The 144179-nt window shown below is 34.2% G+C and overlaps 2 protein-coding genes and 1 non-coding gene across 3 annotated transcripts; all 3 read left to right on the top strand.

Moving 5' to 3' along the window:
• The first annotated feature begins 24003 nt into the window (after positions 1–24003).
• On the top strand, positions 24004–33661 carry LOC110670420 (COP9 signalosome complex subunit 6a). The gene is made up of 9 exons (XM_021832465.2): positions 24004–24601; positions 24711–24799; positions 26081–26174; positions 28159–28220; positions 28296–28374; positions 29314–29406; positions 31803–31903; positions 32702–32757; positions 33364–33661. Exons 1-9 carry the CDS (start codon positions 24277–24279, stop codon positions 33443–33445), a joined length of 981 nt encoding a protein of 326 aa, XP_021688157.1. The 5' UTR covers positions 24004–24276; the 3' UTR covers positions 33446–33661.
• A 44634-nt stretch (positions 33662–78295) lies between these two features.
• Positions 78296–82480, top strand: LOC110670427 (uncharacterized). The gene is made up of 3 exons (XM_021832471.2): positions 78296–78906; positions 78998–79204; positions 82115–82480. The coding sequence occupies exons 1-3, from the start codon at positions 78451–78453 to the stop codon at positions 82256–82258; spliced, it is 807 nt and encodes a 268-aa protein (XP_021688163.2). The 5' UTR covers positions 78296–78450; the 3' UTR covers positions 82259–82480.
• Positions 82481–110543: 28063 nt separating this feature from the next.
• On the top strand, positions 110544–110650 carry LOC131183606 (small nucleolar RNA R71). The gene has a single exon (XR_009151648.1). It is a non-coding gene; the product is annotated as a small nucleolar RNA R71 (small nucleolar RNA).
• Positions 110651–144179: the final 33529 nt, after the last annotated feature.

The raw sequence follows: 144179 nt of genomic DNA on the forward strand, positions 1-144179 counted from the left end.
AGTCAATACAAGCTTTGATTTGTCTATGATGAAAAGAGAAAATAGTAAGTACAGACACTAAAACACCTCAATAGGCTCTCCTAATAAACAAGTCAGTATGAAAGAATGTTATTTCAAGTTCTCAACACTCCTACCCTATCCTCCATGCTTGCACAGCTAATTGATGAGTGCTGATATAACATCTCTTACCCGTTTACAGTGTAGCCGAGCAAGATATGCCACACAGTGTACTAGAACATCATATTTTATTTCAATTACTTTTTTATCCTCCCTTATTTATTTTTTTCATAGTTATGAAGTACAATTGGAAAAGTATAATTTATTTAAGTCATTTATGGAAAACATCAATTTATTTGAGGTTCCGCAAATTTTATAAAAAATCCGACAGAGTATCGACTAAAAATGGAGAAAACAGTTCTTTGGAATCTGTGAAAACACTTCCAAAATTTTCAATCAATCAATCCCAAACTCCATTTTATCAAAAAAATCTCAATATTTTTCAACAACATTTATATTTCTCAATCATTCATTTCATATGATATTTATGTAAAAGTCATCAATAAATATTCACTTTTTCATTCAGAAGCACAATTTCCACTATTTACATCAATACCAAAATACATTACGTAAGTCTTAATTACACATGAGAAAATAAAAGTTAATTACAAAATACCCAAAATGAAAACTAGTGTCCAACCAATGCATTGATGTCAGTGAGGTGACACGGATACTATGCAGAGCTGCAGAAGGTCTTACCTAGTTTGTGGTCTACTGGGCTCTCGGTCAGTCTCTCCAGAACCTACGGGTGGTAAAAGCAACACGCTAAGTAATAATGCTTAGTGGTGCCAATAATAAAATAAAAAGAAATAACAGAAAATAAATATGCAGTGCATGTTCTGATGTCTTATGCAAACAATTTTTCGATCATTATTGGTAATCTTATTTATTTTGTACTTGTTATATTCATAATTTCATTAAATTTATCCACTTCCATTTTTAGTTGCCCAAGTAACTTATACTGGATGATTGGACTGGATAAATGGGTAAACTGGCACTGGGTATCAAGTACCTCGGGCCGTCACACCATCGGTCATATATGTATCTCTCGGTGTGCAACAGAACAGCTAATGAGCTGTAATAAACATTAGGCACAAGGCCAAGTATCATCACAATGTCAGAATGGCTAAAAGCCATAAAATCACAGAATGGCATAATGCCATGTGCAGCACTGCTAACTGAACCCTATTGGCATGCCAACCTATCCAAACCAATCTTGCTAGGTGTACTAGGGCATGTTACACTTTTAAATTGTACAATTCTTGAAATTTAAGTTTAGGTGTTACTATTCATTTCATTAGTCAACTAAAATGTTGACTTTTGCATAGGCAATAGGTAAATTGATTCTAATACTCCCAACATACCACATTTTGCATTTTAAAGTTGCTAGTATTGGTTGCCAATACCATTTCTAAGCTTAGTGCTAGTTGTTTAAAATTTTCAGATTTCAAGCCTTGTGTTTACTGCTCCATTGGTCATTTTTATAGTAGGAATTTGGCAAAGTTGTCAACATGAAAGTTGTTCCTTATTGTGTCTAGTTACATTTAGTTTTTTGAATCACTCCATTTGGAGTTTTGTAGCTCAAGTTATGGCCTAAACACCATAACTGGCCGGATTGCAAACTTTCCAGATTTTCTGGACTGACCAAATCTATAGTGTTTTATGCAGTGATTGCAGGTCACTTTTTGAACATGTTACAGTCAAAATTTGGGTTAGGTTTCTTCGTAAAAGTTGTAGGCCTATATCTCATATTTCTGCTGGTAAAATTTCAGGTCAATTGGACCTTTCTACACTGAGTTATGACCAAATGAATAGACACTGTTCATTTGGTCATTTTGCCCAGGCAGAATGTAAGTCACCCGGATTAGGGCAATTTTCAGGTCAACTTGGTTTGATTTTCTAGGCAGGGTTTCCATACCAAAGTTTTGCCATTATGTGTCTAGTTTCATTTCCAATTGGCCTTGCACTAATTGAACCTCTACAACTCCATTTATAACTGACCAAACCTACTGGACTCATGCTCAGTCCTATAAGTCAGCCAAGGCAGCTCACCCACACTCAAATGCCAAGCCTCAAATCACTTCATTTCCTCATCATACACATTCAAATGGTCACTAGTTGACCATTATAAGGTTAATGAACTATCACATGAGCAAACCCTAATGTTGTTCAAGTGTCCACATTTTCAAGGTTCATTCATGCATTACACTTACATTTCACTTACTCTTACATGTTCAATCACTCATCTCATGCTATGAGCAGCTCATAAGCACTTTACTTCAAGTAAATTCATGAAACCCTAACCATCCCTAGGCTACCCAAATTGTAGGGATGACTATACATAAGTTTTATTTTGTTTTTCTTACACTTTTCCACTTATCTCATGCCAATAAACATGAATTAAGTAAAAGAGATAGGAGATTGGACACTAACCTCTTTGAGCAGAATTTCTAGGTAACAAAACTTCAATCATTTCTCTTCTTTTTGCTACAACTAGCTTCTCCAAGATGTGGGAATGATTTTTAGTGAAGTGATTTTAGGGTTTTGTGGAGAGGAAGCTTAGGAAAATCAAGCTTTAAAAGAGAAAATGGAGAGAGAGCTTCTTGGCTATGGTGGACGGGAAATGAGGAAGAAGAGTGCAGTTTTTTTCATTTCAATTTTCTGCCCATTTAACTCATTTTAAGTGGTTTATGGACATGTGTCACAATGTGATTGGGTGAGAGTGCTTAGTGACATAAGCATGAGGTCAAAATTACAATTTTAATTCATTTTCTTTTCTTTTCTTTGCTACTCATTTTCAATTCAATTTTTAACAATATTTATTTATATTTTAGATCATAATAATTATTTACTTAACCGGACAAGTCGGTCAAAAATCATCTTTGAAGACGAAATGACCAAAATGCCCTCCGTTTGGCTTACTGAGCCAAAATCGTCTATACCGATTGAAAAATTTTTCTAAGTCATTTCTTGGCATTCTAATGCCATAGAAACCTCAATGACTCTTCTCTGGAGTCCCAAAAATTATTTTATGAATTTTCTCCCGGCTTTAGGGCTTCTAGTTGCGAGAACCACAACTTCCCACTAGGTTACCCATCGCTGGGACACTGGCTCATTTCACTTGGTCATATTTTATTTCTAAAATTTTTTCTAAATTTTTCTTATTAATATTTGAGTTAATTATGGTTCCTCACTTTAGTTTAAATATATTTCCGGATGTTCTAACTGTTCGGACTGACACTGGTCACCGGAACAATAGAATGTACGGAGTTGCTACAGGGAGGGTGTTACAATTCTTCCCCTCTAATTTAAATTTCGTCCTCGAAATTTACCTGATGCAAACAGTTGAGGGAACTATTGCCTCATCGTCTCTTCACTTTCCCATGCCTCCAAAGCACTTTCACCAGTGGAATCTGCTTATTCCTCAACTTTTTCACTTCCCAAGCCAGGATCCATATGGGTTCTTCTTCATATGTCAAATCCGATTGTACTTCGACTTCTTCCATAGAGATGAAATGTGAAGGATCTGAGCTGTATCTTCTTAACATAGATACGTGGAACACATTGTGGATCTTGTCCGGCCTGGTGGTAAAGCTAGCCTGTAGGCCATTGGACCCACACGTTCAATAACTTCATATGGGCCAATGAACCTAGGGCTTAACTTACCTTTTCTTCCAAATCTCAGTACCTTCTTCCACGGTGACACCTTGAGGAACAGTTTATCGCCAACCGCATATTCTATTTCTTTCCTCTTCAGGTAGGCTTAGGATTTCTGTCTATCTGAGGCAACCTTCAGATTGGCTTTGATTAGTTTTACCTTTTCCTCAGTCTGTTTCACCAAGTCTGGGCCTACCAGTTTGTCTTCGCCCAATTCAGTCCAGCACACTGGAGTTCTACATTTCCTCCCATATAGTGCTTCATACGGGGCCATTTGGATACTAGCTTGGTAGCTATTGTTGTATGCAAATTCTGCCAATGGGAGGTATCTATCTCAACTTCCCTCAAACTCAATGACACAACTCCTCAATATATCCTCAAGGACCTAACATATATTTCATGTTATTATTATCATTTCAGTTCAATATTTGTATTAGTTCAATTGGTTTCAATTGTTTACCTAGATTACTCTTTCTGATTGCCCATCCGTCTGAGGATGGAAAGCTGTGCTGAAGTGGAGTTGTGCACCCAAGGATTCATGCAACTTCTTTCAAAATCTCGATGTAAACCTTGGGTCTCGATCAGATATAATGGAAAGTGGAATTCCATGCAGTCAAACTATCTCACTGATATACAATTCTGCTAACTTCTCCAGTGAGTAGTCAATCCTAACTAGCAGAAGGTGTGCTGACTTTGTCAATCTATCTACTATCACCCATACTGCATCATGCTTATTCTGGGTGAGAGGTAGACCACTTACAAAATCCATGGTGACCCGATCCCATTTCCATTCAGGTATGCGTATAGGCTGTAGCAAACCCGATAAAACTTAATGTTCTGCCTTGACTTGCTGACATGTCAAACATTTAGTCACATAGTCAGCTATGTCCTTCTTCATACCAGGCCACCAATAATGAAGCTTCAAGTCATGATACATTTTTGTACTTCCTGGGTGCATAGCATAAACACTGGTGTGTGCCTCTTTCAGGATACTAACTTTCAATTCCCTATCATCTGGTACACATACTCTTCCTTTGTAGTATAGACACCCATCTGCTTTCACCTCATAGTCAGTTGCTTTTGCCTCTGAGATTTTACTCACAGTAGTCATTAATTTCTCATCTACCTTTTGCCCATCTAAAATCTGCTGTAGCAGGTTTGCCCTCACTTGCAACTTAGCCAAAATAGCTCCATCTCGAGCCAAGGATAGATCAGCATTCAATGATCTCAAAGCTGTGACGGATTTTCTGCTCAAAGCATCTGCAACTACATTTGCCTTCCCAGGATGGTAGTCAATCACACAATCATAGTTCTTCAAGAACTCAATCCATCGCCTTCACCTAAGGTTGAGCTCCTTCTGGGTTGGCAAGTATTTCAGACTTTTGTGGTCTGTGTAAATGTAGCACTTTTCACAATACAACTAATGCCTCTATATCTTTAGTGCGAAGATAATTGCTATAAGCTCTAGATCATGGGTAGGGTAATTCTGTTCATGTGGCCTTAGCTGCCTGGAAGCATAAGCAACCACCTTCCCCTCTTGCATCAATACACACCCTAACCCATTATGAGAGGCATCACTGTAGCCACAAAGTCCTTTCCCGACACTGGCTATGTTAACACTGGTGCCTCTGTCAACATAGCCTTTAATTTCTCAAAATTAGTCTGACACTTATCATTCCAGTCAAATCTAATATTCTTGTGTAACAACTTGGTCATTGGAGCAGCTATTAAAGAAAATCCCTTCACAAATCTTCTGTAATACCCAGCTAGCCCCAAGAAACTTCTGACCTCAGTTGTATTTCTGGGAGGCTTCCATCCCATCATTGCTTTTATTTTCTTAGAATCCACCCTAATCCCATCAACTGACACTATGTGTCTAAGGAATGCAATCTCATTCAACCAAAAGTCACACTTGGACAACTTAGCATACAGCTTCTTTTCTCTCAGGGTTTGCAGAACAATCCTCAAATGCTCATTATGTTCTTCCCTGGTCTTGGAATACACCAAAATATCATCAATAAATACCACTATGAATCGATCTAGGTATGGATGGAAGATACAGTTCATAAGGTCCATGAATGCCGCTAGTGCATTTGTTAGGCCAAAGGGCATCACCAAAAACTCATAATGCCCATACCGGGTTCTGAATGCAGTCTTTGGCATATCTGCATCCTTCACCCTCAACTGATGATACCCTGATCTGAGATCAATTTTTGAAAATACTCCTGCTCCCTTCAACTAATCAAACAGATCATCAATTCTAGGCAATAGATATTTGTTCTTCACTGTCACTTTATTCAACTGCCGGTAATCGAAGCATAACCTCAAAGTCCCATCCTTCTTCTTTACAAACAGCACCGGAGCTCCCCATGGTGACACACTGGGGCATATGAACCCCTTATCCAGTATTTTCAATTCCTTCAATTCTGTGGGTGCCATCCTATAAGGAGCAATAGAGATTGGTGTTGTACCCGGTAGTATCTTAATAGCAAATTCAACTTCCCTTTCTGGTGGCAAACCAGGCAATTCTTCAGGGAACACATCTGGGAAGTCTCTTACTATGGGTATGTCACACAGACTTGGCTTAGCCTGCCTAGTGTCCACCATATGTGCTAGGTAGGCTTCACAGCGTTTTCTCATCAGTTTTCTTGCAACTGTGACTGAGATAACATTGGACAAGAAATTTATCCTTTCCCCCATAACTGTAATTTCATTACCCTCATAAGTTTTCAAGGAAACCTCCTCAGTTTACAATCAACTATTGCTTGATGACGTGACAACCAGTCCATTCCCAAAATCACGTCAAACTCATGGAAAGGCAACTCAATCAGGTCTGCCAAGAATTCATACCCTTGAATGCTTAACGGGCAACCTTTGTACACCTTGTTCACCACTACACTGTGGCCCAATGGATTAGTGACCAGGATGTCTTGGTCACTCTCCCCTACTAATATCCCCCTTTCTACGGTTAGGTTGATGCAGATGTATGAATGAGCGGATCCTGGATCCACCAATGCATGCACATATGTATTGTAGAGGGAGAATATACCCCTGATGACGTCCAGGGCATCTTGCTCCTCCTGAGCTCTTATGGCATAGGCTCTAGCAGGTGCTCTGCCCTCAGGCCTCTCTGCTAGCTCAGATGCAGGCCTCTCTGCTAGCTCAGATGCAGGCCTCTGTGATGGTCCCACTGCCTCAGATTTTCTAGATTTCCTACCCCTTTGTGGTGCAGGAGCATGTCTATCAGCTTGTGTTGGAGTAACTGGAGCAATTCTACATGGACAGTTCCTCAACTGATGCTCTGTCGACCCACACCTTAAACAAGCACCCGTCACTCTCCAACACTCCCCCTTATGCCACTTCAGGCAATGTGGACATGCAGAAGATGCTGGAGCTGGTCCCCTGAACCCCGTCCCTGGAGAGCTGCCCACTGATGGTGTGGACTGACCTCTCTTAGGGGTGAACTGTGGCCTGGGCCCCTGGGACTGACCCTGACCTTGTGGTTAACCTGAAATCTGTGCAGGTGGACCTTTGAACTTCTTCCCAGGTGCACAAGATGAATTAGACTAACCCGGGCCCCTCTTCTGCTGTCTCCCTCTTCTGGTTTGCTCACTTATTCTAACCTTTTTAACTTTTATTGCAGCTTCCACTAACTTGGTGAAGTCTGTGATTCCCAAGGCAGTAATCATGATCTTTATGTTTTCATTTAATCCCTCTTCAAATCTCTTACACCTTTCGGCCTCATTAGGGACTATCTCCCTTTCGTAGCAGCTCAGTCTAACAAATTCCTTTTCATACTTTGCCACTGTCAGCTGTCTCTGCCTCAGGTTAATGAACTCTCTTTTTCTCTCTTCCAGGTATACACTATCCACATATTTCTTCTTGAATTCTGAGAGGAAGAAGTCCCAAGTTATTAATTCTAGCTGCACTTCACTAGACATTGTATCCCACCATTGGTAGGCATCATCTTGCAACAGAGATATAGCAGCTTCTAGATTTTGCTCTGGAGTGCAGTGGAGTTGTTTTAAAACTCTGCTTGTTCTATTCAAATAGTTTTCGGCTGTAACAGAATCATCTTCTCTCTTGCCAAAGAAATCCACTGCTCCAAATTTTCTTAATCTTTCCAAATGTGATTTCTGCTGTGGAGCTGGTGGTGGTAGTGGCGGCATTACCCCAGCTATTTTTCTGAAGAACTCGGCCATTTGCTGAAACCTGGCCTGTGGAGGTTGAGCAGGCTCTGCTGGAGCTGGAGTAGGTTCTCCCCTATCCCCTGTCTCAGCTGCTGCAGGTGGAGCATGACTCTCCACTTCTTCCTCAACTGCCCTCTGAGATGTGGGGTCCATATCCTATTCAAAATAACAAAGACAAACAGATCTGCATTAGTGTCACCTCAACTCTTACAAATGCAATGCATGGTGAGGACTCAATCTAGGCCTAAAAATGCCTAAACCGTGCTCTGATACCACTAAATGTGACACCTCTTACCCGTTTATATTATAGCCGAGCAAGATATGCCACACAGTGTACCGGAACACCATATTTTATTTCAATTATTTTTTTATCCTCCCTTATTTATTTTTTTCATAGTTATGAAGTACAATTGGTGAAGTATAATTTATTTAAGTCATTTATGGAAAACATCAAATTATTTGAGGTTCCACGAATTTTGTAGAAAATCCGACAGAGTATCGACTAAAAATGGAGAAAACAATTCTTCGGAACTTGTGAAAACACTTCCAAAATTTTCAATCAATCAATCCCAAACTCCATTTCATCAATAAAATCTTAATATTTTTCAATAACATTTCCATTTCTCAATCATTCATTTCATATGATATTTATGTAAAAGTCATCAATAAATATTCACTTTTTCATTCAGAAGAACAATTTCCACTATTTACATCAATACCAAAATACATTACGTAAACCTTAATTATACATGAGAAAATAAAAGTTAATTACAAAATACCCAAATGAAACCTAGTATCCTACTAATGCACTAATGTCGGTGAGGTGACACGGACACTATGTAGAGCTGCAGAAGGTCTCACCTAGTCTGTAGTCTACTGGGCTCTCGGTCGATCTCTCCAGAACCTACGCGTGGCAAAAGCAACACGCTAAGCAATAATGCTTAGTGGTGCTAATAATAAAATAAAAAGAAATAACAGAAAATAAATATGCAGTGCATGTTCTGATGTCTTATGCAAACAATTTTTCGATCATTATTGTTAATCTTATTTATTTTGTACTTGTTATATTCATAATTTCATTAAATTTATCCACTTCTATTTTTAGTTGCCCAAGTAACCTATCTTTGGATGATGGATCGATAAATGGGTAACCGCACCGTATCAAGTACCTCGGGCCGTCACACTATCGGTCACATATGTATCTCCGGTGTGCAAAGTAATGTAGCCTAATGAGCTGTAATAAATATTAGGCACAAGGCCAAGTATCATCACAATGTCAGAATGGCTAAAAGCCATAAAATCATTGAATGGCATAATGCCATGTGCAGTACTGCTAACTGAGCCCTATTGACATACCAACCTATCCAAACCAACCTTGCTAGGTGTACTGGAGCATGTTACACTTTTAAATTGTATAATTCTTGAAATTTAAGTTTAGGTATTACTTTTCATTTTATTAGTCAACTAAAATGTTGACTTTTGCATAGGCAATTGGTACATTAGTTCTAATACTCCCAACATACCACATTTTGCATTCTAAAATTGTTGGTATTGGTTGCCAATACCATTTCTAAGCTTAGTGCTAGTTGTTCAAAAGTTATCTTCATAAAAGTTGTTCCTTATTGTGTCTAGTTATATTTCTTTTTTTGAATCACTCCATTTGGCGTTTTGTAGCTCAAGTTATAGCCTAAACACCATAATTGACCGGATTGCAAACTTTCCAGATGTTCTGGACTGACCAAATCTACTGTGTTTTGTACAGTGACTGCAGGTCACTTTTTAAACATGTTATGGTCAAAATTTGAGTTAGGTTTCTGCATGAAAGTTGTAAGTCTATATCTCAGCTTTCTACTGGTAAAATTTTAGGTCAATTGGACCTTTCTATACTGAGTTATGACCAAATGAATAGACACTATTCATTTGATCATTTTGCCCTGGCAGAATGCAAGTCACTCGGATTAGGGCAATTTTTAGGTCAACTTGTTTGGTTTTCTGGGCAGGGTTTCTATACCAAAGTTGTGCCATTATGTGTTTAGTTTCATGTCCAATTGGCCTTGCACCAATTGAACCTCTACAACACTATTTATAGCTGCCCAAACCTGCTAGACTCATGCTCAGTCCTGCAAGTCAGCCAAGGCAGCTCACCCACACTCAAATGCCAAGCCTCAACTCACTTAATTTCCTCATCATACACATTCAAATGGTCACTAGTTGACCATTACAAGGTTAATGAACCATCATATGAGCAAACCCTAATGTTGTTTAAGTGTCCACATTTTCAAGGTTCATTCATGCATCACACTTGCATTTCATTTACTCTTACATGTTCAATCACTCATCTCATGCTATGGGCAGCTCACAAACACTTTACTTCAAGTAAATTCATGAAACCCTAACCATCCCTAGGCTGCACAAATTGTAGGGATGAATATACTTAAGTTTTATTTTATTTTTCTTACACTTTTCCACTTATCTCATGCCAATAAACATGAATTAAGTAAAAGAGATAGGAGATTGGACACTAACCTCTTTGAGTAGAATTTCTAGGTAACAAAACTTCAATCCTTTCTCTTCTTTTTGCTACAACTAGCTTCTCCAAGATGTGGAAATGATTTTTAGTGAAGTGAGTTTAGGGTTTTGTGGAGAGGAAGCTTAGGAAAATCAAACTTTAAAAGAGAAAATAGAGAGAGAGTTTCTTGGCTATGGTGGACAGGAAATGAGGAAGAAGAGTGCGGTTTTTTTTCATTTCAATTTTCTGCCCATTTAACTCATTTTAAGTGGTTTATGGACATGTATCATAATGTGATTGGGTGAGAGTGCTTAGTGACATAAGCATGAGGTCAAAATTGCAATTTTAATTTATTTTCTTTTCTTTTATTTGCTACTCATTTTCAGTTCAATTTTTAACAATATTTATTCATATTTTAGATCATAATAATTATTTACTTAACTGAACAAGTCGGTCAAAAATCATCTCTGAAGACGAAATGACCAAAATGCCCTCCGTTTGGCTTATTGAGCCAAAATCGTCTGTATCGATTGAAAAATTTTTCTAAGCCTTTTCTTAGCATTCTAATGCCATAGAAACCTCAATGACTCTTCTCTGGTGTCCCAAAAATTATTTTATGAATTTTCTCCCTGGTTTAGGGCTTCTAGTTGTGAGAACTGCAACTTCCCATTGGGTTACCCATCACTAGGGCACCGGCTCATTTAACTTGGTTGTATTTTATTTCTAAAATTTTTCCTAAATTTTTCTTATTAAATATTTTAGTTAATTATGGTTCCTCACTTTAGTTTAAATATTTTTTTTGGACATTCTAGCTGTTCGGACCGACATTGGTCACCTGAATAGTAGAATGTACGGAGTTGCTACAGGGAGGGTGTTACAGCTGAAGTCACCAATTAAATTACTATTTATCCTAATCCAATTAACTTATAGTTAGGGCAAATAGGATATTGTTCCCACATAGAATGTGTAATTAAGCTAATTCAATCTCAGAAGTAACTAAACTAATAACTAAAATAATTTAATACTAACTAAATGGGGGGGGAGGGGGGGGGATGATTCAGTTATGCAAAGAAAATAGAGATAACAATCTAAAACCTAATCTACCAAATACCTAATATATGCAAGACATTAGAGTTTGATGCTAAAACAATGATAGGACAAACCTTAGCATAGATAACCAATTCCACTACTTTGATAACATTAATCATGGACCAAAATTAAGTTAATTTAGTTCATACAATTTGACTGTGGAGTATTACATGTGTGACCACTCTCTATCTCTTCTTAAGCTTAGATTAATTAGCCATCTCTAATCATATGATCCTTTCCATCATGTGTGTGAATTAAATTCAATGATTTCATTAATGTAACAAAAGAGACATCATGAAAACAAGGTAGTGTAGATGACATGCGCATAAACACTTATCCTAGCTCATATATTTTCAATTAATAATGATGAATACTCAACATATTAATTGCTGCCACTTTGAATAATCAACTTAACAATTACATATTAAGTTAATTAAACTAGCTTTAGAATCACATGAAAATTAGAATGCACCCTAATAACATGTATTCATTGATTCAATCACAAAAGTATATGAATGTATGAAAAAAATTAAGCTTTCTCATTAAAACAAAATCAAGGTTTCATAATGTTAACTTAGTAGCTTCATGGCATCTATGCTAAGAATCTAATCTATTCACACATAACTAAAAACAAAACACAAAATAAAAGAGATAGAGTTATGAAAAACATATTTCCCAATTGAATACACTTGAAATTCTTTAAAGATACACCAAGATGAATATGTGGACACACTAAGGTTGTGCGAAACAAATCTCCAACTTGATTAATTCCTTGCTGCCGTGGGGTATGATGGTCCAAACAACTCAATTCTTCAACTTAAAAATAATCACAAGTATACTATGATGTATGCACAATGGTAGCCTCCTTATATTTGCAAAAACCTAAGGAATCTTTAATGCAAAAATCCCTAGATTTTCTTAGGTAATATTCGGCCACCATGAGAGAGAGCAGAGAAGTATGAAATTTTTGATGTAAGTGAATGCCCTCTCATCATTCCTAAAACCTCTTTATATAGTGTTGCTAGGTGAAATTCCACTAGGAATAGGACTTCATGCCATCGCCGAATTCTTCATGGGAGGATTTGGCTTGATTTTCTTGCTTAAATCTGATTGGTTGATTCATATTTATCTTGCATATGATTGGCTGAAGAGAATTCATGAAGATGTGGAAATCAGAATCCAACTCCAAGCATGATTTCTGAAGTTAGTCAAATTTCCATAGTGGTGAGAACATGGCTTGAGCTCTTGTTGGCATGGCAAATTCTGGTTGGTTGGAGTGTCATATGTCTTTTCCTCATTGGTCCATACATGTCATCACCTTATCCTACATGAAAAAAAAAATCCAATCTTAAGTAAACTAGGATAGGAATTAGGAACCATGAAGCAACGAGAAAAAGAAAGTAAACTTATCTTTAAATCTATCCATCCACATGCCATACATGTGCACACACTCACACATGTACATTTTTCATATGCTTGGCCAATCACACGATGCCAACATATTAATGAACTAATTAACACATGTTCAATTAACTTATTACACATGTCATGCAATTAAAAGCCCTAGCCTATTAATAAGCCCATTAACATTAGTTACTACTGCTTAAGCCCAAAATGAAATATGCATTTTAGAAGCCCACAATAGAAATTAAATAAGACACTTCACACATGGGCCCATATTAAGACATGCTTAATTAACTTAAGGCCTTTATTAGACATTTGTCCAAATTAAGACCAAAAACCCAAAATTAATTTAAGACATCGTAAAAACACTTTTAAAAGCTCAATAAACATGTCTTACATGTTTTACTATGCATCTGAAGCCCACAATAGAAATTAAATAAGACACTTCACACATGGGCCCATATTAAGACATGCTTAATTAACTTAAGGCCTTTATTAGACATTTGTCCAAATTAAGACCAAAAACCCAAAATTAATTTAAGACATCGTAAAAACACATTTAAAAGCTCAATAAACATGTCTTACATGTTTTACTATGCATCTTACTATGACAAGAATACAATATATGCCCAAAATGCCCTTAAAAGTCCAAAACATGCAAAGTAAGCCCAAACTTAACCAAGATTGAATTTTTTTTCAACCCAAAATTTTCCTTAACTTTAGAGAAACATAGAAGAACATCAATCAAGGTCAAAAACATAAAATACAATTCTAGACCAAATTACCCTTAAGTGCAAAAGTAGTATAAATTGTTACAATTGAGGACATATTTATCACAAGTATCCTAAGTGACCTATAATGATAAAAAGTAACCTAATAGATTATATAAATCATGAAAATATAACAAAAAACTAAGGATTATAGCATAAAAGTGTACATAAAATGCACTTAATAAATTCCCCCACACTTAGCCTTTGTTTGTCCTCAAACAAATCTAAATCTAAACTTAACTAAAACATCTTACTATGAATATCAAAAATCATGGATGCCATGCACAAGTTTGATTAAACCATTAAAGAAATCATTCATATTAAGGTCTGGTCTTCTTGCAAAGTGTAATCTCAGCTTAATATGACAATCTCCTCAAAAAGCAAAGCTTACCCACCAGGAGAATCCTCACTAGGGTTCAAAAATTAAAAGGTATTTTCATTTAGTTGTAATGGGGCTAAGGTAAATGGTATGGAACAAAAGTAAGGAGTTCAATATCAACGAAAGTAATAGAGCATTAAGAACACAAAGGATATATCATTCATAACATGTTCTTTAGAGTGTAAATATACTCCACAAGCTCTTTCCTCTACTCCTTTATACATTGAGCTCATTATAAACTTCCACCATATGATATATATGTGTCATATCAAGATAATTAAAGTGTGCATTCATTAGTGCTTCTTTTGTATTTGAGGGCTTTTTTTTTTTTTGCCTTCTTTTTGATTTGATGTACTTGCACTTTTATTTTAATAAGAATGATGGAACACATAATCACCACCTTTCTTTTTATTTCATAGCCATACTATAATCCCATATGCACTAATGCTCTACCAATTTCCTTGATAGGGTGATAATTTTTTTTTTCATGTAAATCTTGCATGATGCATGTAACCCTAGGTGAAAATTTTTGAATTTAGTGGTATAAACTTGTGTTTTTCACGCTTCTGTTCCTTCAGACGGATGAGGGTGGTCACACTCCTTATACTTTCAAAAACCTAAGGAATCTTTAATGCAAAAATCCCTAGATTTTCTTGCGTAATATTCAGCCACTATGAGAGAGAGAAGAGAAGTATGAAATTTTTGATGCAAGTGAATGCCCTCTCATCATTGATAAAACCCCTTTATATGGTGTTACTAGGTGAAATTCCACTAGGAATAGGACTTCATGCCTTGGCCGAATTCTTCATTAGAGGATTTGGCTTGATTTTCTTGCTTAAATCTGATTGGTTTATGCATATTTATCTTGCATATAATTGGCTAAAAAGAATTTAAGAAGATGGGGAAATCAGAATCCAACTCTAAGCATGTTTCTGAAGTCAGCCGAAATTTCCATAGTAGTGTGAACATGGTTTGAGCTCTTGTTGGCATGGCAAATTCTTATTGGTTGGAGTGCCATATGTCTTTTCCTCATTGGTCCATGCATGTTATTAACTTATCCTACATGAAAAAAAAAGAAGTAAATCCAATCTTAAGTAAACTAGGATAGGAATTAGGAATCATGAAGCAACAAGGAAAAGAAAGCAAAATTATCTTTAAATCTATCCATCCACATGCCACACATGTGCACACACTCACACATGTACATTTTTCACATGCTTGGCCAATCACGCGATGCCAACATATTAATGAACTAATTAACACATTTTAATTAACTTATAACACATGTCATGCAATTAAAAGCCCTAGCCTATTAATAAGCCAATTAAACATTAGTTACTACTGCTTAAGCCCAAAATGAAATATGTATTTTAGAAGCCCACAACATAAATTAAATAAGACGCTTCACACATGGGCTCATATTAAGACATGCTTAATTAACTTAAGGCCTTTATTAGACATATGTCTAAATTAAGACCAAAAGCCCAAAATTGATTTAAGACATCATAAAAACACATTTAAAAGCTCAATAATATGTCTTATACGTTTTACTATGCATCTTACCATGACAAGAATACAATATATGCCCAAAATGCCCTTAAAGGTCCAAAACATGTAAAGTAAGCCCAAACTTAACCAAGATTGAATCTTTTTAAACTCAAAATTTTTCTTAACCTTACAGAAACATAGAAGAACATCAATCAAGGTCAAAAACATAAAATACAATTCTAGACCAAATTACCCTTAAGTGCAAAAATAGCATAAATTGTTACAATAGAGCACATATTCATCATAAGTATCCTAAGTGGCCTATAATCATAAAAACTAACCTAATAGATTATATAAATCATGAAAACATAACAAAAGACTAAGGATTATAGCATAAAAGTGTGCATAAAATGCACTCAATACTAACACATGGCCAGTTAAAATACTATAGCGGATATAAATGCCTTTGGTATAGGTAGAGACAAGTAAGAGATGGGGCTAAAAGCACTGGATAGTGAAGTTACCCCTATCATAAAAACCAACAAGATAGAGGGAGGAATGATTCTTGTAGAAAGAGTGTCATTAAGACTTCAACGGTCCCACACACCAATCATGATCCTTGGTAAAATGCCCATAATAGTTGTTACTCTAGAAGGGTACCTTATAAGACTCTATATGACATAGAAGCAAGACACATCTCTATCAAGTTGGGATGAAAGGGGCGAAAAGATAAGGTTTAAGTTACGAGGAACTTGCACCAAAGTAGTGAAAGTGTAGTGGTTCAAATTCGATAGGCCCATGAATCGAATATAATTGAGGAATGGTGGGAAGCTATAATCATAATAAGGATTAGTGAACCCATAGGCGCAAATTGCTTGCCAAAAGGGAATAGAGAGAGATAGAACCCAACCACAAGGTTAGGCAATAATCGAACCCATTCCACTCACTTTCTCCTTTTCCTCCCCATACTATTGGAGATGAATGTTCTAAAGGGGAGGGGGGGGGGGGGAGGGGAAGAATGTAATACCGTAAAATTTTAATTTTGAAATTATAATTTCTTTACATTGCTTTATTAATAAATTAATTCAATAATTAGGTGTTTTAATAAAATCAGTACCTTCTTTATTTAAGATAGAATTAAACTTACTATATTTTATTATTATTATAGTTAATATTAGTAATATTATTCTAATTAAGTTGTTTGAGTTATGAAGAAGGAAACTTTAAAAATGGGATAGTACAAAAATAAGTAGAGATATTTCAAAGTTTATATTAAAATTGTGTGTGTGTGAGAGAGAGAGAGAGAGTGAGAGAAGAAGAAGAAGAAGGAAAAGGACCCATTAGGAAAAGAAAAGGATAGCCAATCACAGCTCTTCTTTCTCCTTCCCTTCTCATGCTGCATTGTGGATGACACCCTACCCACACTGCTCGTTTATTCTCTGGCCATAACCAAGCTTAACCGACAATAGATCCGGCTCCCAAGCATGCCAACAACTCCTCTAAACTTAGTAAAGGTGGCTTGGGGTGATGGGGCTAACAAGGACTGAAGGGAAGAAAAGCTGAGAATGCCACTAGCTTTCCAATGCCATCATCGGTGTTTCTGATCTCTAGCCATATTTGGGACTGAAATTAATTTATTTCAGGCCTTCTTTTCCAACTAAGACCCACCAATTTAATGGAGTTTCTAACAAGAATAAGAGGAAAGAGAAAATGGGTGGGCAACGAGCCTTCCAGTCAATTTCCTAATGACTCGGCTGCGAATCAGTGATCTGAGACCACCGATGAACTCAGAGTATCGAATCCTTCTAGATGGAACCAATCTCGCTTCAATCAGACACCATTTAGAAAAGGTATTCATCAAACAGTCCAGATCACTTTAATCATACTGTTTAGAAAAGGAAATCATATATTTATATTTGTGTTGCTTCACAGGGAGGATAAGTCTAATTATAAGGGAGACTATGCTGAATTTCTAACAAGAAATTAAGAGAATTAATTAATTAAAGCTAATTTATGTTTAAGAATTTAATGAGTGATAGTACATCTATATAGGTTCATTTAACCAATAGAGTTAGCAGCTCTAGTGGATCCAATAAAAGTAAATGGACACTTAGTTAATGGGTAAAACCTACTTAAACTATTTTAAATGTATTTCTTTAATCAAATGTTTATGGCGTATCTAGCACATTCATGCATCATGATATTATGTGATGTTATTCAATAGTTACATAATTGATTTTATATGTTAGTAATACACTTCATGGAGGTGTTGCAGTTTTAATTGTGTTGTGTTAGTAGTTTATGGAGGACCCATTGTTTCCCAATGGGAAAGATAAAGGAAAGTAAAGGAAAGAGCATGCATACCTTATGAGCTCATATATGAAAGTAAAGGACATGGATGTTGGGTATCAAAATTTTATGTCTTTGACATATGAATACCAGGGTTTCAAAATTCACTTCAGTAAGTCATGAATTCTATGCCTCATGTATCCATTATGTGTATATTAAGAGGAAGTCCAAAGAAGCTCCTTTAATGGGTCGGGCACATTGAATTTATGCTATGTTAATGAATTGGCTAGGGGACCATTAGTGACATGGACTACTTTGTTATGAATTATTTGTAATGTGTAAACCTCATGTGATTGATACATGTCATGTGGTTGATTATAATAGTTTTATTATAATGATTTATTCCTAAGTATGCTTCTGCTCATCGAGCTCCTAGCTCACTCTCTTTCTATCTCTTTCCCTTTAGGAACAAGCATAAAAGATACATGTTGTGAAAATCACACACACAAAAACTGAAAAATACACAATTTAACATGATTTAGCGTAATCCTACTCCACCAACAAATCCACTATCAAAGGAAAAATAATTATACAACTAATAATTATTTTTCTCACCATTAAAATCACTCAAAGAAAACCCACGGAATTTGGTACACTACTCCACTTCGTGAGCTCTTTACACATCTCTCAACAAAATTATAAAAGTATGGCCACTCAAACCATACTTTTATAGGCCACGAGACTCTCTTATTCTAAATTGGACAAAGAGTCCAACTTGGACTCATAAACCTTCTCTAACAAATTCAGTATTTGACCAAATTAAGCATTGCAACCTTTTTTTTTTAATTTCTTTCTAAATAAAATTCTAACTTCCTGTTTAACTACTAATTCTAATTGGCTTGGATTTTTAACAATCACCACCTCGAAGTGAAATGGAACTAGTCCTCAACACTTCTGTAAAAGTCAATTTTCGCTTGGGTACTTCCTTACACTCTTGATTATTGATCTTGCCTCTTAGCTTAAATTGCATTCTTTCAATCAATGTGCTTCCTTCTAACTTGTAGAGATTTTTTGTGCCAATCTTCTCGCCTTTCATGATCAAGAGAGCATCTCGGCTAACTCTCATGACTCCACCATGAATGGAACACCCATAACCCAAAGAATCCAACTTACCCAAGGAAATTAAGTTCCTTTCAAATTTAGAAATATATCTTTGTGACACCCCTCACCCGTCTACAGTGTAGCCGAGCATGTAACAGTCGGGCTCTAACCACTAGAGGAATTGTCCGCTTTGGCCATGAGCCTCACAGTTTTGTCCCATTGGTGGAATGGAAAACTTCCCAGGAGGTCACCCATTCTAGAATTTCTCTCAAGCGAGCACGCTTAACCCTGGAGTTCTTCCAACTCTTCAGGCCATTCCACTAAAATGCGCCTCTAGTGATTAGTTCCTCCATTTTATATATCATTACTTTTTGTACCCAAGACCATCTCCGTGCTTTGCCGATATGGGATTTGCCTAAGGGACCTTTCTCCCCCCCTTTCGGGACTCAGCGTCCTCGCTGAGGTTTGTCCCACCAATGGCCTGGAGAGTTGGAAGGACTTCACGATTAAGCGTGCTCGCTTGAGAGAAATCCTAGGATGGGTGACCTCCTGGGAAGTTCTCCATTCCACCTATGGGACAAAACCGTGAGGCTCATGGGCAAAGCGGACAATTCTCTAGTGGTTAGAGCTCGATCGTTACAATTGGTATCAGAGCTGCTTGTGTGTCCTCTTGGGCGATGGTGGGGCAAACCTCAGTGAGGACGCTGAGTCTCGAAAGGGGGGGGGGGGGGAGAAAGGTCCCTTAGGCAAATCCCACATCGACAAAGTACGAAGATGGTCTTGGGTTCAAAAAGTAACTATATATAAAATGAGGGAACTAATAACTAGAGGCGCCTTTTGGTGAAATGGCCTGGAGAGTTGGAAGAACTCCAGGGTTAATAGAGCAAGGCATGTCACACAGTGTGTCGGAGCACCTTATCTTATCTTATTTCAATTTAGTTCTTGATTTATTTATTCAAAAGCCTCTAAGTGAGGTTTATGCCATTTATTGAAATTTTAATTTAATTTGGAATACCAAAAATTTTACAGAAAATCTGGCAAAGTGTCGGCTAAAAATTGAGAAAACAGTTCTTCAAAACCTGTTGGAAACACTCCCAATAAAATCATCATACCCACAACTCCCATCAAACATCAACATAAATTCCAATAATCTCAATATCTCAAACTCAGTTCCATTCATTCTGTTCATATCATACTCATGCTCAATTCATAAAGGAATACTCAAATTTTATTTATTAGCAAAATTTACACATATTATTCCTACTCTTGGTTATTAGCTCATTAATTGTTGCTATGAACTGAAAAACCATGTTTATGACTCAACCTTAGGATTAGTAGAGCATTTAAATATTAAATTTATGCATGAAGAAGGGTTGTGGTATTGCTATGCTTGTGAAAAGAAAAGAAGTGGTATGAATGGTGTTATATGTATTCAATGAAAAGCTTTGTGTTTCCTATGTGCAAAAGAAAAATCAAAAGAAAGAATCATAAAAAAAAGAGCAAGAGAAGAAACAAAAGTGATATGACTTTAATAAAAGAAAGGAGCATAAGCTAAATCATTTTGACATCATTCATGTTCAAGGTGTAAAGTAAGCAAAGTAAGCAAAGTTAAAAGGAGCAAAGTATATAAACAAGATGCTAGTGAGCTTGATCATAATTATTGAAAAGCTTAGCATGTATTTCTACATCTTTTATAAGTTATATGTTTAAATACTCTACTAGTTTCTTTGGTTTTAGCCTTCTTACCTTTGTTCCATAGCTTTCACTCTAGCTCCATTACAACCAAATGAAAAGACCTTTTGATTAATGCATGTATGCAATACACTAGTAGTGGGGATAAGATGGACAAGCAAGTGTATGGTAGGATAAGGTTATGTATTGAATTTGAGAGCTTAAACACCTAACGTAAACATATGAGAGAGAGTGCTCATTGTACCTTAGTGAGGATTCTCTTAGTGGGTATGCTTAGCTTTTTTAAGGAGATTGTTATGTTGGGTTGAGGTTGGATTTTGTGAGGAAAGGAGGCCTTAATATGAATGATCTCTTTGATGGTTTAATTGAACTTGCGCATGGCATGCATGATTTTTAATATTCATAGTAAGATGTCTTAGTTGAGTCTAGTTTGTCTAGTTTAGGTTTGTTCAAGGACGAACAAAACTAAGTGTAGGGAAATTGATAAGTAATTAAAAGTATATGTTTTTATCTCTTATATTTAGTCTTTTGTTCACATCTTCATGTTATATAGGTTATTTTATGTTTCTTTTATGTTTTTAGAGTTATTTGTATGCTTAGGATGAATTTGTGCTTAATTGTTATAGTTTATGCCATTTTTGTACTTAGGGGTATTTTGGTACAGAATAATATTTTATGTTTTTGACCTTGATTGATATTCTTTTATGATTCCCAAAGGTTGAGAACAAATTTAGGCTGAAAAAGATTCAATCTTGGTTGAGTTTGGGCTTAATTTGCATGTTTTGGATACTTAGGGGCATTTTGGGTATTTATTATATTTGTATCATAGTGACTACATAGGAAAAAGTGTAAGGCATGTTTATTGGGCTTTTAAATGTGTTTTTATGATGTCCTTAATTAATTTTGGGCTTTTGGTTTTAATTTAGGCATAAGTGTTATAAAGGCCCAAAGTTAGTTAAGTATGTCCTAAGATGGGCTCATATGTAAGGTGTCTTGTTTCAATTCTATTTTGGGCTTTTAGATAACATGTCTTAATTCTAATTTAGTCTTAATTCTAATTTATGCTTAAATGTGCACATGTGTGTGCGTGTGAATGTGTGTGCAACGTGTAGATGGAAAGATTCATAGTCAAGTTTAATTTCCTTAATGCTTAAGAATTTCTAATTCCTATCCTACTTCTATTTATGTTAGACTTCTTTCTTATATAGGATATATTGTGGATAGGATGATGACATCAAGAGACAAATGAGGGAAGGACATGTGGCATTCCAACCAACCAGAATTTACCATGTCATCTAAGCTCAAACCATGTTTACATTAGCATATGAAATTCGGCCAACATTAGAGCTCCCACTTGGGGTTGGATTTTGACTTTCACATCTATATGGCATCACTTCAACCAATCACATGCAAGATAAATATGCATTCACCAATTAGATTTAAGCGTCCTATGCAAGACATGTACAATCCAGCCAAGAAGAGAATTCCAAGTTCTAAGTGATTTTTGATTCTTCTCATGCAATCTACACTATTTAAAGGGACTTTTGGGTAGCATACAGGATGAGGGGGATACTTCAGAAATTTGCATTCTCATCTTATCATACTCTTGGTCAAAAATCATATCAAGAACTACCTAGGAGATTCACTTTAATTCCTAAGCGATTTAAGATCACTTGGAGGCTTTCATTCATCATTCATCCTTACATGTGTTTTGTGTTATCAAATTGAAGAATTGCTTTTACTTGGAGGACAACATCCATTCGGATTTGGTGGAGATTCAAGGAAAAATTGGAGCTTTTCATTCTAGCCTTGGCTGAACCTTACTTGGTGGACTCTCATTGGATTTTTAAGTTTGTTATTAATAAAGGGAGCTTATTTTCCTTGTTTATGAATTCTTTAATTTGTGTTTTGTGTTTGTTTGCTAACATGAGTGAGTAGTTTGTTAATCTAGTAAGAGAATTGCTAAACTATGAACATGAACTTATGAGATTTAGTTTTTTAGTCAATAAAGTTTTATTTTTATCCATATGAATATTCTTTATCTTAAATATTAAAGTATTGATTTTATGCATAGTTGTTTAGCTTGATCACCTAAATGGTTATGTATGGAATTCAATTGCTGTCAGTTGATTTGTGATCCATAATTGTCACATATTAATTTAACATTAAGAGCACAAAAGATAAAGAACAAGATTGAGAATTAATGGCTTCATGATTCTTAGTTTTGATTTGGTTAATCTTTGGAATTTAATGTTGTTTTGAATTGGTTTTATCATGCGCTTGAATTTAAAATCAATTTAAAATAAGATATTGATTGCAAAAGCATTTTCAAATCAATTGATAAAAGAAAAATACAAGGAATTCATCCTTGGTCGAAATTGTTCATGTAATGAAAATTATCAATCAATGGTTAGTTCATGATTCATAATTAATACATTATTTGCGTTAAATTTAGGTTAGATTTAGTTTGGTATCTACTTCGTTTTTTATTTCAAAATTCTCTTATAAATCCCCCTTATTTTACTTGCTTTATTAGCTTAGTTGCATTCTTTAATTTTTAATTGATTTAAATCAACATTCTCTATGGGATCGACACCTTGCTTTCCATCTACTACAAGTTTTGTGTATTTAGATAGTAGGATTATATTTAATTGGTGCACTCGGCACGTATTATTAATTCTACTTAGTTCCATACTTGTTTTAGTTTAGTTTATTTATTTTCTTTTTCTTAGTTTGAATTCCCTTTTTATTTAATTCGATTGAGTCATTTCTTCGCTCACCAAGGCACATCAAATAATAATAATAATAATAATAATATATTTATTAATCTTAAGATGGCAAAATAAAAGAAAATTAAATTATTAATATAAAAAATAATATATATTAAATCTTTATATTTTATTTTTATAATTTTTATATAGATTATACTTTTTGTCTTTTAAATTTTTTAATAAAAATAATAGAAGAGATAGCAACACAATAAAAATATTTATTAAAGATATGAAATAATTAAAATTGATTAAATTATAAATTATTTTCATATTTTAAAATATCAAATTTGTTATGTTCTCTTAATATATTAAAAAATATAATATACGTAAATATTATCTTTATTTAATAATACTAATATTATTCTAAAAAATAATACTAATAATAAAAAAGCATTAAAATAGTGTTGAAAAATAAATATATATATATATATATATATATATATATATATATATATGTGTGTGTGCAGGCTATAAAATTAAATTAATTATATTTAATAAAAAAATTACTAATAATATTACATGACAAGATTTCTTTTCAAAATATCTTATGGTAAAGTTCCTCCTTAGAGTGCTTTGCCTGCTTTATATATAGATAAATACATAAATATATTGAAAATTTGGGTCTTTGTTATTGTTTTTTCAAATCTCAAGGTTTTAAAACGGATTACATGAATTAATTTGGGTTTAAGTGATTATTGATCTCTTTAAGAGGGTGCTTAAAATGGACCGTTTGCTTAAAAAAAATGAGAAAAAGAAAAAGCCCAGACCCCCAAAAATCCCTCGATCTCACTTCGCGAATAGAGCAGTTCAATTTCAAAGTACTGTCACTCACCGGGCGTAGTAGGGATTGGGGGGAAAATTGAAGCCCAGCAATACGACAATGGCGTCCTCGTCGAGCAGCGGTTTAACATTCAAGCTACACCCTCTTGTTATAGTTAACATATCCGACCACTGTACTCGGGTCAAGTCTCAGATGAACCCTCCCGTTACCTCCGCCGCTAATACTACTTCTAACAACACCAACGGCGCGGGGGATGGTGTCGTCACTGCTGTTTCAGCTGCAATACCGCCACCGAGAGTCTACGGATGCGTTATAGGTGTGCAGAGGGGACGCACCGTTGAGATCTTCAACAGTTTTGAGCTTCTCTATGATCCCATCGCCCACTCTCTAGACCGAGCTTTCCTTGAGAAGAAGCAAGAGCTCTGTAATTTTTATCTATAACTTTTTTTTTGGGGGATTCTTAATTTGTTTTATTGTGGTTTAGTAGTTCCTAGGGTTCCAAAATTTAATTGAAAATTGTGTATTGATTACAGATAAGAAGGTTTTCCCCCATTTTTACATACTGGGGTGGTATTCGACTGGTAGTGATGCTGAGGAATCCGATATGCATATACACAAGGGTGTATGTTTCCACTGCTCTTTTTCTCTCAATCATGCCTTTTGTTTTTGAATTGTTTTCGCTGCTTTTACGTTTTCAATTGAAAATTCATGGTAGTGAGGTTAGATAATTTGTAAACATGATGGTCTTAGAGATACCCTCTTGTAGAGAAGAGGCTTGCATTGCTTCGTGATGTAATATTGCGTTGCATATTTGTAGCCAATTGAGAAGAAACAAAATTTAACTTTTTTCTTTTTTGTTTGGAAAGTTTAAAATGTCTTTCCAATTGGGATTAGGAGCACTTGATGTTGTTCAGGACTGGAGCAATCAACGAAATCGTTCTATCTACTATGAAGCTTAATTAGTAATATGTTATAAACATACCATTATGCTTTCTTGGTATGTGCATTATTGTTTTATCCCTTTAGACCAAAAAAAAAAGGGTCTGATGTTTGCTGGATTTTATTATGTTTTGAACAATTTGTTTTCATCTCATAATCTAATAGTAGAGAATCAAAAACCACCCATTGCAACTTAGATTTTAATGAAAATAAGAACTCTCCTTTTGAGAAAACAATACTGAATATTGAGAAGACATTCAAAATATTGTAGATAGTATTAATTTTGGACAGATGATAATTGAATATATTTGAGAAAAGTCTCTGGAGTCTGGACTTGGTATTCAACGGTCAGCAACTCAGATGTTGTAATGAAATAGCAATTCATTAGATTCGGCTCAAATTCCCCCTGAGGGTCGCCAGTCCTGAAATGATCTTTTGATGAGTGTTTGTTTTGTCTCGAACCTCAACAACAGAAACTATCATAATTGTGTATTGGTTTGTGACTTCTGACTGTAACTTTTCTGGTGGCATCATTTTAACTACTGCTCTCTCTCTCTCTCTCTCTCTCTCTCTCTCTCTCTCTCCCTTTTTTCTTGTTCTTCTTCTTTTTTATTTATTTATTTAGTTTTATTTTATGACAACTACAAATGGGTCTTTGGCTTCTGAATGCTTGTCTTAAATTTAAGTATCTCTTAGTGCTGATAGGTGGTGCATTGTACTTGACTTTTACAAAATGAGTTAGCTTATCTTGACTGTGTCCTATCTTACTGTGGGCATTTACTTTGCTATTTAGGAGGATAAATACATAAACATATTTGATTTTGTCTGTGTGTTATAATTTTCTTTCTGTACTTTGTTCTGGTATACTCTTGGCATCTTGATGGATTCATATGCTGTTGGTAATGCTCAACAGATGCATTTTTATTTGTCAATAAATTGTAGCAACTATTTTTTTCTGTAACAGTTGATGGATATTAATGAAAGCCCTGTTTATGTTCTACTCAATCCTTCAATCAATCCAGCTCAGAAGGATCCGCCTGTGAATATATATGAAAGTGGTGTGTGATTTTCATTGCTGTTGCTTCTTTTAATGTATCTAGTTTTTATGAGCACATGCTCTTGAAATCCATTATTAACTCATTGAGTATTTTTAATTAAAAATATAAATATTTAATTTTATAATATAAAATATATTAGACATCACTAATATTGGTATATTAAATTCTAATTAATTGGTATTTAGATTGAGCAAGTAAAAGAATAAATTAAAATTAGAAATGTTTATTTTTTTTTCTTTTATTTTTTTTTCACATACATTACACAAGATTTTATATAATTTATTGAAACATATATATATATGAAGTTATTTTGTCCAATAATAAGTTAAAATTTAATTATTTTTGAAATATTTAAACAATAATTTGTTAATATTTTTTTCCAAAGAATATTTTGCACCAATGTAACTATTCTTAAGCATCATGTAAGCTATTGAATCACAGTTGCTCGTGTTCAAATTAAATAATCGAAAATCTTGTTTCAGTTAGTAACATGTCTTTTATTTCTATGCACTTTGTTTGGATGAATGGATGGATAGGAAAGGAAAGGGAAAAGGAAAAGGCACAGGGATAATAGATATTCATTGTTTTGGGATTTTAATGAGGTTAGAAAAGAATGGATAGGAAGGTATTAGTTATCCCTTGAAATACCACTTTGCTTTCCTCTCAAAATTAAGGGAATAAGAATTATCCATTTTTTGAATAAGACTTTTACCTTTAATATTCAAAATCCTTTCTTATCCTTTGAAACATCCGAACATGGATAATTGTTTAATCCCTCATTTTTTTTCTTGTCCTATTCCATGTGTAGACTATCATTTCTTTTCCAATTCAACTAAAATTTTCAAACATTGTGATGGACTATTATTCAATCTGAAAGTTAAAGTGTATAAATGGGGACCTAAGAATAGGTTTAAAATTGTTACATGGGTGCTCACATGAAAGCCCATATGGTTAGAACGTGTGGATGAATGTAATTACAAGCTTACGGTACCAAAAGTTTGAACATGGACAAGTAGGTCACAGAGAGTCTAATACCATATTAAAAAAACAACTCAACCTTAATGTTTTGTTAGGAACTGGTGAGGGCCTAAGAATAGTTTTAATTCTCTAGCAACGTCTTTTGAAGAAAGTATATATACCCATTTATATTTAGCTGGTAATGGTATAGTTAGGCATTGTGCTTAAATAATTCATTATGAACAAACTAGGACATTTTCAAAACTATAGGTGTAAAAATCATGTATTACTGGGAGGCATTGTTCATATATAATACAATATATGCCTAATTACTGAAAAAAAAAAAAAAAACCCTTTATGCAGTTTTTAAAATTTTACCAAACATTTTAATGTTGGCAATTTTAGCTTGATATGTAAGCTTAGCTCCACTGGTCAAAATGCAACCAGCCAATTCATTCTTTCTGTACTTGCAAACTTCAATAGGAATTGCGGAGGTTTAAGTATATCAATGAAGAATTTGAAGATTAAATTGAGGAAAGATGGAGTTCATGCTGGTGGTGAAAAGAGAAACCCTATAACAGGTAAAGCAAAACCTAATAAGTAAGGAAACGTGTGTATGTGTTTTTACTAATAGGTTAGTGTTGGGGAGAGAGAGTTGGGAATTTCAAAAGTAATATAATATTATTTCTTTATTTCAATTTTGACCAGTTGGGCACTACTGCAACGAAGTTTTCAAATCAGTCTAATATTTTCAAAATTAAAAGGTTTGGTCAAAATTGAAAAAAAACGCAGAAAGGTTTGGTTTTTGTGGTTGTTAGGCCTACAATAGATAAATGCAATGTATGATTATAATATATAATATTTTATTCCCACTTCAATGGGGCTGGAGGTCGTTGATCATAATATATTATGGGAAGCATTATTAGTAGATCTTTAATTCTATTATTAGTTCTTGTGGTCTTTTTATCTGTGAATTCTACTGTGGTGATAACGTTTCTATAATTTGGGTGTTGGTTGTTACAACTAGAGCTGCACGTCATAGATGGCATTCCACAGCTTATCTTCGTCAGTTCGAGTTACACAATTGAGGTTTGTCATCTTCATTCTTTTTTACCTTATTATACTTTCTGTTAGCAACTAGGTTTATTTCCCCTGAATGTAAAGACAGTGGAAGCTGAAAGAATATCAGTTGATCACGTGGCACATCTGAAGCCATCTGATGGAGGCTCCGCAGCAACTCAATGCAAGTCCCTCTCTCCTCTTTATCTTTATCTACCCATCTTTCTATTGTTATTAAACCTGGACTGGTGAACCAGACCTCAAACTGGTCTGGAGCGAACAAAGAAGAAGATACCCAATGTGACTAGCTTGAACCTGTGAATTGGTGTAACCCGTTTGAAATGGCTGGTCCAACAAATAAATAGGGGCACAATATTTTTTGGAGTGTGTGAATGGGGATTTGAACCCAAGATCTTATGAGAGGTCTTTAAAGTCATAACCAATTAAGCTAACTTGGTAATTGTATATGTTTTGTTCAAAAAAAAAAAAATCCCTTGTTCCATAATACTATTTTATTACATAATTTACTTACAAAATTATTGTCAATTAAATAATCATATATAAAATGTACTAAAATTATTTTTTATTTTTTATTTTTTATAATAAATTAGCTATCTTTTGTAATTTCATAAATATTAAAAAGGTAGTTACACATTTATTGAAATTTTTTATGGATTACTCATAAATATAGGAAAAAATATTTAATAGTAAATTAGTAATATCTGAAATTGAATACTTTTATATAATATTTTAAAACTCCATTAAAATATATCTAATTATAACCTAATCAATGTTGAAAGTTTGATTTTAAATAATTAAAACTAAATTAATTAGATTTATTTATATTAATAGGTGTTATATTTAATTAATTTTTTTTAATGACTTATTGGTTTACATTGATCCACTGGTTGGACTAGTGACCAATGGATGTGGTCCCTCCGAAGGGTCAATCTCCAAACTGGGTTTAATAACATTGCACCTATGTGTCTGTTTATTTTATAAACCTCACTATGCTTCCCCCCTTTTTTTTTTAATGTTTTGAAAGGAAGAAAGTAAGAATTAGTACAGTTTAAATAGTATTCATCTATGATACATACTAATGTAGCTAGGCTTTTATCTGCAGTGGCTGCTCACCTCACCGGTATGCATAGTGCCATCAAAATGCTGAATAACAGAGTTAGGGTGCTTCATCATTACCTTGTCGCAATGCAGAAAGGTATATGCATTTCTTTCTGTTGGAAAGTGCAATTGATTCAATGTACAGATTGATTAAGGGGATTTCTATGTGAAGTTGATAAAGTAAAATAGGAACATGAATAAAATACTGAAATGCAATATATTATACTAATATACTCAGCCAACAATTTTATGGAACAGTAACAACATCCTTTTGCCACTTTTAAGCTGATTTATGTACGCATGGCACCGGCCATGTTGCCTCTGTTTCTTGGAAAACACTATTGTATACAAATGTGTACGTGAATTAATGTACAACCTGATAATTTTTTTTGTCTACATCGTAATAATAAATTAGGATAACATTTATGAATAAATAAATAAATTTATTATTAAAAATTAATAACAAGTAATGTGGTCCCAGTTAAGAAAATTATTAATAAATTATTAATAAAAATAAATTTTTTTATGCTGAATAGCATTAACTTTCATAAATATTATTAATTTATCATTAATTTTCTTAACCTGGATATTATTTATTTATTTATTTATTCATAAATTCTGTACTGTTTTTTTTCTAATTTATAAATTGACTTTTTAAGCCTAATGATGGTAACTATGAAAAATAAAAATGAAATGACATTGTAATAGCTTTTCAATAATCGAATATATATTTGTAATTATACAAAATTGAGAATTTAAATTTTAACAATTTTAAACTTTAAAAAGAATTTTAAAATAAAATAGAAAAATGATATGGATAGAAGTAATATCTCAGTTTATACATGTTAGTAATTTCATATGTGATTATGTAATTTACATTAAATTTTAATGCCATTACTTGATTTTTATTATGGCATAAAATTATCTAATTTTTATTTGATGAAATCAATATTATCAAATTTTGATAGATATTTTTTAAGTGTAAAAAGGGATTTAAAAAATATTTAGCTAGCATGTCAAAAATTCAATTAAATTATTATTATACTAATATACTAAATGAGAAGCACTTTCACTGTTCCTAAGAACAGCGAAAGTACCACTTTGATCCTGTCCTTAATTATATTTTTACATCTATTGACTACTTCATTCTCATTCTTCACTGCCTTTTAGAATTTTTTAATATGAAATATTTTTTTATGTAACTAATATAATTAAATAAATTTTCTAATTATGTCATTAACGAGTGAATTCCTTCAATTAGTAAATTGGTTTTTGGGTCAAATATCTTTGAGATTTCTATTATGAATGAAATTGAAATATTTTCTTAAATATCTTATTTTTTTTCTTTTTGATTTAAAGAAAATGTCTCAAATATTTGAATTAAATTAGTTGAAAAAAAATTATTAGAAAAAGAAAAACATACTGGAGCACAACAGTAGTATGTTAATGAAAAAATGTCAAATCATAAACATTCAAAATTGACTTATTATAAGGGGTCTTTAATATACGTGCTTGTTAGATACTGAAAATTAGGAAATACAAGAGCAGACTTTCTCACAGCCCTTTCACTTCTCAAATCACTGTTTAATTGAACTAAGAATATACAAACATGCAGATAAATTCTAAATATCCAGAGAGTCAAGCTCCCTAGCCCAAGCAATACTGCTGAAGAAAATTTATAAAACTTATCATTTCCATCCCTTTCTCCCTCTATTTATAGATTCTTCAGCTCCTTTTATCTGTTAGAAGAATCTACGTGACTCTGTTTCTGCATTCTGCTCGAACAGAATTGGCTCTTCTAACCATATTCCAGCGCAGCATTTCCAGAAGCTGTTACCGCTCCCTTCTTCTTCAAAAATATACTCTCAGTTCTCTTGGGCCCAACTTCTTGCCCTGATTCATAACAGAAGAAAACTACTTAAATTGAATGATATGAAAAGCTACGATGTTTTATCATATCCAATCTGAATTTGGAGAATCCTAAAAGTTCAAAGTTAAAATTCTCTTCTTTAAAGGGTGCATGGATATTTTCTGGATAGTAGTCTGAAACTCAAAAGAAGAATTTAGTCATCTGGAGTTGTCCCCTATAAATATTTTAGATCCTTATATTTTTAGATTACTACTTCTCATATTTGATGAAACTAGATCTGTTATTTGCCCCAATCTAATGGTAATGGACTTTCAACTGCCATTGGCCAAATTGCACTGAACCCTGTTGAAGGAGTATCCCAGTTATGCTTCTCAGAAAAATGGGAGGGGTTGAATGAAGGGCCATTATAATTAAAAGAAAAGGGGTAAAGTAAAAGTAGTAATAGTAATAGTAACAGCAATAATAATAATAATAATAATAATAATAATAATAATAATAATTTATTATTATTATTATTATTATTATTATTATTATTATTATTATTTTGGAAGCAGATGCATTTCTGTTGAAAATTAGGTAGTGATATGTATAGAGTTAATATTAATTGCGTTTGTGTTATTTAGGTGAATTTGCTTGTGAGAACTCATTATTAAGACAAGTATCAAGCCTTCTGAGAAGATTGCCAGCCATTGAATCAGAAAAATTTCAAGATGATTTCTTGATGGTGAGTTGTGCTATTTATTACTTATTTGGTCAATGTGTTAAAAATTTTATTCATAATCATAGTGGGTATTTGCATCATTTTTCTATCCATAATTTAACTTCTAATCTGCAGAACCCCTTTCTTAAAGAAGTGATACCACTTGGCAAATATGTGTCTTGTTGTGATGGTGGAAAAATCTTGCGAGAGACTGAATTTAAAAGAATAGTCAGTCTATATAAGTGAAAGAAATGAGAATTTTGTCCATGTAGAAGGAATTAGTTTGTTGATTACAGGAAGAGAGAGATGATAAATAAGAGTAGAATGTATGATATGCTGAAAACCAAGCCCATTCCTAAACTTTCTATTTCTCCCTCACTGTATCAACTGTCAGCCAACCTTGTACTAGAGTACTCTCAACTTCATGGCCAAACCAGCTTCTTTTGGTCTTTTAACTTCATGTTGACAGTTAAACCAGGAAGCAGTGTCGATTGGTTTCAGACTTTCAACATTATGCATGCATGAGGATGAGTAGTAGTGATCAATTGTAGTGTTGAAGCTTGATGATGAAAAGATGGATAATGAATTAAAGATGTCTTTGCTTGGCGTCAAACTGATTGCAGTTTCTGAATAAAATGCTTTTGATGATAAATTGTTATTGTTCACAAGATAACCAATGTCTGGCATTGTTTGGTTTATCTAGGGTAAACATTTTAATGTTTCTGCCTTTGGTATATTTAGTTTGGAGATGCTAATGATATAATATTTCATCTTTGTATTATTGTTGGGCATCATACTTGTATTTTTTTCACTTTTGTGCAGGAATACAATGATACATTATTGATCACTTACCTGGCCATGTTTACTAATTGCTCAAGGTATCTTACATGCTCTTTTTTTTTTTTTTTTTTTTTTTTTGAGTAAAATAGATATGGTATGATTGCTTATTGAAATGAATAACTGAACCAATTTGTGTGATTAAGGAAAAAGAAAAATATAGCCCAAGGAAGTGACAAAAGGTTGATTAATTGCTATACACCATACAGTGAAGCACTTCAGACCTTTAACTTTCTAATGCGATAGTACACCTTTAACATTATAACGATGCTGAAGAAAGAAATCACAATTCACAAGTACCATGATTTCTATTTTGATGAAAATATTGTAATATGATTGTCCTCCAGTAAGATGTGACACTGTTTGTGGTTAAATGTGAATGGGCCAGTCTACTTGATCACTGGCACAATAACATTGCTTTATGGTAAGAGTGGTATATGGGTTACATCTGCATGCATACTGGGGCATGTCTTTGGAATAATGACAGACACAGGTACGTCCCATCACATGTCAATATATAGATGTGAATGATTGCAGATTCTAAAGGAACATTGCAATTTCATGGACATAATAAAATATCCTCACTTGATGTGGTCTTGGTCTTTTATCCATGATATAAGCTTAACTGTGGCTCCTTTTCCTTCCAGCACAATGAATGAGCTAGTTGACAAATTCAACACTGCCTATGACAGGCATAGTCGAAGGGGGGGACGGACTGCTTTCATGTGAAAGTTAAATGCGGATTTCATAACCTTTGAAGGATGAGTGATTCGTCCCCCCATTACTTCTTTTTTGGCTTGTACAATTGGCTTCCTTTGGGACCCGTACTCAAGACCTTACAGCTTTCATTGTATTTGCCTTTCTTTTTTAATGTTGCATAGCACATAGAATATTCTGGGAATTTAAATGTTAATAAAAATAATAACTAACAACATTTATAGATCACCTTGACGCATTCAAATTAATATATTTCTGCATTATTCACTAACATGTTGGAAAAGTGCTGGTAGAGAATAAATAAAAATGGAATGTACTCATTTTCATACTCGCTGTGAATTTGTTCTCACACGCGCACGCTATTTTATTCATCAAATAAACTCCTTTTATATTAGTGCATAAACAATCCATTCCACAATAAAAGGAATCACAATTTCATAATTAATCAAAGCTTCTAATAACAATAATAAAATTACATACTATCTCATGATATTAACTCTAAATGGACGATGAAAGAGCAAATCCATTTTGAGATTAAATCCAGTACGCCTTACTATAAAGGCTCTCCTAGTAGCCGTTTGTAGCCGTTTGTATGTATACATTTGAATCTACACACCAACAAAGACCTCATTCCAAAGGCCACCCGGAGTCCATAATGATCTTCCTCCAAGCATACGAAATAATCATCCACCTGCAACATCTAAAAATTCACCATTAGACTAGTGTTTCGACTTTAAAATTCTGGCAAAAAAGTAATCAGATTTATGTTGAAGATGCCTAGCCTTGTTTGGCTAAGAAAGCTTAAAATCTAGAAATCCTTAAAACACCATAACTTTTTGCTAGACATAGCTGGTCTTCTAACCTAATGAACCCATTAGCAAAATTTGAAGTTTCTTACCAAGAATGATTTTCCAGCATAAAAAAAGATCGGGAGCAAAAATCAACTTGTATCATAATTAGGAATTGCTTACAAAATTGCCTTAACAAGAGTCTCCTTACAGAAATTTCTCCTTCCAAAATGGGGTGAGCATTGATTCGGTTTGATTCAATCTGAAAAGCTAAAAAATTGAATAAATCAAATTTTTTTTAGATTAAATTCAACTGAATAAACTAAAATTTTTAACAAATCAAATAGAACCAAATTGCTTTGGTTTGATTTATTGATTTGGGTTTTATATTGGGCTTTTTTTTAACTTATTTTAGACTAATTTCAATTATATTTCTTATTTTTAATTTTAATCTAAGACTTAATAATAATAATAATAATAATTAAGAAAATAAACTATTTGATTTAGTTTACTTTTATTGACTTTTTAGAAAATTGTATTGAATACATCCAATTTTTTTAAAAATAAAAAACTGAATTGAACTGAATTACTAAATAAAATCGGATCAAATTTTTTAATTAAACTAATTTAGTCTATTTTTTTTATTTAAACCGAATTTTTCTCTCCTCTACATAAAAATACATGCTTAAAAACTCTCTCACAATCTATTAATCCAATTATTAAAAAAAAAAATACACACACTATACTATTCATAACAAATCTATTAATTTGTTCTTTTATTCTCCTCCAAATATAATTAATATATTGACTACTTACAACATCACAATATACAACAATTGATTTCTTCATAACCTTCTCAATAATAAATAGGAGTACATTCTTCTTAAACTTTATGTCATGTCCATTTATGAGTTAAAATCAAATAATCTCATTACAATGCTCATAGTGTTTAACTTACATAGACTTAAAACGGAAGAACTAAATAACCACTTGACTGAGCAATAAGAAAGTGAATGATTAAAGTATTCATTGCCAAGGTAAGCTTGTGCAAAGGAAAAAGGCTAATACATAATTTACCTCTGAATTTTATCAAAAAAGCCATGTGGCACCCTGATCTTTCAAACTATCACATCTCACACCTCATCTTTAAAAAACTGGAATAGGAGAACCTTACAACTAAATAACTTGGGATGTGTTGTACAAGCACTCTAACATGTCAAAAATAGTGTTGACATGGATCAATTGTCTAATACTTATCTTACATGTGTATTGTGCATAATATTTTTTTATTTTTATTTTCTCATGCTCTCTCTCCTCCTTCTAGGCGTAAATTATGTAGTTTTTTTTTTTTTATTCATTCCATCCCACATTTTTTTTATCTTCTCATTCTTCATCTAATTTTCAAGATAGACAAATAGAAGATTTCAGTCCCATTTCTTCCCCTTTTTCTACACAAGGAAACACAAAGTCTCCTACTTTCTATGTTGCCAAATGCAATTCCCAACTCTAGCTAGTGCATGATTTTGAAAAGTCATAGAACCATATTATTGTACCTCAGCATTGCATCTTTCCATAAATAACCTCAATTACCAATTTTTTTTTTTTGTGCTTTTTCATAGTATCAAGCGATCTCTCATTCTCTCTACTTCTCAAATTTCTACATAGTAGGTAGTTAATCTTTCCTCTTTTTTTTTTTCCCCTTTACTTCTCTAGTTATTTATATGTTTTCTTCATTTTCCCTCCACTCCTCATTTATTTATTTTTTATTTTGGGAATTTTTTACTTTGATCAAAATGAAATATGAGGTTCTTTGTATTTTTGATGGTTTAACATTAAACAAAATTTTAGTTATGGTTAGAATTGTTCAACTTTTGTGGGGTTTTTACCAGAAGGGTGGATTAAAAAAAAAAAAAAAAATCTAATTACAAGATGGGTGTGGGTTATAGAGTTATTACCAAAGGGGTTGAAATGCGGCTAAGGTGAAAAGAGGCACAGGGCAAGCAGAGAGTGGTAGAGGCTGGCAGAGGCATGGGGCGCTCTTTTGGTTGGCATGCAGACTGGGATGTGTTTCAAAGTAGCATTCTTGCACCGTGGGGCGCTAATTAAAATGGCGTGCACCATGAGACGCGTTCCATAGTTGCATCCTGTTGAAATTGTTGTACCATGGGGTGTTAATCAAAATAGCATACTTGCTGGGATGCTATTCATAATAGCACCTTGCATGAGATTCTTAGCCATCACTCATGCCAGATTGAGCCATCAATCAGTGGCAGTGGCAGAGAATCTAAAGTAGGATCATGGGCGCCATTCATATTAGTGTCCCAAGTTCTTCTACTATTTATTCAAAATTTATGCAGACCAAACTATATTATCTCTCAACTCTTGCACAACCCTCATTCAGTCAAAAGAAATGCTCTCATCATCTCTCATCTTTCAGTCTTTCTTAGTGTTTGAAACCAACGGAAGAAGGTAGTGTCTTTAAGTTAAGAGAAAGAAGTTTGAAGTTTGTGGTGCATTTACTCTGAAGAAGTGTCTCAAGCTTTTTAATAGGCATGTGAATTAAGTATAGTGTTTATAATGTATTGACAATTTAGAAACATTATGTATGTCTAATTTGATCTTTATAATGTCTATAAAATGTAATATTGCGTTATTTTATATTTTATGCATGCATGTTATAAGAAGTAACTGTTTATTTTGTGAATTAAAAATGCAAAAATTAAAATGAAAAATACATGTTTGAAAATAGTTTTTGAGAAATATATTATTTATGAACAAAAATAATTGATTAAAAGAATGAATATTGTAATGAAAATTTTAAAATTTTTATAGTTCAGGAAGATGAATGAAAAACACAAATTAATACTTATAATAATAAATGTTGAGAATAACCGAAAATAATGACAAAACAAATTTTGATTATATATTTGTTATAACAAATAATTTTAAAAAAAATCTTAATAGACTAGTCTATTAAGTAACAGTTTATCTTAGAGTTGAAACTTTGGAAAAAAGTATTAATGAAGAAAATTTAAAAACTTATATAAATATATATATTGTAAATTAAAATTAAAATATAAATATTTTAGTAACATGAAGGTAAATATATATATATATATATATTAAGAATAAACAAAAAATAATAGGTAATAGTTTGCAGGGATAAATACATGTATTTATAGGATTTAGGGATAAAAAAATATTTTATAATAACTGAAAAATAAAAATATTTTAAGATTAATTGAAAAAAAATGGGTTTAAGGATAAAAATATTTTATAATAAATAATAAAGATAAATAAATAATAAGTTTCATTAATTAGTTAGAACATAGTTTATTATTAGGATTAAATTAGTAATGAATTAATCTAAAATTTAGTAATTATTTATTATTGAAATTTTAATTTGAAAATATAAATAGTTTAGTAATATTAATGAAAATAATAATTATATTTATAGTTGCAACACACATGCTGTAATTAGAAAGCATCGCATAAATTTTTAAAAAATATTTTATAATAAATCATTTAGAAATATTTTATTATATTCTATTAGCTAGATAATATTATATAATTGGATTTGAAAGTTAGAATTTTTTTTAATTTAATTTAAAATAATTAGTCAACATTGGAATAAATCATTTCAAAAAATACATAAATTGGTTTAAAAATAACAAAAAAAATCTTAATATGTCAGAAATAAAATTACAATAAATTTTAAGTTAATTATATACAAATGAATAAAATTTTAGGACAATATCATTTAGGAATATAATTTATTTGAGCCATGCTGTTGTGAAATCGAATTTTAGAAATTTTAGTTTCTTTTGTATTTAGAAAAATGTCAAGTCCATCTTTTGCTATTGCGTATTGGGATGGAGAAATTGTTATGCATGATGAAGGATATGATTATTATGGGGGTTTATCAACGGTAATTATTTTTGGTAGACAAATGGATTATAGTACTTTAGGTATGTAACTAGCTTGTGGCATTGGACTTACTATTGGATTTGAATTAATATTGAATATCTTATTCAGACAACCAATATTAAGGGATGGTTCAATGAAATGGGATTGGATGGGGTTGAGAAACGATGACGATGTGAATATAATGTTTAATTTGATTGATGAAATTGGAGAGTTATCATCGATTGAGTTATATATTGATATTTACTAACTAGTTACATTAGAAAATTTTGCTGATGAAATGGGGCCATCAATATTGATTCTTTGGATGCAGATGGCGGTGTGTTTGCTGGTGTTGAGACCAGTTTATGTTACCAATTGTCTCAATTTAATAACAATATGGTTGATGACATTGTTATAGTGATCACTAGTGAAAATGACTATGCTTGTGCAAGTCATTTAGTTGATGATTTCGAATCTGATGACAATGATTATTGTCCCAATGATGATGGGGATGAAGACGAAACAGATGAATTATGGGTTGACAGTGATGATACTAACATTGATGATGTTGAAGATGATCATAATGAACTTGGTGGAGATTTGAATATGTACTATAACACACATGTCACGAATCCAATTATGTCGCTTATCCCTCCTACACCTTACTTTGAAATTGATTTTTCACTGCTAACTGTAGGCTCTTGGTCAAAACCTCCATCTATTTCATTGTGGGATCCATCGAAGTAGTTTGAAGTTGGAATGATATTCCCTTTTAGAGAGGTAATACAAAGAGCTGCAAAACAATATTACTTATAGAGACACCATCAGTTTTGTAAGGATGAGACAAAAAGTGAAACATATGTTATTAAATACAGTCATACTAAGAGCATTTGTAAGTAGAGATTACACGTGTCAAGGCTGGAAGGCTGTGATAGATGAAAAATTACATAGTATAACGAACGACAATTTGATTCCAACTTTATATGTGATTTCATCATTCTAATCAAGCGGGAATAACCAAGTGTGAAGATAGGAGCGTTACAAGCAAAAATCAAAGACAAGGTCAGGTATAAGCCAAGTTATTGAAAAACATAAAGGGCTAGACATAAGGTAATTGTCAATATATTTAGTGGGTGGAAAGAATCTTATGGATGATTGCGGCAATTCATTATTGCATTATGCAAATGTAACCCTGACTGTCCATACTTGATCGAAGATGACTCCCTTTTTGTGAATAATAAATTAAAGCTGGATTGTAGGTTATTCAGCAAAATGTTTTGGGCATTTAAATAGTCAATTGATGGCTTCAAGCTTTGTTGATCAGTTATTTGCATCGACTCAACCTTCCTATATAGCAAGTATAAAGGTTGTTTGTTTTGTGCTACTGCGCTTAATGGAAATAATCATATTTTTCCCATTGCTTAAGCAATTGTAGAGAGTAAAGACATAAGGAATTGGGATTGATTTATGTCTTGTTTGAGGGTGTTTGTAATAGATCGCAAAGGAGTTTGTTTTATCCCATATAGGCATTAAAAAGGCGATGCAACAGGACTGGTGACGGCCTTTTGATGGTCATCACTGATACTGCATAAGACACATACTCAACTATTATAACATAAAATTTAAAATACTGATATCAAAGAGGCTATGCGAAAGGCAGATTAGTTGTCCAAGATATATCCTTTTCCTAAATGTCAATGTGAATTTTCATGTTCACATTATATACACATTACTTATATGTGTGATAGATTTTATTTTAACAACACACCAAAATCAGAAAAAAAATTATGAAGCCATAACGTGATTTGAGATGAACATCCCGGATCTTTTGAGTGCACCAAAGAGATACCTTTGGAAAAATGGACTCTTTCTTGTGATGGAGGGAAAAGCTATGGGTCAATGACAACTAATACCGTTGACTCAGTTAATGGAATGCTTAAGGAGATCCATGCATTACCCATCATTACAATGGTGGAGAATATTTTTCTAGTGTGTGCAATATTTTGACACACGACGCACAACCTTCTTCAAGTAAAAGGAGTTGGGCTTCAAGTTCACACAGGCTTCTGGTCAACTTTTAAAGGATAATTTAAATGCAGCTAATTCACTTAATGTGCAATTGTTTAATTGCGATAGTGTTGAATTTGAAGCATGGAGGGATAGGTTAGGAAAAAAGCAAGTCATGAAACTTGATGAAAGGACATGCACATGTAGGAAGTTTCAAGAGATGCACATCCCTTATGCCCATGTGTTAGCAGCATGCCAATCAATATCTATTAATTATAAGCAACACATTTTTTATTATTATACATTGGAACACACACTTAAATGCTATGGGTGGCGATTCCATGCACTTGGTAATCCTGATGTATGGCCAATAGACAATGAACCATGTCTAATAGCTGACCCAACTAGAGTAAGGCCTAAGCCAAAGTCATTAAGGATAAAGAATGAAATGGATTGGAGGGTTGACGAAAAACTTAGGGAGAGATCGAAGATTAATTGTTCAATTTGTCATGAACCAGGACATAATAAAAAAAGGTTGTCCACTCCAAAATAACCAATGTTAGGTTATTTATAATATGTATCTTAATATATTGTATTGAAATGATGTGATCATTAGATGTTAATACAAAATATTACCCATAAATTTTGACATTCTTATTTATTTGTGTTTGAGATGTAATAAGGCTTAATGAATATAATGAAGTTGACTTTATCTGTGAATAACCAACTACTTAGCACTTCATGTAAACATGCATATGATAATATAGTGGACAAATACATTGAACCTCATGGATGCATATGATATGGTCATAAAAGACCATGTGTCAAGTTCAACTATTATGCATTTATCCAAAAAGGCTTCACAAACCATATCTTCATTGGTAAGCATTCAAACAATATTGTTGATTTTGGAAAAGTGACAATGGCTTTGCAAACCATATTCTCATTGGTAAGCATTCAAACAATATTGTTGATTTTGAAAAAGTGACAATCTCTGCCCAACATGAATGGGATAGATTATGGGAGATACGATGTAAATTAGAAGCATACTATAGATTTCATAATTTACCCATCTAAAAGTACGATATGCCAAAGTGCGAAGGAATTTTGTTGAAGATAAACATAGAGTTAAAGCACAATTGAAAGTTGAGATTGACATAATGAATCATCAGCTTGAACTATTTCACAAATAACAAAGGTCATTCATTAATATGGATGAAGTTATTAGTGTCAGTTCTTCTAAATTAATCATGGAAGATAACGAGATATTTAATTTTAGCGATAGTAATAATAGTAATTTCATTAAATATCTTCCTCATTGCCTACCACCATGTTGTTAGGTAATAAAACTTTAACTTATAAAATAATTAGCGAATGTTGTCATTGTTACTATTATATCGGCATTGATTCACAGTTATTGTTTATTTATAATGTGAAGGGACATGCCTATCAATTACACACCCAATGATATATGTAGAGCAACTAGCTGCCAATGGGTGATTGACAATGAGTTTTCATACCCATTACAACCTCATGTACACAATAATGATATTGTATTGAATATCATGACGTATGAGTGGTCTTACTGAATCAACCAATCTATTACACTTCATAAGGATGTGTAAGCATTAGCAATAAGATTTCCTCAATCTAAAGTAGTGAATATGCCATGAGCGAATGTTGAAGAAGTATGTTTTGCATTATATCGCATTCAAGAAGAGAACAAATCGTATAGGAATATGCTTAAACAAGGAATACCATAAAAGGTAATCGATTGATTCTTTAGAAGGTGGAGTTATAATGGAATATAAGCTTTATTATAATATGGCTAATGAACTAGAATGTTTGTCAGATATAGTTATGAGTGATGAGGATGGTGATGAGTGATGTTTAAGCAATTATATATGTATTTCTTGTTAAACATTATGCTTTAATATAATGTATGATTTTTGTTTTTGTAATACAGATTATTTATGTGCAATTATTTCTTTTATGTTAGATAAAAAAATTGCTCGTATTATGATGACACCAAAAAGGATTGTAAATCAACAACAAAGGTCAATAGTTAATTAATGGACTAATTCAAAATTTGACTAATCTACCAATGGAAGAAAATATTAAGGGGGATTACTTGGATTGCCTTATTCAACATATCATAAGGGTGGATGGGCTCATTTAAGAAATAATTTAGGAAGGAGAGATCCTAACTGATAGATCGAGATATATGGCTCTTAAGTAATCTTTAAGTTCTGTTAGTGAGAAGGGTATACTAGATATGTTGTAGAGTAAATTGGAAGATAGTGGTAGACTATCATATAGATGATTAGTCCAAGATTTTGTGAAGAGTATGCTAGTTGGGTAGCTAAGAGGACAATGTGTCATTCAATTGGTATATCTATGCACGATTACAACAAACAAACTCTGGTGAACCCAAAGCTTCCTAAACTAGACTACCAATTGAAGAAAGATGTGTTTGATGATCTCAGTTGATCATGTCCTGTTACCCATATTGTTATAGAGACCTAGTAACGATTTTTCATGTTTTTTAAATTCCAATAAGTTATGTTTGTATTAATTATAGTGTTGTTGCTTAATTTAATACATGTATGAAAAGGGTGTTAGATCTTAATATATGTAATGCAAAGATGCATAATTTAGATAACATATTTATTTTGTGAATATATCATTTATTTAATGGTTATAAAAATAGCATTTATTATTATTCTTTTAAATGCTTTTGCTTTCATCATTTTATATTTTATGCATTATATGAAATAATGTATAAAGGACAATGGTGCATTAATAAATTTTTTAATACCTGGTATTAGAGTGGATGCAAAAAGACAATCGACATTTGGCAGACCACTAATATGAGAAAATATGGAATGGTACACTAGAAAATGAGGTGTTGACATGCAAGAGGTAAGGCAAAATTTTGCTTGCTGATATAGATGACCGAATCATTTCACATTTATGGGATAGTGGATTTCTTAGCATTGCCCAATTAGGATTTTTTTTTTCACTCAATTGGCACCTAATTAGTGCCTTTATAGAGTGCTAAAGACCTAAGACTCATACTTTTATGATGCCAATTGGAGGGTGTATAATCACACTCTAGGATGTAGATATCATTATGGGTTTGCTTATAGATGGTGATGCTGTGACTGGGTATCTTGAGTTAACTAGTTAGAGCTTTATGAAATTTATTTGGGAGTTAGCACCTTGCCACCCCCCCCCCCCCCCCACCCCCCTCTTTTCTCTCACAAAAAAAAAAAAATGGTGAGAGGACATACTCTAAAATTGTCATGGCTAGCTGAGGAGTTTGGAGTTATTCGTGACAATGTTGATGACCTTAGCATGCAAGTGCTTACATATTATGGCTTATTGAATTTTTATTCCCATACAAGTCAAACTCCCATGTCAACCTTATGTTTGTAACACTTTTGGAGGACATGAGGCAAGCTAACCGATATAGTTGGGCCTTAGCCTTTCTATATTGAGAGTTTTGGTTTGTTACTGTGACCGAAACAAAGGAGATTTTCGGGCCACTATTCATATTGCAAATATGGGCTTGGGAAAGATTTAAAAAAATTTCACCATCTTTACCTTATCCATCACCACCTATAAATGTACCATTAGGTGCTAGGTAAGTACATTACCTGATTTGTTTTTTTTTTTTTTTTTTTTCCTTTTCATTATGTTGCCTAATATATGATGTTCATTGTACATTAATGTGCTTATGAAATTACAGGTGGAGTAGAAATAGACAAGTAACTAAGGTGACAACCCATGTGCTATATCAGATACGATAGAACCTCGATCGAATACGTCCACAAGATGTACCCATTTTCAACTTGCATTTTTATATTACGTGTTTTGTTTTATTCAATAGTTTCCTCATCCATTTATAAATTTCATTTTTGTTCAATTTTAATTTTACAGATAAATTGGGAACCATACATTGATGAACTTTTGGATGATCGGGAGCCAATGTGTGTACAAGGTCGTGGAATATGGAATCCATTGGTTCTATTGATATGCTTCCATATCGTGGAGTGGCACCTACCAGATAGAGTACTGAGATAATTTGGCATGCTTCAACCCATTCCATACCCTCTCAGCCAAACATATGCCCTCCACGGTATTGCTCTCAGACATAATGAAAGTAATTGGGATCAACACCATGCAAATTTTATTGATTGGTGGAATTGGCAAGATCAATTCATTTTTCATGGACAATTAACATCAGATCCACTCCACCACCATTTAGAATATATGGAATGGTATTGTCGAGGGGCAAAAAGGTGCATAGTTATTAGTGGAGCAGTAACTGGTTCAATTGTAAGTATTATTATATATATTTTTTTAATGTCATTTATATTGGTATGTGTAACACCCCTATTTGCATAGCCTGGTATATTTCACTATTCCGGTGACCGGTGTCGATCCGGATAATTAAGGGGATTAGAACCACATCTAAGACAACTAGATAAGCCCTGAACACAAATAATTAGTAATTGTTAATTAGTTAAGTATAAATAAGAAAAACAGAACATAAGAAGTTAAATGAGCTGAGGCGACTCGTATAAGGTTTGTGCACAACTAACTATTTTGTTACCTTTCATTTCTAAATTGATTTGAACAAGTTTATTTTATGATTTATAATTTTTTTGTGTTGAGGATTTTAATTTGTTGAATGAAATTGTATAAATTAAATGTAAATTTTCTTATGCATTTAAGGATTTATTGCATGGTTTTGAGAATTGTAAATTTTAAGTTTGATGTGTTGCCAACCTTGAGCATGAATTTATGATGATTAAATATGTTGATGATTTGTAAACACTTTGTAAATAGAAATTGTTTTGAATATGATTTGAAACCACAGTTGACATGGCAAAATTTGTTGTGAATTCTCATTAGCTTGTCTAGTGAGATATCTCCTCCACTAGATAGGGCGAGTTCCTTCCTTTCTGGCTTGCCAGTTGGGGAAAAGTTTGAATGAGTACTCATATATACTAGCTAGTCTTTGTTCCTCCCTTTTAGCCTCGGTTATTAGGAGAGTATGAAATGTCGTGGTGTACAACATGGCATCTATTTGAATTTTGGGTAATGGGTTCAACTGTGTGAATTGTTGGCAACACCCTTTAAATTATGCATAGTTTGATAAATTGTGATTAAAATAAATAATTTGTCAGTAATTCAAAATATTTATATATTGTTTCGAGATTTAAAAGAAATGTAGACAAATAGTTACTATTTGATCAAAACGTTATTCAAATGAATAATTTGTATGAATGAAAATATTGATTTATGGATGTCATAGATTTTGAAGAATTTAGAAATTTTAAATTTTTATTTGTTATGAATTGTCAAGCATAACTTGTATTAAGTTTTAAATTATTAGTTTGTGCACCACTGAGTTCACCACTCAGCGATAGCTTTGTATGCTGTCGCAGGTGAAAGAAAATATAAAGCAGCTGAGCAAGATTACTGAAAGGCATAGTGAGACTATCTTCGGGTATATCATAGGTATACCCTTGTACTTTAGATTTTGATGTTATTCTGTTATTATATGTATGAAATTTACTTTGAGCAGTTGTACCAGCTCTTTTGTAATATATTTTTGGATTGTAATGAAATACAAATTATTATAAGGTTATCTTGAGATTTTATGTATTTATAAAATTTTGCACTACTAAATTTTTAATGATCCTATGAATGTAAATCTTAATTTTGTTACCTTAATGAGATATTTCAATGTTTGATTTAATTTAAACTGTGTATTGAGTTGCTTGTGTTGATTTGTAAAATGAGATTGAATAATGGAGTTGTGATTGAGGAAAATATTGGGAGTGTCTTTATTTTCAGATTTTAAAGAACTATTTTCTCAAAATACAGATGGCACTCTACTGAAAATTTTGTAAAAAATACAGAGATTTTAAATATCTAAAAATTTAATTTATGTTTGGATTTTAAATAAAGGTTTTTAATATTTGAGAAAAAATTTACCCACCAATTTAAAAATGAACGAAAATTATTTTAAAATCCCTTGTACTATATTTAATGGGTTACCGGTAGGCGAAGTACGGTAATTCATTAGGTGTACTACGAGAGCATGTTACATCTTATGAGGAGTAGGGTGTGACATGTTTTAGTGGTATCAGAGCAAAGGTTTTAAAGTAAATTTTGAACTGTGAATTTGAAATATTTTTTGATAAGTACAACTGCTCGAATGTTTGATACATATAGTACATTTACATCATAAATATGAACTAACGGGGAGAAATCTCCTTGTGTTGATTGTACAGGAAATAGAAAAAAAAAATCCTGTGAATAGATATGGACAAGGGGGATAAAAACGGTAGGCAATCTGATACAACTAACGTATAAGAAGAGGCCCCAATTTCGCAGAGCGTTGGAGGTCCAACGGCACCAGTCCCTCCTATACAAATTACTGCACAAACCGCCCAGCAGATGGTCATGTTCTTTCAGCAAATGGCTGATAATCTGTTAGCCCAGGCTCAAGTACAAACCCAACTCCCTCAAGAGCAGCATGAAAAAGAGAAAAGTGGGAAACCCATCGGTCAAAGTTCGACTAGTAATTTGAGAAAGAGAAAAGATTTTGGGGGACCCCGAGCTTCTAAGTATGACAGAGGCAGATCTTCAGGGCGAAAGCAATCAAGAACCATTCGTCAAAGAACCAAAAGTTCCTACCCTATCCGTATCTATGACGTTTGTGGAAAATTACATGGGGGTATTTGCTATAAGATTACTGAAGCTTGCTTCAATTGTGGTGGAATCAGACATTTCTCCCGAGATTGTACTAGCACACGTCGATTTATGCCACATACTACACCAGAAGAATCAGTCCAAGGTTCTGAATTTAGAGGCTCATTAATAGTTAGTAGGGCCAGAGGTAGAAGTAGAGACAACACTTCGGGTAATCCTAACACAATGGACCAACCCGAGCAGAGGAATACACTAGAAAGAGGGAACGCCATGTATCGAGGGGAAAAAGCAGAGACTTCAGATGTAGTTGCCGGTATGTTCTTAACCTGTGAAAGGAATAATTATGTACTATTTAATTCCGGCTCTACTTGTTTATATGCTAATGCAAAATTATATGTTTTACTGCTATTCCCTTGCATGGAGATAAATTTTGATGTGTTAGTGATTAGTCTTTTAGGAAAAGAATTACGATAATAAGCGTGATTGGAATTAATTTTGGAAAAGTTTTTAGTGAGACATCTCCTAGATTACGATAAATTATAAAGTTAATTAGTAAGCCTAATTAGGTAAGGCAAGAGGACCTAAAAGTAAGTTATAGTAATATAGCTATCTTAGATGCGGGTAAGGGTATTACTGCTGATAGATGTCAGTAGATACCATAATCAAAATAAATTTAAGATATTAGTGGATTTGAAAGAAATAAGATATAGAGAAGTTTGATCTATTGGGATGTATTGTAGTAACTATACAATATTCTTAATATTTGTGCTGTAAGCTGCAGATTACAGTACTGACTTGAGATTTATTGTGTAGAACTACGTACTACCCAATAGTACATAAGGATAAGAATAGTTATAAATGACTTTCGCTCTGGTACAAATATACCAGAATAGAGTTTTATTACTAGAACTGAGTTTGAAAATCCTAGTTCGGGATTTAAAACTCTATAATTAGAATATCAAAAGATCATGGTTGAAAGGTAGTGAGAGTTAAAGACTCCGTTACCCTAGCATGAATTACAGTACATCAAGAATTGTTATGGGACTAGAGATTTTAGCATGGTAAAAATTTAAAAATAACACCTATAGGTCTAAGTCATCCAGTCTCCGATATGGGGTTTAAAGTTGTTTTGGTATTGCAATGGATCTTTTGCTCAAAGTTTAGTAAGGAACAGTATTCTATTTGTATAAGTAGTGAGACACAAAATATGATTTTGTTCCCCTGGAAGGGACAGGATGCTATGGATGATAATTATAACTTATAAAACAGTTAAGAAATGATGTTCTACTGATAATAGTAATTCGATAGGAACTAGTTGGCCAGGTATTCTTTAGGAAGAGTACAATTTTATTGCGCGGATCATAAGGATTAGATTAGAATTAAAGCAAAACTTTTGAATAGCATGGGAAACAGGAGAGTCCGGTAGACTTCCTTCTTAAGATTAAAGAATTATTTATGGTTGAAAAAAAAAGGGTAATGATCGCAAAACAGCAGAAAATAAGCTATAGAATATCGATAGATAAAAGAAAATATAGAAGTAAAAATTTGAATAGTTGGTGCAAATGTAATAAAGAAATGTTGTGAATATTAGTTAAAGTGTTGACTAGAATGGTCAGAGGACCAAATCAAAGTAATATTGAAGTATAGTAGATTTATTAGGGACGATAAAAGGTGTTAAATTACGACTTGATGGTCAAGTTAAGGAAGAAGATAAGATTAAGGAATAAAATAATTAAAGTTAAGTTGTGGAATGAAAAAAAGAAAAAGAAAAAAAACAAATAGAACGGTAAGAAATGAGAAAAACACTAGGTGAGGAATTGCCACCAAGGCAAACAACCTGCTTAAGACGTGTAACAATATCCCGAACTATTTTATCAAGAAGGAAATAAGTTAAACAAAAGCAAACAAGATAGTGCAAAATGGCACATAGGCCTTGTTCATAAATGGAGATGGTAAGATAATGGTTATGGACCTATGGCCAATAAAGAGATAAGCAATTCATATATAACCAACAAGGTCATTTAAAAAAAAAAATAATAAGAGACTACAAAGGAAAATAATTACTAAAACAACAGCAAGAAAAGACTAAAATATTCCAAACTAAACTGAAGGTTGCATCAAATGATCAAGAGATTTGATAAGAAAAGAGTAAAACTAAGTTCTCACTCATAGGATCATACGAGGTCCTAAAAAGAGGGGATCCACTGGCACAAAGATTTGCTTACCTCTAAAATTGAAATGAATTTGAATCTAACTTATGACAGAAGCTCATAAAAAACTTGGCACATAAGGTGAGCAATCGATGGGTAAATAGTATTGGTTAAAGTGCTAAGAAACCATCATTCAGGCTAGGAAGCTACTTAGGAGCGTGAATAGGACATGAGGAGACAGTACCCATAACTGTTCAGAGACTGATACTAGGTAAAATTTCGAGAATGAAATTATTTGAAGGGGGGGGGGGGGAGAATTGTAACACCCCTATTTGCATAGCCTGGTATATTTCACTATTTCGGTGACCGGTGTCGGTCTGGATAATTAAGGGGATTAGAACCACACCTAAGACAACTAGATAAACCCTGAACACAAATAATTATTAATTGTTAATTAGTTAAGTATAAATAAGAAAAACATAAAATAAGAAGTTAAATGAGTCGAGAGTCACAGCGATGGGTGACCTTCTCGGGAAAGACTGCGAGGTCGATTTAAACTCGAATTTTGAACCGTAAAATGTGACGCTGCGGTCCTTAGGACTATTGCGAACACAGTGGAAAAGAGAAAATCACAAAAAAGAATTTTTAAGTAAGTCAAATAATTAGGTCAGGGATCCGGAAGAAATATCAAATAACTTGCAAACCGGATCAGACCGGCGAAGGATAAATTGGTCAATTCACCCCTAGAGGTGATTCCTGACCTAACTTTCCAATAAAATCGGAGAAATGAAAATTTTGGAATCGAAAATTAAATTAAAGAACTATTGAAAAATTAAAGAAAAAGAAAAAGAATAAAAAATGGGACTGATTACATCATGATGATGACATCATATATGATGTCAAAATTAATTTTAATTTTCTAACCTTTTTGACCAAGTCAAATAGCCAAATAATTATAAAAAAAAAGAGAAAGAAAAGAAAATAAGGATTAATGACATAATGCATGACATCATAAAGCTATAATTAAAATTTAGGAAATTATGGGATAAATACAATACAAAAGGGACCAATTAAAATTAAAGGATAAAAAAAAAAGAAAAACAAAATAGTTATCTCTTTTTTCAACCTCCTTGCCGCCCCATTTCATTTATTTCTCTCTTCTCTCTTTCTTTCCACCATTAACAACACTACCAAGCTCTAACACTCCCATTTCTTCCATAAACCCCATGCTAAATTAATAGAAAACATTCAATTGACACTTGATAGGAAGAATTAAAGCAAAAGAAACAAGAAAATTTGGAAGGATTTTGAGAATTGGAAAAGCTCCATGAAAGGTAAGCTAATCTAACCTTCCCTTTTTGGTATTAATGGTTGATTTAGGATAGGATTGAATGAAATTATATGAAGAAAAGTGAAAAACTATGCATGATTGGTAACTAGAGATTTCAGCCAACTTAGTAGTAAGTAGGAATTGATGGATTTGGATGCAATTAAATATGTAGGCAAGTTTGATTGAGTGTGTAGATAATGTTTATACACTTTGATTTCATGATTTGAAGCTATTGAAGAATTAGGGTTTTGGCACTTAGGGTTTTGAGAGGAAAAATGTGAGAATTAGCCAAATGATGTGTTTGACCTTGCTTGAGTAGAAAAATGGTCATGTATGACCAATTTTGGTGTGTAGAAAGTGTTAGAATTAGGTTTAAATTCGGATTGCTTATAGTCATTCTGCAGGCAGCATGACCAAGGTCCCTTTCAGGGACCAAAACTGAAAATTTACTAACCCAATTGGTGTGGAGATAATTGAGAATGAAACTAGACACAAAATGGCACATTTTTCATTTAGGGATCATGCCTAGAAAGTTATCAAAACCTAGTGAACAAATTGACCGAATCTGGAACTGGGTGTTTTGATCTGTACAAAAATGACTAAATGAATAGTGTTTGTTCATTTGGCCATAACTTAGGCTAAGCAGGTCCAAATGACCTGAAATGTTACCAGTAGAAAGCTGAGATATAGTCCTACAACTTTCATGAGGAACACAAGTTTAAATTATGCCTTTAACCAAGTCATTTAGCTACCCAAAATTGGTGACCTAAAACTGCCAGAACCCAGAATTTGCCCAGAAAATCTGGGTTAGACCAATCCGGCAACCATGATTCAAATGGCTAGAACTTGAGCTACGAAACTCCAAATGGAGTGATTAAAAAAGCAGAATAAAGTTAAGACAATAGGGAACATTTTCTGTGAAGAAAGTTTTATCAAATTCTAACATAAAAAATACCAATGGAACAGTGCAACATAAGGCACCAAAACTGAAAATTTGCAAATTTGTCTAAAAGACTTAGATTTTGAGTAAACAACCAAAACCAACAAATTTAGTAACCAAAATGTGGTATGTGGTTGAAGTTGGAATTCCCATACCTATTAAGCCTTAAAAAGTCAACAAATTGACTTGAATAGTGTCATGAATAGTAACCCTGAAACACAAATTTTAAAGAATGTCAAGTTTAGCATATTAAAGCTAAGTATAAGTAAATTTAAATTTAAATTTATTTTTGGAGTTATGATAAATGATGATACTGAAACACTGTGAAACTATGTGTTTCAGTGAAAAAGAATACCAGGAAAGAACCCGAGACATCGGGTCAAGGCCAAGAGGCGACTCATATAAGGTTTGTGCACAACTAACTATTTTATTACCTTTCATTTCTAAATTGATTTGAACAAGTTTATTTTATGATTTATAATTTTTTTGTGTTGAGGATTATAATTTGTTGAATGAAATTGTATAAATTAAATGTAAATTTTCTTATGCATTTAAGGATTTATTGCATAGTTTTGAGAATCGTAAATTTTAAGTTTGATGTGTTGCCAACCTTGAGCATGAATTTATGATGATTAAATATGTTGATGATTTGTAAACACTTTGTAAATAGAAATTGTTTTGAATATGATTTGAAACCACAGTTGACATGGCAAAATTTGTTGTGAATTCTCATTAGCTTGTCTAGTGAGATATCTCCTCCACTAGATGGGGCGATTTCCTTCCTCTCTGGCTTACCAGTTGGGGAAGAGTTTGAATGAGTACTCATATATACTAGCTAGTCTTTGTTCCTCCCTTTTAGCCTTGGTTTTTGGGAGAGTGTGAAATGTCGTGGTGTACAACACGGCATCTATTTGAATTTTGGGTCATGGGTTCAACTGTGTAAATTGTTGGCAACGCCCTTTAAATTATGCATAGTTTGATAAATTGTGATTGAAATAAATAATTTGTCAGTGATTCAAAATATTTTTATATTGTTTCTAGATTTAAAAGAAATGTAGACAAATAGTTACTATTTGATCAAAACGTTATTCAAATGAATAATTTGTATGAATGAAAATATTGATTCATGAATGTCATAGATTTTGAAGAATTTAGAAGTTTTAAATTTTTATTTGTTATGAATTGTCAAGCATAACTTGTATTAAGTTTTAAATTATTAGTTTGTGCACCATTGAGTTCACCACTCAGTGATAGCTTTGTATGCTGTCGCAGGTGAAAGAAAATATAAAGCAGCTGAGCAAGATTACTGAAAGGCATAGTGAGACTATCTTCGGGTATGTCATAGGTATACCTTTGTACTTTAGATTTTGATGTAATTCTGTAATTATATGTATGAAATTACTTTGAGCAGTTGTACGGAAACTTTTGTAATATATTTTTGGATTGTAATGAAATACAAATTATTATAAGGTTATCTTGAGATTTTATGTATTTATAAAGTTTTGCACCACTAAATTTTTAATGATCCCATGAATGTAAATATTAATTTTGTTACCTTAATGAGATATTTCAATGTTTGATTTAATTCAAACTGTGTATTGAGTTGCTTGTGTTGATTTGTAAAATGAGATTGAATAATAGAGTTGTGATTGAGGAAAATATTGGGAGTGTCTTTATTTTCAGGTTTTGAAGAACTGTTTTCTCAAAATACAAACGGTACTCTGCCGAAATTTTTGTAAAAATTGCGAAGATTTTAAATATTTAAAAATTTAATTTATATTTGAACTTTAAATAAAGGTTTTTAATATTTGAGAAAAAATTTACCCACCAATTTAAAAATGAACGAAAATTGTTTTAAAATCCCTTGCAGTATATTTAATGGGTTACCAGTAGGCAAAGTACGGTAATTCATTAGGTGTACTACAGGAGTATGTTACATCTTACGAGGAGTAGGGTGTGACAGTATGATAATTAATAATGTAAAAATAATATGTTTGTTTTTTTTAAATGCTTATATTCAATGTTGTTTTTTTTTAATGCATATTATATTTAATGTTATCTATAGGAGGATGAAATCAAGGAATGTTTGATGAGATTAGAATGTCCTAGTGGTGAAAATGTATCGCATGTCAAGCGTACACTGAGGAACACGTTGAATGCTCTAGAACAAGAGAGTCGGCGATGTCAGATGTCACCTCCCCAAGCCGCATCACCACCAACAGTTGTCCTTGGTGACTTGTAACATGACCAACTAGTGGAACAAAGCCATCCCGTCAATGCCATCGATCACGAGCTGCTCGAAGGAAGAGCACCCAATCTGTCCCATCTCTATAAGTTCTGATGCTTTACCCCACCCTCTAGTCAAGTTCCACCCATACTGCCTGCAAATGATGCTGAAACGAGGCTAGACTGTCAAAATTCTTGAATCTATTTCCTAATGCTATCCTACCACTGAAGACGACTTGGGTGCCATCCCCATCCACGGCTACCCCATCAACAGCATGGATACTATTTACATCTCATATTCAAATAATGCATGATAGAAAAACATTCGATTTTATCGAGACTGAACAACAGTCTTAAACACTTTTCAGTGCCATGTTCACTCCATTTGGAAGACCATCCAACATTGGGCTTTCATAATATAGTTTTAATCAATACGGTGGGTATGCTACTGATGATGACTGTACACCACATTAGTCTGGAGCCCTTGGCCATATCCCATTCAGTATGGGTTTATTTGGCCACCATGATGGAAGTGCCATGCATTATAATGCAGAGGAGTCATTAGGAGGACAACATGGTCAATCTAAAGTACAATTAATGATTACACCTAACCATCACCACGGGACACCATATCAAGATGAGCATCAAGAAGAGGATGGATAAAATCAATTGCTCTGCCTTAGGAGAAACATAAGGCGTATAGGGTGTGGAACATGGTTGAACTGAAATTGGTCTTAATTTAAAATATAACAATTCAATTTGATAGTCATGTGTTTTGTTTATTATATTATTTGTATCGATCTTTGTCTTTCACTGGGACAATTACTATATTAATGTAATGTTTGACTTTTTTCACTACATATGAAATCAGTTGACTTACATGATGGAATGAAACAATCATCCCGTAACTCACTTTCTAACATTAAATATTAAATTGTACTTAAATTTTTATTCATAAAAAACTTCATCATATATTATAGATTTTAAATAGCTAAATAAGTATTTAACCACTTAAAATAACAATAATTTCCATTCATTAACATGCTTTTACAGCCAATTAAACATTTCAATTTATACAAAAACAAACTAAAATTCGATCACAATTATATTTTTTTGCAACTCCCTAATTCACCTTACATTTTAAATGTTGTGCCTTTACTATCATATATAGGTCTGTTTGGTGCTACACTTTGCCATCAATACTCAATGGAAGGCACTTCTACTAATAGTAGAGGTAGGGGGTGGCTTCTCCCCCCTTTTGTTGATGATTATAGAAGGAGAAAAATTCAGATTGTAAGGAGTATTATTTGGCCTATAACGGGAATGGAGTTTTCAACTTGCTGAATCAGAAAGATTGGTCACTGAAATAAGGTCTTTGGGAGGTGTGATCATAAATCATTGGTCACTTACAATGAACAGGTCAAATATCCAGGCATATGAGCTTGTTGTTAGAAGATTTCATGAAGAAAATAGCAGGCTTTTGCTACGTATAAGAAAGAACTATATGCTTAAGTTAGCAAAAGAATAAATAACAACTGTTGGTGGTGAATTATCTTTAAATGAGATTAATAATATCATGATATTACCATGTATGAATTAGACTATTCCATGTCTGATGAAGATGGTGAATAATAAAGTGTTCTTAAATTTGCACTATAACTAAAGTCAATTTAATAACTATTACAATTAATGCAACCAATTTCATACTTCACTTTTTTAGAGAATTTCCTTGTTAAATTATGTTTTTATAACTATAACTAATGTCATTGTAAATTATCTATCCTAAATTCTAAACACCAAATATTATATAAAAAATATTAACCATTTTTATTTCTTTTTAATTATACTTTTATTAAAACAAAACTAGCCATATATAAACTGTCCACCAAATATATCACATTATCTAAGCTAATTTTATTAATCATACACCACAATTAATTAATTAATTAAAATATTATACTTTCAAATGCATTATTTATGAAAATTAAGAATTATTAATCTATTGTTTAAAATTTATCCAATAATTACTCCTTATGTGCCTGAAAAAAATCCAACTCTTCACAAAATTTTCTAATACAGTGTAATGAATTTGAATTAAAAAAAATTGCATACCTTAATTTTCAATTCTTTGCACAAAGTGTAGACTAAAACTTGTTGATTAAAAAGGCTCATTAAGATGTGATAATGGGATGATAGCGATAAGAGGAGAGTTGTATTTAAATGGAGTGTTGGATGCTACTCATACAAGCGCCAATGTGGCTAGACCAATTTACAATTTTGAAGGACTAAAAGCTTGGGCGTAATTCATATTAACTCCATGTGGAGCATTTCAAAATTTTGAACCATGACCACTTTGGGCATCATATTAGCACCATATGGTGGACCAATTTGGAATTTTGAATGCATGCAACCTTGCTACCATTCATATTAGTCCCCACGTTACAATTTTTGACGGAACATAAATGTTCAAGGTGGGCATCATCATATTAGTGCCCTACCTTGAAATTTTTAAAGGACCAATTTGAAATTTTCAAGGTGGTCACCATTCATATTAGCACCTGTCATGACCAAAAATTCTAAGCTGTGACTGGCACATAATTTAAGTATTCTTAAATCATGCAAACCTTATCAGAGTATCTTGAATGAATATGTTGTCACTTACTAATCCCAAAAAAATAGACAAAATCCAAATCAACAAAATACTGAATAAACATCATAAATATCCCACAAGTAAACTGCGGAGTCTCTATAGATTTGAAATAAAAACTTAAACTGTTCAATAAACTAAACTAATTATTAGCCCAAGAAAACATGAATTCGGGCATACCATGAGAACAAATCAAAGATTGTCCCTCTCCAGAAAATGTACTGAATATTTAGATCAGCTATAGAGTTCTACTGATTTGAAATAGATAACAGACAGAAAAAATGAGATTTGAGCTAATGCTCAGTGAATGATAATTATAGCACACAACGGAATAGGAACAGGCAGACGCTTGATTAATTTCACAATAAATTTTCATTTCAATAAAATCATACTCATGTTATCAAAATCATTAATAAAATAATTTCATAAAACATATATGTAAAATAAATTAATTCAATAAAATTTTATGGTACAGTACACTAGGGTGATGATATCCCACATCACCAAAGGCCAGATGGTAAGCGCGCTGCTAGATATTAGATACCTTCCTCCTTGTTCACAGATATCAATGCATATGATACTAATGCAAACCATAAATATATATCTAAATTTTAGATATTAGATACCTTCCTCCTTGTTCACAGATATTATATGTTTTATTTTACATAAAACATATATGTAAAATAAATTAATTCAATAAAATTTTATGGTACAGTACACTAGGGTGATGATATCCCACATCATCAAAGGCCAGATGGTAAGCGCGCTGCTAGATATTAGATACCTTCCTCCTTGTTCACAGATATCAATGCATATGATACTAATGCAAACCATAAATTGCAATTATGCATGACTCAACAAATGAAACCTAATACCATGATAGTCCACACGGTGGGGCCAGATAACAGATACAGATACTGGACACAGGTACCAATTCAAAACAGAAAATCAATTTGTAATAATCGATCAAAATCAACAAAAAAATTTCAGATACAAATAATAACTGATAGTGCAATTCCAACAGTTTATTTCAATAATTTCAGAGAGTCAATAAGATCAAATCAATCTCGAATAAATTCAGTGTAACATAACGGTAAATTTTATAGTCAGATATCAATCAATATAAAGATATTAAAGGCCTATTCCCGGAATCCTAATGGCTCTAATGCAGAGATAATTGACAAAATCAATTATTTAATCAAAATCGAAATAAAAATTCAATAATAAAATAAAACTTCAGAAAATCACATGTAAAATAATTGTTAAAATATTGATTCAAAATTTCATTAAATAACAAATTTAATGCTAAGAAAATTTTAAAAGAGACTAAAATGGTGTTTTGTACTATAATTACCACTCACCTAAAACCTCCAAGACAATTGTTATTTTCAATGGAATAGAGACAATTTCAACTGATAGATTGAATATTCGAATCTCCTACACACCTAAAATATAAAAAAGAAATATCAAATAACAATAAAATAAAATAATTTTAATATATATATATATATATATATATATATATATATATATATATATATATATATATATATATATATATATATGACGAAACCGAATTTCAATCCTGACGAAACTAGATGAAATTCTCTCCTATATATAATCTAAATTCAATGTTATTATCTCACAGTAATTATGATCAACCCAATTCAATATCAATAATAAAAAAAAATGAATTTCTAGAGTACGTGTAACAAATAAAGGAGAGAAAATAAAATCAAATTTATCCATTATTGAACAAAAAATGAGAATTTTTACCTTAAAAACAGAATCAAATGTGATAATAGAGAAGTAAAAATTTAGGGATTCTCTGTGCACATCAGATTATAAATCATAAACTTTCATATATATATATATATAACAATAAATAAAAGATGATAAAAATACCTGTTGAGTGTGTTTGATAGAGAAAAGAGGTGACAAATAGGTTTTGAGAGCAAAGTTTAGTAGAAGAAATAATTAGGGTATATATATTTCAAGAGTTTTATTAGGTGTAGAATGAGATAAAAGTTATTATTGAATTGGGTTATTCAGATTACAAATATATATTTAATTTCGAAAATAATATATATATATATATATATATATATATATATATATATATATATATATATATATATATATATATATATATAAACAGGCCATCCAATAAAATATTCTTCATTTTATTTTATTATTTTTTTCCCAGATAAATATTTTAAATTATTGTTAGATAATTAAAATAAATAAATAATTAAATAGATAAATATTGGGTTTCCACATACTTCCCCCCTTAAAAGAAATTCAGTCTCCGAATTTAAACAGACAAAATTCTAATCTGAAGAATCAAATAAATGAGGATATTTGGCTTGCATTTCAGATTCTGCCTCCCATGTGGCCTCACTACTTGAGTGATTATGCCACAAGACTTTGGCCAAAGCCACTTCCTTAGACTGGAGTTTCCTAATTTGTCAATCTAAAATCTTTACTGGTTGCTCCTCATATGACATATCATCCCTAAATTATATGGTCTGAGGTTGCAAAACATGAGATGGATTTGGTACATACTTTCTAAGCATAGAGATATGGAAAACTGGATGTACATGTGCAAAACTAGGTGAAAGGGCTAAACGGTAAGCAACTGCTCCAATTCTCTCCAAAATTTCAAATGGACCAACAAAATGAGGACTAAGTTTTCCTTTCTTCTCAAACCTCACGATTCCTTTTATAGGTGAAACTCTTAGAAATACATGATCACCAACCATAAACTCTACGTCTTTACGCTTAGGGTCAGCATAACTTCTCTGTCGACTTTGAGCAGTTAAAAGTCTATCACTAATTAGCCGAACCTTCTCTGAAGTTAATTGTATCAACTCTGGTCTAGTAAGCCTTCTTTCTCTAACTTCATCCTAATAAATCGGTGACCTACACTTTCGGCCATATAATGCCTCATATGGAGCCATATCTATACTTACCTGATAACTGTTATTATAAGCAAACTCCACTAAAGGCAAATGATGATCCCAACAGCCACCAAAATTCATAACACATGCATGAAGCATGTCCTTCAATGTCTGTATGGTCCTTTCTGACTGTTCATCTATCCGAGGGTGAAAAGCAGTATTAAAGTCTACTCGTGTTCCTAAAGATTCTTGGAACTTCTTCCAAAATTGAGAAGTAAACTGAGTACCACGATTAGAGACAATGGAAACTGGAACACCATGAAGACTAATAATCTTGTATATATACAATTGTGTAAGTTTAGCAAAGTCAAATATAGTTTTCATAGGAAGGAAATGAGCAGATTTTGTCAATCGTTCACTATCACCCAGATTGCATTATAACCACCTCGTGTACTAGGTAAACCCACAACAAAGTCCATAGCAATGTGCTCCCATTTCCACTCGGGAATAGGCAATGGCTGAAGTAACCCAGATGGTCTCTGATGTTCTGCCTTAACCTATTGATAAGTCAAACATTTAGCAATAAAGTCTACAACATACCTCTTCATGCCAACCCACCAATAATCCTCCCTTAAATCATGGTACATCTTAGTTGAACCTGGGTGTACTGTGTAAGCAGAATGGTGTGCCTACTCCATGATTTATCTTCTTAACTCATCAACATTGGGGACACAAATTCTACTGCCATAACGAAGAACTCCATCATCATTTAACATGAACCCTTGAGCTTGGCCTTGATGAATACTATCTATAATCTCACACAACTGAGAATCCCTCTTTTGAGCAGCCTTAATTCTATCAATCAATATAGGCCTAACTCGAAAATATGCTAAGAATGATCCAGCTACGATTTCAAACTCTACTCCCTGATCTAACAACTCATGTAATTCACTAATCAGAGGCCTCCTTTTAGTAGATATATGGGCTAAACTACTAGAAGACTTCCTGCTTAGAGCATCAGCCACCATATTAGCTTTTCCATGGTGATACTGTATGGTGCAATCATAATCTTTCAGCAAATCTACTCATCTTCTTTGCCTAAGATTAAGATCACGTTGGTCAAAGATGTATTTGAGACTTTTGTGGTCACTAAAGATTTCACAAGTCTCACCATACAGATAGTGCCTCCAAATTTTCAAAGCAAAAATTACTGCGGCCATTTCCAAATCATGAGTTGGATAATTCTGCTCGTGCCTTTTCAACTGATGAGAAGCATATGCAATAACCCATCCATGCTGCATCAAAACACATCCTAAACCAATCCTAGAAGCATCACAATACACTGCATAACCCCCTGATCCAAATGAAAGGGCTAACACTAGTGCTGTAGTTAAATGAGTCTTAAGCTCTTGAAAACTTTTTTCACAAGCCTCGGACAACTAAAATTTCATATTCTTCTGTGTCAACTTAGTTAAAGGTGCTATAATGCTACAGAAGTCTTGAACAAACCGTCTATAATACCCTGCTAAACCCAAGAAACAATGAATCTCTGACATAGTTGTGGTTCTAGGCCAATGAAACACTGCCTCAACTTTCTTCTTATTAACACACACCCCATCCTTAGATACTGTATGGCCTAGGAAAGCCACACTATCTAACCAGAACTCATATTTTGAGAACTTGGCATGTAGCTTGTGTTCTCGTAAGGTCTGAAGGATAATTCTCAAATGTTGCTCATGCTCCTCTTTACTCTTTGAGTACACTAGAATGTCATCGATAAACACTATAACAAATTAATCTAAGAAAGGCTTGAAAACTCTATTCCTGGGATCCATAAAAGTGGCTGGAGCATTGGTAAGACCAAAAGACATTACAAGAAATTCATAGTGTCCATACCTAGTCCTAAAGGCTGTCTTGAATACTATGTCTTCTTTCTTTACCCTCAATTAATGATACCCAAATTGAAGATCAATCTTGGAAAAATACTTTGCACCTTGAAGTTGGTCAAACAGGTCATCTATGCATAGAAGAGGATACTTATTATGCACAGTCACCTTATTCAATTGCCTATAATCAATGCACATTCTCAAAGACCTATCCTTATTCTGTACAGATAACACAGGAGTACCCCATGGAGAAACACTAGGGCGAATAAACCCCTTATCTAGTAGGTCATGTAACTGCTCCTTCAAGTCCTTAAGTTCTGCCGGTGCCATGCGATAAGGTGGCATAGATATGGGCTCAGTTTTAGGAACTAAGTCTATACCAAACTCTACCTCTTGCTCTGGGGGTAAACCTGATAAATCTTCTGGAAACACATCAGGAAACTCCTTAACCACTGCAACATTCTCCAAACCTGCACCTTCTACCTAAACGTCTCTAACATAAGCTAGATACCCCTTACACCTCTTTCGCAATAATCGGCTAACACTCACTACTGAGATAAGATCACTAGAGGCTATATGGTGATCTCCCTGAAATTGAAATTCTGCCTCCCTAGGAATTTTAAAGAGTACAACTTTATTATGACAATTCAATGAAATGTGATAAGTGGCTAAGCAATCCATGCCTAAAATCACATCAAACTCAAACATATCCAAAGAAATAAGATTTACAGCTAATTCCCTATCTCCAATGTGAACTATACATCCCTTATACACCATATTAGTGTCTATTGTGTTCCCCATAGGTGTTGATACAAATAAACGATACTCTAACAAAGTAGGTGGTGTACTAAATCTCATGGAAAAGTATAGAGAAACAAAGGAATGAGTGGAATTGAGATCAAACAATACTATAGCATTAAGTGAATAAATAGAAAGTGTACTTATCACTACTGCATTAGATGCCTGAGCATCCTGCTGAGTCAAAGCAAAAACCCTGGCTTGACCTCTACCACCAGATGTTTGTCCCTGAGCTTGAGCAGATCCTCTACCACCAGAACCTCTACCACCCTGACAACGACCACCAGAACCCTGACTTCTACCACTATACTGTGAAATTAGCTGAACCTGAGAGGGAATAGAATGTGCTACCTGACCAGCACCCTGAGTTGTCCCACTAGTAGGACAGTCTTATCTACGGTGTCCTAGTTGTCCACAACCAAAGCATGCTCCAGTGACCCAATGACAAGTGCCCTTATGTGGCTTACCACAATGTTGATAAGGAGTGGAAACAAGCCCAGTGCTAATCTGACTATACCAAGCATTCCCTGCATGAGTCCTCTGCTCACGTCCCTGACCAACTCCAGATTGATGTGCCTTATTATCAACTGTAGACTGAGAACCCTGCTTATTACCCTGATAAGAACCCTGATGACTCTGTCCCCTGTTAAACTGATTATGTAACACCCCTCACTCGACTACAGTGTAGCCGAGCAAGGTGTGCTACATTCGGTGCCGGAGCACCCTATCTTATCTTACTTTATTCCTTTAATCATTTTCAAGTTATTATCTTTTAATATCAATTATTTTTCGATGGAGAAACTAACAGAGTTTCCCCTATTTTATTAATGTTTGATGTGTTTCACTATTCACCTATTTGAAATTTTAACAATATTTTACAAATAAAAATCTCATCAATAATTTTCATAATCATCTCATATGTCAAATCTCATCCATATATCTCAATTTCATATTCATTTCCATGCATTTCCATTCATGCACCATTTATGTATAGAAATTCTCAAGTTTCATTAATTTACATGATATACAATTTAATCAAATATGAATTAACTGAATTATTAATTTACATCACATACCTATTAATTACATTTTCATAATTTACATTACAAGACTATAACCAAGCATTTTATACAACATACAAATTATGACCTATATGGGCCCTATCTACATGCATTGCTGAGGAGGTGATAACCTTGAATACTTCAGACACTTCTGCAAATCAAAACTCCAAAATCTCTGTTTAATATTCGCTGGGCTTTATCTTCAGTACCTGCGTGAGGAAACAAATCCATTGCGCTAAGCATTGCTGCTTAGTGGTGCAATAATATAACAAGAAAATAATATACAAATAAAGGTAGAAATAAACCATAATTCGAATAATTTAGATCTATAATTAATTTAGTTTCTAATATTAACTATCCTCTATCCTGCCATATTCTTCTTTGGAGGTGCTCAGTTCAGAAATTTGCATTAATAATGTACCAGATACGAATAATCTAAAATTTAAACTTATACTTATATTCTTTTGTAAGTCATATTTGTAATGTTATTTAAGTTATAATTCTTCTACTAGTCTTTTTATCACTTCCTTGATACTTTTTAAGTTGTTTACAATTATTTCGTAATATATAAAATTTTTTTTTGGAACTAATTTAATTTACTTCATATCATTCTAAGGAACAAATTTTTGGAGCTAATCTAATTTATTTCAGAACTTCTTCTCATTTATTTACTTTCTAGCATTTTTAATTGCTAATATTCGTAACTTATTTTAATAAATTACATTGCCTGAGTAACCTATGACAGGCTGACTAAACTGGATAACGGGTCGTTGGCACTGGACACCGCGGTGCCTCGGGCCGTCATACCATGGGACGCAGAACGTCAACCACGTATGCAGTCAGTATGGCTAAAAAGCCATGATAACACATAATCGGGCGTTAAGCCATGAGTGCGGGCATAAAGCCATGAATACGGGCATAAAGGCATGAGTACGGGCATAAAGCCATGAATATAGGCATAAAGCCTTTCGCAGTACTGCTAAAATAATACCCTATTAGCATGCCAATCTATCTAATCTGACACACGTGTCTAGGCAATACAAGGGCACATATTATCATTAAATATTAATATATTGTGTTTTATGATTTCATTATTTCATGAAAAATTCCATAATTTATACATTCATCATAATATTCAAACTAATTTCAATTCACATTCATTTGGTTTCGCGTACCATTTACATTCATCATCTTTCCTTTCTCTCTTGATGGGAACCTAAATCCCAAATGACACTTTTATCTCATTTATACATTCAACAATTTATTCATGTCAAGTACATTTCATACTTCAAGTTGTATTGCTAATACATTATGAATTCCACTAGTGTTGGGAGTATAAATCTCAATTACCTATTCCAAGTAATCCATGAATTATTTATGGATTCCAAATTTCATGCCTTAATTTCCTCTACTAATTTAGTTCTTACACTTTGTGTCTTTGTATTACTATTCACATTCTATTCACTCAAATTGTTGACTTTTTAATACATAATAAATTTATTGAACCTAAGTTCACCAAGATACCACATTTTGCATTCTAAAGTTGTTGGTATTGATTTCTAATACCATTTCAAAGCTTATCTTATGTTATTCAAAATTTTCAGATTTCATACCCTAGGTTTATTGTTCCATTGGTCATTTGTACAATAGGAATTTGATAAAATTGCCTTCATGAAAGTTATTCCTTATTGTGTCTAGTTACATTTCTTTTTTTTTAATCACTCAATTTGGAGTTTTTTAGCTCAAGTTATGGTCATTTTACCATAACTAGCCGGATTGACCTGTACCCAGAATTTTTGGGCAATTTGGTTCTGCCAGATTTGGTGACCTAAGTTTGGTTGGCAATTTGACTAGGTTATGGTCAGAATTTGGATTTGTGTTCTTCATGAAAGTTGTAGGCCTATTTCTCAGCTTTCAGCTGGTAAATTTTCAGATCAATTGAACTTGCCTACACTGAGTTATGACTATTTGAACAAACACTATTCATTTTGTCATTTTCCAGGGACAGCCTGTTGGTCACCCGGATTAGTCTAATTTTTAAGTCAATTTGGTTTGGTTTTCTGGGTAGGGTTTCTTCACCAAAGTTTTGACATTATGTTTCTAGTTTCATGTCTAATCGCCTTGCACAAATTGAACCTATACAACTCCGTTTATGGTTGCCCAAACATACTAGACTCACAACCAGTCCTGCAGGTCACCAAGGGCAGCATGCCTAAACTCAACTCCAACATCCTTACTCACTTCAATTCCTCCTCACACACATTAAAATAGTCACTAATTGACCATTACAAGGTTAATATACCATTTCATGAGCAAACCTTAATTTTTTTCACAAACACTAATTTCCAAGTGTCCACTTCATGCTATCATGCTATCTAACACATCCAACACACATAATCCAACATCTAACTCAAGTTATCTCATCACAAACCACTTCTAAACAATTCAAGTCATACAAATCAATAAATCTCATCCTTCTCCCATGGTTGCAAATTTTCATACACACTTCAATATAATTGTTTTGTTCAATTTTACAATAAATTCTCATATAATTTGTCTTCCTAACAAGGACTAAAAAGATAAGGAAGTGAGTATAGGCACTAACCTTGTTGAGCACTCTCTTGGCTTGTTGAAACCTTAGAATTTTCTTCACTTTATGACAATCAAAATGTTACTCTTGATGTGGGGATTAATTTTTGTGGAGGGTGTGTAGGTTTTTGAGGTGGTTTTGGGGTAGAACACAAGCTTGAAGTGTGCTCCAATGGAGGTTTCTCTCTTCTCTCTTTCTCTTTTTCTCTTGTTACGGCTGCCCATGGTGAAGATGCAGATTGGTTTATCAATTTGTCTCATTTATCTCCTTTTTAATTGGTTTTTAGTGGCTTGTTGCAAGGTGATTGGGTGAGACCTAACTAATGACATTATGTGATGTCATATTTCCCATTTAATTCATTTTCATTTTCTTTTATTTTCTACTCATTTTCAATTTAATTTTTAGCAATATTTATTCATATTTTATGTCATAATATTTATTTACTTAACTGGACAAGTCGGCCAAAAATTATCTCTGAAGACGAAATGACCAAAATGCCCTCCGTTTGGCTTAACAGACTGAAATTGTCTGTACCGATTGAAAAGTTTTTCTAAACCTTTTCTTGGCATTATAATGCCATAGAAACCTCAATGACTCTTCTCTGGAGTCCCTAAAATTATTTTATGAATTTTCTCCCTGGTCTAGGGCTCCTAGTTGTGAGAACTGCAACTTCCCACTGGGTTATCCATCGCTAGGGCACCGGCTCATTTAACTTGGTTATATTTTATTTCTAAAATTTTTCTTACATTTTTCTTGTTAATATTTGAGTTAATTATAGTTCCTTACTTTAGTTTAAATATTTTTCCAGACGTTCTAGTTGTCCAGACCGACACCGATCATCGGAACAGTAGAATGTACGGAATTGCTACAGTGAGGGTGTTACAGATTACCTTGACTATCTTTCTTAAACCGCTTGTGTTGCTCACGAGCCCAATGTTCATCATCATACATCTCCATCTGTCTAGCCCGATCAACCACCTCCTCATATTTAGGTAGTCGTAAAGGAGCTACACGATCAATTAGCCTATCTCGTAAGCCCCTTTCAAACCTGCGAGCCTTCTTCTCCACATTTGGAATCAAGTGTTTACCAAAGCGGGATAATTTGGTAAACTTCATCTCATACTTTGTAACTATCATGTTGCCTTGCTTTAAGGTTTGAAACTCTAAAGCCTTAGCCTCTTGAACACTAGGAGGGAGAAATTGCTTTAAGAAGAGAGAGTGAAACTCAGGCCAGAGGATAGAACCTTTGGGTCGCCCATTCTTCTTAGAGAGATACCACTCATAAGCAACTCCCTTAAGCTGATTTCCTACCAACATCACCATCCTAGCAATACTGCAACCCATAGTGTCATAACACCTCTCCATGTCATCTAGAAAATCTAAGGGATCAGCTAATGCATCCTCTCCAGTGAACTCCTTGGTTTTAGCTTGAGAAGTCTGTAGAGTCAAGGAATCGAGCCCTATCCTAAGCTGGTGCTGAAATAGGGCCAACCACTGGTTGCTGTGGTTGAGTTGTAAGGTACTCAGTTATAGTATTAATAGCGCGATTCACTGCATGCAATCCAGCTGCCAGATCTATCATAGTAACCTGGCCAGCTCTAGGTGCTTGAGCTGCAGTAGCTAATTGGAATGGTTGTGCCCCAGTCTTAGCCATAGGCATCTGTTCAGATGTCTGATTAATAGTTTGATGTGTTACCTCCCCTGTTGGATCAAGGTTTGCACCATTAAGACCCTTGGCTCTAGTTCTCCTCTTACATCTAACAGACCCAGGCACCTATTCATTTTAATAAACAAGCATTAAATATGAAAATGTGAGCCAAATTAAGACAGGTGAAAAAGTACGAAGGACACAGATATCTAAAGCAATGATAAACTGAAAAGACGTTAAAGATCCTATGCTCCGCAAGTTTACTATACCTTAACCGGGCTCTGATACCAACTTTGTCACGACCCAAAATTCTCAGCCGTGACCCATGCATAATTTAAGTATTCTTAAATCATGCAAGCCTTATCAGAGTATCTTGAATGAATATATTGTCACTTACTAATCCCAAAAAAATAGACAAAATCCAAATAAACAAAATAATGAATAAACATCATAAATATCCCATAAGTAAACTGTGGAATTTCTATAGATTTCAAAAAAAAGCTTAAACTGTTCAATAAACTAAACTAATTATTAGCCTGAGAAAACATGAATTCGGGCATACCATGAGAACAAATCAAAGATTATCCATCTCTAGAAAATGGACTGAATATTTGGATCAGCCACAAAATTCTACTAATCTGAAATAGATAACAGACAGAAAAAATGTGGTTTGAGCTGATGCTCAGTGAATGATAATTATAGCACACAACGGAATAGAAACAAGCAGACGCTTAATTAATTTCACAATAAATTTTTTATTTAATAAAATTATGCTCATGCTAACAAAATCATTAATAAAATAATTTCATAAAACATATATGCAAAAGAAATTCATTCAATAAAATTTTATGGTACAGTAAACCAGGGTGATGATACCTCACATCACCAAAGGCTAGATGGTAAGAGCGCTACCAGATATTAGATACCTTCCTCCTCGTTCACAGATATCAATGCATATGATACTAATGTAAACCATAAATTATAATTATGCATGACTCAACAATGCAACCTAATACCATGATAATTTATACGGTAGGGCCAAATAACAGATACAGATACTGGGCACAGGTACCAATTCAAAACAGAAAATCAATTTGTATAAATCGATCAAAATCAATAAAAAAATTTCAGATACAAATAATAACTGATAGAGCAATTCCAACAGTTTATTTCAATAACTTCAGAGAGTCAATAAGATCAAATTAATCTCGAATAAATTCAGTGTAACACATTGGTAAATTTTATAGTCAGATATCAATCAATATAAAGACATTAAAGGCCTGTTCCTGAAATCCTAATGGCTCTAATGCAGAGATAATTGACAAAATCAATTATTTAATCAAAATCGGAATAAAATTCAATAATAAAATAAAACTCTAGAAAATCACATGTAAAATAATTGTTAAAATATTTATTTAAAATTTCATTTAATAACAAATTTAATGCTAAAAAATTTTAAAAGAGACTAAAACGGTATCATGTACTATAATTACCACTCACCTGGAACCTCCAAGATAATGGATATTTTCAATGGAAGAGAGACAATTTTAACTGATAGATTGAATATTTGAATCTCCTACACACTCAAAATATAAAAGAGAAATATCAAATAACAATAAAATAAAATAATTTTAATATATAACCAGAAGAAATTATATAATCTAAAAAAATTCAATGTTATTATCTCACAGTAATCATGATTAACCCAATTCAATACCAATAATAATAAAAAAAAATGAATTTCTAAAGTAGTTGTAACAAATCAAGGAGAGAAAATAAAATCAAATTCACCCACTATTGAACAAAGAACGAGAATTTTTACCTTGAAAACAGAATCGAAAGTGATAAATAGAGAAGTAAAAATTTAGGGATTATCTGCGCACATCAGATTATAAATCATATATATATATATATATATATATATATATATATATATATATATATATATATATATATATATATATATATATATATACACGTATATAACAATAAATAAAAGATGATGAAAATATCTGTTGAGAGTATTCGATAGAAAAAAGAGGTGACAAACAGGTTTTGAGAGCAAAATTTAGCAGAAGAGATGATTAGGGTATATATATTTCAAGAGTTCTATTAGGTGTAGAATGAGATAAGAGTTATTATTGAATTGGATTGTTCAGATTATATATATATATTTAATTTCAAAAATAATATATATATAAAAATAAATAAGTAGGCCATCCAATAAAATATTCTTTATTTTATTTTATTATTTTTTTTCTAGATAAATATTTTAAATTATTGTTAGATAATTAAAATAAATAAATAATCAAATAGATAAATATTGGGTTTTCACAGCACCCCACCAAGGACCATTTTAAAATTTTGAAATTGGGTGCCATTCATATTAGTGCCCACGTTACAATTTTTTAGAGACCACAAACTTTCATGGTGGGTGCCATTCATATTAGTGCCCTACCTTGCAATTTTTAGAGGATCAGTTTGAAATTTTCAAAGTGGTCACCATTCATATTAGCGCCCCACCTTACACTATTTGTAAATTCTCTGGGCTCCACTGTGTGCTCATTTATATTAGTGCCCCACCTTGCAATTTTTGAAGGACCAAAATTTTCAAGGTGGGCACCATTTATATTAGTGGCCCACCTTACATGATTATCTATAAATTTTCTGGGCTCCACCTTGCACACCATTAATATTATCTCCATCTATAGGTTCTTTGTCCATTTGTTAAGAATTAAAATTCGTGACATGTTTTTGTGAGAGAATGTGTGTGTAACACCCAGAATGCTAGTTATACTACTGCCCCACATGAAAAATGATACTTTTACACGTGTTTTTCCTAAAATGCTACTCAAAATAGTGTCCACTTTTGTAAAAATCACCAACCACATCCACCTCAGCAACATTCCACCCCTCCTGGTAAATAAGTTTCTACTCACCCCCAACTAAAAAAATAATTCTTCATTTACACCTATTTGAAAAAAAAAACCCAACTTTTTATTGTCTTACTCTAAGTTAACGAAATTTAGTTGGGAGATTTTATTATTTTGAATCAAGCATTTTGTGCATTTGATTTTTCAGGTTTGATTTTGATTTAGAATTGTTCAGCTTTGATTTTGATTTAGAATTGTTCAGCTTTTGTTATCTTACTCTAAGTTAACGAAATTTTGTTGGGAGATTTTGTTTATTTTGAATCGAGCATTTTGGGAATTTGATTTTTAGGTTTGATTTAGATTGGGATTTCATTGACATTGAAAATATTCTTTCTATTTTTGTTTGGTTCTTTGGTTATCCTCTTGCTATTACTTGGTTTACATCAATTTAACTAACAATTTGGTATTTGAGGAAAATCTCAAAACCCATGAAAATTGATAGATTAAATAAGTGTTCAAGGAAAAACAAGAGAAACTGATTTAAGAAAAAGGAGTAGGCCAATTTAAGAAGTTTATTGATTTTCTTTTCATGTCAACATTTTTTTTAACCTTCACTCACTGCATTACATTTGATTCATGCATATTGTTGATTAGGATTCTAAGGTTATATTAATTCCTCTTTACAAGAATTGAGGTATGAGATAAGAAGTTTTAAAAATTGAGGGTGTCATTAGGCTTTTTTCATAAAGTTTGGGGGTTAATTTATACATTTGGTTGAGGAAAATTAAGCTTTAATTAGAAGAATATAAGAAGTGATCCAATCTTTCTTGAACATTATTTGAATCAATATGGCCATAAAAAAAAAAAAAAAACTTGAGAAAGTTATTCTTAAAGCTTTCATGTTATAGTCCTACCCTCCTACCTACTTGCCTATGAGAAATTATAATGATTCCATGTAAACAATCCTACATGGCATGGCAAGCCAATAAAGTTAAAAATATTGATAAGAATGAGCCTTATAAAAATGAAGGTGGAAAAAAAAAAAACTAATAAGCAGTCTTTTTTTTTTCCATGATTGTATTCATTTATAAGAAAGTGGACCAAAAAAAAAAACTTCAAAATGATTTCAAGTAAGCTACTCAACGTATTTATTAGGAAAGTAGGGTTTGTCTAAATCGTGGCATATAAGATTTGATTTCACAGTACAATCAAGAAGAAATAATATTTTTGTTTTCAAGTTTGAACATGAAGTGGATGCCACTTATGTCCTTAGTAATAAACCATGGTGCATTCAAAATTAGCTTGTTTCTATTCGGGAATGGCCTTTTGATTTGGCTTTAGAAGAGATCGAGTTAATGGAATCCCCCTTTTGGATCCATGTTTCAAGATTGCCCCCTAACCAACTCAATACACAGAATGCCAGGATCAAAAGAAACTCCATAGGGGTCTTTCAAGAAGTCCATCTAGCGCAGGATAGGGTGACTATTTTCTGCTTTATCTTTGAATCAAAGTTGCTCTACCCCTAGATAAACTTCTCCTTACAAGTTTTTACGATAAGAAATCCAATGGAGAGTTACAGTGGGTTCATTTAAATATGAAAATTTTCTAGATGTCTGCCACTACTATGGTATGCTCAGCTATTTTGGTAAAAATTGTAGCAATCATCCTCCTCCTTTTTCAGCAGCAAGTGCCTCTACCAGTAAATTTGGTTATGGGTCTTGGTTACTAGGGTTGAGCATTTGGTTCAAATCGAAACCAAATTGCTCAAACAAAAAATTGAATTTCACATAAAAAAACACAACCAAATTGAACCGATTTAAAAGAGGAACCAAATCAAATTGAACTATTACAATTCAGTTCAAACTTCCCAAATAAAAAATCCTTAAAATTTTCCCTCAAATAAAAAATCCCTAATTTGCTGCCCCAAATCACAAATCTCTAATTTATTACCCCAAATTGAAAATCCTCAAACACATTCAATAATTCATACAAATTCAATACAAATACAAATCATTGCAAAATCATAATAGATTCAATACAAATGCAATATCTATAGTATATACCCAATTCTCAAATTCAATATAATCAAATCACAAATCCCCAATACACCCAAGTTGCAATAGATTCAATCACTACACAGGTAATAGATTTGATACTTAAAGCTCAAATCGAAGAACTTGATAATGCTATTTGAAGAGTTTCTAGGCAATAACACCCGGATCTCAAATTCAAATAGCATATCAACTTTACCATTTTGAGACTTAATGGTGAAAAAGACTAAAGATAAGGGATCCCTCCAAGTGTGAGGACCAAAGAGTGAATTGAAGACATTGGTGATGGTGTTGCGAGTGCCTGTTGTGAGGTAATAGTAAGAAGAAGAAGTTGAGAAAAAGAAAAAGTCAAAGCACAAGAGGAAAACGTGCATGATTTAGAAAGAAGAGAGGTAGAGAGCTAGGTTAGCGGCTGGGCCGACTAGGAATGGGTTTGGTAGAGTTAGGGTTTCTAACATATTATATATGTGTATGTGTGTGTGTGTGAATATATGTATATGTATATATATATATATCTCCAAAACAACAACATTTTAGGGAATTTGGAAATTGGTTTGGTTTAGTTCAAAACTATTTTCTCACTTAAAAACCAAACCAAACCAAAAAATATAAAATATCTAAAATTGAAAACCGAACCGAATCGTTCACAATGAAAAACTGAACTGAATGAATTGAATTTACTCTGTTCGGTTTAATTTTTTGATATGGACTTAAATATGCTCAACTTTATTGGTTGTGAGCATCACCTCCTACCTTAGTCATAAGAAACTCTACCACGGGTTTGGAATCACAAGTTGGGGAACCTCCTAGACCATAACCACATGCAAGCTCATTTGCACCATTTCTCACCCTATCACCCACCAATCTTGCACCTCTTGCATCTATATAGATATAATCCGAACCCAAATCTATAATGAAACAATAAGATTCCTTTACAATGACAAAAATTTAACTGAACCAAACCCAAAAAAAACCTTTTCCACCATTGATAATTCCATCATGGGCCACATCCTCCTTTCTTATTGGTTGAAAATGCTTCCCACTGGTGAATAGCAACAAACCTATCTGAATACCCTTGAGGGAAGCATCAAATACCAGAGTAACCATACCCTTTCCTTTTTTGGAAATTTTTAGACCCTATCAATAAGTCACACGGAAAACTTACCAATTTAATGCCTCATCGAGTAGTGTACCCCTGATCCAATCCACAGATCCACAAAACAGCTTTTCTCTTTTAAGGAGATCAAATAATTATTTGGTGAGTATCTATCCACTTTGGCAATACATGATGTTGACTTGCATAAATTTTTTCAACAATTTCCATATCTTATCAACTATTTTCAAGAGGAGGCCATGAAATTATTGCAACCATTTGGTTCTAATGTTGAGTCTTTTAGATAAGGAAATTTAAGAGATAATCAGAAACAGGTTAGTTGTCAAAAAGAGTCAGAACCATTCCCCATTGACAACCCATATACCAATCGTCCTATTTGAGATAATGACTTGAGCTCGTCTGCTTCCAAGGCCTAGGTTACCACTAGTCCATTACTTCATTAGCCTGCTACTTCATCTTCTAAAGAAATTTTATTCCATATAACCAAGCCTTGGGCAAAATGAACTCATACCCTTGGACCATTAAGTACAAACTACTTTTGTGTTCTATAAAGCCATTAAAGAGCCTATTAATCCCCCCTAGACGATCGCCATAATAAACCCAATAAGGAACCCTCTTCAAAACAAGTAGAACCAAAAATAATAGTTGCAAAAGGAAATTGGAAAAGGAAAGCTAGAGCACAACATCAGAGCAATACCTCAGTGGTCATTAGAGAACTTAGGGCAAATCAAAACCCAAACTATAATGCCCAACATTCACAATCCTTGAAATTAGCTCTAAGAAAGAGGTAGGAATGAGCAAGAAAATCATGGAGGCAGTAAGAAACTATGCATTGGTAATGCCTCATCTAAAATGGTAGAGGTAGCCAGCCAGAAGTGGTCCTAGGTGGATAAATGAGGATTGTGTACTGCAATTTTTAAGGTGTAGGGAACCCCCTGACAATACACATTTTGATAGAGATTTGTATATCCCATTCCCCTAGTGTGCAATTTCTCATGGAAAAGAAAAATAATTCCAACTGTGTGAAGGAACAGATCAGAAAATGTGGCCATTTTGAAACTTTTTTTGTTGAACCTGTAGGTTAAGCAAGTGGTTTATGTTTAGCTTGGAGAGAGGAGTGTGATTTACCAACTGTAAAAGTGGAAGACTTTTTCTTTCATACTTGTATTACCACTTTGCCTAATGAGAAATGGGAGTGTGATTTGTCAATCATAAAAGTGGAAGACTTTTTCTTTCATACTTGTATTACCACTCTATTTAATTAAGATTATCTCAGTTTGATTTCTTGCTGCATTATAAGGCTAATCTTAAATGCAATGTGGTCCTCATTTGAGATTTTAATGCTTACTTGAATCTAAGTGAGAAGCAAGGAGGGCAATGTCATCATTCTAGTAAAATCAAACCATTCCAAGAACTCATTCAAGAGCTACGTGTTGTTGATCTAGGCTTTTATGGCCAACCGTTCAGTTGGAACAATTAAAGAGATGGAGCGCATAATATTATGGAATGGCTAGATAAAGGTTTGGTTTCTCCCTCTTGGCTTTTGATGTTTCCTAACACTGAAATTTTCATTTAGATGATGTAGGGCTAGACCACAGACCACTTCTCTTGATTGTTGATCCCTTTCAAAAGTGAGCAAATAAAAGTTTTTTTTTTATGATTCTGAATGGGCCAATGATCCTAGAGCAAATGTGTATATATATATTTCTTCTTCATGGTGCAGTAGTGTTTGAGGCTTCCACCAATTTTGGCCCATTAAAAATTGAAATTATGTAGAAGGGTGTAGGTTGATTGGAATAAGAACAATAATAGCAATTCTAAATCTAAAATCAAGTTGTTGGAAGGTTAACTGTAGGCAGCAAAAACCAATCCTTAAGGTTGGGTTGGCATACCATCGCAATTTAGAAAAGGAACTTAAAATAGAGTTTATTATAGAGGAGAAATACTGGGAGCAGAAGGCTAGGTAATCCTAGTAGCATTCTAGTGATAAAAATACTATGTATTTTCACATAAAGGTTGTGGAAGCAATTTATTCGCCAAATTCAAGACTCTCAAGTTATGTGGAAGTATTCTTTGCATGAAATTTTTAATGAGGCTCTTAACTACTTTTTAGATATCTATACTTCTATAAATCCTTAGAATTTGGAGTTTATTACTAGTGAGATGAATCGTAGTGTAACTAAAGTCATGAACAATGCCTTAATTGCACCCTTGTCTCGTGAGGAAATTACCAAGGCCACTTTGTCTATCAATCCCACCAAGGCCTAATAGATGATGGGCTAAAAGGGCTATTCTTTCAAAAATACTAGGGAATTATTTAAGACATCTACGTGGCTGTCATGGAATTCTTTCATTCAGGTAGCATGCTAAAAGGTATCAATCACATAATTATCACTTTAGTGCTTAAAGTAAAATAGGCCCAACTATGAGGGATCTCTAGCCTATCGATTTATGCAATGTCTTTTATAAGATTATTTCAAAAATTCTAACCAATAGATTGCAGCCTTTTATGAATGAGATCATTGGTGAAGAGCAAAGAACTTTTACTAAAGGAAGACTTATATCAGATAATATCCTGCTCTACCATGAAGTTATGCATAATTTGAGTTTGAGAAGGAAAGGAAAAAAAACTATGGTATGCCTTTAAAGCTTGATATTAGTAAAGCTTGTAAGTGTGTTGAATGGCCTTATGTATAACATACGCTCAATAGTATGGCTTTTCATAGTAGATGGATGAACTGGGTGATGGAATGTGTTAGTACAGTGACCTATTCCTTACATATCAGCAGACACAAATTAGACCTCATTAAACCAACCAAAGGTATCAGGCAAGGAGACCCCCTATCTCCTTATTTATATCTAATTTATGCTGAGGGACTTTCCTTGCTTATCAAAAAATCTAATCTTACTGGTTATCCATTTCTAAAAGAGGACTATTTCTTTCTTACTTGCTTTTTGCTCATGATTCCATCATTGTCTCTAAAGCCTCATCAAATGAAGCAAAAATGATTAAGTGAATTCTCCTAGATTGTTTAGTTGCTAGCAGGCAATCTACCAATTTGGATAAGTCAACTCTTTGTTTAGCATAAATACCCTAAGGAATATTCATTCAATCATCTCTTCTGTTCTAAGGATGGAGAATGTTGGGGGCTAAGACAAATTCTTGGGTTTACCTTCTGTTATATCTATATAAAAAATTACTGCCTTTACCCAAATAAAAGATAACATCCATCATAAGATAGCAAGTTGGAAAGAGGAACTCCTATCCAAAGGAAGGAGAGAAGTCCTTATTAAATTAATCTCCACATTAATTCCTGTATATGTTATGTCATGTTTCAAATTTCCTGGCTCTCTCTGTCTTTTTGGTGCGGCCAACACAAGGAAGAGAAGAAATTACACTGGGTGTCTTGGGAGTCTATGTGTGATCCTAAGCAAAGAGGAGGATTAGGTTTTGAGGATTAGGTTTTAAGGATATGGAGGCTTCTAATATAGCCTTACTAGCTAAGCAAAGATGGCGCCTAATTTCTAATCCTCAGTCTCTTCTAGCCAGGGTTCTTAAAGGAAAATATTTTCCTCTTACATCTTTCATGCATGCCAATTTAAGGAGTTATCCATTTTGGGAATGGCAAAGCATATTGTGGGGTTGCCAAGTTTCGGAGAAAGGTATTTGTTAGCTAGTGGGTGATGGTTGATCTATTCTTTGTAAGATGGAATCTTGGGTACCATCCTTATTCTCTCTTCCACTAAAAATTAAAAGTTCTCATGATAACTTTGTTGTTTGGGCAGCTCAACTCATGGATGAGAATTTTCTTACATGTAATCTTAATACCTTGCAGTAAAGCTTTGTGGAGGAGAATATTCCCCACAACTTTTCCATCTTGGTGGCTTTTATTTAGAGATGAAGATTAATTCATATGGCATTTTACTACTCATGGGAACTACATAGTCAAACTGGGTTATTTTTTAGCAAGACAAATTCTCCACCAATCCCGCAAACATGACCAAACAGGACCAGATCCTTTAGCCACCACTTCCATGGAATCCTTTTGGTCTTCTATTTGGAAGCTTAAAATACCACCAAAGCTTGCTTTTTTTTTTATTATTTTTTTATTTTTTATGGTGTTTGTCAAAGGAAAGACTGCTAAAAAAAGATCTTGTTAAGCTTCGCATCCCTTACACTGATACTGATTGTGATTTTTGTGGAGCCCTAGAAACTCATCATCACCTTTTCTTCACTTGTCCAAGGGCAATTAGTTTCTGGATCAATTCCCTCTTGTGCTTATGGTCTTCCTTTCTGCAAAGTAGCCCTATTAAGGATTACTAGTTTTATCTATAGAATTAGGCTCACCATCAAGTAAATGGCTCTGATTTTCTAGTTCTATTGGCTTTCCTTCTATCTCATCTATGGAAATATAGAAACTTTCATGTGTTCCAACACTAGCAAATTTCAATCCAAGAATTTGACTCAAGTAAGAGCTCTTTCAGCCATGCATTCGGAAGATGTGTGGAATCGCCTCCTCCAACCCTGGCTCCCTGCCCCAACCAACCAAATTATGTTAAGATTAATTTGATGCAAGCTACAACAAGAGATTGAAGGAAGGAGCCTTAGCTGTCATTGCCTGTAATTCAAAAGGGATTATCTTGGGCTGATTTTGTAGGTTGCTTTCTGAAAGTATGGACCCTTTAACTCTAGAGATGCTGGCATGCCGCGAAGCCATGCTTTTGGGAAAGGCTAAAGGTTTCCGAGAAGTTGTAATAGAGGGGATCACTGATAACAATTCAAGCCATTCAAGGCACCTTAGTTGCAATCCACCTTCAAGGCATAGTCAAGGACATCAGGTGCCTTCTTGTTGATTTTGATCATGTTCTTTTTAAGCATGTGAGGAGTGGTAACTCAATAGCTCATAAGCTTGCGAATGCAACTCTCTATGATATTTCCTTCTTACCAAATCCAATGTATTAATTTACATCAACTTTTTCTGTTTAAGTTTTTCATCAATGAATTTTCCTTTGATAAAAAAAATAGTAACTAAAAAAATTCAACCTTCACGAGTGTTTTATTTAATTTAGATAATTTTATTTTAATTTCATATTTTAGTATTCATTTTATTAAAATTAAAAATAACATAATGTTATCATCATTTTAAATAAAAATTTTAATTATATTATAAATTCTTCATATTTTATAATTTAAGTAAAAAAAAATTACAAAATTTTGTAATTTAATAGGACATCGTTTCCAGCAAAATTCTTTGCCCAATTCCTGCAAAGGCAAAATTAACTTCTACGAGCGCAGCTTATCTACAAAATTCTGAAGCGTGAGGTCATTAGTTCGTTGGAACTACTGCTAGCCACAATCATTTTTACATATTTATGGCAACGGCAGCGGCTACGGCGACGGTGGCAGTGGCCGCCGCAGCTGCTTCTAAGATTATAAGAGGCGGCGGACTGAGAGTGGGTGTCTGCAGTCGCCTGGGTATGGATATGGTTCGCAATCGTCCATTTAGTATCAAGACCGCAACGCTATTTTCACCAAGGCACCATCGATTTTCCTGTTTTTGCACCACCGCTAATGTTAATGTGAATGCGGAAGAGCCCACATCAGTTTCCACCGCCACGAACACAGCATCTGAATCGGGATTGGATGGGGATGTTGGCAGTATAAGAGATGCAGCCAAGATGCTCGACATAAGGGTTGGCCGAATCATCAAAGCGTGGAGGCACGAGGAGGCAGATACCCTTTATGTGGAGGAGGTGGATGTGGGGGAGGATGAACCTCGTATCGTTTGTAGTGGGCTTGTTAAGTACATCCCTCTCCACCATCTCCAGGTCTGAATATTTTCAAGAACAGCCTTTTCTCATTTACCAAACAATCCAGATTTTTTTTTCCTTTTGATTTATATTCAAAGGGTTTTTGCAGGATAGGAAAGTGGTGGTGCTTGCTAACCTTAAGCCTAGGAACATGCGTGGGGTCAAATCGAGTGGAATGCTCATGGCTGCTTCCGATGCTTCTCATGAGAATATTGAGCTCCTTGAGCCTCCTGAAGGTTCTATTCCGGGGGAAAGGATTTGGTTTGGCGCTGAAGACGACCAACAAAATCAACCTGATCCTGCCACTCCTAACCAGGTTCCATTTTACCTTTTTCACATACCTGCTATTGTTATGTCGAACCCTTGAAACTTATCTTTATTATAGGATTTTTTTCCCCTTCATCTTCACCATTGTTTCTGCTGTACTTTGAAAAGATTGAATTGCTTAATTGGCTTGGCTACTTCGTGCATGTTCTGTATTTATATATTTAACTAGAAATAAAACAATAAAACCTCTTTAGTTTGAAATGTTATTGATTCACCAGAAGATCTATATTTAGATGAGGCGGAGACATGCAAAAGAGCTTGCTCAAATTAAAGCATTTAATAAATTGATTCCGAATAAATTATATCTCACTTCACATCAAATCTATACATTCAAAAAGCCCTCTCTCTCTTTCTCTCGGTGGATTTAACAGACTTTAGAAAATTGTACTCTATGAACCTTGATCTTGTAGATGCACTTTATGCTTCCTTTGGTTAAGGCTAATTACAAAAGTGAATAAGATGGCAAATAAATTAAGTCTTCCATTCATTGGATTAATGTTGTTCAAAAAAAAAAAAAAAAAAAAATTCCATGGGCTTGATAAAGACAGACAGAAAAGCAAAGTGAAATATCACATTTATATTTTATCATTATAATCTCATACGTGAAAGTGCTAGGCTTATGAATTCATGATAAATTACTTCAAATATGTAAGGTCTGCACCAAATACTACTAGATTTTTTTTTTTGTTTTTTTTTTTTTTTTTTTTTTTTTTTTTTTGTAACTTGGAAGAAAACATATGGGCTATGGTGAAAAATACGTCTGTTTTCTCTCCATTTTCTATTGATTCAATTTAAAATCCAATTCCTTCCAGAAGTTCTTAGTTTCAGACCCATGTTATTGGAATGTGTGTAAGTTCATTCTGCATGGAACTTATATAGCATAACAATGTCTTTGAAAAAAAAAATATTTGCATATATTAGAACTACTGTACAAAATTTCATATAAACCAGCGAAAGGCGCATGGGGCTCCAAGTGTAGCGCCTTATCCAGGGAAAAGCGAGGGACCTCACCCGGGCGCAGCTAGGCGTTGCGAGGCGCCAGGCGCGCCTAGGCGTGCCGGAGAGAGGTCAGGTAAAGCTTTTAAAAATTGACCCAATCCTTTTTTTTTTTTAAACTGTCGCGACACTGAGCCAAGCCAACCCAGACCCCTAGACCGAAAAGAAGAAGAAGAAGAAGAAGAAGAAGAAAGAGAAGGATCCTTACTTGTTACTGCATGCTTCTCCATTTCAAAGATCTGCTTTCCAGGTTTGTCTTCTTTATTTTTCCTCTTCTTTTCCTTCTCCCCTCATCTCTATCCAGCCTTGTTCAAGGTTTTTTCTTTATCTCTTCTCTTTTGTCACGCACGCCTCATTTCTATCCAGCCTTCTTCATGCTTCTTTTTCTCCTCTTCTCTTCCTTCATGCCTCATCTCTCTCCAGCCCTGTTTCATGCTCTTTTTCCCCTTCATTCTACTCTGCTGCTATAGTCCTCTGTCTTCAAAATTGTCGGTGGCTTGGTGCTGCATTTTTTTTCTACTCTTCTTGCTGCTTTCTCTCTCCAATTATGTTTTTTTTTTTTTTTTTTTTTTCACTGTAATTCATTTCTGCTATTATGTTTCCCATTTTGAACCTCATGTTTTTGCTTATGGTGCTAAATTCCATGGGGCATGGTTCATATCTGAAACTGACTATTGAACAATAAATTAGAAGGAAAAATTAATAATTAATAATGTAAAATATTTTATTAATTTTCTGTTGATATAATTTTTTTTTAATTTTCTGTTCAGATAATTTCCAAATACAATGTTTTAAGCATTTCATTTTCTTCTATACCTTTAATATATTATAATATGAATATAAATAAGTTTAAGCAAATTTAATGATTTCATCAAATTATAATATGGTTTTATATACAGTATACCTTTCATGTAGTAATTTTATGTAAGTATATTGATAATAGATCCAAGTTTATGAATTTATATTTAGTGAAACTAAATATTTATATTAATATGATGTGATTAATTCCATACAAAGTCATGAATTTTCAGTTATTTAATTTTTTTTTATTTTTACCCCTCACCTTACTCAGGCGGGCGTGCTTGCGCTTGTGCCTTGCGCCTAGGCCCAGGACCTTTTTAGCGTCTTGGTGTGCCTTAGCCTTTAATAATTATGATATAAACAGAGCATCAGTTTCATATCAAGCAAAACACCATGAATGTCTTCTTCTATAATCCATGAATCTCGTCTTCTCTAATCAGCCTATCTCCAACCTAATTGGTAATAAGTAAACAGACATGAATAGGATAATGCTGGAATGACATAATATCCACTGAATATGATTGCCTGAAGAAATTGAAAGCAATCTTGTGCAAAACTTCCTGATCAGTAATTCCACACCAAAAATTTTGTTTGTTTTCCGCATTGAGGGCGCTGGTGTTATCTTCGACACCAAAACTACCCTGCAATGTGCCTGCCCTGCTCCACCTAATCAGTTTCACTATTTTTGACATCCACAAGGAGTAAAGAACCAGACCTCCTTGGGGACTGAAATTGAAGCAAATGGCCTACAATCAGCTTTTGCCTTGTAATAGTTGTATTAAAAGAAAAAGACTATAATTGTTTTTTTTTTTTTTTCCTTTTTTCTGTAAATTTTCAGGAGTTTCTTTTTGAGCTCCTCCATGGGAATGCCCATTCTGGTTTACCTTCTAAGTTTTATAAGAGAATATTATCCCCGAACCTCTCTTTGCTACACTTCCAAAGCAAAAAATATCCAGAGTCACCTTTATCTTGGGTCATGAGGACTCTGGAAAGTACATTGTTGTCCTGTTAGGAAATCAAACATTACTCATTCAACATGCATTATTTTATGTATCAATGTAGTTAAATCTGTGTTTCTTATTCTCCCACTTATTATCTGCAGATTCAAAAGAAAAAGATTTGGGAATCAGTGCAGCCTCATCTCAAGACAGATTATTCTTGTCTGGCTATGCTTGGGGAGCATTTAATGCGGACTTCTGCAGGTGTGGTGGGGTGCAGATCGCTGAAGAATGCAAATATTTCTTGAATGAGCTTGGAAATTCGTGTCACTTAGTTTTTCATTTCTTCTTGGTGCGAAATTTTCCTAGCTGCATTTGTTTCTTCCTTGTCTAGCTTGGCAAAGTTAATGTGGATATTAGCATATGCTTGCTACAATTTCTGATGGTCACAGTTTTATCGGTTCTTTTATGTCTTTGTGATAACATATCTTTGAATTATTTGCAAGCAATTTAGTTTAGACATTGAGTTACTTATTTCATTTTAGTAGTGTCTTTTCATCCTTAAAAGGCACACTAACTGGGAACCCTTGACGACTGCCTTGAGCTATTCTTTCAACAAAGTGTATATATTAAAAATTTTACTGACATTACTATCTATGCCTGGTTACTTTCTTCGCTATTGGTAATATCTATGGCTCCCTTCTTTCTTCTTCTTCTTCTTCTCCTCTTTTGTTTTTTCTTCTTTTCTTTTGGATGGTGGGAGGTTGACTTGACTTACACACTTAAGCTAGATCTTTAGTTGAACCAGATATGATATTAGCCTGGTAAAACCCTGTTTAACTCAGCCAGGCTTTATATATATATATATATATATATATATATATATATATATATAATAAAAATCTTCTTCGAGTGACTTGTTTTCCAACGCAAACAAATTACTTACAAGCATGATGTCTCACTAACCATTACAAAATTATTAGATTGTCAATAGAAAATAGAATTAACTGTCTTAATAAAATATTGAATATTCATTTCTGATTTGAGTAGAATGAAGGCATGAAAGTGTAGAAATTCAATAATTAATTATAATTTTTAAATAATTATGTTATATATAAGTACATAATTATGAGTTTTGAAAATTGATGTAGGCTTAGTGTCTAATAAAGCCGAATAACGAAAAAAGATTAATATACCTAACTCTATGTCATAAATAAGTTTTGCCCCACTTTATTTTATGTATGAAAATACGATTCGGTGCACTAACTGCAACAAGCGGCTAGGATTAATGGGTTTCAACTGTCGTTGTGGGAATATGTTTGTTGCATCGATACCTTGAAGACCATGCAAAATGCACTTTGCAAGGCTGATAAATTGCAGCGTGGGATATAGTTTGCAGAATAGGAATTTAAAGGAGAATTTGCAGCCTTTGTTAGTGTCTTATGTCCAACTCATTACCTGTGTTATTGTCTAGCTTGGGTTTTATCATTAAATTTGCTTTTTCAAAAAATATATTGCACAAGAGATTTTGAATAAGAAATAAATCAGTATTATGAAAGTTCACCTGGTAGAACTTGTAAGTTTGCTTTGTCTGAACTTGCCAAGTTTTTTTCTTTCACCTTTTTTAAATTTCTTTTATCAGATGGCTACAACTCTGTCATTCCTTAATACGACAATATCAGAGAGTGCCATGGTTATTCCACCTTCTACTATCGGATGCATCATATTAAAAGCATCCCCCAACAAAGGAGCTCCTCGTGTGGGATAAGGAGCTGCAAACATCCATCTGTTTGTTCTTGTATTTCCTTCATTAACAGCAAATATGAAAGCTGCATAAAAGCTCAGAGGGGACTTGAAATACGCAAATTCTTTATTAGTCAAGGACAAATTGAACTCATTTTCAAAGTTCTTGAAGTTAATGTGATAGCACACACCATATTAAATTCGTTAAAAAAAAAATAATTAAATATAATTAAAAGCTGTGAAAATCATTAGTTTCCATAACAGATGCTTCTTGGCATTTGATAAGCAAAAAAATAAAGCTTAAAATGAAACAAAATGGAACAAATGACCAATCAAACATTGATTACCTAAGAAGCCATGATGGTTTTCATAGTGGGCCAATTCACCATTAGAAATGGATTGCAAGTTGGCAGCTTTCTACTAGGTATATCAATCAAACAACAAATTTCAGAGCTATTGTGATGAGGACATCATGGTGGACATTGAGGCACCAGAATTTGAAGGAGCCATCACAAGAGCTAGAGCCAAAATATTGCAAGCCATGGTGATTGACCATTCAGCCAAGGAAGAAGAAGACACCATGAACAATTTGGCCAAGGGGAGTCCAAGCCAAGAAGCATGCTTCACAATGATGAACATACAAGTCCAAGGTGGTCCAAGGTGTTCCACATATAACCGAATGCATTGGAGGCCATTCAGGTGCCAAGTTGGCATGCCATGTGGCATGCCAAGTAGGAGCTAATGTGGCGACCTACATGAGGTGGCAGCCAAGGTGGTGGTGACTTGGACACTTAGATGGCAGCCTTGGAGAGTCTTTTCATATTACCTTATTAACCATTACGCAGAATTGTTAGTGTTGGTCTTTGTCCATTACTTTTGTATTTTTAGTAAAAGTTAAGTTTCTAAATCTGACTACAAAACAAAGAATAATTTTTGGGTTTAATAATCTAATTTGGGAGGGACACTTTTTATGGAAATGTATTTTAAACATTTATAGTTAGGTGTAGGATATTATCCAAGCTAAGCATGGACCATGGGATTTTTCAAGTCTTGGCTATCCACCCTCCCCCATTTAATCCCCATCTTCTTCTTTCTTTTAGTTTTAGACTTAGAATTTCCAAAACAGAAAATTAAAGAGAGACACACTCCATTGCTGAAGCTCTTGTAAGGCTTAGGCCAAATTCTATTTGCGAGGTTATGTTCTTTGCTAAGTTCCACTTAGAACTTAGATTTATTACAGGTTTGTCACTTGTAATAACTTAGGCGTATACTTGAGAAACTCTAGCACAAGTTGCTATTGTGTTTCAAGTGCCATTGACATCTTGTAATTTGTATTTTCTGATTTCCAAAGTTAATGAAGGTTTTTTTCTTCTAAAGAGTTGGCTATCTTGGTGAAATTTGAGTTACTTGTGAATGGTTTGTTGTGCTTGAGCTTGGTTGAGTGGACGATCCATCTTCCATGGCTAAATGAGTTTGTGTTCTCCTTTAAAACATTCGGCCAAGGCATGTATCAAGTGGTATCAGAGCTTTTAGCTCCTTCAACCAAGCAAGTGTCATTCTTTAGTGTTCTTCATTTTCCTTTCTTTGTGTTCTTGTGTCCTTTGAAGTTTTTGTTGGTGTTAGTTCTTACCACTTTCTTGTTGTTGCTCTCTTTCTTGCTTCTTTTACAAAACTTCTTTAAAAACTCAAAGAACCAAGAACTCCAGCCAAGGTCAGTTTCGGCCAAGGTCCTTCCTTGTGGTTCTTAGTGTTTTTAAGGGTCAAAATATACTTATCACACCTTCCTTCTTGTTTGATAGTGTGTTCATTCTGCCTTACTACCTTTCTTTAACTATTTTGCCTCTTCGAGTTATTAAACTTGAAAATTGTTGAAAGTTTAGAGTTTGTGTGTCTAGGGAGAAATATTGGACATCTGGACCCTTGAATGTGTGTCTAAAAATTCTGCCTTGGTGAACAAACAGAGGACCTAAGTACTAAAGTTCTAAATTTGACCTAATAGGCATCCTGAAAGAGAATTTTGGAAATCTAAACAAACCAACCCAGAAATTGATGAAAATTTCCAAATCATCTAGACCATAATTAAGGGGAAAGCATATAAAATTTCAGACCGAAATTCCATCGTTTGGGTAGGATACCAAAATTTGGCCATAAATCGGACTTTAAATTGTTCACAAAGCAAACCTGCCTAGAAAATTTTGAAATTTTACAGGCTATCTGTATAGTGTATTGGGAGTCACTATTTGCTAGTTTTTCAACCACAACAAGTACACGGATCGCTAACAAGTAATAAAGTGATGAGTGAAGTATCATTCTCACGAGGAATTTAATTAGCAAGTACCAGGCTACACGGTAATTTTGACTGTTTAGGCTACCGAATATAGATGGAGAATGAGTTAAACCTATTTTAGATGCTGAAAGTAATTTTTGAATTAAACTATTTATAAAAGCAATTCCAGAATTAAGATTTCATACTGCAACCTTACAATGGATTTTAATCTTGTCTATTCATTGGATTGAGAATAATTGCTTTGATGGAAATTAATCCTAGGATATTCTAAGTCCTTTCTTAAGGCACTTAAGGTGTATTTTAATTAACTTAAAATCTACTTTCGTGGTTATTAAATTAATTAAAACCCTTTAAGATCTATGATTAATTTTGGGACTCTACAAAGGTATCAGGCTATCTCTAGGTCAGATTTCCTATGTTCAAGATCTCGATTTTCTAATATTAATTTTCACCTTTTAGTCCTTCAATTAATATCTGCAATCTTATTCTAAGTGGGTAGCAACACATAGCATTCATTAAGATCACAAGAGGTTGAATAAAAGAACTAAATTCAAATCCAATAAATAAAACTCAATATTTATCCATAATAACAATTGCAAATGTTACTCTCCTAATTCCAGAATAAAGAAATTACTCGCTCATGGTGAGTTCAACAAACATAGAGAAAATAAAATAAAAGAACATAAAGAGTCCGTTTAGAGAAATAGAACAAAAGAACCAAAGAAGAATGACTGCAGTCTTGATCCTTGTGGAACCTCGGCTGAGGACTTCCCTTCTGTGCTGGTTTTCTACTCTTCAAGACGATTGCGAAGAATGCAAGTATGAAAAATGAAAACCCTTCTGAAAAACTCCAAAAATAGTTTTGCCAAAGGGTTCAACTCCAAAAGAGCCTTACTATTGTCATTTTCTTCTTCTATTTATAATAACTGGTCTAGGGTTAGGTCTTCAGAATCCCAAAAGCATAAGGAGTCTATTTGGAGTGTGTAAATAAGAGCTGAAATTCGGATCAGGAAACTAGCTGCCGCGTGGTACATGGCTCATGTGTCACTACACGGACCAGGGCCGTGTAACTTACTGGAGATGAATCATTGCATTTTGCATTAGCACAGGAGTTTACACGGGTCCGCGCTGGGTACACGGGTCTGGTTACACGGCCCGTGTTCTTGTGTTTTTAGAGAATTTGTGCCCGGAAAAGACTTACACTGGTCTCCATAGCTTACATGGTTCTGATTACACGACCCATGTACTTTTGCTTCTTCTTTGGCTCTCTGGCTTTCTTCTGGCAGTAGGTTACATGGGTCTATGGCTTTGCTTACACGACCCGTGTAAAGCCACAGACCTGTGTAATGTGTATCAGCAACTTTTCTCAATCCTTTGGCTTTTCCAAGTTTCCTTCCGCACTCCTATGCCCTGGGACTTCACCCAAACACCTGAAATGATGCAGAAAACATGAAATTTAGCGCTTGGAAATGGAATTTATAGAAGTTAATGAAATTAATGGTTATGTATGAGATTACCATTCTAAATGCTATGAAATATTATACAAATGTACTTAAAAATATCTATATAATACAAGTGTATCAAATACGCCCAAACTCAAACTTTTGCTTGTCCTCAAGCAAATTAAAATTCTTTTTAGAACACTTTTTAGGGGAAAACTTAGAAACATAACCATAGACTCAATATGCACATAATTGAACTCTTTCAATCTTCATACCAATTCCCTTCCTTTAAGGCATAAGGGCTTCAATAGCTACCTGCTTAAACCTTCACACTTTTCATGGAGTTTTAACTAGTTATTCCTCTATGCAAGGCTATTAATAACTCACAAATAACCTGTTTTGTCAAGATAGACTTAAGAAACACTTACTCCCCCAAATTTGCCTATATTATGGATAATTGTGATGGAATGACTCAATTTCAACTCTATAGGCATATCTCAATTTTCTATCTCCACTAATGTAGTATACACTTTGCAAAAGATCAAAAGGTCTTTAAAAGGGTTGTAATGGGGCCAGAGGATAATGACTTGGTTGCCAATGAAAGGTTTTTAGGGAATACAAATATGAGGCTAACATGTATGCATAAAATATCAAGTATACTAAGTTTATTCACTGATTTTGTATGGAGAGGAGGGGCTTTTGGGTTTTTTATAGTGCCAAGCATGCTTCCATGATACTTATCTTGGGACTTTTTTTTCTCTTTTTTTTTTCTTTTTTTTTTTGTTTATTTATGTCCCTTTTGTCCTCTCCCCCAAACTCATTGCTTTTGCTGGATTGGAAAGGCAAACTTTTCTTTGATTTCAATTGCACACTTGCACTCTTTCTTGAGTTCTACATCCTCTCTTCATTTTCCTTTTTTTACACTTAATATACTTTTTACTTATGCATTTAGCCTCCTCAAAAGGGTAGGATAGGTGTTTAGGTTAGGGGCTAGGTAAATAATATGGGTAAACAATAAATTCTAAAGGATATATATAGATTTCAAATTGGCTACAAGGGATATATATTTTAATTAAGGGTGGTTAAGGCTTAGTGAGGTTATATCAAAGAATGCCTTAATCATCTCTTCATCATGCATATACTAGGATTTCGCCTTGATAGGTCCAAGAGATATGTTCTAGAGCTGGTGAGGCATTTTTAGGTTTGCTTGTATTTCAAAAATTTTCTTCTAACTTTGCAAGTTCAATGTGACAAATTAATAGCTATGAAGGGGTTTAACTAGTCTAGCTCCACTAAGGTGATTAAGTTGTTTTACAAACAACAGATTAAAGCCTTTTTGCCTATCCACGTACATTCATTCCTCATCCCGTGGAGTCTAATTATTAGCTCATTGATTTTTAAGGCTATAGTTCTAAGTTAAAAACCAGTCCAAAAATTTGAAATTTGCAAAATTTTCTGGATTTTTGATACACAAGTATTATATGGATATAATTAAGCAATGAGATGCAATGCATGAAATGTATCAGTACCTCCAAACTCAAATGCATGAAATGTATCAGTACCTCCAAACTCAAATCTGGCATTGTCCTCAATGTCAATCACAATATGCAAAATTAAAGTATAGCACGCAGAATAATAAAAAAAAAATTATGTTATTAAGAAATTTAAAGTTTGGACAAATAGCAAGGAATAGAGACCTATGAGCACTGAGTAGGATTAGGACATATAAATTTTTACATGAAAGATCTTATCCTAAAGTTCTAACTCTAAAAAGTCTCTGATGGAGATGATGGTCCCTCGCTATCGAGTCTCTCCATGATCATGTCTAGCTTGTTGTGGGCCTCCTGGAGACTATCATCGATCGCGTGCATCCTATTGTTGATGGTAGTCTCCATTCGCTGAAGGTAGGCAAGGATGGGATCTGTCGGGGGTGGAGTGTAGGGAGGCACTCAGGCTGGGGAATCATGGTAGAGTGGCTCTTGGGGATCCTCCTATGGCTCTGATGGTTTACCAAGCTCTGGTTGTGCTTCTTCTCTTCTTGGGATGACATTGCCTTCGGCATCGACCAGGAAGCAGGTGTTCCCAACCTTCTTGCATATGCCCATGGATATGCAGATGGTTTGGTCAATTCTAGTTATACCAGCAATGGAGCGCAACCTGTTATGCCTCGGGACGAAGCCGAAGTGCAGTGCGAGGGCTGTGATGAGTTTACCAAGCACTATTTGCCCTGTAGGCTGATGACATAGGCAGCGAAGGTGGTTACAAAGGAAGAAACCAGTGCTGTAGCGCTTTCTAGTGACCATACACCACAGAAAAAAGAGTTCATTGGTGTTCACTACACCTAGGCTGTCGCTTCAGCCCATTATAGTGTGTATGGAGAGTCGGTGCATGTATCTCAGGGTAGGATTGGTGATGTCGGTGGATTTAGATTTGTTGGAGTTGTAAACTTCGATGTTTGGTGCGATGGAGCGCCAGAAGTCCACACTGTTGTAGATCATTCGATTGTGTGGAATTTCTTGGAATCCGGCACTGTCAAAGCCAAACACCTCGTTGAATTCGTCTATGTTCATAACGCGGTCAACGGCAAGAAGCCAAAATTTGATCCATCCCCTGTCTTCCCAATCTGTGGGCCATAGGGTGGCCTTAAAACTCCCTAGGAACTCTAGGGTGGTGGGAAATTGAAGTTAGGTAAACCTAGTCCAGCCAATGCTGTCTAGCAGCCCGTCAATCTGCTCTCGAAGGAAGATTTGCTCCAACAGCCCGAAGTCCATGTATTTGGTGGAGATAATCCTCCTGTTGTTCAGCCAGGCACACAAGTCTCAGTGTGTCACACCCTACCCCTCTGTAAGGCATAACATGATCCCGTAGTATACCTAATGAATTACCAACTTCGTCTACTGATAACCCATTAAATACACTACAAGGGATTTTAAAACTTTTCTTACTTCCTTTTTACAGTGGTGAGCACTATTTACAGGTTTTAAAAACTTTTTTAACTGAAGTGATAGAACTAACACATTTGAATTATTAGGAATTTCTGCAAAAATTTTGGCAGAGTGCCATCTGTATTTTGGATAAAATAGTTCTTTAGGAAACCTGTAAAAAAAACACTTCAATATATTTCTCAATCTCAACTCCAACAGTTAAACAACACAATATTTTCCTCAACTTAATTCCACAATAATTTTTCAAAGACTGAGATTAAAGAGATACAGTACAAATTTTAAAAGTCAAAATAAATCATAATTTATTTTACAACTTCAAGGTACAATTTTATTTTACAACTGCTCAAACCAAGAACAAAATATACATACAGTGAATATACATTACAGTACAAAATGCAAAATGAGGTATACTCAATATACCCGATGATCTCTCGCTGAATGTACTAGCAGCCTAGTCTGCTGCCCTGTCCGTCTGTCTACCTGCAACAGCAATGAAAAGCTATCGCTGAGACAATGTCTCAGTGGTGCACAAAATTTACCAAATACAACTTTAACTCACAATTCATAAATCATATAAATAGTGGATACTTAAAACCATAGTTAAATTCAAGACAATAAATGTCACGAGAAATTTAAAATCTATTTCGCAATATCATAATAAATCTCAATAATCAAAACATAGTTAAATTCAAAAGACAGTGAATGTCAATAAGAATTTAAACTCCATTTCACAATTTCACAATACATATCAATAAATCACACACAGCTTAATCATGTTCCAAAGTTTAATTCGTCCCAAAAGCAGATGGCTAATGAGGTATTCAATTCGCCCCAAAAGTCGATGACTAATGAGGAATAACATAGCTAGCTAGCAAAAATATGAGTACTCATTCGATTTGTCCTCAATAGGCACACACCTCAACACTTCAGCCAGAGAGGGAATTCAATTCGTCCCACTAGACAAGCTAGTGAGGAATACAATCAATATACATGATAGCTGTGGTTTCAAACCATTTCCAATGCTTTTCAATCAATAAGTATCCATCAATATCATTCAAACAATTTTTCACAGTTTCAAACCATTTACAATGTTTTTCAAGCAATAAGTATCCATTCAAACACATTTCCACAATTTAAAACAATAATGTACAAATAGTCATAATTCATTTCAATTGAAAAATTCAAAAGAAATAGCTGTTGTGCACAAACCTCTAATAAATGTCTCCTGGTCTTGACTCAGTGTTTCCTTCCCTTTTCCTGAGTCTTTGCTAACTGAGAAACACAATTTGAAGTGTTTCAGTACTCATTTAAACTGTCTCTAACGATAATGCTCGATAATTAATTCACTGAATTCTATTATTTGCTTAGTCAACCTAATATGTTGACCCTAAATGCGTTCTAGGTAAATTAGGTTTTAATGTTACTAATTTTTCACATTCAATAGTCTTTTAGGGTTGGTACATGTTACCAAATTTATTTCCTTGTATATTGCATTTTCTTGCAATTTGCTGGATTCCGGGATACTAGTTTGACCTAGCCAGACGACCTAGTTCCCTAGGTTTTCGGGTTTCGGCCAAAACTACAAACTTGTAGATCTATGTCTTATTGCACGCGAGTCAAAATTTCAGGTCATTATGAGTTATGTAGACCAAGTTATGGTCATTTTACTATTGATGGTCAAAATGCATCAAAATTGGTCACTTTAGGTCATTTTAGGTCAATTTTGGTTCGGCCAGTTTTTGGACCCGAACTTGTGAAAGCTGTTTGACTTGCTTATGGTCATTTCTGGGTTGGGTGTCTTCACAAGACTTGCAGATATGGGTCTTAACTATTCATGGTCAAAATTTCAGGTCAATTGGACCTGTTTTGAGTGAGTTATGGCCTAAACACTAACTGCTGCCCAAATGGTCAATTTTCAGGCCTTATTTGCACTTAATCCGGATTTGGTCATTTTTCAAGCTACCTTGAAAGCAGAATTTTGGCAAGCTTTCTTCATGAAAGTTGGCAAATTTTGTGCCTAGTTTCACCTCCAATTGGTCTCATACCAATTAGAGCCACACACTTAAAGTTCTAGGCCTAAAGCACAAACTGCCTTATTGCATTTCTTTCATACACATCAAGGATCACTCTTAACACTTACCAAACTGAACATTCAAGCCAATTCTGACTGTACCATAACCTAAACATAATTCACAACATATTATAGGTCATTTTGGCAGCTTAAAATTACATTCAATGTGCACCATTTAGTACATAATTTTTCAAACCCAATTTACAACAATTCAATCACCTAACCATAACACTTTTACATGTCCAACTTCACACCATCACACACATACCCAAACTGCCATAATAACCAACACAATTCAACATTAATATTCTATAATCCAAACATGAAATAACATCCTTATGGTTCACCAAACCAGGCTGCCATTTCATGCATTACATTCCCATAATTTCCAAGCATTCAAATTTCAATACACATTCACATATACTAAGTATACATCACCCAAATAATTTCCCACACAATATATATTTAATCAATACTTTAATTCACCATTTACAAGCAAAAATAAACTGTCTTTAAGGTGTTTTTATGGCTGCCAAAATACACTTCCCCCTTTAAACATCAAACCTCAAAAATCTCTCCATAAATCAAACACCCATAACGTCCTTACAAACTTTAACAAAACAACAATAAAAAATACAAACTTACCTATTGATGAGGCTTGTTAAATCTTCCCCAAACTCCCTTAAATTTAGCATCTACTTCTTCCTTATGAGGTGGGGATCAAGATTAGTGAAATGACTTTGGTGTTTGGAGGTGGAATGGAGGAGGTTATGAAGCTCTCTCAAGTTTCGGCTATGGAGGTTTGGATGGGTTTTATTTCGGCAATGGTGGTTTTGAAAGGTTGAAGATGAAGTGTGAGTGGAATTAACCTGCCTACTTAGTGTTTATTTAATCCCCATAGTGCTCCACTCACCCATTTTTAATTATATTATATGTTTAAGTGCTAATTACTCAAATTATATTCCACTTTTGGCTATTTACATTAGGTACCCCTAATTTAATTTTTCATGACATTTTCTAAATATAATATCATGTATTTTCAATGGACATTTAGGTCAAAAGACAACTCGGGGTGTCAAATGACCACAATGCCCCTGTTCGGGTTGCACTCTCGATTTTTCGGTAACACAGGGTTTTGTCCGTTTTTCGATTTCTCACTTTTCTTTGTACTAATTATTTAATTTTTATTTAGTATTTCTAATGGTATTTGTATTTCAATAGGTGTCTCTTTAAGTCCTAAAAATATTTTTCAGGGTTTCCCGCGGTCCAGGGCTAGTCAATGGTCCACGCCGTGACTTCCCGGTGCGGTCACCCATTGCTAGGGTTCTTAGCTCGCTTAACTTGGTTACATTTCTTTGCTATTATTTTTCCTTTGTTTTTCTTGTATTCTCTTTTCTTGTGTTTCATTATTTTATGTCTCTTCACTCATTACGAAGTGTAGTTCTAGACATCCTAGCTGTCCGGACAGCACTGGTCACTGGAACAGTAGAACTCACTACCGAACTTAGGGGTGTTACACAGTGGGTGCTATCTCTGAATGGCCAGGCAAGGGAAAACTTAGGTTGTAGCGGTTGTGGTTCGGCTTGTGGCTATGGTTGGAGTTATTGTGGTTGTGGTTAGGGTGGTTGTGGTATAGCTCGTGGCTGGATTTGCCTAGTTCTCGGACGCTGGGGCGATGGCTGAGGAGGAGAAGGTGTGGAGTCACCTCCTTGCCTTGAGGAAGAGCCCATTCATTGGGCTAGTCTCTTTGTAGGTGCCATTGATGGTTTTTAGAGAGGGAGAGGCTAGGGTCTATGAGAGAAGAAAGAGATTTGAGGGGTTTTTATAGGGGAGGAGGCTTGAAGAGGAAGGGTTTTTTATTATGAGGGAGTTTAAGGGAGTGGGATGAATTTAAAGGGCCATTATGACCCTTCTTTTGGTCTTTTCGAGCCCCAGGAGTCGCGTCTGTGACATGATACACGGGTCATGTATCACTACACGGGTCCCAACCTGGAGACCCATGTAATCTTTTGTCCGAGATTTTTCTTTTTCTATTGAGTTACACGGCCCATGTAACTTTACTCAGGGACCCGTGTAACTTTCTGTCTCCTTTAAATTAAAGTTTCTTTTTCTATTATCAAAGCACGACCCGTGTGATGTTACACGGGGTCAACCTATGTAAGTTTTTAGGGCTTGTGCAGGGCTTTTTTTCGGATCCTAGAAGGTTACACGGGGAGTGTAAAACTAATACATGACCCGTGTAACTTTCTGACTCTCCAATTCTTCCCGTATGAAAAATTAATGCTTACCACTATGCATAAAATGAATGAAAAGGTTAGCAACAGAGCTACTTCCCTAGTTTTGTACGGTATCCTCTTGTGTGGTTTAGACTTGACGTCTCCTCTCTTTTATTATCCTCAGTTTTTGTTTTTTACATATTTGAGGCTTGAGGTGCCTATGAAATAAAGCATAAACAAACAAAAATAAGAGTTGAAATAAAGGAAATTATATAAAATAAAGTAAAAACATAAATAAAAATAGAAATTTTGGGTTGCCTCCCAAAGAGTGCTTGTTTATAGTCATTAGCTTGACTCTGCCTTCGTTTTATCACTGTTTGTCTGGAGGGTTATTGAAGGTACAGTTGGTTCCCTCCTCTATGGGTTCTCCTTGAAAATGTGGTTTCAGCCTTTGCTCGTTCACTTCGAATGCTCCTGAGGTTTCGCTCTAGATTTCCACAGCTCCATATGGGAAGATTTGCCTAACCTTAAATGGACCTAACCATCTTGATTTCAGCTTCCCTAGAAAAAGTTTTAGTCTAGAGTTGAAGAGTAGGAAAAGGTCTCCTTCTCTTATTTCTCTTCTTAGTATGCATCTATCGTGCCATCTTTTGGTATTGTCTTTGAAGATTTTGGCATTTTTCATACGCATCCTGTCAGATTTATTCCAATTCGTTGAGCTGTAGCAGTCTTTTTTAACCAGCACTTTGAGATCAAAATTCAAGGTCTGAATTTCTCAATAGGCTTTATGTTCAAGTTCGATAGGGAGGTGGCATGATTTTCCATAAATTAGCTGAAAGGGTGTCGTTCCAATTGGAGTTTCATATGCAGTGCGGTATACCCACAATGCATCATCTAACTTCACAGACCAATCCTTCCTTGAGTGGTTTACTGTTTTCTCTAGGATTTGTTTCAGCTCCCTATTTGAAATTTCTACTTGACCACTGGTTTGAGGATGATAAGGTGTGGCCACCTTGTGAGTCACTCCATACTTTTTCAATAGTGTTTTGAATTATTGGTTGCAGAAGTGACTTCCTCCATTGCTGATTATCGCTCGTGGTGTACCAAATCTTGTGATGATGTTCTTCTTATGGAACTTTGTGACCACTCTAGCATCGTTGGTTGGCGTGGCTATTGCTTCTACCCATTTTGACACATAATCAACACTAACCAAAATATACTTGTTTCCAAAAGAAGAGGGGAATGGGCCCATGAAGTCTATCCCCCACGCATCAAATAGTTCTACCTCAAGTATACCGTGCATTGGCATTTCATTCCTTTTAGAGATGTTACCTGTTCTTTGGCATTGATCACAAGCTAGCACGAAGGCTCTCACATCCTTAAATAGGTTAGGCCAGTAAAATCCTACTTGTAAAATTTTAGCTACTGTTTTTATAGTGCCAAAGTGTCCCCATATGGTGATGAATGGCAGTGCTGGAGAATACTCTCTATATCCTCTTCCGGTATGCATCATCTTATCAGCCCGTCATTGCATCTCTTGTATAGCAGAGGTTCCTCCCATGTATAGTATCGCACATCATGTAGAAATTTCTTCTTTTGCTGGTAAAACATGTTAGGTGGTAAGACCTTGCACGCAAGAAAATTCACAAAATCAGCATACCAAGGAACTAGGGATAGAGCTAATAATTGCTCATCAGGAAATGAATCATCAATTAGCAAATCCTCAATGTCTCCTGTGTATTCCAGTTTCAGCCTGAAGAGATGGTCATCTTCTTGTTGAAAAGGTACCGGATGGCAGCATGATCTATGAATACAATGATTTTTGACCCAATTAAGTAGGATCTAAATTTGTCAATTGTAAATACTACTGCTAGGAATTCCTTTTCTGTGGTAGCATAATTGATTTGTGCGTCATCGAGTGTCTTGCTGGCGTAATAGATGGCATGGAGCTTTTTATCTTTCCTTTGTCCAAGTACTACTCCCACAGCATAATCACTAGCATAGCACATGATTTCAAATGGTAGCTCCCAATCAGGTGGTTGCATAATGGGTGCTGAAATCAAGGCCTCTTTTATCCTGTTGAAACAAAGAAGGCAATTTTCATCAAAATCAAAGGGAACATCTTGACTCAATAAATTTGTCAATGGTTTAGCTATTTTGGAAAAATCTTTGATGAATCTTATGTAGAAGTCTGCATGTCCCGAAAAACTTCGTACTCCTTTAACTGATGTTGGTGGTGGCATTTTTTCAATGATTTCAATTTTTGCTTCAATTCCTCTTTCTGATATCAGATGACCAAGAACTATGCCTTCTCTTACCATGAAGTGGCATTTTTCCTAATTCAGGACTAGGTTTGATTCTTCACATCTTTGCAACACTTTGGATAGGTTAGCTAAACAATCATCAAAAGTGGTGCCATAAACATAAAAATCATCCATAAAAACTTCCATGATATTTTCAATATAATCAGAAAAAATAGCCATCATGCATCTTTGAAAGGTAGCAGAGGCTTTACAAAGACCAAAGGGCATTCTTCTATATGCAAATGTTCTATAAGGGCATGTGAATGTGGTCTTTTCCTGGTCTTCTGGGAGAATAGGAATTTAAAAGAATCCCGAATACCCATCTAGATATCAAAAGTAGGAATGTTTTACTAATCTTTCTAGCATTTGGTCTATGAAAGGAAGAGGAAAATGATTGTCACACTTTACCCCTCTGTAAGGCATAACATGATCCCGTAGAATACCTAATGAACTACCGAACTTCACCTACCGATAACTCATTAAGTACCCTACAAGGGATTTTAAAAACCTTTTTCTTACTTTTTGGAAGTGGCGAGCATTTTCTTACATTTAATATAAGTTTAAAAGCTAGCTAAAATTTTTGTCCACTTTTATTTTTACACAAATTTTGAAAAAATTTCGGCAGAGTGTCGTCTGTATTTTAAGAAAATAGTTCTTCACAAACCTGTAAAAACACTTTCAATAATTTATTTCATCAACTCAACAACTACCACAACAAACGTCAACATCATTTCTCAAACTTCTAAATTCAAATCAATAATTCACAACTCAATATTTCTATTCATTTTTCATTAAAGTAAAAACAAATTACATTTATCAACCACTTTACATTAGCAAATCAAAAATGATATTATTACAACTTTATACAACTGCTCATGACCAGTTTTTACATATACATACAGTGACATACACAAATATAAACATTACATTTAGGGTATAAAATTATACCTGACAAAACTTCAGGGAGCCACCAGATCCTCAGCAGCTCACTCTGCTACTCCTCTAGTCTCTATATCTGTGATAGTAATAACAGCCATCGCTGAGTACTATGACTCAGTGGTGCACAACATACTAAAATAACATTTATGCATAATTCAAAACACATTTATTCAAATACAGTACTGAAAATGAAAGAAAGATGCAAAACATGATTTATAAACTTTTAGTCCAAACAATTTCATTTAGGAAGTCTCAAAACAATTTCATAAAAACACACAGTTATATCATGCCATTCGAAGCATATTCATCTCAATAGCCAGAGGCTTATGAGAAATCACAAGGCTAACTAGCTCAAATATATGGATATCCATTCAAATCTCTTCTTCTACTGGCACACACCTCAACACTTCAGCCAGAGAAGGAATCAAAATTCAAAACTAATTTCCCCCACTAGTCATGCTAGTGAGGCATTTAATATATGCTTATGAAACTGTGGTTTTAAAACTGTCTTAGCAATTTATTAAACATTTATTGCCATTTCAAACACATACGAGTAAACTTTTAATAATTTAAGTTAAAAGCATAATAAACATTTCAATACAATTGAGTCACAATTTAATATCTCAATTCATTCAAAATAATTTGCATAAGAAATTTTACAGAAATTATATGTTGTGCACAAACCTTATACGAGTCACCTCTTGGCCTTGACTCGATGCTTCAAGTTCTTTTTCGGTATTCTTTTCCACTGAAACATATAATTTCACAGTGTTTTAGTACCATAAATTATCATAAGTCCAAAAATAATTTCAAATCTAACTTTAATATGTTTAATTTGACGTTTTTTGAAATTTGTATTTTGGGGTTACTATTCGCGACACTATTCAAGTCAATTTGTTGACTTTCTAATGCTTAATAGGTATAGGAATTCTAATTTCACTCACATACCACATTTTGATTACCTAATTTGTTGGTTTTGGTTGTTTTCTCAAACTTCAAGTCCCCTAGGCACAAATTTTAAATTTTCAGTTGTGGTCTTTAGTTTTGCACTGTTCCATTGGTCATGTTGCTGCGATAATTTGGCTAAGTTTTCTTCATAGAAGTTGTTGTTCCTTATTGTCTTAGCTTTATTTCCCTTTTTGAATCACTCTATTTGGAGTTTTGTAGCTAAGTTATAGCCATTTGAACATGGCTGGCCGGATTTGGTGTTACCCAGAATTCTGGGCAAATTCTGGATTTTGGCAACTTTTGTAGTTGACTTCAGGTGGATTTTCAAACAGGTTATAGTCAAAATTTGAGTTTATTTTCTTCACGAAAGTTGTAGGGCTATGTCTCATCTTCTGCTGGTAAAAATTTAGGTCATTTGGACCTTCCTAGACCAAGTTATGATCATTTACGGAACTACTGTTCATTTGGTTATTTTTGTACAAGTCAGTTTGCCAATTCTGGATTTGGCCTAATTGTTCACTAAGTTATGGTCACTTTCTGGGCATGATTCCTAAATGAAAAATGTGACATTTTGTGTCTAGTTTCATTCCCAATTGGCCTCATACCAATTGGGTAGGTAAATTTTTAGTTTTGGTACCTGAAAAGACCTAGGTCAAGCTACCTGCAGATTAACCCTCTCCAATCCAAATTTAAACTTGTTTCCAAAAATTCATACACACCACAAATGGTCACAATTGGCCATTTCTCAAGTTAAATAAGGTCAATAATATCATTTGGCCAATTCTCAAAATTTCCTTCAATTTTTCACATGCTCAAAACCCTAGCTACACACAAAGCTCAATCTAATGCAATTTAAAGTGTGTATTCATGTTCTACACACCTAATTCACCTCAAATAGCCATTCAAAACCATCAAACTCATTCATATCAAACCCTAACCCTAGCTGGATGAATTTTATGTTTGGTCCCTAAACAATTGTTTTTATTTGGATTTAAGTTAAAATATAAGTTAGCTTAACTAAGAACGTAGAAATTTAACAAAAGAATTCAAATTTACATGCTAACCTTTGTTTGATTTTCCAATCGCTAATTTTCTTCATTTTTTTCTTCTTTCTTGCTTCTTCAATCTCCTCTTCTAGTTACCCAAACAAGGTTTAATCATAATTTAGTGAAATTTTTGGGGGATTTCTAGGGTTTGTGAAGCTTTAAATTTTAGCTTCAATGGAGGAAATATGTGAGAGAGATGAGAGAGGGATGAGGGATGGCTAACTTGGGAGAAAATGAAGATGACAATTTTTTTTATTTTCTTTTATTTTTATGTCTTATTTAGTGCCTTTGACTTGGTCAAATAAAGTGGGTAAATAAAAATTGGTTTTGACATCATATGTGATGTCATCAAGGTGATGCAATAAAACTTTTTTCTTTTGTTTTTTTCATTTTATTAATTTTTCAATAGTTCTTTAATTTAATTCTCGATCTCAAAATTTTCTTTTCTCCAATTTTATTGGACAGTTAGGTCAAGAGTTAGCTCTAGGGGTGAATTGACCATATTGCCCCTCGCTGGTTCAATCCGGTTTGCAAGTTATTCGATATTTCTTCCGGATCACTAACCTAATTATTTGACCTACTTAACAACTCTTTTTCATAATTTTCTCTTTTCCACTGTGTTCACAACGGTCCTAAGGACCGCGGCATCATATTTTACAATTCGAAATTTGAGTTTAGACTGACCTCGCAGTCATTCTCGAGAAGGTCACCCATCGCTGTGACTCCCAGCTCATCTAACTTTTTATGTTCTGTTTTTCTTATTTATACTTAACTATTTGGTAATTACTAATTATTTGTGTTCAGGGCTTATCTAGGTGTTTTAGATGTGGTTCTAATCCTCTTACTTGTCTGGACCAACACCGGTCATCGAAACAGTAATATATACCAGGCTATGCAAATAGGGGTGTTACAATTCTCCCCCCCTTAAAATAAATTTCGGCCCAAAATTTTACCTGACATCAATCTCTGAACAGCTGTGGGTGCTGTCTCCTCATGTCCTCCTCTCGTTCCCAAGTAGTCTCCTGGCTCGAATGATGGTTCCACAGTACTTTCACTAATGGTATCTGCTTGTTCCGTAGCTATTTCACCTCATAAGCCAGAATCTCTATGGGTTCTTCCTGATATGTGAGGTCTGGATTTACTTCAATTTCTTCCACTAGTAGTACATGAGATGGGTCTAATCGATACCTCCTTAACATGGACACATGGAAGACGTTATGTATCTTCTCCAACTTTGGAGGTAGTGCCAAACGATATGCTAAAGGACCCACTCTCTCCAGAACCTCATATGGCCCAATGAAACGAGGACTCAGTTTCCCCTTTCTACCGAATCTCATAATTTTCTTCCATGGGGAAAGCTTAAGGAATACTTTGTCACCCACTGCATACTCAATATCCCTTCTCTTTAAATCAATATAGGACTTCTGACGGTGATGCAGTCTTAAGTCGATCTCTGATCAATCTGATTTTCTCTTCAGTTTGCTGAATAATTTCTGACCCAATCATCTTTCTTTCGCCTATCTCATCCAAACACAACGGGGTTCTACATTTCCTGCCATACAAAGCTTCATATGGAGGCATCCCAATGCTTGATTGGTAGCTGTTGTTGTAAGCAAACTCAATCAAAGGCAAGTGTGTGTCCCAACTGCCCTCAAACTCAATCACACAAGCCCGTAGCATGTTCTCTAAGATTTGAATTACCCTCTCAGACTGGCCATCTGTCTGTGGGTGGAATGCCGTGCTGAAGTTCAATCAAGTTCCTAGGGCTCTCTGAAGACTACCCCAGAATCTAGAAGTGAACATAGGATCTCTATCTGATACGATGGATACTGGCACTCCATGCAGTCTTACTATCTCATCAATGTATAACTTGGCCAATCTTTCTAGGCTTGTAACACCCCTATTTGTATAGCCTGGTATATTTCACTGTTCCGGTGACCGGTGTCGGTCCAGACAATTAATGGGATTAGGGCCACACTTAAGACAACTTGAGAAGCCATAAACACAAATAATTAGTAATGTTTAATTAGTTAACTATAAATAAGAAAAACAGAACATAAGAGGTTAAACGAGCCGAGAGTCACAGCGATGGGTGACCTCCTCGGGAACGACTGCGAAGTCGTTTTAAACTCAAATTTCGAACCGTAAAAAGTGACGCTGCGGTCCTTAGGACCCTTATAAACATAGTGGAAAAAAAAATCACTTTCTTCCTCCCCATGTCCAACCGTCCCTCTCTCTCTCCATTTCTCTCAAAAATCCTCCATTGATGAATATTTGAAGCTCATAAAACCCTAAATTTTCTTCATAATTCCCAACACCAAATCTTGATATTAGACCTTGGTTAAGAACTTAGAAGCAAAGAAAGAAAGAAAAAGTAAAGAGATTGAAGTTGGGAAAAGCTTCATCAAAGGTAAGTCTCCCTCTCCTAACTTAAATTAATTTATACTTATGAAAATGATGTTGAGCAAGTGAAAATTTAATGAAAAAGGAAAGAAATATTGTGTTGAGGGAAAAAGGGAAATTCAGCCAACTTGATGGGGGTTAGGGTTTGATGGAATTGATAGAATTGAACATGTAATTGAGGTTTGATGCATTAGAATGAGTTTAAAAGCTTTAATTAGTTGAATGGTTAAGTTGAAATTCTTAAATGTGATTAATTGCAACAAAGTTGTGAGATTAGGGTTTTGAGGCAAATTTTAGAGAAATGCATAAATGATGACTTTGGTCTATTGTGAGATGAAAAATGGTCAATAATGACCAAAAGAGATGTGTGGAAATTGTGAGAATGGAAGTTAAATTCGTAGGTCAAATGGTCATGCTGCGCAGCATGACCAAACCAACTTTGAAGGACCAAAATGGAAATTTTACAAGTCCAATTGATATGCCACCAATTGGGGATGAAAATAGACATAAAATAGCACAATTTTCATCGGGGAACCATGGCTAAAAACTGACCAAAACTTAGTGAACCAATTGACCAAAGTGAAATGAGAGCAGGCTGCCACTGCACAAACTGACCAAATGAACAGTAGGTCATAACTCGAGATAGGAAGGTCAAAAGGACCTGGGATTTTACCAGTAATTAGATAAGACATAGATCTAAAACTTTCATGAAGAACACCACCCCAAATTATGCCATTAACCTAGTCAAATTATTGAGCAAAGTTGAGTTATTGAACCTGCAACTCTGCAGAATTGCCATTGAGCAGTAAAGTTTCAATGGCTATAACTCTCTCTAGAAAGCTCCGATTTAGGTGAATCTTGAACCGATGGAAACCTAAGACATAGTAGAACATTTCGTATGAAGGAAATTAGACCAAATTATGGACTTAACTTGATCAAATTATTGAATGAAGTTGGACAAAAAATCTGCCAGAACCAAAATTGCAACATGAACAGTGCACGTGAACAGTAATTGTATTTTAGCTATAACTTGAGCTACAAAACTTCGATTGGGGTGATCCAAAAATGAGAATACACTTAAGACAATAAGGAACATTTTCTATGAAGGAAGTTTTTCCAAATTCTAACAGTAGATTGACTAATGGAACAGTGCAACTTCGGAGCACCAAAACCGAAAATTGGCAATTTTGTCAAAATGACCTAAGCTTTGAGAAAATGACCAAAACCAACAAGTTTAATGACCAAAATGTAGTATGTGGGTGAAGTTGGAGTTCCCATACCTATTAAGCCTTAAAAAGTCAATAATTTGACTTGAATAGTGTAGTGAATAGTAACCCGAAACATAAAATTTAAAGAACGTCGAATTTAGCACGTTAGAGCTAGGTAATTGTGAAGCTAAATTTATTTTGGATTTATGTTAAGTTCTAGTACTGAGACACTGTGAAATTATGTGTTTCAGCTGAAAAAGACTTGGAAGCCCTGAAAGACTGAGTCAAGGCCTAGAGGCGACTCCAGTCAGGTTTGTGCACAATAAATTTATGTAATTGTTTTCCATTTGAAAACATGAATTGCTATACTTTATGAAATCGCTGTGTTATTTATGAATTGTGTTGCCACTTTGTGACTACAAAAATGACTTTGAAAATTGTTGGGATCTCTTATAAATTATTGAAAATAATTGTTTTAAATTGATTTTGGATTCACACTTAGCATGACAGTACCACATTTCCTCCTCCATTCATGGGGTTGAGATCGTTTATTTTCCTCCCTCTCTAGCTTGCCAGTTGAGGTTGTAGATCGGATGAGTACTCATTAGCTAGCTAGCCACCTCCCTCATTGATTTCGATTAATGGGGTTGTAGATTACTTTGTCGTGGTGTACAACACGGCATTGATCGAAAATTTTGTGTCATGACTTAAGTTGTGTATGACTCTGGCAACACTGTGTTTATGAAATTGTTTGACTAAACTGTGTTTAATGGATTATTTGACAAAATGGTGTCATTATGGACTTTGATATTTGCAAAATGTGATGAGAAATATTTAAATTGTGTTTGGCAATGAATGATTTATTTGTTGTATTTTAAATTTTTATTGTGCACCACTGAGTATTTTATACTCAGCGATAGCTTATTTTGCTGTCACAGATAAGAGCAAGGAGAAAGCAGCAGAGTGAGCTGCTGTTAAATCGAGGACCACTCTGATCATTTTGTATGGGTATTATTTTATACCCTTGTAGATAATCTTGATGTAAATATAAAAATTTTGTATGTATCAATGTAGTTGAGCAGTTGTAAATAAATTGTAACAATATTATTTTGGATTCTCTTTTGTAAATTTAATATTTGTTCATATGGATTTTCTGCTTTATGCTTTGTGAATGGAAATATTAAATATTTTGAGATGATTGAGTTATTGAAGGTTGGGAGTTGTGAAATATTTTTGGAAGTGTTTTTTTTAGGTAATTGAAGAACTGTTTTCTCCAGTTTTCAAATGGAACTCTGTCAAAAATTTTATAAAATTTGCAGCAAAATTAAAATGGACAAAAATTTTTATTAGTATTTAAACTTGAATAAATGATTTTAAATTCTTATCAAAATGCTCACCACTTCCAAAATGTAAGAAAATTGTTTTAAAATCCCTTGTAGGGTACTTAATGAGTTATCGGTAGGTGAAGTTCGGTAGTTCATTAAGTATTCTACGGGATCATGTTATGCCTTACAGAGGGGTAAGGTGTGACAAGGCTATAGTCCATCCATACTGGTAGAAAATGACCAGACTTAGTCAGTCTGTCAACTATAACCCATACTGCATCATGACTTTTCTGTGTCCTCGGAAGGCCCATCACAAAATCCATAGTTATTCTCTTCTATTTCCATTCCGGTACTAGTAGGGGATGTAACAAACTAGCCGGTACTTGATGCTCTGCCTTTACTTGCTGACAAGTTAGGCATTTAGAAACAAATTCTGCTACATTTCTCTTCATACCCATCCACTAGTAATGTTCTTTCAGTCCTCTGTACATTTTTGTGACACCAGGGTGCATAGCAAAAGGAGACTCATGTGCTTCCTTCAAAATGATCTACCTCAAATCAACATCATTAGGAACACACATTCTGCCCTAGAGTAACAGTAGACCATCATCTCTAATTGAGAACTCAAGTTTCTTGCCCTGTCTAACTTCTTATAATAACTTCCAATATCTTTCATCATTTTGAGTCGCCATTCTGATATGGTCAATCAACACTGGCTGTATATGCCATGCAACTGCTGTCTGCCCCTCATCATTAAAGTAAAAACAAATTACATTTATCAACCACTTTACATTAGCAAATCCGAAATGATATTACTACAACTTTATACAACTGATCATGACCAGTTTTTACATATACATACAGTTACATACACAAATATAAACATTACATTCAGGGTATAAAATTATATCCGACAAAACTTTAAAGAGGCAGCTCCAAGATCCTCAGCAGCTTACTCTGCTGCTCCTCTAGTCTCTATATCTGCGACAGTAATAACAGTCATCGCTAAGTACTATGACTCAGTGGTGCACAATATACTAAAATAACATTTATGCATAATTCAAATCACATTTATTCAAATACAGTACTGAAAATGAAAGACAGATGCAAAACATGATTTATAAACTTTTAGTCCAAACAATTTCATTTAGGAAGTCTCAAAACAATTTCATAAAAACACACAGTTATATCATGCCATTCAAAGCATATTCATCTCAATAGCCGGAGGCTTACGAGAAATCACAAGGCTAGCTAGCTCAAATATATGGATATCCATTCAAATTTCTTCTTCTACTGGCACAGAGAATGAATCAAAATTCAAAACTAATTTCCCCCCCTAGTCATGCTAGTGAGGCATTCAAATATATAGTCATGACACTGTGGTTTTAAAACTGTCTTAGCAATTTACTAAACATTTATTGCCATTTCAAACACATACAAGTAAACTTTCAACAATTTAAGTTAAAAGCATAATAAACATTTCAATACAAATGAGTCACAATTTAATATCTCAATTCATTCAAAACAATTTACAGAAGAAATTTTACAGAAATTCTATATTGTGCACAAACCTTATACGAGTCGCCATTTGGCCTTGACTTAATGCTTCGGGTTCTTTCCCGGTATTCTTTTCCACTGAAACACACAATTTCACAGTGCTTCAGTATCATAAATTATCATAAGTCCAAAAATAAATTCAAATCTAACTTTAATATGCTTAATTTGACGTTCTTTGAAATTTGTATTTCGGGATTATTATTCACGATACTATTCAAGTCAATTTGTTGACTTTCTAATGCTTAATAGGTATGGGAATTCTAATTTCACTCACATACCACATTTTGGTTACCTAATTTGTTGGTTTTGGTTGTTTTCTCAAACTTCAAGTCCCCTAGGCACAAATTTTAAATTTTCAATTTTAGTGTTTAGTTTTGCACTGTTCCATTGGTCATGTTGCTGTGATAATTTGGCTAAGTTTTCTTCATAGAAGTTGTTCCTTATTTTCTTAAGTTTATTTCCCTTTTTGAATCACTCTATTTGGAGTTTTTTTAGCCTAAGTTATCGCCACTTGAACATGGCTGGCCAGATTTGGTGTTACCCAGAATTCTGAGCAAATTCTGGATTTTGGCAACTTTTATGGTTGACTTCAAGTGGATTTTCAAACAGGTTATGGTCAAAATTTTGATTTGTTTTCTTCATAAAAGTTGTAGGACTATGTCTCAGCTTTCTACTGGTAAATATTCAGGTCATTTGGACTTTCCTAGACCAAGTTATGGTAATTTACGTAACTGCTATTCATTTGATCATTTTTGTACAGGTTAGTTTGCTAATTCTAGATTTGGCCTAATTGTTTACTAAGTTATGGTCACTTTCTGGGCATAATTCCAAAATGAAAAATGTGAAATTTTGTGTCTAGTTTCATTCCCAATTAGCCTCACACCAATTGGGTTGGTAAATTTTCAGTTTTGGTCCTTGAAAGGGACTTAGGTCAAGCTGCCTGCAGATTGACCCTCTCCAATCCGAATTTAAACTTGTTTCCAACAATTCATACACACCACACATGGTCACAATTGACCATTTCTCAACTCAAATAAGGTCAATAACATTATTTGGCCAATTCTCAAAATTTTCTTTAATTTTTCACATGCTCAAAACCCTAGCTACACACAAAGCTCAATCTAATGCAATTTAAAGTGTGTATTCATGTTCTACACACCTAATTCACCTCAAATAGCCATTCAAAACCATCAAACTCAGTTATATCAAACGCTAACCCTAGTTGGACGAATTTCATGTTTGATCCCTCAACAATTTTTTTTATTTGGATTTAAGTTAAAATCTAAGTTAACTTAATTAAGAACATAGAAATTTAACAAAAGAATTCAAATTTACATACTAACCTTTATTTGATTTTCCAATCACTAATTTTCTTCCTTTTTTTTCTTCTTTCTTGCTTCTTCAATCTCCCCTTCTAGTTGCCCAAACAAGGTTTAATCATAATTTAGTGAAATTTTTGGGGGATTTCTAGGGTTTGTGAAGCTTTAAATTTTAGCTTTAATGGAGGAAATTTTAGCTTCCTAAGGACCGGGACATCACATTTTACGGTTCGAAATTTGAGTTTAGACTGACCTCGCAGTCATTCCCGAGAAGGTCACCCATCGCTATGACTCCCGGCTCATTTAACTTTTTATATTCTGTTTTTCTTATTTATACTTAACTATTTGGCAATTACTAATTATTTGTGCTCAGGGCTTATCTAGGTGTCTTAGATGTGGTTCTAATCCTCTTACTTGTCTGGACTGACACCGGTCACCGAAATAGTGATATATACCAGGCTATGCAAATGGAGGTGTTACAATGATCCTTTGTGGTGGCACTATTTTATTGCTTATAGTCTATGCACATGCGCCAACCAGTAACTACCCTAGTAGGGATTAGTTCATTGTTTGCATTTTGAATGACAGTTGTCCCACCTTTTTTAGGCACTACATGCATTAGACTAACCCATTTACTATCAGAGATTTGGTATATAATACCTGCATCTAATAGTTTCAAAATTTCCCTTTTCACTACTTCTTTCATGTTTGGGTTAAGTTTTCTTTGATGTTCAATAGTGGGTTTACTATTTTCTTCCATAGGTATCCTATGCATGCAAATGAAAGGATGAATCCCTTTCAGGTATTCTATTTTATACCCTATGGTCTTGCTATGTGTCCTAAACACCCTTAGCAATTTTTTCTCTTCTATTTCAGATAGAATGGCATTGATAATAACATGATATTCAGAATTTGAGTCTAGTAATATGTACCTTAGCATGGATGGAAGGGGTTTGAGTTTTACCTATTCAGTATTTTTCTCCGGATTGCTTTTGGTTTGTTCCTCCTTTAGCTCCTCTTCCTTGAAAGCTTGAGCCAAGGGTAGGAGTGGATGAGCTGCTAAATGTTTTACACAGGCTGCTATTTCTGTGTTCTCATCATTCGCTGTGTGGCTGTGCACAATGTATGCTTCAAGAGGATCTTTAGGATGGGTCTTATGAAATTCTTCCTCAACTTGCTTGTCAACTATGTCAATCCTAAGGCATTCATCAGGTTCGAATTTGTGTTTCATCGTGTCAAACAAGTTGAATTCTACTTCTTCATCCCCTATCTTTAGAGTAAGCAGCCCGTTTTTTACGTCCATGATTGCTCAGGCGGTTGCCAAGAAAGGTCTTCCCAAGATGATAGGGATTTGAACATCCTCTTCTTTCTCAAGGACAACAAAATCAACTGGAATGAAGAATTTGCCCACCTTGATAGGAATATTCTCAAGTATTCCCACAGGATATTTAACAGATCGGTTAGCCAATTGTAATGAAATTGTTGTGGGTTTCAGTTTTCAGACTTCCAGCTTTTGGCATATTGATAGAGGCATTAAACTAACACTTGCCCCAAGATCGCAGAGGGCCTTGTCTATTTTCTTGTCTCCAATGAGATAAGGTATGGAGAAGCTTCCTGGGTCTTTCAGCTTTGGAGGTAGTTTGTTTTGCAGTATGGCGCTGCATTCCTCTGTTAGAGCAACAGTCTCATAGTCTTCCAGCTTTCTTTTCTTTGACAGAATTTTCTTAAGAAATTTGGTGTAGAATGACATTTGAGAGAGTGCTTCAGTGAACGGAATGTTGATATAAAATTTCTGTAAAACTTCTAAAAACTTCCCAAACTACTTATCCAATTTGATTTTCTGAAATCTCTGAGGAAAAGGTAGGGAAGACTAATATGGCTCTGGTAGCTTCTTTTTCTTCCTTGTTTCCTCCTCGTGATCCTTCTTGGCTTCTTCCTCTTTCTTCTCTGCTTGGCTTTTAGATTTTTTAGAAGTTTCCTCTGTTGGCTCTTTCTCTGACTATTTTAAAATTCTTCCACTTCTCAATGTAACTGCCTTACAATGCTCCTTTGGGTTCATCTCTGGTTGACTAGGCAGTTTACCAGCAGCTTTGCTTGAAGAGGTTGCTTGCTGAGCAATTTGATTTTCAAGCATCTTGTTATGGGTGGCAAGTTGGTCCATTCTGGAAGTTAGCTGTTTGATCATTCCATTTTGCTGTTACTGGGTTGCTAGGAAGCTTTCCATCATGGATTCTATAGTTGACCTTGATTCAGGCTGTTGGTTCTGGAGTGGCATTGGCTGTGAAGTGTTTTGTCCCTTGTTCTGAAATCCAGGGGGTGCTGGTGGTCTGTACCCTTGCTGTTTATTTATTGGTTGATTCTGAGAATTTGACCATGAGAAATTTGGATGTTTCCTCTATCCAGGGTTGTATGTATTTGAATATGGGTTGTGGGGCTATCTCTGGTTGGAGTTCCCTCCATTATTCACATAGTTCGTCTATTCAGTGGGGAGCTCATTGAAGCTGTTGTACTCTGAACCCATGTATCCTCCTCCATAGCTGTCATCATGTTGACTGTTCATCCCTATAACATTGACCTGTATTTTATCAAGCCTTTTTGTGAGCTGGTCAAATTGAGCAGTTATCATTCTTAGGGCATCCACTTCTAGGATTCCTGCTATTCTGCTTGTATTTCCCTTTTCATTCGACCACTCGTTGTTGTGATATGCGACCCTCTCCAGAAGTTCAAGTGCTTTGATCCACTGTTTTCTCCATTAGGTCACCTTCTGCTGCTGAATCTACTATACTCCTTGTAGAGGGCAGTAGCCCATTATAGAAGTTCTGAACCAGGAGCCAATCTTCTATGCCATGGTGTGGGCATTCTCTCTGTAGGTCCTTATATCTCTCCCATGCATCATAGAGTGATTCACTTTCCCTTTGCCTAAAGGTGTAGAGTTCAACTCTCAACTTTGCAGTCTTTGCAAGTGGGAAGTACCTTGCTAGAAAAGCTTGTGAGAGGTCCTCTCATGTGGTGAATGTTCTAGTTGGTTGAGAAAGTAACCACTTCCTTACTCTATCTCGAAGGGAAAATGGAAAAGCTCTGAGTCTTATGGCTTGATCAGAGACTCCATTCATCTTGAATGTGTCACAAAGGGCAAAAAAGCATTGGAGGTGGTGGTGCGGATCTTCTGTTGGTGAACCCCTAAACTGGGTCTGTTGAATCATCTGGAGCCATGCTGATTTTAGTTAAAAATTGTTGGCATCCACTGTGGATCTTGTAACACTAGGTTGGAATCCTTGTATGGAGGGAGCTTCGTAATCCTTTAAGACTCTCGGCCTATTGTTGTTATTGTTGGCCATATTTGGAATTTCTGGATTCCCTTGATCTTGTCCTTCACATTTCCTCTCCCTCCTGATAGTTCTTAGAGTTTTGTCTATCTCTGGATCCAAATTAAAAACTTCTTCCTCTAGTCTTATTCTGGTCATGCACTAAACCAATCACCTGAGAAAGAATAAGAGAATAAAACAATGTAAAAATAAAATTAAATAATAAATAAAAATGCCTAAATCAGCTAAATTACTTATCACCTAATATTACTAAAATTAAAATTCCCTGGCAACGGCGCCAAAAACTTGTTTGCTGGTTTTTCAACCACCGCAAGTGCACGGATCGCTAACAAGTAATAAAGTGATGAGTGAAGTATCATTCCCACGAGGAATTTAATTAGCAAGTACTAGGCTACATGACTATTTTGACTGTTTAGGCTACCGAATATAGATGGAGAATGAGTTAAACCTATTTTAGATGCTGAAAGTAATCTTTAAATTAAACTATTTATAAAGGCAATTCCATAATTAAGATTTCACACTGCAACCTTACTATGGATTTTAATCTTGTTTATTCATCGGATTGAGAATAATTGCTTTGATGAAAATTAATCCTAGGATATCCTAAGTCCTTTCTCAAGGCACTTAAGGTGTATTTTAATTAACCTAAACCCTACTTTCATTGTGATTAAATTAATTAAAACCCTTTAAGATCTATGACTAATTTTGGAACTCTACAAAGGTATCAGCCTATCTCTAGGTCAGATTTCCTAGGTTCAAGATCTCAATTTTCTAATATTAATCTTCACCTTTCAGTCCTTCAATTAATATCTACAATCAATACTTAGTGGGTATCAACACATAGCATGCATTAAGATCACAAAAAGTTGAATCAAAGAACTAAACTCAAATCCAATAAATAAAACTCAATATTTATTCATAACAACAATTGCAAATGTTACTCTCCTAATTCCAGAATAAAGGAATTACTCACTCATGGTGTGTTTAACAAACATAGAGAAAATAAAATAAAAGAACATAAAGAGTCTGTTTAGAGCAATAGAATAAAAGAACCTAAGAGGAATGACTTCAGACTTTATCCTTGTGGAACCTCGGCTGAGGACTTCCCTTCTGTACTGGTGTTCTACTTTTCAAGACGGTTGTGGAAAATGCAAGCATGAAAAATGAAAACCCTTCTCAAAAACTCCAAAAAAAGTTCTGCCAAGGGGTTCAACTCCAAAAGAGACTTATTGTTGTCATTTTTTGCTTCTATTTATAATAGTTGTTCTAGGGTTAGGTCTATAGAATCCCAAAAGCATTTGGAGTCTATTTGGAGTCTGTAAATAAGAGCTGGAATTCAGATCAGGAAATTGGCTATCACATGGTACATGGCCCGTGTGTCACTACACGAACCAGAGTCGTGTAACTTACTGGAGATGAATGGTTGCGTCTTGCATTAGCACAGGAGTTTACACGGGTTAGTGCTGGGTAAACGGGTTCGATTACATGGCCCATGCTCTTCTATTTTTAGAGAATTCTTCTAGCTTGTGCCTGGCAGAGACTGACATGGGTCTCCATAGCTTACACGGGTCTGATTACATGACCCGTGTACTTTTACTTCTTCTTTGGCTCTCTTGCTTGCTTTTGGCAGTAGGTTACACGGGCCTGTGGCTTTGCTTACACGACCCATGTAATGTGTATCAACAACTTTTCTCAATCCTTTGGCTTTTCCAAGTTTCCTTCCGCACTCCTATGCCCTGGGACTTCACCCAAACACCTAAAATGATGCAGAAAACATGGAATTTACAGAAGTTAATGAAATTAATGGTTATGCATGAGATTACCATTCTAAATGCTATGAAATATTATACAAATGTACTTAAAAACATCTATATAATACAAGTGTATCAGTCTCCATACCAAATTTCAAGTTAAAATCCAATCGTTTTCCGGTAGAATAAATTTCGAGTACCAAACTGCAGGTCACACTGTACCATATAGCAAGCCAACTTAGAGTGAGCTGAAACTTCATGGGACATCTAAATGTGATTTGGGGAAGTTACTAGTAAAATTTGGTGCCAAAATTCCAACATTTGAATTTTCTGGCAGAAGTGAACTTTGAGTATGTGTTAACTTATTTTTGTGTTTTGCTTCTTGAACTCCAATTTGGTGTCTAGATTTTATTAATTCTAGTGTCACATTTAATTTTCCCTCATCTTGTTTTGTTCCAAAACCATGCTTGAGTATTGCTTGAGAAAAATTTAGGTTCAAAAGTGGAATTTGGTTCAAGGACACTTGAGTGGTAAAAGGCAGGTGAGTTTGAGATCAAAAGAGGGTAAAAGCCTAGTTCTAAGTGCCTAAACACTTGAGAGGGAAAGCCATTTAATACTAACCAGATTGAATTGCAGAAGCAAAATGTCTCAAACAAGGGAATTAGAAAAGACCAATAGATCCAAGGATGTTGAAGGTGATGAGTTAGACATATATACTGAAGTTGAGGAAAATAGGAGTGAAACCATGTATAGAAGGGCTATTGCAAGTTAATTTGAAAGAATGACTAATGTGATGAACAATGAACAAGATACCTTAGAGAGACTTACAGCCGAGTTGGTGAGGGATAAAGAGGAAAGAAGTAGGGAAAAAAAAGGTAGTGAAGAGAGAAACTAGAATGGGGAGAGACATAAGGGAGTCATGGACATATTAAACTTGGGTGGAAATGGCAGAGGTAGGAGAGAAAATGAGAGGGTGGAGCAACCTGAACTAGAATGGGAATATGATCTGGATGAGGAGGATTGGGATGAGTATGAGGCCTATGACCATGCCTATCACCAAGAGGGTAGAGGGTGTAGATTACCTGGGGGGAGAGGCATGAGAGGGAGAAGAGGAGGAGGAAGAATGCAAAAAAGAGATGAATGGGAAGGTAGACCGAATGGCTACTAAAGAGGTAGGGATGACCACAAGAGGATAAACAATAATATTAGAGTATCAAAATGAAGATACCTACCTTCTATGGGAAGAATGATCCCGATGTCTATCTAAAGTGGGAAAGAGAGGTTGAATTGATCTTTGGGTGCCACAATTACTCAGAGGATATGAAAGTTAAGTTGGCAGCCATGCAATTCAAGGACTATGCCATAGTGTGGTGGGATCAAGTCCAAGTTAAAAGGAGGAGGAATGGGTTGAGATTAATCCAAACATGGGAAGAAATGAAAGAATTGCTAAGGGATAAATTTGTGCCTCCTCACTACATTAAGGAGCTACACCAAAGGCTTTAAAGATTGACTCAAGGCTCCAAGTGTGTGGAAGATTATCACAAGGCCATGGAAATAGCCATAATTAGGGCTAGCATTGAAGAGAGTGCAGAAGCTACAATGGCAAGATTTTATAGTGAATTAAATACTGAAATTGCTAACATTATGGAGTTGCATCACTATGACACCTTAAATGAGCTAGTGCAAATGGCTATGAAGGTGGATAAGCAAATAAAGAAGAAGCATTTGGCTAAGCATGGAGGTATTCCATATGCGGTCACCAAGCCTTCTTTGAATCCAAACCTAGACACTAAACAAAAGGGGGAGAAATCTATTGCTAGCTACTCTAAGGAGTGGAAGGGCAAAGATAAGAGTGAGGGGAAGGAGAAAGTCACCACTTTAGTAGCTTCTAATGCCACTCAAAGGAGTAGGATCATCAAGTGCTTTAAGTGCTTAGGGAATGGGCATATTGCTTCTCAATGCCCAAATAAAAGAGTGATGATCATAACTGATGATGGAAAGTTGGAAAGTGAAGAAGAAGGGGAAGAATTGCAAGCAGGTGATAGTGATGATAATAGAGGAGGACTTGATGCAAATGGGAGAACATCTTTCACACTAGGTGTAAGGTGAAGGATAAAAATTATAGTGTAATCATAGATAGCGGGAGTTACTGCAATGTAGCTAGTGAGCATATGGTGGAGAGATTGGGGCTGCCCCCACTTAAACACCCCAAGCCATATGGGTTGCAATGGTTAAACAATTGTACAAAGGTGAAAGTCACTAAGCAAGTGGTGGTACCATTCTCCATAGGGAAGTACAAGGATTAGGTATATTGTGATGTTATCCCTATGCAAGCCGCTCACTTGTTGCTTGGGAGGCCATGGATGTTTGATAGAGTGTGAGTGAAAATAAAAGAAAGGCCGAACCTAGTGGAGAGAAAAAGAGAGGGGAGAATGAAGGGAACGATGAGAGAAAAGAGTCCAAGAATGAGGACAAGGTTCGAGGCAAAAGGAGAGCAAGGAGAGAAAAGTTAGTTTGTATGCAAAGGGGAGGGAAGTGAGAGAGAGTTTATATTTAGGGAAACCCATATTTTTGCTTATGTATTCTGAGTCATGCTTGAATCTTACTGACCTTGACCCTTCTCTTCCTGGTGCTGCTGTATCTCTTTTATAGGAATATGAAGATGTATTCCCTAATGAGATACCTCCTGGACTTTCACCAATTAGGGGGATTGAGCATCAGATTGACTTCATTCCTGGAGCTATTATTCCCAATTGCCCTGCTTATAAGAGTAGTCCAGAAGAGACTAAGGAATTGCAGAGGCAAGTGGAAGAGCTTTTAGCAAAGGGTCACGTGAGAGAGATAATGAGCCTATGTGTAGTACCAGTGCTTTTAGTGCCAAAGAAGGATGGGACATACCGGATGTGTGTGGACTGTCGTGCAATCAACAAAATAATGATAAAATATCATCATCCTATTCCTAGGTTAGATGATATGCTTGATGAGTTGCATGGTAGTGTTGTATTTTCTAAGATTGACTTGAAAAGTGGTTACCACCAAATTAGAATGTAATTGGATGATGAGTGAAAAACCACTTTCAAGACAAAGCATGATTTATATGAGTAGTTGGTTATGCCATTTGGGCTTACCAATGCCCCAAGCACATTTATGAGATTGATGATAATGTTTTGAGAGCTTATATAGGAAAATTTGTTATTGTATATTTTGATGACATATTTGTATATAGTAGGAGCATGGATGAGCATTTGCAACATCTTAGGGTTGTTTTTGATGTTTTAAGACAATAAAAGTTGTATGCAAGTGTTAAGAAGTGTTTTTTTTTCTTTGCATGGAAAAAGTAGTGTTTCTAGGTTTTGTTGTGAGTGCCAATGGTATAGAGGCTGATGAAGAGAAAATAAAGGCAATCAAAGAGTGGCCGAAACCTAGGAATGCTAGTAAGGTGAGGAGTTTTTAAGGGCTAGCAAGTTTTTATCTAGGTTTGTACCTAATTTTAGTTCCATTGCTGCCCCACTTAATGAATTAGTGAAAAAGAATGTGTTTTTTGTATGGAGAGAGGATCAAGAGCGTGCTTTCAATAAATTGAAACATAAGTTGTGTACTGCTCTATTACTTGTTCTACCTGATTTTTCCAAAGCTTTTGAAAGTGAATGTGATACTTCTGGGAAAGGTATTGGTGCTGTTTTGATGCAGGAAAGGAAACTAGTTGCATACTTTAGTAAGGAGCTCAATGAAGCTACCTTGAATTAATCCACCTATGACAAGGAGCTTTATGCTTTGGTTCGTGCTTTGGATACTTGGCAACACTATCTTTGCCCAAAGGAGTTCATTATACATTCAGACCATCAAGCTTTCAAGCACATCAAGGCACAAGGCAAGTTGAACAAAAGAATGCAAGGTGGATGGAATTCATTGAGTCTTTTCCCTATGTCATCCAATACAAGCAAGGAAAGGAAAACATAGTGGCTAATGCACTTTCAAAAAGATTTAAATTCGAGGTCAAATTCTTCTCAAGAAGGAGGGGATGATGAGGACATCATGGTGGACATTAAGGCACTAAAATTTAAAGGAGCCATCATAAGAGATAGAGCCAAAACTTTGCAAGCGGTGGTGATTAACCATTCAGCCAAGGAAGAAGAAAACACCATGAACAATTTGGCCAAGGAGAGTCCTGAAGGCGCAACGGAAGTGGTTTGAAGGTTGGATTTCAAAAATTTTCTAGGGTTTCATGCAAACATACAATTTGTTTTATGATCCTAACCAACTTTAAGCACCTAAGGCACGTTAAAGCACACTTTTAACATGCATGATTCTTTCATTTGCCATTAAAGATTGTAGTTTAACAATTAAACTAATTCAACCCTAGATTAAAAAGGGTTAAGAGACCTCTAACCTGAACGGGCGCAGAATCAAACTTCTTACTCCCTTTAGCAGTCTCCAGAGTTCCACTTGTAGCTCCTTTAGCTTGTCCACCACAAGCTGCCACCAATATCACCTTTGGCAACCCAAATCCTCTCTTAGGTGTTTGCCAACCACTAACTATTAGGGTGTTTGTTTTTGGTGATTTATTTTGGATGTAATTTACTAGAAACAATTTCTATTAATTTTTGATTCAAAGAAAACAAGCTTTTCTTTTAGAATCAATGGAAGAAATCAAGAGAGAGAGAATGAAGACCTTATTGTCGTCCAAGGTGGGTGTAGAAGAAGAAGATGAAATTTCTTCTTATCTTCCATTTATATGCAAAAGACAAAAATAGTTAATATTGTGCCACATGTCACTTTAAGATGAAATTTCTTCTTATCTTCCATTTATATGCAAAAAATGGCACACATCTATAGGTGCCACGTGTCTCCATCTCATGGTGCCATATGTCACCATGTGAAATTACTATTTTGCCCTTGTGTACATTTTTGAGTTCTCAATCCAAAATTGTAATTTTTCCCTCAAATTAATTTATATCACATACAAATTAATTAATTAATTAATTAGTCTCCATCAATTAATTTCATAATTGAATTCATATTTAAGCTCTTTAATTATAAATCCAATTTATATCATACATCCAATATTTAAGATTTGATTTCATGTCATGCTAGGGACTTTACAATCTTATTACAAATCAAATCTATTTTATTAATTAATTAAACTCTTTAATTAATCAATTAAATCATAATTTACTTGATAATTAAACTTGTGTAGGTGTGTGACTTACTAGGCTCATTATTAATTGGCAATGAGAAATGATATTAACTCTTAATATCATTGGAATTCTTTCAATCCGCAAATGATTTCACCAAATCATTTTAGGCATCTCATAGATCATGGTTGACACCTAGCATAGCATGCCATAGCTACCCAATTAGCAACAAGAAATATCTTAAAATGAACCTTTAATCATACGTCATCATGCACTAATATCCTTTCGTATTATGTCCCAATCGCATTAAGGGTCATGGTGGAGTTAAACCCCTTATCATGGAATCTTATGCACTCATTCGAAATATGATTCTTAACATATAAGACTTTACCATTAGAAAACACCTTTCTTAACAAAGTCATTCGTCTTGGCCAGGAACTTAATCTTGTCAATAACAGCTCAAATCCACTTAGGACTTTTAACCCTGTTTACTCAAGGCTACAGATCCCCTCTTGACTAAACACCTATCCCAACATATGACCAATCTGAGCCAACACACACCGAAATATCCATACATAGTACAGATATGTAAGTGGTATCAAACTCAAACCACCCATATAAGAGACAACCGTGCCATCTCAGGTCTGAGGATTATATGCACTAGTATGACATAGATAACATTTTATTGACTCGAGTAAACGCCATGTTCATGTTATCTGTACGTCACAAGTTTGACCTACTTGTCTCATAAGTGTCCATTGTATTTATCCCGATATCTCATATCAGATGGCATGTGACTCATCATTCTATATACATCAGTATCTCATACTGATCAATGGAGATAAAAAGAGGTGACAACTCTTTGGATATAATATGCCCACCAAAATATCCTTTAGCTGCGAACTCTGATTTATAGCAAATGTCCCATAAATTCTGTCACTCATATTCTTATCTCATAAGAATAGAATATATGACATACTGCTAATTGACAATTTCAAATAAATATGTTATTAAATATACACAACATTTAAATGAAATGTTTATTGCCATTAAAATATTTACAATATTATTTACAAGTTACAAGATTAGTGCATGCTCTAGGGCACACATAACTAACAAGTCCAATCCAAGAAGCATGCTTCACAATGATGAACATGCAAGTCTAAGGTGGTCCACATATAGCCGAATGCATTGGAGGCCATTCGGGAGAGTGCCAAGTTGGCATGCCAAATAGTAGTTGATGTGGCGACTTAAATGAGGTAGCAGCCAAGGTGGTGGTGACTTGGACACTTAGATGGCAGCCCTGGAGAGTCTTTTCATGTCACTCTATTAACCATTATGTAGAATTGTTGGTGTTGGTCTTTGTCCTTTACTTTTATATTTTTGGTAAAAGTTAAGTTTCCAAATCTGACTACAAAACAAAGAACAATTTTTGGGTTTTGTAATCTGATTTGGGAGGGACACTTTTTATGAAAATGTATTTTAAACATTTATAGTTAGGTGTAGGGTATTATTCAAGCCAAGCATGGACAATGCGATTTTCTAAGTGTCAACTATCCACCCTCCCCCATTTAATCCCCATCTTCTTCTTTCTTTCAGTTTTAGACTTAGAATTTCTAGAATAGAAAAATAGAGAGAGACACTCTCCATTGCTAGAGCTCTTGTAAGGCTTAGGCCAAACTCCATTTGTGAGGTTATGTTCTTTGCTAAGTTCCACTTAGAACTTAGATTTATTACATGCTTGTAACCTGTAATATCTTAAGCATATACTTGAGAAACTCTAGCACAAGTTACTATTATGTTTCAAGTGCAATTGACATCTTGTAATTTGTATTTTATGATTTCCAAAGTTAATGAAGATTTTCTTTGTTCTAAAGAGTTGTTTATCTTGGTGAAAGTTGAGTTACTTGTGAATGGTTTATTGTGCTTGAGCTTGGACGAGTAGACAGTCCATCTTCCATGGCTGAATGAGTTTGTTTTCTCCTTTAAAGCATTCAGCCAAGGCATGTATCATATTGATACGATAAAACAAGACTGGTGAAGGGTTTGCTAAAGCGATATATCCATATATGGAAGCTCACAATTTTCCAAGATCAAAGCAAAAAAATAAGAAGGGATATCAACCTAGGGAAAATTTAGTGAAACCTTGTTGATCATTAACTCTTTCACCTATTTTATATGCAAGTCTTATTATATATATATTTCATCTCAAGCTCTTAATAAATTGTGTTATCATACATATTTCATCTTAAGCCCATGACAAATTGTGTTTAGGAAAAAATAAGATGACTAATTTCCCTTTATCATGCACCTGTCAAGTGTGGTTGCATACCTAAATAGATGAATAATTGTAAATCATGTTTTAAAAAATAGATTATTTTATAGGACAATCTATACATACAGAGATGGATTTACACTTGATCAAGGGAGGTACTAGCCCCTGGTTTTCGAAATTTTTTAGAAGTGTGATAATATTTTTTTCAAAAAATCAGTATTTTTATTATTGTGTAATAAATTTTAAGGGGCATTGGGCTTCGATATTTTTAGAGGTATAAATTTTGGGGTAATTTCTAAAAAAATAATATTTTATTATTATTATTGTCTATTAAATTTTGATGAGCATTAGGTCCCAATATTTTAAAAAATTTTGGAGATTTATTAGTAATTTTATTAAAAAAAAAAACTCTAAATTCTTCATTGCCTTACTGATGCAAATCCTTTCATAAAAAAAAAAAAAAAAATTCAAACCATCATTGCCTCTTGATCTCATCTTCTCTGTAACACTCCTCACTAGTGTACAGTGTATCCGAGCAAGGCGTGCTACATTCGGTGCCGGAGCACCTTGTACTGTCTTGTCGTGTACAATATTAATTTAATTATATTGTCTTATGTGTAAATTTTTTTTTTATATCCCATTTCATTTTTATGGAGACCTAGACAGAGTCTCCCCTATTTTATTAGTGCATGGCGGGTTTTCTTATTTACCTGTTAAAATCAATTATATCCATTTCATCATATCATTTCTCATATCAATTATTCATGTACCATATCATACCATTACTCATAAAATTTTTAGGAAAATAAACTTTCATTTCATTCGTATAACATTACATATAATAATGTATAATTATATAAAATCCAAAATTTAATTACATGTCTCAAAATAATTTACAACATTTACTTATGTACAATGATCAAAATGCAAAATCTAAATTTACATGAGCCCTACCAAAACAGACTGCTGAGGTGACACTGACACTGTAGCAGGTCTGATCAAAGTCCTGTCTAAGCTCTACTGCAGCTACTAGTGGTCTCTTGTACCTACACGATGAAAAAACCAACGCGCTAAGCATAATGCTTAGTGGTGCATAAATTGAAATAAAAATAATAAAATAATTGAAATAATTATCAATATACAATTTACTAAAATTTTGAATTAATTACATATTTATGAAACTTTGGGAGCAACAAATTATCAGGATCTTTTTTATTCAAATTTTTCATATTCAGTATTATTAAATCCATGATAGTACTTTCTTCGTGTATTTATTTAAACTTAAAGTGTATTACACATATATGTGCCCAAGTAACCTATGATAGACTATAAAGACTGGATATATGGGAGTATACTAGTTAAACATCTATATGTCTAACATGTATACATCTGTCATTTCAGGCACAAAGCCAGCGGGCAGGCATGAAGCCAGAAATAAAATTAGGCACAATGGCCAACAGGCAGGCATAAAGCCTGTAGAATAATCATATCAGACATATATTATCTATCAATGATTATCCCTGTAGACAGTACTGCAATCTGTAATCCCTAATTGGTATATCAATTGATCCATGCTATATAAATAAGTCTAGGTATACTTTGGACAAATTAGTATTATTAATTACTTATGATCTTATCATTTCATGTCATGTACTATTAGTGCTTTATAGTAGTTTCATGTTAATTATAGTGGAAAAATAGGTTCCCCCTTCATTTTCATGTAACTTATACATTTAGCAATTCATATAGGTAATTCACATGTCATGTATCAAATAATATCTTGAACGTTTCTTTAGGTCCAGATTTGGTGTCTTATATTCTCCTAGCAAATTGGCTAAGATGTAGCTACTGTTTGATTACACTTCCTCCATGGAAGTTGTCTCTCTATGTCTTGTCTTTGTTTTCATTTTTGAATCATGTTATTTGGAGTTTTAGAACTCAAGTTATGCTCAAATAACCAAAACTAGTTCGCTAACTCACTTAAGTTCCAGAACCAGGCAGATTCTAGAGTCAATTTTTTCCTAATTATTTGGACATGTTACAACCACTTTTAGGCCTAATGTTCTTCATAGAAGTTGTTATCCTAGGTCTTATGATTACTCAAAATTATGAATTACAATTTTTCAGGTCTTGTAGTGTTATGGAAAGTCAATCACTATGTTATGGAAAGTCAATCACTATATTATTTTTCTGTATATTTTGTATTCTGTATTCCTATTTAGGATTTCTTATTTAGGATTTCTTCCTAATTAGTAGAACACAATTATAGGAATCAATTGTATATATATACCCATGTACAGATTAATTGAAATCAATAAGAATCATCTCTTTCTACATGGTATCAGAGCAGGTCATCAATCTAGGGTGACTATTTGTTCTCACTACCCAGCTCAGGAGAGACCTTGGTCGCCGACCGGCCGTTTCAACCCCGATCAATATTGCCGACATCGTCTCAACCCCCTCATTCCACCACCGTGTGCTGTTGCCTGATCCAGTATAACCATTAAAGGACTTCTGAGGTTTGGCTCTCAGATCCTATTTCGGTATTTGCTTGATTTGTGATTTTGGGTTATTTTGCTGCTATAAGCACTTTGGATTAGCGTTTCGGTTAGTTTTCTTTGTCTCAACAAATGGCAGACAATAAGAATATTATTTCTGATGTGATTCCGGTGATGACTAAGATCACGGAATACAAACTTAATGGTTCGAATTACTTGGAGTGGAGTAAAACTGTTAGGGTCTATTTGCGTAGCATTGATAAGGATGATCACCTTACTAAAGATCCACCCACTGATGATACACGACAAACTTGGCTAAGGGAGGATGCTCGATTGTTTTTGCAGCTTCGGAACTCGATTCATAGTGAGGTAATTAGTTTAATTAATCACTGTGAATTTGTTAAGGAATTGATGGATTACTTAGATTTTCTGTATTCTGGTAAAGGGAATATCTCCCATATTTATGATGTTTGTAAGGCATTCTACCGTGCTGAGAAAGAGGATAAGTATCTCACGGCTTATTTTATGGATTTTAAACGGGTATATGAGGAACTTAATGTATTGTTGCCTTTTAGTCCTGATGTGAAAGTTCAGCAGGCCCAACGGGAGCAACTGGCTGTTATGAGTTTTCTTGCAGGCCTTCCTTCAGAGTATGAGACTGCTAAATCTCATATTCTCTCCGATCGAGATTTCCTCTTTGCATGAAACGTTCACACGGGTCCTTCGTACAGAGAGTACTCAATCTTCACAACCTGTCAGTAGTGCTCTTATTAGCCGTAATCCAAATGGGCAACAGGGTAATAGAAGAGGAAGTAGAGGAGGAATTACAGGCAATGTATAATCAGAATGGAGAGGCTAGTTCTAATCAGGACTCAAGAGGAGTCATTTGTTATTATTGCCATGAGCCTAGCTATACAAAATATAATTGTCCGCAACTTCAGAGAAAAAATCAGCGATCACAGATGGCAAATATGGCAGCAGAGAATTCTACAGTATCTTCCTCTGAGAAAACTATTTTGGTATCTGCAGAGGATTTTGCACAATTTTCCCAGTATCAGGCATCTCTAAAGCCTACCAGTTCCCCTGTCACTGCGATCGCTGAGTCAGGTAAATCTACTACATGCCTTGTGTCTTCTTCATCCAAATGGGTTATTGATTCTGGTGCGACAGATCACATGACAGGTAATTCTAGTCTTCTATCTGCTTTTCAGTCTAATCTCACTTCCTCTACTGTTACTTTAGCTGATGGTTCTACTTCTTGTGTCATGGGTTCTGGAACTGCGAACCCGACTTCGTCAATTTCTTTGTCTTCTGTTTTGTGTCTACCAAAATTCTCTTTTAATCTACTTTCTGTTAGTAAACTTACTCGTACCTTAAATTGTTCTGTTTCCTTTTTTCCTGACCAGTGTTTGTTTCAGGATCTTACGACGAAACAGATTATTGGTAGAGGACGCGAGTCAGGTGGTCTCTACATTCTGGAAAATCATGTACCGCGGTCGCTTGTTTGCTCCAGTACCTTAACACCTCTTGAAGCTCATTGTAGATTGGGTCATCCTTCTTTGTCTACCATGAAGAAGTTGTGTCCTCAATTTCAGTCTTTATCAATACTAGAATGTGAGTCGTGTCAGTTTGCAAAACATCATCGTTTGCCTTCTGTGTCTAGAGTCAATAAACGGGCTTCATCTCCTTTTGAGGTAGTTCATTCTGATGTTTGGGGTCCTTGTTCTGTTACATCTAAAACTGGATTTCGTTATTTTGTTACTTTTGTTGATGATTACTCTCGTGTTACCTGGTTATATTTAATGAAAAATCGTTCTGAGTTGTTTTCTATCTTTTGTGCCTTTTGTAATGAAATCAAAACTCAATTTAATATTTCTGTGCGCATATTAAGAAGTGACAATGCCAAAGAATACTTTTCAGCACAATTTCAGCCTTATTTGACACAAAATGGCATTCTTCATCAGTCTTCCTGTGTGGATACCCCATCCCAAAATGGCGTGGCCGAAAGAAAAAATCGTCATCTTCTTGAGGTAACTCGTGCTCTTCTTTTTCAGATGAAAGTACCTAAACACTTTTGGGCGGATGCAGTTTCCACGGCATGTTTTTTTATCAATCGGATGCCGTCTTCTGTCCTTAATGGGGATATTCCTTATACTACTTTGTTTCCTACAAAATCTTTGTTCCCTATTGAACCCCGTATTTTTTGTTGTACCTGTTTTGTGCGTGATGTTCGTCCACAGGTTACTAAATTGGATCCAAAATCTCTCAAATGTGTCTTCCTTAGGTACTCCTACCCAAAAAGGGTACCGTTGTTTCTCTCCTACTCTTAATCGTTATCTTGTTTCTGCAGATGTCACATTTTTTGAGTCCACTCCATTTTTTCCTCCATCATCTGTGTATGAGAGTCAGGGGGAGGAGGATGATCTCTTAATATATACTGTCCAACCAATGTCTAGTACTCTCCCACAGCCTGTTCCTTCTGTCTCTAGACCTACTCGACCTCCCGTTGTTCATGTTTATTCCAGAAGATTGAGATTCCTGACTCAGATCCTCCACCAGCTACTTCGTTGGGAGATCCTGTACCTCATACTGATCATGATTCTGATCTAGACTTACCCATTGCTCTTCATAAAAGTAAACGTTCATGTACTTACCCTATCTCTTCTTTTGTTTCTTATAATCAATTGTCTTCTTGTTCTCGGTGTTTTGTTACTTCTTTAGACTCTGTTACTATCCCTAATACTGTTAATGAGGCACTGTCTCATCCTGGCTGGTGTGATGCTATGAAAGAGGAAATGGAGGCTTTAGATGCTAATGGTACATGGGAACTATTGCCTTTACCCACTGGTAAGAAAGCTATTGGTTGTAAATGGGTATATACAGTAAAGGTAAATCCTGATGGTTCTGTGGCTAGGTTAAAAGCACGCCTTGTAGCAAAAGGATATGCTCAGACATATGGGGTTGATTACTCTGATACTTTTTCTCCTGTAGCTAAACTTACTTCTATTCGCTTGTTTATCTCTTTAGCAGCTACATATGATTGGCCCCTGCATCAATTGGATATCAAGAATGCTTCCTTCATGGTGATCTTCAGGAGGAGGTGTATATGGAGCAACCACCTGGGTTTGTTGCTCAGGGGGAGTTGGGTAAAGTTTGTAGGCTTCGAAAGTCTCTTTATGGCTTGAAACAAAGTCCTAGGGCATGGTTTGGGAGATTCAGTGAAGCAGTACAGGAATTTGGTATGCAAAAGAGTAAGTGTGATCACTCAGTATTTTATAGGCAATCTGAGGCTGGTCTAATTCTCTTGGTAGTCTATGTGGATGACATTGTCATCACTGGGAGTGACTCTGCAGGTATTTCATCTCTTAAAACCTTCCTCCAAACTCAGTTTGCACCAAAGACTTGGGATTGTTAAAGTATTTCTTGGGTATCGGGTTATGAGAAGTAAGAAGGGTATTTTCTTGTCTCAAAGAAAATATGTCCTCGATCTATTGATAGAGACAGAAAATTAGGTGCTAAGCCTTGTAGCGCACCAATGACTCCAACTTTACAAATCAAGTAGCGGGGATAGTGAGTTGTTTGAAGATCCGAGAGATACAGAGATTGGTAGGAAAATTGAACTACCTTACGGTCACTCGCCCCGACATTGCTTATGCCGTTAGTGTGGTAAGTCGCTTTATGTCTTCCCCAAACTGTTGCTCATTGGGAAGCCTTGGAACAAATCTTGTGTTATCCAAGGCGCTCGCCCAGAAGAGGTTTGCTATATGGTAATCATGGGCATTTGAATGTTGAATGTTTTTCGATGCCAACTGGCTGGATCTAAGGTTGTGAGAAGGTCAACTCTTTGGATATTGCGTTTTTATTAGAGGAAATTTGGTGTCTTGGAGAAGCAAGAAGCGAGTGTAGTTTCTCGATCTAGTCTTTGAATCGAATATAGAGCCATGGCACAATCAGTATGTGAGGTAATGTGGATACTTCAATTACTAGATGAGATAGGTTTTAAGACCTCCCTGCCTGTGAAATTGTGGTGTGATAATCAAGCTGCTCTTCATATTGCTTCTAATCCGGTGTTTCATGAGCGAACCAAACATATTGAGATTGATTGTCACTTTATTCGTGAAAAGATTCAACAACAGATCATCTCAACAGGACACATCAAAACTGGAGAGCAGTTAGGAGATATTTTCATAAAAGCTCTGAATGGAGCTAGGATTGACTACATTTGTAACAAGTTGGGCATGATTAACATCTATGCTCCAACTTGAGGGGGAGTGTTATGGAAAGTCAATCACTATGTTATGGAAAGTCAATCACTATATTATTTTTCTGTATATTTTGTATTCTGTATTCCTATTTAGGATTTCTTATTTAGGATTTCTTCCTAATTAGTAGAACACAATTATAGGAATCAATTGTATATATATACCCATGTACAGATTAATTGAAATCAATAAGAATCATCTCTTTCTACATGTAGAATTAATTATAGTAAATTAACTGGCCTGGACTCAGGTGCCCTGTGTCTACAGGATTTCAAGTTCAGGTCAGTAACTTTGACTCTCATTTTAGGGTTCTTACACTCAAAATTTGAGAAAAATTTCTAAATCAAAGTTCAAGCCCTATCTCTTAGGTTTCCAGAACAATTTGGTTCATCCCATTTGGGATCTCCTAGTGAAAGTTATGATATAAATTCTATTCTAGGGTTAGGTGATAGTTGAGGCAAATTCCAGGATTTGGTGTACTAACTTGTTCTAACAATTTGACTTAGTTCCCTTAGGTTCTGGTTTCTGGTCAAAACACCAATATTGTAGATATATGTCTTATAAAACTTTTGGTACTAGTTTCATTGCTTTTGCAATTTTTTAGACCAAGTTATGGCATTTTTTCCAACAATGGTTGGGTGAGCCTAAGTCCAACAAATTCTGGGCAGATTGGTTCTGGACAGTTTTGTTGATCTAACTTATACTAATAATTTGGCTTAGTTAGAGGCAGATCTGGGTTCTATGTTCTTCATGAAAAATGTGCTCCTATGTCTAACCTTTCCAATGGTTCAAGAATCAGGTCATTCTGGCCTTCCTAGTGTGAGTTATGGCCATTTGAACATTTACTATTTATTTGGTCATTTTTCCAAGTCCATATTAGGGTTACCCAGATTCAAGCCAATTTTAGGCCAGGTTAGGGACAATTTTTGGGCATGGTTTCTTCATAAAAAATGGGGCATTATGACCCTAGTTTCATTTCTAATTGGTCTTATACCAATTTGAGCAACGCAACTCTATTTAAAGGTTCAAATAGAGTTTCCTGCAAGAGAAATTGCACTCCTAATTTCAATTCCTCCCAACTCCCAAACTTCATTTCACATTCATAGCACTTCAAATGATCAACAATCATCTCAACATGCTCAATTTCAAGCCATAATGCAAAAGTACCAAAATTAAGTTAAAACCGTAACTCAATATTCCCAACACCATACAAACTCAATGCAATTTCACTTCCAATATATATAAACTCATCAATCAACATCACTAAGCTAATTTATATCAATTAAAAGCATTAATTACCACTTTACATCATGGCTGCTGAAAATCAAATTTCTACATACTCCAAGTTTTCTTTTAATTTCATAAAATTTACACGTAAGTTAACATGCCTAAGCTAGTTAAAGAAGAAAGAAACTTGTTTAGGCACTAACCTCTTGTGAGCACTTCTTGGACTCGTTAAACTTCAAAATTTCCCACTTCTTGTTGCTACTAGTAAATTCCCCAAGTCTTAAAAGTGAGTTTTAATGAAGGGACTATGAGATTTTATGGAGAGAATTGACGAGGTTGAAAGCTTGAATGGAAGAGCTTCAATGGATATTTGGAAGGGAGTGGTTCGGCCATAACAAAGAGGAAGGAAGAAGATAAGTGCTTTTTAATTAATTTATCCCATTTTTATGTCTTCTTTATCCATTGTATATGCTTGTTAAATTCTCATTGGTTGATTAAATTAAACGATGTCATTATGACATCATGCCCATGCCATAAATCTTATTTCTTTTCTTTTCTTTTCTTTTCCCATTTTCCATACATAAATTCATCTTTTTAATTTATTTCTGTGTTTTAATCCCTCTCATTTTAATTGACATTTAGGTCAAAATTCAACTCTGGGGTTGAAATGACCAAAATGCCATTCATTATGCTCATCGGGTTATTTTTGGTCTGTATTGATTAACTAATTTTCTTGAATTTTCTTTGACATTTTTAATGTCATTTAGTCCTCAATAAAACTTTAATTAGATCTTAAAAATTATTTCCCTAGGGTTCCTCATGGATTTGGGGTCAGCAACTGTCTTCGTAGTCGCTTCCCAGTATGGTCACCCATTGTTGTGACCTCAGCTCATTTAACCGAGTTACAATTTGCATGTTTTATTTTTCCTTGATTTTTCTTAGTCGTTATTCAATCAATTTATGCCTCATCACTCTAGTTTGAGTGTAGTTCCAGACATCCTAGTTGTCTGAACAGACATTAGTCATCGGAACAGTAGAATGCACGGACTACCTAAAGTGAGGGCGTTACATTCTCTATCAATTCTATTTTACCATTATTCTTTTTCAACAAATCCACAATCACTAGCTTCTATTCTTTGAAATTTAAATTATTAGACAATATTATCAAATGGAAGTCTAACATATTTTTCTCATCATTTTTTTTCATCAATTTAAAATTTTAGTGGCTTTCTTCACATAATATTATTGCTATTGTTTGAATTTCTCACTTTCTAGAATTTCTTCATACTTAAATTAGAAAAAAAATTCCTTATAAATTAGAATCATGTCATTTATTTTATTTAATTTATAATTTTAATTAAATTTATTTTTCATGATTACTTAAAAAAATAAATTAAGATAAATTGGACAATTTTTTTAAATTTTAGACCATCAATATATGGTAAGTTCAGTTTTTCCTAATATTAAGCAATCATTATATCTTTTTCAATTAACAACAATTACATTTAATTTTTAGCAGTCAATTTGTTTTTTAAAAAAAAAAAATTCTCTTGCCAATGTATATCTATTTTATACTAGTTACTTTTTAGCATCCGTTGCACTGTTGTACTCGTTATTTGTACTCGTAGTTTATTTTTTTATATGCAATTATAAAAAAAAATTCATAATAATTAATTACAAACCTTAAAATATTATGAGAATTTGTTTTAAATTTTTTCATTAATTAGCATATTATTATATATAAAAAAAGATGCCTTTACATTAATGAAGGGTATAAAATACACACACATATATACTGTCAATCATATATTGAAACTATAAAAAATATAAAATTGTAATCACTCCATATTCTAATAATATATCTGATCTATGGATCTAGTCTTAATTTTTTATTTGTTGCATATATTCTATTGTAACAAAAATTAACTAAAATTAAAATAGTAAAAATTATCTAAGGCATTATAATTTATCAATAAGACTTAAAAGAGGATTTCTTCACACTAAAAAGTAAATTACCAAAATAATTTCTTTATATCAATAATTAAAGAGAGCATTAATTTTCTTTAAATAGGAATGGCAACGGAGCAGGTTAGGATCAGTGATAACTCTCACAATCCCTGCCCCACATGAGGTAAGGATTAAGTGGGAACTTCCCTAACGGAAATTTAGGCAAGGTGGATTTTTCAATAGAGTTTTTTCTTTTTATTTTTTTTTATTTTAATTCATCATTATATAATATAAGTTTATCTATTAAAAAATAAATTATGAGTTAGAAATATAAGTTTTAAACATAATCTTAATTATATATATATATATATAATTAAGATTATGTTTAAAACTTATATTTATATATATATATATATATATATATATATATATATATATATATATATATATAATTTAAATGCATAATAAACATATAAAAATAAAATATTTTTTTAATAAAAATAATAATATACTATTATCTGAATGGATTACGGGAATTCAGGACGAGGTGACCTACTCCCCGACCTTGCTCTCCACAAGTCAGAGAAAATTAATTGGATGCAGGATGGGCTAGATTGGGTTCAAGAACAATTGTCATTCTATTTTCAAATAGAATTATATGAATAAATATTAAATGTAGATTTACTTGTATTAAAATAAGAATAAAGTCTTTATTTATGTTAAATTTAAATAGATCATATAATAAGACTATATAAATGTGAATAGTTAGGATAAAAGAAATATGCATTCATAAAAATAGGACTTAACAAATAAAATTATAAAAAGAAAATGAAAATCTAAATAGAAGGAAAAACTCTCCAACATAAGAGAAAAAAAATATTAAAATCAAAGAAAATTATATATTAAAGTAAGAGTTAATAGATTTAGGACTTTTTTATTTCAATGAAAATTTCTAAATATTTGATGACTTAAATAATAATTCATAATAAATAAAAATAACCCTAGTTATTGATAATATTTTTCTTTTATAATTCAATAAGAAATTACTTTATATTAGATGAATACTTACTTTATATATATATATATATATATATATATATATATATATATATATATATATATAATTTAAATACATAATAAACATATAAAAATAACATATTTTTTAATAAAAATAATAACATACTATTATTTGAACGGATTATGGGAATTCAGGACAAAGTGACCTACTCCCCGACCTTGCTCTCCACAAGTCAGAGGAAATTAATTGGATGCAGGATGGGCCAGATTTTCAAATAGAATTATATGAATAAATATTAAACGTAGATTTACTTATATTAAAATAAGAATAAAGTCTTTATTTATGTTAAATTTAAATAGATCATATAATAAGACTATATAAAAGTGAATAGTTAGGATAAAAGAAATATGCATTCATAAAAATAGGACTCAGCAAATAAAATTATAAAAAGAAAATGAAAATCTAAATAGAAGGAAAAACTCTCCGACATAAGGGAAAAAAATATTAAAATCAAAGAAAATTATATATTAAAGTAAGAGTTAATAGATTTAGGACTTTTTTATTTCAATGAAAATTTCTAAATATTTGATGACTTAAATAATAATTCATAATAAATAAAAATAATCCTAGTTATTGATAATATTTTTCTTTTATAATTCAATAAGAAATTACTTTATATTAGATGAATACTTACTTTTTTTTTGGTTATCCTTGTACTTTCTTTAATAATTAATTTTAGCTAAATTTCCAATGCAAGCTGAATAAAGAAATTAAACATAAGTACAACTAAGAATTAAAATTTATATAAACTTTAAAAATTTAAAGAATAAAAAATATAATTATATATATATATATATATAAACGTTTTTTATAAACGTTTTTTTTACAACATATGTTGCTCGTATATAATAAATTTTATTATAAACATTGGTTCGTAATTTTGTGATAAAATCGTACTCTTTTTCGTTGAGATGAAATTTATATGTATATAGAATTTATTAATTAACTTATTTTAAGATTTTTTTTTTTTGCATTTAAATAAAAACTTACTTCTGTTAATATATAAACAAAATATACATAAAAATTATTTATGTATAATGAATTTTTAAATAAATATTAAATCTTATCTTACATATTTGTTCTAGTATACAACTTATTAGCGATAATTTAATGTGGATTGGTGACAGATTCTTATCATTAACCCATATTATTATAGTGACAAATTCATATGTATGTAGCTAAAAAATATTGAACGAATTGATATATTTATTGTAACAAATAATAAAAATATCGGCAATGAATCTATCGTCGCTAATGTTCGTAGCGAGTGTTTTTGTCGTTAAGCCATACAATTGGCGATAAATTCAGAAATTTATTGCTAAAAATACTGGACCAATTCATATGTAGTTAAAAAAACTATTAGCAATGGCACAGACGTCGCCAAACGTATTCAGCAATGATTTAATGCAAGTTAATGACAAATATTTTGTGCCTAAAGGTACATTTTAGTATTATTTTTATAAATAATATAAATAATGAAGTGCATTTTTGTCAGACTCAATGTCTACCTTCATACATTTGTATATATATTACAGATACATTATTTTTACAAATTACATATTTTAATTGGACTCCGTAATTGAATTTCTACAAATGACACTATATGCATATATCATTTCTTATAAAATTAACATATGCATACAAAAAAAAAGGCCTTATTCTTTTTCCCTATATTGGTATTAATCATTATATTTCTAATTCATAAATTCAAAATGTAGTAAGCATAGATCCTCATACTATGCAAAACAGCAATAGGTTCAATTGCTACCTTTTTCTTCATACTTCATTAATTAAAAAATTTAAAGCAGAAGAAAATTAAGAAGATGAGAGTAAGACCAGTCACAAATTGAACTTAATTAACCAATATTAAGTTGTTCAACTAAAAAAATATACTAAAATAAAGCAAACACTACTACAGCAAGACAAAAGAAAAATGCAAAGAATCACATTTGCATATCCCTCAACGTGGCTTTGAGTAGTGTTTATTACCATCAAACCCTTGGAATTCTGACACGTCTAGTGCAGCATTGAGCACATAGTAGTCCTTCTGGCTTCCACATTTGATGATGTTGCCAAAATTGGCTGGATTCCATGTTGCTCTGCTGAGTTCATCGAGTCCATTCCATGATTTCACACGTACCAGTGCTTTGTTCAGCACGTCAATGGTTCTAATCTGCGAGTAATACACCAGAACATATGTTGTTGCTGGGCTGATTTCGTTGAGTTCATCAAATATTGGTTCCATGACTTCACTTGTACTTGCTTGTTGAAACTCTGAGTTGTGACACCCCTCACTCGTCCATAGTATAGCCAAGCGAGGCATGTCACACTCAGTGTTGGAGCATTTTAACTTATTTTATTACATACTCTAATATTCACATTATATTCTTATTAATTTGGGTCAATTTATTAATCGGAAAAACTGACGAAGTTTTCCCTAAATTATTTACAATTTTGACGAATCCACCTGTTAAAAATCTCAACAATAATTTCAAATATGTGTAACTTTCTCCAATCTCAAATCTCATCTCAATATTATAAACTCATAATTTCACACATATATAGATCCATACTCAAATTTCATAAATAAAATATGCAAATCTCATTAATTACGAAATTTACAATAATTACATGAGTTTATAATTTACATAGCAAAACTTAATGTCTGATACAAAATAAAAAATAAAAAATATAAAATATAAAATACAAAATTTCTTATGAAGCCTAGTGGTCCTACCAAAATACACTGCACAGATGAGGTGACACAGGACTACAATGGTGCATATCAAACTCTATCTCCCAGTCGAAGGCCTACTGGGCTCTCTCTCTGTATCTCCAGTACCTACGCGTGGCAAAAAGTGACGCACTAAACATAAAGCTTAGTGGTGCCAATATAATATAAAAATAAACTAAATAATTAAATATGCAGAAATTGTGCTATTTATTCATGCAGATCAAATTTTTGGTAATTATTTGTAATATTCTTAATTTAGTGATTTTTATATTCATTATCTAGTTGTAAATTTTTAAGACTTATATAATTGCCCAAGTAACCTATACCAGTTGACCAGACTGGATAAATGGGTGAATTAGCAATGGGTACCAAGTACCTCTGGCCGTCACACCATCGATCATAGAGTGTCTCTAGGTGTGCAACAGAACGACTAACAAGTCCTAGTAATCATCGGGTATAGAGCCAAGTATGTCAAGAATGGCAAAATGGCCAAAAGCCACAATATCACAAAATGACACTAAAGCCATAAATCATGAAATGGCACGAAACCATAGGCAGTACTGCAATAAGAACCTTATTAGCATACCAACCTATCCAAACTAATCATACTAGGCATACTAGGACATATTAACAAAGTTAGATTTTGATTCTTTGCATTTGATGTTATAGTGGTTACTATTTACATTACTATTCATACAAAATGTTGACTTTTCCAATAATAATAGGTATACAAATTTTAAACATATGGTCATACCACATTTTGGGTCACAAATTTGTTGGCATTAGTTGCCAATTGCAATTCAAAGCTTATTAGAAGAAATTCCAAAATTTCATATTTCATTACCTATGTTTACTATTCCATTAGATCATTCTACGATAAAATTTTGGCTAAACTCTCTTCATCAAAGTTGTTCGTTAATGTCTCTAGTTTAATTCCCTTTTTGAATCACTCCATTTGGAGTTTTGTAGCTCAGGTTATGGTATTTTTACCATAACTGGCCGGATTAGTCCATGTCCAGAATTTCTGGGCAATTTTTGGTTCTGGCAGTTTTGGTGAGTTAACTTTGGTCAAAAATTTGAGTTGGTTAGGGTCAAAATTTGAATTTCTGTTCTCCATGAAAGTTATTCTAATATGTCTAAGCTTTTACATGGGTTCAAGAATCAGGTCATTTGGACCTCTCTACACAAAGTTATGACCATTTGAACAAACACTGTTCATATAGTCATTTTTCCAGGTCTAGGTTTTGGTTACCCGGATTCAAACTAAATTTAGGTCACTTTAGGTTAGGTTTCTAGGTAGGGTCTCCCCATGGAAAATGTGGCATTATGTCCTTAGTTCATCTCCAATTAGCCTTACACCAATTGAAGCTATACAAGTCAACTTATGGTTGCCCAAACCCACTAGACTCAATTCCAAAATTTCCAGCTCCTAGGGCAGCACACTTAATTCAATGTTCAATACCACAATTAATTCCAAGTTAAGGTCAAACAATACCAAATGGTCACTAATTGACCATTAGAACACCAATTCATCATCAATTTCACAAACCCCCAATTTTTGGGTTTAAAACCCTAACCACAATTTTGCAACTTCATGTAATATATGCAATTCACATTATACTTCATATATATTACCATAACCAAAACTAGAATTCAAGTTTAAATTGAATTACACACATTAATTCTTCTCCCTACCATGGCTGTAGAAAATCAAGGGAGGTCCAAACATGCATATTTTGTTTCAATTTCAACAATTTCTAACTCAATTTAGTGTCTTAAGAAAGACTATAGAGAGAGAGGAGAGAATTGGCACTAACCTCTTGAAGCAAGATTCTAAGGTTTCAAATCTTCACTTTTTCTTTGATTCTTGGTAGCCAAACACCTTAGCAAGATTAGATGACAAGTTTTGATGAAGGAAGTTATGGGTTTTATGGGAAGAAATCAAGGATTAGCAAGGGTTGATGAAGGAGCATCAATAGTGGAGTGAGGGATGGGTTTTGGCCAAGGTTGAAGAAGAAGAGGAAATTGATTTTTTTTTATTCAATTATCTCTAATTTGGCTTTTATATTGAAGCTTGTCCAAATGTGATTGGTTGGAAAAATTTTAATTGCATCATCATTACATCATGCTTAGGTAATAATTCTAATTTAAATTTCATTATGTTAATCTTCCTTTCTTCTCTCTTTTGCTTATTTTTAATTAAATTTTCATCAATATTTATTTAATTTTTATGTCATATACCTCACTTACTTAAATGGACAAGTTGATAAAAAATAATCTCTGAGGGTGAAATGACCAAAATGCCCTTCGTTTTGCTTACTGAGTTAAAATTGCCTGTATCGATTTATAAAATTTTCTTAGCATTTTCTTGGTATTCTATTGTCATCTAAGCCTCAATAATTCTTCATTTGAGTCCCAGTAATTATTTTACAGGATTTTCCATGGTCTAGGATTGCTAACTGTCTTCATAGTCGCTTCCCATTAGGTCACCCATCGCCGTAACTTCGGCTTATTTAACCTTCTTAGATTTCATTTTTTAAAATTTTCCTTAATTTTTCTTATCATTATTTGCGTGATTTATGAATCCTCACTCTAGTTTAAATATAGTTTCAGACATTCTGGTTATCTGGACAAACGTTAGTCACCGGAATAGTAGAATATACTGATTATCTAAATTGAGGGCGTTACAGCTCTTCCCCTCTAACAAAAATTTCATCCTTGAAATTTACCTGATGCAAATAGTTGAGGGAACTGTTGCCTCATCATCTCTTCACTTTCCCAGGTTGCCTCTTCGGTGTTGTGGTGCCTCCAAAGCACTTTCACAAGTAGAATCTGCTTATTTCTCAATTCCTTCACTTCTCGAGCTAGAATCCTTATTGGTTCCTCTTCATATGTCAAATCTGGTTGTATTTCAATCTCTTCCATTGATATGACATGTGAAGGGTCTGATCAGTATCTTCTCAGGATAGACACATGAAATACATTATGGATTTTGTCCAGCTCAGTGGTAAAGCTAGCCTATAGACCACTGGACCCATACGTTCAATGAATTCATATAGGCCAATGAACCTAAGGCTTAACTTACCCTTTCTCCCAACCCTCAATACCTTCTTCCATGGTGATACTTTGAGAAGCACCTTGTCACCAACTTCATATTCTATGTCTTTTCTCCTTAAGTCAGCATAAGACTTCTATCTGTCTGAGGCAACCTTCAAATTGGCTTTGATCAATTTCACTTTTTCTTTAGTTTGTTTCACTAGGTTTGGTCCCACAAGCTTATCTTCACCCAGTTCAGTCCAACACAATGGTGTTCTGCACCTCCTCCCATACAGTGCCTCATAAGGAGCCATCTGAATGCTACTCTGGTAGCTATTGTTGTATGCAAATTCTGCCAGTGAAAGGTATCTATTCCAACTTCTCTCAAACTCGATAACACAATTCCTTAGCATATCCTTAACCACCTATCACATACTTTATATTATTATTGTCATTTCAATTTAATATTTACAATAATTCAATGAGTTTTAAGTTTGACCTGAATCACCCGTTCTGACTATCCATCTGTTTGAGGATGAAAAGCCATGCTAAAATGGAGTTGTGTGCCCAAGGCTTTTTGCAACTTCTTCCAAAATCTAGATGTGAACCTCGGGTCTCTATTTGATATGATGAAAAGTGGGATTCCATGCGGTCTAACTATCTCACTAATATACAATTTTGCTAGCTTCTCCAGTGAGTAGTCTATTCTGACTGGCAGAAAATGTGCTGATTTAGTCAATCTATCTACTATCACCCATACTGCATTATGTTTCTTCTGGGTGAGAGGTAGGCCACTAACAAAATCTATGGTGACCCGATCCCATTTCCATTTAGTTATGCTTATAGGCTGTAACAAACTTGATGGAACTTGATGTTCTGCTTTGACTTGTTGACATGTCAAGCATCAAGTCACATAATCAGCTATGTCCTTCTTCATACTAGGCCACCAGTAATGAGGCTTCAAATCATGGTACATTTTGGTACTTCCTGGGTGTATAGCATAAACACTGTGGTGTGCCTCTTTCAGAATGTTTGTCTTCAATCCCCCATCATCTGATACACACACTCTTCCCTTGTAATACAAACTACCCATTCTCTTTCACCTCATATTCAGTTTCCTTCCCCTCTGTGATTTTGCTCATGATAGCTATTAGCTTCACATCTATCTTCTATCCATCCTGTATCTGCTGTAGCAGGTTTGGCTTTACTTGCAACTCAGCCAAAATAGCTCCATCATGAGCCAAGGACAAATGGGCATTCAAAGATATCAAAGCGGCAATAGATTTTCTACTCAAAGCATCAGTAACTACATTTGCCTTCTCAGGATGGTAATCAATTATACAATCATAGTCTTTCAGGAACTCAATCCATCGCCTCTGTCTAAGGTTGAGCTCCTTCTAGGTTGGCACGTATTTCAAAAATTTTGTGGTCTGTGTATATATATAGCACTTTTCACCATACAAGTAATACCTCCATATCTTCAATGTGAAGATGATTACTGCTAACTCCAGATAATGAGTAGGATAGTTCTTTTCATGTGGCCTTAGTTACCTGAAAGCATAGGTGACCACTTTCCCTTCTTGCATTAGAACACACCATAGCCCATTATGGGAAGCATCACTGTAGACCACAAAATCTTTTCTTGACACTGGCTGTGTTAACATTGATGCCTCTGTCAACATAGCCTTCAACCTCTCAAAACTGGCTTGACACTTATCATTCTAGTCAAATTTTACATTCTTATGTAGCAACATAGTCAGTGGAGTAGCTATTAGAGAAAACGCCTTCACAAACCTTCTGTAATACCCAGTTAATCCCAAGAAACTTCTAACTTCATTTGCATTTCTGGGAGACTTCCATTCCATTACTACTTCAATCTTCTTGGGATCCACTCTAATCCCATCAGATGATACTATGTGTCCAAGAAAAGAAATTTCATTCAATCAAAAGTCGCACTTAGATAGCTTACCATACAGCTTCTTCTCTCTCAAAATTTGCAGAATAATTCTCAAATGCTCATTATGCTCTTCTCTATTCTTGGAATACACCAGGATGTCATCAATGAAGACCACTACAAACCGATCTAAGTATGGATGGACGATATGGTTCATAAGGTCTATGAAAGTTGCTGGTGCATTTGTCAACCCAAACGACATCACCAGAAATTCATAGTGCCCATATCGGGTCCTTAATGCAGTCTTAGGCACATTTGCATCCTTTACCCTTAGCTGATGTTATCCTGATCTGAGATCAATCTTAGAAAATATGCCTGCTCCCTTCATTTGATTAAAAAAATAATCAATTCTGGGCAATGGGTATTTATTCTTCATAGTCACTTTATTTAACTGCTGGCAGTCAATGCATAACCTCAAAGTCCCATCCTTCTTTTTCACAATCAGCACCGGAGCTCCCCATGGTGACACACTGGGTCGTATAAACCCCTTATCCAGTAACTCCTGCAACCAGATTTTCAGCTCCTTCAATTCAATAGGTGCCATCCTATAAGGAGCAATCGAGATTGGTGTTGTTCCCGGCATTACCTCAATAGCAAATTCTACTTCCCTTTCTGGTGGCAAACTAGGTAATTCCTCAGGGAAGACATCAAGGAAATCACTTACAGTAGGTATGTCACACAGGTCAAGCTTAGCCTGCCTAGTGTTAACCATGTGTGCCAAATAGGCTTCACAACCTTTTCTCATCAATTTCCTTCCAGTAGTGGCTGAAATGATATTAGACAGAAAATCTGTCCTTTCCCCCACAACTATTATTTCATCATTCTCAGGAGTTTTCAGTGTAATCCTCTTCAGTTTACAATCAACTATTGTTTAATGATGTGATAGACATTCCATTCCAAGGTGACATCAAACTCGTGGAAGGGCAATTCAATTAAGTCTGTCGAGGACTCATACCCTTGAATCATTAAAGGGCAACCTTTGCACACTCTATTTACCACCACACTGTGGCCTAAAGGATTAGTGACTAGAATATCTTGATCACTTTCCTCTACTTGAATTCCCCTTTCCACGGGTAGCTTAATGCAAATGTATAAGTGTGTAGATTCTGGATCCACTAATGCATGCACAGGTATGTCATAGAGAGAAAACATACCCCTGATGACATCTAGAGCATCCTGCTCCTCTTCAGCCCTCATAGCATATGCCCTAGCTGGTGCCCTTGCCTCTGGCCTTTCAGCTGACTCTGATGCAGGCTTCTGTGATGTACCAGCTGCCTTAGATTTACCCGGCCTTCTACCCCTTTGAGTTGCAGAGGCAGGCCTGTTTGCTAGTGTTGGAGCAGCTGTAATAGTCCTCCGTGGGCAATCTCTTATCTGGTGCTCAGTAGACCCACACTGGAAGCATCCCTTAGTCACTCGCTAACATTAACCTTTATACCACTTATGGCAGTGTGGACATACTGAAGAGACTGTTGGGGCTGGTCCCCTATACACCATCCCTGGAGAGCTGCCCACTGATGGTGTGGACTGACCTCTCCTAGGTGTGAACTGGGATCTGGGACTGGCGTTGACCTTGTATCTGACTCTGGCCTTGAGATTGAGGACCTTTGAACTTCTTACTAGGTGCAGAGGAAGAATTGGTCTGACCTAGACCTTTCTTCTGCTATCTATCTCTTCTGTTCTGTTCACTTACTCTAACCCTCTCCACTTTCAGTTCAGGTTCAACTAACTAAGCAAAATCTTTTATCCTCAATACAGTAATAAGTAGCTTGATATTATCATTTAACCCTTCTTTAAATCTTTTGCACCTCTCAGCTTCTGTGGGTACTATTTCCCTTCTATATCTACTCAGTTTAACAAATTCCTGCTCATATTCTGCCATTGACAGTTGTCTCTGTCTCAGACTGATAAATTCCCTTCCTCTCTCTTCCAGATACACATTACTAATATATTTCTTTCTAAACTCCGTGAGAAAAAATTCCCAGGTGATTTGGTCTGGTTACACCTCCCTGGATACTGTGTCCCACCACTGATAGGCATCATCTTGAAGTAGGGACACAACACCTTTTAAGTTCTGCTCTGGGGTGCAATGGAGTTGTCTCAGTACTCTTTTCGTTCTTTCTAACCAATTTTTAGCTACCATGGGATCATCTTCTTTCTTACCCAGGAAATCCATAGCCCCATACTTTCTGAGTTTCTCCAAATGAGACTTCTGTGGTGTTAGTTGTGGTGGTGAGATTGTTAGGATTGCCTCCATTATTTGTCTGAAAAAAGGCCATCATTTGCTCAAATAACGCTTGTTGGGGTTGTGCAAGTCCCTCAGGTATTGGTGGAGCAGGAGCTCCCCCATCTCCAACTTTAGTCACGGGTGGAGCATGACTCTCCACCTGTTCCTCTACTACTCTCTGTGAGGTTGGATCCATATCCTAGCCAAAATAATAAAAAACAAACAGATCTGCATTAGTGTTACCTCAACTCTTACAAATGTAATGCATGGCATGTACTATATCTAAACCCAGAAACGCCTAAACCGTGCTCTGATACCACTAAATGTGACACCCCTAACCCGTCCACCGTATAGTTGAGTGAGGCATGTCACACTCGGTGCTGGACCATTTTAACTTATCTTATTACATATTCTAATATTCATATTATATTCTTATTAATTTGGGTCAATTTATTAATCGAAGAAACTGGCAAAGTTTTCCCTAAATTATTTACAATTTTGACGAATCCACCTATTAAAAATCTCAACAATAATTTCAAATATATGTAACTTTCCCCAATCTCAAATCTCATCTCAATATTACAAACTCATAATTTCATACATAAATAGATCCATACTCAAATTTCATAAATAAAATATGCAAATCTCATTAATTACATAATTTAGAATAATCACATGAGTTTAGAATTTACATAGTAAAAATTTATGTCTGATACAAAATACAAAATATAAAATACTAAATTTCTTATGAAGCCTAGTGGTCCTACCAAAATACGCTGCACAAATGAGGTGACACCGGACTACACTGATAAAAATTAAACTCTATCTCCCAGTCGAAGGCCTACTGGGCTCTCTCTCTGTATCTCTAGGCATGGCAAAAAGCGACACACTAACCATAAAGTTTAGTGGTGCCAATATAATATAAAAATAAACTAAATAATTAAATATGCAAAAATTATGCTATTTATTCATGCAGATCAAATTTTTGGTAATTATTTGTAATATCCTTAATTTAGTGATTTTTATATTCATTATCTAGTTGTAAATTTTTAAGACTTATTTAATTGCCCAAGTAACCTATACCAGTTGACCGGACTGGATAAATGAGTAAACTAGTACTGGGTATCAAGTACCTTGGGCCGTCACACCATCGGTCACAGAGTGTCTCCAGGGTGTGCAACAGAACTGCTAACAAGCCATAGTAATCATCGGGTATAAAATCAAGTATGTCAAGAATAGCAAAATGGCCACAAGCCATAATATCACAAAATGATACTAAAGCCATAAATCATGAAATGGCACAAAGTCATAGGCAGTACTGCAATCGGAACCTTATTGGCATGCCAACCTATCCAAACCAATCATACTAGGCATACTAGGGCATATTAATAAAGTTAGATTTTGATTTTTTGCATTTGATGTTATAGTGGTTACCATTCACATTACTATTCATGCAAAATGTTGAATTTTCTAATAATAATAGGTATACAAATTTTAAACATATGGTCATGCCACATTTTGGGTCACAAATTTGTTGGCTTTGGCTACCAATTGCAATTCAAAGCTTATTAGAAGAAATTCCAAAATTTTAGATTTCATTACCTATGTTTACTATTCCATTGGACCATTCTACAGTAAAATTTTGGCTAAACTTTCTTCATCAAAGTTGTTCCTTAATGTCTCTAATTTAATTCTCTTTTTGAATCACTCCATCTGGAGTTTTTTAGCTCAAGTTATGACATTTTAACCATAATTGGCCAGATGAGTCATTGTCAAGAATTTCTGAGCAATTTTTGGTTCTAGCAGTTTTAGTGAGTTAAATTTGGTCAACAATTTGAGTTGGTTAGGTCAGAATTTGAGTTTCTATTCTTCATGAAAGTTGTTCTAATATGTCTAAGCTTTTCCATAGGTTCAAGAATCAGGTCATTTGAACCTCTCTATACAAAGTTATGGCCATTTGAACAAACACTATTCATATGGTTATTTTTCCAGGTCCAGGTTTTGGTTACTCGGATTCAAGCCAAATTTGGGTCACTTTAAATTAGTTTTCTGGGTAGGGTCTCTTCATAAAAAATGTGGCATTATGTCCCTAGTTTCATCTCTAATTGGCTTTACACCAATTGAAGCTACACAAGTCAACTTATGGCTACCCAAACCTAGTGGACTCAAATCCAAAATTTCTAGCTCCTAGGGCAGCACACTTAATTCAATGTTCGTTGCCACAATTAATTTCAAGTTAAGGTCAAACCATGCCAAATGGTCACTAATTGACCATTAAAGCACCAATTCATCATCAATTCCACAAACCCCCAATTTTTGGGTTTAAAACCCTAACCACAATTTTGCAACTTCATGTAACACATGCAATTCACATTATACTTCATATATATTATCATAACCAAACTAGAATTCAAGTTTAATTGAATTACACACATTAATTTTCTCTCCCTACCATGGCTGCCAAAAATCAAGGGAGGTCCAAATATGCATATTTTGTTTCGATTTCAACAATTTCTAACTCAATTTAGTGTCCTAATAAAGACTATAGAGAGAGAGAGAGAGGAGAGAATTAGCACTAACCTCTTGAAGCAAGATTCTAAGGTTTCAAATCTTCACTTTCTCTTTGATTCTTGGTAGCCAAACACCTTAGCAAGATTAGATGACAAGTTTTGATGAAGGAAGTTATGGGTTTTATGGGAAGAAATCAAGGATTAGCAAGGGTTGATGAAGGAGCATCAATGGTGGAGTGAGGGATGGGTTTCGGCCAAGGTTGAAGAAGAAGAGGAAATTGATTTTTTTGATTCAATTATCTCTAATTTGGCTTTTTATTTAAGCTTGTACAAATGTAATTGTTTGGAAATTTTTTAATTGCATCATCATTCCATCATGCTTAAGTAACAATTCTAATTTAAATTTCATTTTGTTAATCTTTTTTTCTTCTCTCTTTTACTTATTTTTAATTAAATTTTCATTAATATTTATTCACATTTTATGTCATATACCTCACTTACTTAAATGGACAAGTTG

Source organism: Hevea brasiliensis, chromosome 9 (genome assembly GCF_030052815.1).
Source record: "Hevea brasiliensis isolate MT/VB/25A 57/8 chromosome 9, ASM3005281v1, whole genome shotgun sequence".
Lineage (NCBI taxonomy): Eukaryota > Viridiplantae > Streptophyta > Magnoliopsida > Malpighiales > Euphorbiaceae > Hevea > Hevea brasiliensis.

Excerpts from the sequence above, each read along its gene's own strand:
- LOC110670420 (XM_021832465.2), top strand. The coding sequence starts at position 24,277 with ATGGCGTCCTCGTCGAGCAGCGGTTTAACATTCAAGCTACACCCTCTT. Across the intron at positions 28,221-28,295 it reads GTTCGAGTTACACAATTGAG|ACAGTGGAAGCTGAAAGAAT; the intron begins GTTTGTCATCTT and ends CTGAATGTAAAG. Across the intron at positions 29,407-31,802 it reads CCTTGTCGCAATGCAGAAAG|GTGAATTTGCTTGTGAGAAC; the intron begins GTATATGCATTT and ends TGTGTTATTTAG.
- LOC110670427 (XM_021832471.2), top strand. The coding sequence starts at position 78,451 with ATGGCAACGGCAGCGGCTACGGCGACGGTGGCAGTGGCCGCCGCAGCT. Across the intron at positions 78,907-78,997 it reads TCCCTCTCCACCATCTCCAG|GATAGGAAAGTGGTGGTGCT; the intron begins GTCTGAATATTT and ends GGGTTTTTGCAG. Across the intron at positions 79,205-82,114 it reads ATCCTGCCACTCCTAACCAG|ATTCAAAAGAAAAAGATTTG; the intron begins GTTCCATTTTAC and ends TATTATCTGCAG.